The 116,092-nt window shown below is 45.1% G+C and overlaps 1 protein-coding gene across 1 annotated transcript; it reads right to left on the bottom strand.

Moving 5' to 3' along the window:
- Positions 1–2,831: 2,831 nt before the first annotated feature.
- On the bottom strand, positions 2,832–63,770 carry sema5bb (sema domain, seven thrombospondin repeats (type 1 and type 1-like), transmembrane domain (TM) and short cytoplasmic domain, (semaphorin) 5Bb; the record flags this gene model as incomplete). Its single annotated transcript, XM_084152819.1, has 21 exons — positions 2,832–3,017; positions 4,208–4,413; positions 7,490–7,528; positions 7,825–7,974; positions 8,306–8,476; positions 11,281–11,520; positions 13,237–13,462; positions 13,675–13,822; positions 14,314–14,457; positions 16,018–16,202; positions 19,864–19,981; positions 39,312–39,519; positions 39,600–39,807; positions 40,122–40,257; positions 45,958–46,243; positions 47,157–47,370; positions 50,767–50,865; positions 51,167–51,229; positions 57,948–57,993; positions 58,174–58,273; positions 63,578–63,770. 21 exons carry the CDS (start codon positions 63,768–63,770, stop codon positions 2,832–2,834), a joined length of 3,366 nt encoding a protein of 1,121 aa, XP_084008945.1.
- Positions 63,771–116,092: the final 52,322 nt, after the last annotated feature.

Genomic DNA, 116,092 nt, shown 5'->3' on the forward strand with positions numbered 1-116,092 from the left:
GTGTGGGGTAGCTTCTCAGCCAAGGGAGTGGGCTCACTCACAATTTTGCCTAAGAACACAGCCATGAATAAAGAATGGTACCAACACCTCCTCCAAGAGCAACTTCTCCCAACCATCCAAGAACAGTTTGGTGACGACCAATGCCGTTTCCAGCATGATGGAGCACCTTGCCATAAGGCAAAAGTGATAACTAAGTGGCTCGGGGAACAAAACATCAAAATGTTGGGTCCATGGCCAGGAAACTCCCCAGACCTTAATCCCATTGAGAACTTGTGGTCGATCCTCAAGAGGCAGGTGGCCAAACAAAAACCCACAAATTCTGACAAACTCCAAGTATTGATTATGCAAGAATGGGCTGCCATCAGTCAGGATGTGACCCAGAAGTGAATTGACAGCATGCCAGGGCGGATTGCAGAGGTCTTGAAAAAGAAGGGTCAACACTGCAAATATTGACTCTTTGCATAAACTTAATGTAATTGTCAATAAAAGCTTGTAATTATACTTCAGTATACCATAGTAACATCTGACAAAAATATCTCATAACACTGAAGCAGCGAACTTTGTGAAGACCAATAGTTGTGTCCTTCTCAAAACTTTTGACCATGACTACATTACAGGGCTGAACATTATGTTACATAACATCTAGGCTGGTCCCAGATCTGTCATTACTACATTACAGTGCTGCACATTATGCTACATAACATCTAGGCTGGTCCCAGATCTGTCATTACTACATTACAGGGCTGCATTTTATGCTATATAACATCTAGGCTGGTCCCAGATCTGTTTGTGCTCTTGCCAACTCCATTAGTCATTGTCAAGCCAAGCGACAATGAGTGACGAGGGGTTGGCATGACAGCACAAACAGACTGGCACTCACATCAAATCCAGGATGGAGAAGAACTCAAACCTTGGTTACTGACAGGTACAAACCTCCATCTCTGTCTTGATATTTCCAAAACATATGAATTTTTACAACTAGAAGCCTTTAAAAACACAGAAAAGCTATACAATATACATTATACAAACCATACTAACTTTAGGTTTCATTGACTCTAGCATGGAACAACATCTATGAACAAATTAACTCTTGAGATTTGCTGTTTTAGAAAACATGACACTTTGCATTCATCGAATGGAGAATGAATAGTTTGAGAACCTTTCCAGTACACTTCAAGAATCAGTATCATTTAGTTGAAGATATCGCACCATCAGCTTAGATTTGGCTCAGATCTGTAACTCATGAACAACTTGAATGTGACTGGAAGAGATAGGTTAATCAGCATTACTCTAATACCATCACATTAATACTCTCCACACTCACAGTAACATTTACAACAATGAATGACCCAGCAACACACACACACACAGGGTATCTCTTTTCATGGCCGGTGTTACCATCTTCTTCTGCAGATGATTACCAAAACATGATCCAGTATTTTGATCCAGTATTGTGATCCAGTATTGTGATCCAATGGAAGCGGTGCTGAGAGTGATCCAGTATTGTGATCCAGTATTGTGATCCAATAGAAGCGGTGCCGAGAGTGATCCAGTATTGTGATCCAGTATTGTGATGATCCAGTGGAAGCGGTGCTGAGTGATCCAGTATTATGATCCAGTGGAAGTGGTACTGAGTGATCCAGTATCTGCCATTGTCATTTTTGGGTGCCGGTGCAGGTACTTACAGGATTAGAAACCCCTTAAGAGGCCATGGCCACGTCACATTTGGCACCCTATTCCCTACATAGTGCACTCCTTTTGACCAGGGCTCATTCTGCTATATAGGGTATAGGGTACCATTTGGGACGTATCCCAGGAGTCCTTGGGCTGCTCAGTTGAAAGCAATACCAGCCCCTCGCTCTCTTTCCCTCTCTGTTATTCCACAGTGCGGGAGCACCGGACCATGAGGCTGATCTGATGCAGTGTGTCAAATCAGACAGTAGGAACAAGTGGGTAAGCAGGAGTATAACAAACGTGCCATTCTGTCAGTGTCAGTGAGTTCTGCACTATCAACATCATGCGGTCCTCTGTAGCTCAATTGGTAGAGCACGGCGCTTGTAACGCCAGGGTAGTGGGTTCGATCCCCGCGACCACCCATTCGCAAAAATGTATGCACACATGACTGACTGTAAGTCGCTTTGGATAAAAGCGTCTGCTAAATGGCATATTATTATTATTATTATCATAAAGTAGATTGTTAGAGCTGGAAGGTGTCTTGGTCAGCATACTCAGCTACAGTATCCTTTGGGAACGGTTGACTTTGCCGTCTATACTCCTCAGATCAAATGTGAAGTCTGTGGGTTTTTGTGATATACATGATCTGATACTGTAGGGTTTTAACGGTGTTGTTTTAGAACAGATTCCACAAGTAGTGAATCTCCATATTGAACCATAAGGCTGCTACAGCCCAGCTCCCTCACAAGACTCCAACTCCCAGCATTCCACATGGTCCAGTCTACTTCCTGGTCTTGAGATGAGTTGCTGTACTGTACAGTAGAGCAGAAAAACAACGTCATAAAACAGTCACATCAACTGAACAGTCACAATGATACCAAATGATTGTCCTGTTGGTTGACAGGCACAATTCAACCTCTGTCCGCACTGGTGATTGAGAAGAACGTGCACGGTTGGGACCTTGAGAGGGCACGCCCAGTTCAAGGGTCATTAACACAGCTCCACCTCACTGTAGCACAGCACACACTCAAGGGAGGAGAGGTGGAGAAGAGAGGAGAGGAAACAATGAAGGGTCTGGTGCAGGAGTGTTTCCAACTTCCCATAGAGATGAGTTTGGGCTGGGGGGTCAAGTTGGGGGGGGGGGTTGGGGTCCTGTCTCAACTGTGGTGCATATAGTTCCTGCAAGGCGAGTCGGGGTGGAAGGGGTGGTCGTATTTACCCAGGGGTGCAGGGTAGTAGGTGGTGGTGTACACATTATTCTGGGGGAGGGAGGGGAGGGGCGAGAGGGGCGAGGGGAAGAAGTTGCAGCTCTCGTCCGGGAGAAGGTTGTTCTTGTTCAGTGTCTGTGGAAGACAGAAGGGAACAGAACAGGGGGTGTTCAGTAGGTGCAACATGGAAGAAAAGGTTTCAAAAGGCAAGAGGCGCTATCTGATCTCGTCCAATGAGAAAGCTCATTTTTGTTTCCAGTTTCACTTCCCTGCATCGCCCCACTGTACCGCCCACTAACACACAGGGAGAATCTCCCTCCTCGCCTCCTCCTCAAAACCCATTGGAGGAGAAGGTCAAAGGGGAGGGACCTCTGGCTTTGGGTCTTGAGAAGGAGGTGAGGAGAGGACACAAGGAGTATGCAACTGAGATTCTCTCCCACAGTTACCTCATACTGTATCATGACACACAGACCCGATCAATCACACACAGATAGTATAATACATCAAACTGTATCAACAAGCAGACACGATCAATCACACACAGATGGACTAACGATCCCTTTTGGGGGTCTCAGACAGACAGACCATGGTGTCAATCGCTGGTAACCATGGCGAGAGGCAGCAGATGACACAGGAAGGACATAAGGGAGTGTTTGTGTGCGTGCGTGTGTGTTTGTGTGTATGTGTGTGTGTGTGTGTGTGTGAGGACACAGCCAGAGAGCAGACGTGAGCTAATTAATTCAGGTAATGGCTCGATTAATCAAACACAGCTGTGAGAGTCTTGCCCTCCTTTCTGATAGGTTAACAGGCTAATGAACACATTAATAAAGAGTGGGAGGCAAACAGACAGTACATCACTGGGACATCACAAGGGCGGGACAAACGGACACAGCTATAGCTACAGGCTGCTATCTCTCTGCTATCTCTCTCTGCTATTTCTCTGCTCTCTCTTGCTGCTCTCTCTTGCTGCTCTCTCTTGCTGCTCTCTCTCTGCCATTCTACCAAAGAGCAAAATAGACTAAATCAGACAAGCAAGGACTACAATGACCCGAGCATTTGAGGTCTGATATTTGGTATTTGAAGCAGACCTACGTTCAAATAGTATTTACTTTATTTCAAATTCTTAATCTGTGCTTGATTGGGCTTGCCTGGTGCAATGAAACCCATCTGGCACTCCAGGCAGATTTAATTAAAAGCTCAAAGTATTTGAAAGAAAACAAATGTTATCTATCTGAACCTGCAGGTCTGATTCTGCCCTAGCGGATCGTTCCATTCCCTATGTTTGGGGGGGGGGGGGGGGGGGTAGAAAGAGTGGAATACTCTACCTTGAACTCCATGGGGGTGTACTTCTCATTCTTTGGCGTGGTGTTGCCCTTATAGCTGAGGTGGTTGGGCGTGGTGGGGTGGATGACGGCTGAGTCCTGGGAGGGCTTGTGGAGTCGCTGGCAGTAGGCATAGACCAGGACCGACAGCCCCACCGCCGCAAAGAAACACAACGCTCCCGTGGCCATCAGGTGGAACAGAGAGAAGGCTGGTAGGAGGAGAGAGAAAGAGAGACAGTTTGAATATTATTGTCATTATTTACTCCATCATCATTGATTTAATATGTTCCAATATGTTTGCTTTGGCAATGTAGTCTTGTTCCCAAAAATTGCGAGTTCAAACCTGTTTTGAAGGCAAAGTGCAGCTAAGCTAGTGTTCAGACCTGGGTTCAAATACTATTCGAAATCAGTTAAACAGCTTTATCTGTGCTTAATTGAGCTTGCCTAGATAAATGGAACAGTTCTAAAAGTGCAAACTCCGGCCATATAGCACTGCAGCCATGCTAGAGTAAACGTCTTTGAAAGATTACAAATAGTATTTGAACCCAAGTCTACTAGCAACAATGCAATAGCTCCATAATTTCTTTGTCATGAGAGGATCAGCTAAAATGGCCACACTGCAGGCCTTAATGTTCAAATCAGTTTGGTTTTTCAAATCCGTTTTGGAATACTGACTGTCCAAACAGCAAGTTACAATTGACCAAATCGGATTTGTGTGTGTTCAGATAGCAGTTATCTGCTGACATGGCTATGCTAGTTGTCATAGTAACAATGGGTGTTTTGCGCAGTGGTGTAGGCTGATTGGTGGTGGTGCTTGTGCTTCCTATCACTCAGAAGTTATGTAGCAAGCTAAGGTGACAACAATGCCTCCCAGTTGTTTTGAATGTTCAAAATCATAGTGTAAGAACCCTTTTTAAGCCTCAAAGGATAAATCAAATCAAATTGTATTGGTCACATGCGCAGAATACAACAGGTGCAGACATTACAGTGAAATGCTTACTTACAGCCCTTAACCAACAGTGCATTTATTTTAAACAAAAAAAGTAAAAATAAAACAACAACAAAAAAAAGTGTTGAGAAAAAAAAAGAGCAGAAGTAAAATAAAGTGACAGTAGGGAGGCTATATATACAGGGGGGGTACCGTTGCAGAGTCAATGTGCGGGGGCACCGGCTAGTTGAGGTAGTTGAGGTAATATGTACATGTGGGTAGAGTTAAAGTGACTATGCATAAATACTTAACAGAGTAGCAGCAGCGTAAAAAGGATGGGGTGGGGGGGCAGTGCAAATAGTCCGGGTAGCCATGATTAGCTGTTCTGGAGCCTTATGGCTTGGGGGTAGAAGCTGTTGAGAAGTCTTTTGGACCTAGACTTGGCACTCCGGTACCGCTTGCCGTGCGGTAGCAGAGAGAACAGTCTATGACTAGGGTGGCTGGAGTCTTTGACAATTTTGAGGGCCTTCCTCTGACACCGCCTGGTATAGAGGTCCTGGATGGCAGGAAGCTTTGCCCCAGTGATGTACTGGGCCGTACGCACTACCCTCTGTAGTGCCTTGCGGTCGGAGGCCAAGCAGTTGCCATACCAGGCGGTGATGCAACCAGTCAGGATGCTCTCGATGGTGCAGCTGTAGAATTTTTTGAGGATCTGAGGACCCATGCCAAATCTTTTTAGTCTCCTGAGGGGGAATAGGCTTTGTCGTGCCCTCTTCACGACTGTCTTGGTGTGTTTGGACCATGATAGTTCGTTGGTGATGTGGACACCAAGGAACTTGAAGCTCTCAACCTGTTCCACTACAGCCCCGTCGATGAGAATGGGGGCGTGCTCAGTCCTCTTTTTTTTCCTGTAGTCCACAATCATCTCCTTTGTCTTGGTCACGTTGAGGGAGAGGTTGTTGTCCTGGCACCACACGGCCAGATCTCTGACCTCCTCCCTATAGGCTGTCTCATCGTTGTCTGTGATCAGGCCTACCACGGTTGTGTCGTCGGCAAACTTAATGATGGTGTTGGAGTCGTGCCTGGCCATGCAGTCATGGGTGAACAGAGAGTACAGGAGGGGACTGAGCACGCACCCCTGAGGGGCCCCCGTGTTGAGGATCAGTGTGGCATATGTGTTGTTACCTACCCTTAGCACCTGGGGGCGGCCCGTCAGGAAGTCCAGGATAAGATGGTCCAAGTTTCAAAACTAGTCATTTTTGGCTAGCCACACCAGTCAACTAGCTAGCTAAGTAGCTGTTTAGCTTTCTAGCACATTCAGTAATTTTTTCTTAAACAATTAACAAACTAATTAGCTACCACATGTTCTTGTCAAAATTGTCAACCCACTAGCTGGTAAGCAGCATTATATGCCAAATAACAGTCTAAAAACCACTTGAGGGCAAATAAATACGATTTGACCATTCAGACACAAGTTGCGCAGCCAGGAATCAGATTTGTATCTGATTGCAAACCACCTACACAGGTGGTTTGAAATATGGCTTGAAATATCTGATTCCATGTACTTTTTGGCTGTTCAGACTGCAGGAAAAATAACAGATTTGGATCAGATATGCAATTTATATTTTATTTTAATCACTTCAAACTGCCAATGTGAACAAGGCTTTAGGGCTCTATTCAATCAGATCCGCTTTAGCCTACATCCGCATAGCGGTTGTTTTGGGGGTGTCGGAGTTGGAACTGCAGTAGAGCTGTCAGATCCACAAGCGGCTCCTGGCATTATACCTAAAGCGGACATTGCCATTGGCTGAACGGAGTCGCATTAACAGAAATCCCATGCAGCCTGGTTTAGAAGTTTGAACACTGGAATGTGAGATGTAATCTACACCTCGATTAGGCTGATAGAAATCCTCATTATTTAGTTGAATGATTTTCCATTTGAGCGTAATTATTTCTATATAGCCTACACTTTCTCGTTCTGACCTTCTAACGCGAGTGGGACGGGTGTGGCTTCGTGACAATGATCAAGAGCAGCTGCTCACCGATTTGACAGCTCCAACACAGTTCCACCTCCGACACCGCCAAAACATCAGCTGCGGGTGTCGGCTATCGCCGGTTAACGCTTGATCTGATTGAATCTAGGCCTAAAGGTTTTAGGAATGATAGCTTTGTGTGTAATCAGGGTGGCATTGATTAATTTGTGATGCAACGGGAGTGGGCAGGGGGTAAAACAAGAGGAGAGGGAGCGGAAGAGGGGGAGGAAGGGGTGACGAGAGGCATGCTCCATGTCCTTGGGGGTCCCTGTTACCCCCCACTGGGATGGTGAGGAGGAGGGAGGAAGCTCGTAATTCACTTACCCCCACAGCGCTGGTCGTTATCCTGTCCAGGCAGAACGACTGCAGAGAAAAATAGAAAGAGAGATAAAGAGAAAGGAGAGAAATAGGAAGAGAGAGAGAGAGAGAGAGAGCGAGAGAGAGATAGAGAGAGAGAGAGAGAGAGAAGAGAGAGAGAGAGAGACTGTTACTGCAATGCACAATTCAACCATCCAATAGAGTCAAAGCTCCCCACTTTCTGCAGCAAAACCAAACAAGCACTGCCCATAAAGTGATAGTTCATTTTTGAATTTGAATAGTTCATTTTCGACTTTGTCAGCTGGCTATTTAGCCGTGCATTTAAAATGTTGGGGACTGACCTGGCACCTCGCGGGACTGACAGGGCCTGCTCGTGGTGGCATTGCCCTGACACAGGCTGGGGTCTGCCTCCTGTTCCCCACACTCCCTGCTGCGATGCTGCAGCCCCTCCTCGTCACACTCCCCCCACTCTGACCACACCAGCCAGCCACCTGGAGGAACAGGGGAGGAGTGGAGGGAGTTGGAGGAGAGAGAGGAGAGGGTGGACGGAGAGAGGGGAGGAAGAGAGGATGATGAGTTGTTGTGCTACTATAAGTCAAAGTAAAGCCACAGTGAACTCAATACCACATAGCAGCTAAATAACCTTAACATGACTTATGCCCCATCATTTAAATGAGTTATTTTGAATGCTCAACATTTTAAAAACAATATTTGTATGAACGAATGCTGCAAATATGTGTATCTGTGATCTGTGCAGGATATTACTGAATGTTGTGTATCTGCTGCCTATCTGTCATCTGTGAATCTGTTCATTCTGCATACCTTCACAGGTGTGTGTGTTGCACAGGGCCTCTTCAGTGTGCAGGCCGATGCAGATGTCACCTCCATTGGCGGGGGCAGGGTTGCTACAGGTACGTGTTCGCTGGTAGTGCCCACCTCCACAGGTGGCAGAGCAGTGAGACCATGACGCCCAGCACGACCAGGCTCCTTTCACTGGACACAAACATATGTGTCAAACTTAATGCGTAATTACATGAATTTCTTGTAGCCCTTTACACTCGTACTTGTATACGGGTTGAAAATGTCTGATTTGGACACTGATAAGCGGCTACATTTGAACACAGTGGCTGTACAGTAACATGCTATACAGCTCTGGCTCTGCTCTTCACAGCTCTGTATGGGTTTTGACTGACAGCCGTTCTGAGCTTAAGCACCGCGCGCAACAAGAAGTTTCCCCCCATCACTCCCGCTAACTGGGCAACTTCTGCAAATGTTTTGTTGTCCGAATGAGGGAAATGCTGTAAATTACGAGGACTCTATGTATTTTGAAAGATGAGACGTTGAGGATTATAATAAATACCGCTTTGATGTCATACAAGCAAGTCAAACACCCGGGAGTCCAAATGGGCACTTCACATTTCTATATCATAAAACTCATGTCATATACAGTGTCAACGTTTATGATCAGTATGTTTGATGTACAGTTAGTTACAAGATGACATGGCGTTATACCCTGGGTTGTCCTGAACAGAATGAGCCTACGTTTATTGTATTGTGAAAAGAAATTGCCGCGGACCACGCAGCAGAATGCATTCATGACTCCATTTTATGCGCACCATAATTGTCACGCCCTGACCTTGAGAGCCTTGTTTTTCTCTAGTTGGTTTGGTCAGGGTGTGAAATTCTAGATGTTCTATTTCTATGTTGGCCGGGTGTGGTTCCCAATCAGAGGCAACTGTCTATCGTTGTCTCTGATTGGGGATCATACTTAGGCAGCCATTTTGCCTACCTTAGTTGTGGGATCTTGTTTCTGTTTTGGCTTGTGTAGCCTGTTGAACTTCACGTTTGTTTGTATTTTGTTGTTTTGATTCTGTATTCAGTTACTAAAGGAATATATACGCATACCACGCTGCACCTTGGTCTGATCCGTCTATCAACGAGCGTGACAAATTACAATCTGCTTCTCTGAATTGCCTTATGAAAACCTAACTTATTTTATAACTTAGCTAGTCATGTTGGCATTAGAACAAGCTTTCAAATGATGCCCATCTGACCCAGATTGGGATTTATAATGGACTGTTTTTGGAATGTGTAAACAACTACAGTAATTGTGTAAAGGCGGGATGCAGGGTTGTGTTCCAAACAAAACAACTACAGTAATTGTGTAAAGGCGGGATGCAGGGTTGTGTTCCAAACAAAACAACTACAGTAATTGTGTAAAGGCGGGATGCAGGGTTGTGTTCCAAACAAAACAACTACAGTAATTGTGTAAAGGCGGGATGCAGGGTTGTGTTCCAAACAAAACAACTACAGCAATTGTGTAAAGGCGGGGATGCAGGGTTGTGTTCCAAACAAAACAACTACAGTAATTGTGTAAAGGCGGGATGCAGGGTTGTGTTCCAAACAAAACAACTACAGTAATTGTGTAAAGGCGGGATGCAGGGTTGTGTTCCAAACAAAACAACTACAGTAATTGTGTAAAGGCGGGATGCAGGGTTGTGTTCCAAACAAAACAACTACAGTAATTGTGTAAAGGCGGGGATGCAGGGTTGTGTTCCAAACAAAACAACTACAGTAATTGTGTAAAGGCGGGATGCAGGGTTGTGTTCCAAACAAAACAACAACAGTAATTGTGTAAAGGCGGGATGCAGGGTTGTGTTCCAAACAAAACAACTACAGTAATTGTGTAAAGGCGGGATGCAGGGTTGTGTTCCAAACAAAACAACAACAGTAATTGTGTAAAGGCGGGATGCAGGGTTGTGTTCCAAACAAAACAACAACAGTAATTGTGTAAAGGCGGGATGCAGGGTTGTGTTCCAAACAAAACAACAACAGTAATTGTGTAAAGGCGGGATGCAGGGTTGTGTTCCAAACAAAACAACTACAGTAATTGTGTAAAGGCGGGATGCAGGGTTGTGTTCCAAACAAAACAACTACAGTAATTGTGTAAAGGCGGGATGCAGGGTTGTGTTCCAAACAAAACAACAACAAATGTGCTTGCTCTAGTTCCTCAACGACACAGCTAGGAGAGCTAAAAAAAATCACCTTATAGTTGAAGACTCTTGAGTCATAAAAGTGCATTGAATGACTTAGGAACTGTCCACACTTTGGAGAGGTGTGGCCCCTTGGAAACACCAGTTAGTCCTCTCACTCAAACCCTTGTCATTTATTTGTCTTATGTTGCACCTACCCCAACATTTCCAAGAATATTCTTATGTTACTGAATGTATCCAGAGTATTTTCAGATTTCTTTATCAACAAATGCGACAAAAAGTACAGTAAATGTAAAATGCATATAAAATCAACAGTGGAATGTTTAGATTCATTCTTGTGTCAGGTGAACTGTTGTGTCCTCAACTTTAGTCTAATCATTTTCTCATAATCTTCAAATTGTTCCCTTTTAATTGCTACCATGGTTATGCATATGCTTTCCATGTTTCTTCTGTAAGAAACATTTCAATTTAGCCCAATCCATTTGGCCAACGAGTGTAACTATTTATTCAGATGCTGAGTTTTTTTAAACATATTTTCAGCACATGAAAACAAAACATTTTATTCATTATTTTTAGACTTGTTTATTTTTCACTACAGACTTTTAAAGGCAATTTACGCTTAAGCCGACATCCGCAGCATTTACCATGAATGCGATCTCCAAGAACGTGGGGGAAATTGCCTTTAAAAGGCTATTGTCGGCTTTGAAGGAATCCCAGTCTCGGTTCTACACTGCCCGTTAAGTTAATCGGTCAGTACAGTATTTGAGCAGATGTACTGTAGCACGTGACTAGTCCGTGTCTTACCTGGGCAGGGCTGGGAGTTGCAGTCCTGGTACTCCACTGGGGATCCACTACAGGCACTGGACGTGCTCTTGCCCTCAGCTGAGGCACAGGTGCGCTTGCGCGTGCGGAAGCCTTTGGCACACTCCTGGGAGCAGGTCGACCATGACTCCCACGGCGACCACCTGGTGCCACCTGGCTGTCGGAACAAAGGTCGACCGCTACCGTCACCACCAATGGTCCTGACCAAGTCTTCAACCAGAGCTGAACCACACAGAGACACAGAGACACTCATACACGAGACATTACAATACAAAATGTGATTTACAATATTATTTTTACTTCTCAAAGTCAAAAAGATTTTGTTTTGCTAATGGTATGGTAGGAAATAGAGAACAGCTCTGATAAACAATGGTCTTCTGTGACCTAAAGCTTGGCAATGAAATAACTGAAAATGTGATGGTTCTAGGAGTGCAGAGGCTTCCGTCCTCATTACATGATCTGACAGTAACCAGTGCAGTTAGAATCTAGGCCAAACATTCAACTGTGGAGTAAGATCTGGGTTAATGGCTTCCAGATGAACTCTTTGAAAAGGAAAAAGAAGCAACACATCATCTAAATTATGGAAATTACTTCAATAATTAATTAAAAGCTTTTTATTTTCTGTCTGTGTGGTTTGAAACCAGGGCAGCAGTAATATTTCATAAGAACCATGTTACTTGTTACCGTGAGGCCAGATGTCTCCTCTTGAGTCTAGACAAGGCCCCTATGACATGGTGTTTAGGCCCGGTAACAGCCTGTGACATGGTGTTTAGGCCCGGTGACAGCCTGTGACATGGTGTTTAGACCTGGTGACAGCCTGTGACATGGTGTTTAGACCTGGTGACAGCCTGTAACATGGTGTTTAGACCTGGTGACAGCCTGTGACATGGTGTTTAGGCCCGGTAACAGCCTGTAACATGGTGTTTAGGCCCGGTGACAGCCTGTGACATGGTGTTTAGACCTGGTGACAGCCTGTGACATGGTGTTTAGACCTGGTGACAGCCTGTGACATAGTGTTTAGGCCCGGTGACAGCCTGTGACATGGTGTTTAGACCTAGTGACAGCCTGTGACATGGTGTTTAGACCTGGTGACAGCCTGTGACATGGTGTTTAGACCCGGTGACAGCCTGTGACATGGTGTTTAGACCCGGGTGACAGCCTGTGACATAGTGTTTAGACCTGGTGACAGCCTGTGACATAGTGTTTAGACCTGGTGACTGCCTGTGACATGGTGTTTAGACCCGGTGACAGCCTGTGACATGGTGTTTAGACCTGGTGACCACACGGTTGCTCTGCTCTCTGCAAGTCGACGCAAACACATCCTCTCTATCTGCCTTGCTTCACATGGAGCCTGTCTTAAATATGCACACACACACACACACACACTTCTCCCCCCTCTAGCTACTGTCAGCAACAGAGGCATTCTGCCTGCCTGTCTGACCTTTAAATCAATGAGAGGCTGTGGACTGTGACACGACCCCAACCCGGGTAGCCTGTCACTGGGTACGACCGCCCAGATCATCCCGCCCCAGTGAGCACAGCATGGGTCATCCCAGCTGGCCGTTTAAAAATCTGAGCCCACTGCATAACATCAGGCTTAGCAGGCTTTCCTGCTTGTCTGCCTGTCTGCCTGTCTGCCTGTCTGCCTGTCTGCCTGTCTGCCTGTCTGCCTGCCTGCCTGCCTGCCTGCCTGTCTGTCTGTCTGCCTGTCTGTCTGTCTGCCTGTCTGCCTGTCTGCCTGTCTGTCTGCCTGTCTGTCTGCCTGTCTGTCTGCCTGTCTGTCTGCCTGTCTGTCTGCCTGTCTGTCTGCCTGTCTGTCTGCCTGTCTGTCTGCCTGTCTGCCTGTCTACCTGGACAGGGGAGAGGAAAGCTGTATGGAGAAAGTGTGTGGATGCATGTCGAGTATATGTGTATGAGTGGGTCGGGCCTCAGACTTACGCTCAGTCTCACAGGTGGCGGTGCCGTCGTTGGGGCAGACGCGGGTCTCCACCTTCTTCTTGCCCAGCTGCAGCTGACGAGGGTCTGGAAGGAGGGCCCTGCAGGTGTAGCGGGCCCTCTGCTCCTGGCGGGCCCCGTCCTGGGTCACATTCACCGGCATCCAGGGGGTCCAGGGAGTGTTGCGGCGGACCTCCGGACACGCCTCCAGGTTACAGGTCTTGTACTCCTAAGGGAGGGAGTGTTTTAGGGAAAGGAGAGTGGATATGTCAGTTTCAACCTGACTGTTCATCCTCAGACTATGATAAATGAATAATGAAAGATGCCATTCACTAGATCAAACAAGGGTGTTTATCTGTGAGAGAGATGTAGTAAAGAATGCCTTTGGGGTGCAGTATGAGGGTGTGTGTCTGTGTGTGTGTGTGTGTGTGTTTACCGTACCAGAGCACATCCTGGGCAGGTGTTCCCCTTCTCACAGCTCCTGACTCGGGAGTGGACCCCTCCTCCACACTCTGCACTGCACTTAGCCCAGGAGCCCCAAGAAGACCAGAACACAGGCAGCGGGCACGGGCTCTTCTCATTGCATAGCCTGCACACACACACACACGCGCACACACACACACACACACACACACACACACAGTAAACATACAGTTGTACTCTTTCTGCTTGGTGGTCTCTGTAAGAGAAGGTGAACCACTGCTTTACAATATGTGCACCATTTCAAAGGGCTTTGCGACGCCGAACCAGGGTCTCCAGCAAGCCACAAAACTGTGTTAACCTGCTGAGCTAAAGCTGAGGGCATTAGCTCGGGGAACTAACATAAGTCTTCAGCAAGGTTACTCAATACACAAATCTCATCTGTCACTAAGCATATGATGCAAGATGGGGAGAAAAACCTGACTGAATGTAAACCTGAATGTATATACACTTGACTGAATGTAAGCCTGATTGAATGTAAACCTAACTGAATGTAAGCCTGACTGAATGTAAACCTGACTGAATTTAAACCTGACTGAATGTAAACCTGACTGAATGTAAACCTGACTGAATGTACTGCATTGAGTCCCTCTTTCTCACCTCTCGTCTCGGCCTTGTCCCACACAGACACGCCCCCCGTGCCGGGGTGAAGGGTTGTTGCAGGAACGCTGGCGCACCTCGAACCCGATGCCACAGCTGGTGCTGCACTGACCCCAGGAGGACCAGGGGGTCCAGTCTCCGTTCCTAGAGGAGAGCGAGAGAGCGAGAGAGCGAGAGAGAGAAAGAGAGAGAGAGAGAGAGAGAAAAAGAGAGAGAGAGACTCAGAACAACTGGTAAGACACGCAGATTCACCCAAAACTCTAATAGCCTAGTTAATCACTAAGAAAAATAGTCCCTCTGTCATCTTCTATTGTAAACCCTCTGAAAGCAGAAGAACAGAACAAACATTGCTGAGCTTCAGTCTACGTGTGCTTGTCTGGGAAGCTGACTGGGCCGAGGCATTAAAAACATCCCCCAATTTGTTTAAGTGCTTCAGGCCGATGGAGCTTCCCTTCTAATTAAATTGGTGCTTCCTGTAAAAGAGCATTTCATTTCAGCACCTCTGTCTCTCTCCTGCATAGGAACACAGTGAAGTAGGCATCTGGAAGCCACCAGTAAAGATCGTAATCTCTCTAATAGCACACACACACTCAACGTACGTAAGCATGCTCACACACGTCGCTCGTCCATATATGTATACATTCTTAATTCCATTCCTTACTTAGATTTGTGTGTATTGGGTATATGTTGTGAAATTGTTAGATATTCCTTGTTAGAAGTTACTGCACTGTCGGAGCTAGAAACACAAGCATTTCGCTACACCCGCGATAACATCTGCTAAACACGTGTATGTGACAAATGAAATGTGATGTGATTTGACACACAGACACAGACACAATAGTTTGTTTCACTATCCTTGTGGGAAACATACTATTGATTCCCATTCAAAGTCATATTTTCCCTAACCTCAAACCCTTAACCTAACCCTAACCTTAACCCTGACCATATCTCCTAACCCTAACCTTAACCCTGACCCTATCTCCTAACCCTAACCCTAACCCTAATTCTAACCCTAAACCTAAGCCCTAAGTCTAAAATTGGCTTTTTCCTTGTGGGGACCGGCAAAATGTCCCCACTTGTCAGAATTGTCCCTGTTTTACTATCCTTGTGAGGAGTTCTGGTCCCCACCTGGATAGTAAAACCACACACACATACACAAATAGAGATGTGCTATACTGAGAGGTGACAGTCATTTGGTTTTCAACTCACTCTAGATAAATCCAATTACTTTTGCCTAATAAGGGAAACCTCTATTACTAGAGGGGATGGGTGTCCTTGAGTTCCCTCTAAGAACATGACAACCCTTTCTGGTAGATGCAAGGTAGTATGCATCTCATTTACATTAATATCAGTATTGGACTGTGCTGCTGCGGCTGGTCTGAAGTCTCATACTACTACTTGTCTTTGTCCAGAGATCCATTTAAGGTCAACATGTACAATACCTTCTCATCAAATATACTGACAGTTTGTTAACATGCTGGAAACATAGAATGAAAGCAGACTCAAATGCACGTCAGCCCAATTTGAACAAAAAAACGGGAATCAGGTGCCCAAATGTGGGACTTGATAATCCCCAAAAAACTTTCTGTACTCCAGGAAACATGCTCTGCTGACTGTCATGACTATTCCAGTAACTGTTGTGATGTTTGGTGCTGAATAATGAATAGTAGACTATAGCTTCCCCCTCTTCTTTCTCTACAGTACCTGGAACAGTTGGCCACCTGGATAGTGGGGCCCTTGCAGTTGGAGCCTCCACACTGAGGGACCGGACTGTTACAGGAGCGTGAGCGACACGCACAACTGGTGCTGGCACCCTCCCCGTCGTCGTGGTTACAGGGTTGCCATGGCGTCCAGGGGCTGAAGCCGCCGTCCTGGGTCAGGTTCCGTACCTGTGAGCGGGCGGGTGTTCAGAATCAGAAGAGACCAATCAGAAATGGGGTCAGAATGGTGGCTAATGGGAAAAAGTGGTAGGCGAGAGGAGAAGGTGTGTGGGGAAAGTGAATGAGTGTGTCTGTGTGTGTGAGTCTGTCTGCTGTGTGTGTGTGTATACAGTGGGGAGAACAAGTATTTGATACACTGTCGATTTTGCAGGTTTTCCTACTTACAAAGCATGTAGAGGTCTGTAATTTTTATCATAGGTACACTTCAACTGTGAGAGACGGAATCTAAAACAAAAATCCAGAAAATCACATTGTATGATTTTTAAGTAATTCATTTGCATTTTATTGCATGACATAAGTATTTGATACATCAGAAAAGCAGAACTTAATATTTGGTACAGAAACCTTTGTTTGCAATTACAGAGATCATACGTTTCTTGTAGGTCTTGACCAGGTTTGCACACACTGCAGCAGGGATTTTGGCCCACTCCTCCATACAGACCTTCTCCAGATCCTTCAGGTTTCGGGGCTGTCGCTGGGCAATACGAACTTTCAGCTCCCTCCAAAGATTTTCTATTGGGTTCAGGTCTGGAGACTGGCTAGGCCACTCCAGGACCTTGAGATGCTTCTTACGGAGCCACTCCTTAGTTGCCCTGGCTGTGTGTTTCGGGTCGTTGTCATGCTGGAAGACCCAGCCATGACCCATCTTCAATGCTCTTACTGAGGGAAGGAGGTTGTTGGCCAAGTTCTCGTGATACATAGCCCCATCCCTCCTCCCCTCAATACGGTGCAGTCGTCCTGTCCCCTTTGCAGAAAAGCATCCCCAAAGAATGATGTTTCCACCACCATGCTTCACGGTTGGGATGGTGTTCTTGGGGTTGTACTCATTCTTCTTCTTCCTCCAAACACGGCGAGTGGAGTTTAGACCAAAAAGCTCTATTTATGTCTCATCAGACCACATGACCTTCTCCCATTCCTCCTCTGGATCATCCAGATGGTCATTGGCAAACTTCAGACGGGCCTGGACATGCGCTGGCTTGAGCAGGGGGACCTTGCGTGCGCTGCAGGATTTTAATCCATGACGGCGTAGTGTGTTACTAATGGTTTTCTTTGAGACTGTGGTCCCAGCTCTCTTCAGGTCATTGACCAGGTCCTGCCGTGTAGTTCTGGGCTGATCCCTCACCTTCCTCATGATCATTGATGCCCCACGAGGTGAGATCTTGCATGGAGCCCCAGACCGAGGTTGATTGACCGTCATCTTGAACTTCTTCCAATTTCTAATAATTGCGCCAACAGTTGTTGCCTTCTCACCAAGCTGCTTGCCTATTGTCCTGTAGCCCATCCCAGCCTTGTGCAGGTCTACAATTTTATCCCTGATGTCCTTACACAGCTCTCTGGTCTTGGCCATTGTGGAGAGGTTGGAGTCTGTTTGATTGAGTGTGTGAACAGGTGTCTTTTATACAGGTAACGAGTTCAAACAGGTGCAGTTAATACAGGTAATGAGTGGAGAACAGGAGGGCTTCTTAAAGAAAAACTAACAGGTCTGTGAGAGCTGGAATTCTTACTGGTTGGTAGGTGATCAAATACTTATATGTCATGCAATAAAATGCAAATGAATTACTTAAAAATCATACAATGTGATTTTCTGGATTTTTGTTTTAGATTCCGTCTCTCACAGTTGAAGTGTACCTATGATAAAAATTACAGACCTCTACATGCTTTGTAAGTAGGAAAACCTGCAAAATCGGCAGTGTATCAAATACTTGTTCTCCCCACTGTATGTGTGTGTGCATGTTTTTCCCCCTAAATTATCAGGACCCCAAAGTCCTAACATTTCACCTGAATGTCCTGACTTTCTTTTTTGTCAGGACCTAAATTTGTTCAAATGCTATTTTAAGCTTAAGGGTTTCGATTGAGGGTTTTTGGGGTTAAGGTTTAGGGTTAGTGTTAGGTTTAGGGGTTAGGGTAAATAGGATTTTTAATGGTCAAACATTTTACACTCCAAAAAGTCCGGACATTTCACGAAAACAAAGAGTGTGTGTGTGTACAGTGCATTCGGAAAGTATTCAGACCCCTTGACTTTTTCCACATTTTGTTACGTTACAGCCTTATTCTAAAATTGATTAAATGGTTTTTTTCCCCTCATCAATCTACAAACAATACCCCATAATGACAAAGCAAAAACATTTTATTTATTTATTATTTTTGCAAATTTATTACAAATACAAAACTGAAATATCACATTTATGTAAGTATTCAGACCCTTTACTTCAGTACTTTGTTGAAGAACCTTTGGTAGCGATTACAGCCTTGAGTCTTCTTGGGTATGACGCTACAAGCTTTGGGGAGTTTCTCCCATTCTTCTCTGCAGATCCTCTCAAGCTCTGTCAGGTTGGATGGGGAGCGTCGCTGCACAGCTATTTTCAGGTCTCTCCAGAGATGTTCCATCGGGTTCAAGTCCAGGCTCTGGCTGGGCCCTCAAGGACATTCGGAGATTGTCCCGAAGTCACTCCTGCGTTGTCTTGGCTGTGTGCTTAGGGTCGTTGTCCTGTTGGAAAGTGAACCTTCGCCCCAGTCCAAGGTTCTGAGCGCTCTGGAGCAGATTTTCATCAAGGATCTCTCTGTACTTTGCTCCGTTCATCTTTCCCTCAATCCTGACTAATCTCCCAGTCCCTGCTGCTGAAAAATCTCCCCACAGCATGATGCTGCCACCACCATGCCTTACCGTAGGGATGGTGCCAGGCTTCCTCCAGACGTGACGCTTGGCATTCAGGTCAAAAGGTTCAATCTTAGTTTCATCTGACCGGACAATCTTGTTTCTCATGGTCTGAGAGTCATTATGCGCCTTTTGGCAAACTCCAAACGGGCTGTCATGTGCCTTTTACTGAGGAGTGGCTTCCGTCTGGCCACGCTACCATAAAGGCCTGATTGGTGGAGTGTTGCAGAGATGGTTGTCCTTCTAGAAGGTTCTCCCATCTCCACAGAGGAACTCTGGAGCTCTGTCAGAGTGACCATCGGGTTCTTGGTCACCTCCCTGACCAAGGCCCTTCTCCTCCGATTGCTCAGTTTGGCAGGGAGGCCAGCTCTAGGAAGTCTTGGTGGTTACAAACTTGGAGGCCACTGTGTTCTTGGGGACCTTCAATGCTGCAGACATTTTTTGGTACCCTTCCCCAGATCTGTGCCTCGACACAATCCTGTCTCTGTGCTCTACAGACAATTCCTTCGACCTCATGGCTTGGTTTTTGCTCTGACATGCACTGTCAACTGTGGGATCTTATATAGACAGGTGTGTGCCTTTCCAAATCATGTCCAATCAATTTAATTTACCACAGGTGGACTCCAATCAAGTTATAGAAACATCAAGGATGATCAATGGAAACAGGATGTGCCTGAGCTCTATTTTGAGTGTCATAGAAAAAGATCTGAATACTTATGTAAATAAGGTATTTCTGTTTTAATTTTTAATACATTTGGAAAATGTTGTCATTATGGGGTATTGTGTGTAGATTGATGAGGAAAATGTTTTTATTTAATCAATCTTAGAATAAGGCTGTAACGTAACAACATTTGGAAAAAGTCAAGGGGTCTGAATACTTTCCGAATGACCTGTGTGTTACATAGAGGTGTGTGTTTGTGTGTGTGTTACATATGAGGTGTGTGTGACCCTTACTGGGCACTCAGTGATATTCTGGCTCCACTGGCTCATGTTGTAGCTATCCTCGATGGTGGTGCAGCGCTTCTGCTTACGGTCCCAGCCACAGTAGGGGTCTCGGGCGTCCAGGCAGTGCCTGTAGGAACCCAGGGCACAAAGACAGCAGTCAGTGGAGAGGGACAGCACTGGAAAAACACCTCACATCTCACCTCACTCAACAACATGTAAGCGTAAAGCTAGGAAAACAGCTCTCCCCCAATAAACCCCATTCAGTATCAGACTGGTGCTAGTTGAGGTGTTGACACATTCAGGGGGACCCACTCTGACACATGCTCCTCTGTAAGGCACCGTGCCACACGACACGCTTCTCGGCAGCTAAATGTTTGTATGCTCCAGAAAAAACATGAGATAATTTCAGTCATTAAATCCAGGGGTTGTTAATGAAATGAAGTTGTCAGAGAGTCCGGGAAGGGAACCCCCTAGCTGAGAAGCTTAGGAATGCTGTTTGACAACGTGTTTGTGAAAAAGTACAGGTCAGAGCATCCCATAGAAATAGATAGAGGACTCTAGTGTTTACCAACTTATAAAAGTACTAGAAGAAGAAAATGGACTACTTCAAAATGGAGATGGCCTCAATGGTGGTGCCCATGCTCTAACAGATGCCATAATGGGACAGATAATATGATGTGATGTCTATCGAAGTCAATGGGGTAGCCTCTTTACCGTAGGACCCTGTGTGACAGGCACAGGTCAGGGCAGCCCCTTTACCGTAAGACCCTGTGTGACAGGCACAGGTCAGGGCAGCCCCTTTACCGTAGGACCCTGTGTGACAGGCACAGGTCAGGGCAGCCCCTTTACCGTAGGACCCTGTGTGACAGGCACAGGTCAGGGCAGCCCCTTTACCGTACGACCCTGTGTGACAGGCACAGGTCAGGGCAGCCCCTTTACCGTACGACCCTGTGTGACAGGCAGAGGTAAGGGCAGCCCCTTTACCGTAAGACCCTGTGTGACAGGCACAGGTCAGGGTAGCCCCTTTACCGTAGGACCATGTGAGGGGTCCTTCTCTTCCTGGTTGTTTTATCTTTTGTAATTTTTTTATTTAACCTTTATTTAACCAGGAAGGGCTCATTGAGATTTAAAATCTCTTTTTCAAGAGCGTCCTGGCCAAGATAGGCAGCACCAAGTCATTACAAAAAATTACAGACAGACAACATGAAAAACTACAAGTAATCTAGTAAAAACCATTCATGAATTCACAAGAGTATAACAATATCAAAAACAGCAAATTAAAGACATTGACAGGTCAGGGAATCAGCCTCAAAATCCTTCATCAGAGATTTAAAAACACCAATCGGGACAAGTTCTTCCAGTTTAAAATTATTTTGTAAGGTGTTCCAAGACGATGGCGCAGAGTACATAAAAGACCTTTTACCAAATTCAGTTCGGACATTTGGAACAGTTAGCAGGATAAAGTCCAGTGAACGAAGAGAGTACCCACCACATTTCTGAACAATAAAAATGCCCAAATAAAAAGGTAGTAAACCCAAAATGGCTTTGTAAATAAAAGTATACCAGTGACTGAGCCTACGAGTGACTAGAGAAGGCCAGCCAACCCTGGTATACAAAGTACAGTGGTGCGTAAGGGTTTTGCAGTTTAAAATAAATCTCAAAGTACCATGATAAAGAGTGTCAATTGATCTCAAACACTGAGCGGAAGCATTCATATATAAAATATCCCCATAGTCTAGTAAAGGCATAAATGTAGCTGATACTAGCCTCCTTCTGGCTTCAAAAGAAAAACAGGCCTTATTCCTAAAATAAAATCCCAATTTCAGCTTCAATTTTTTTGTAAGTTGTTGAATATGCAATTTAAAAGAGAGGCCGTCATCAATTAGAATTCCAATATATTTATATGAGGTTACAACCTCAATCTCCTTGCCCTGACAGGTAGTAACAGGTGAAAGGTTCAGAGGTCTATTTCTTGCATTAGAAAACACCATTAGTTTAGTTTTGTCAGTATTGAGGATAAGCTTCAATTGACACAAGGTATGTTGAACAGTATAAAAAGCAGTTTGCAAGTTCTGGAAAGCTTTTGTAAGAGATGAGGCACAACAGTAAATAACAGTATCATCAGCATAAAAATGAAGTTGTGCATTTTGGACATTTTTGTCTAAATCATTAATATAAATAGTGAATAAGAGAGGACCAAGTACAGAGCCCTGGGGCACACCATTCAGGACAGACAATTTAACAGACATAAGCCCATCAAATTGAGTGCACTGAGTTCTATCAGACAGATAGTTAGCAAACCATGCAACTGCATGCTCCGAAAGACCTACACTCAACAATCTCTGCCTTAGTATAGCATGATCAACTGTATCAAAAGCCTTAGAGAGATCAATAAAAAGTGAGACACAGTGCTGTTTTTTGTCAAGGGCTTCAGTGATATCATTTAAAACCTTCATGGCTGCTGTAATTGTGCTATGCTTCTTCCTGAAGCCCGATTGATACATTGATAAAATAGAGTTAGTAAATAAAAACTCTTTTAGCTGTTCACTTACAAGGGTTTCAAGTATTTTCACCAGGGGTGACAGCTTTGAGATTGGCCTATAATTATTTAAAAGAGTTGGATCTCCCCCTTTTAAAAGTGGTAGGACAAATGCTGATTTCCAGATCTTTGGAATTTCATTACATTCCAGGGTTAGATTGAACAGATATGTAAGTGGTTCAGCTATGAAATCAGCTATGATATCTGGCTCCGTGAGGCCGAGATGGAGCAGAGAAAACAGGTCCTGTTGACCCAGAGCACTAGGCTGATGTAGAGAGCAAGAGGCCTGTGTGTGTGTGTGTGTGTGTGTGTGTACTGTATAAGCGAGGGGATTTGATGGGGTTGGGAGTATAAACGTTTCCCTGTGAGACCCAAGTCAGGACGGGCGTGGGTTAGTTTGGGCTTCCAGTCCAGTGAAGGCTCTTTTCTCCAGGTTCAGAGAGGCTTCTCTCTACATAAACATCACATTGCTAAGCAGTGGGGGGGTTAACAAGACGGCCCCCTAGACCCCCTAACTGTCACTCAAACCCCAGCCTCATCTCCCACTGAGTGAGCCCACTTTGGAAACAGTTTATCACACGCAGCCCCGTGTCTACCAGACAAGGTCTCACTGTGACCCCACTCTGGAAACAGTTTATCACACTCAGCCCCCGTCTACCAGACAAGGTCTCACTCTGTGGGCAAGAGAGGGATGGAGAGAAGGAAGGTGAGAGGAGAGGAAAGGAGGGAGGAAGAGATGACGTGACAGGAGAGGGGGATAGTATAAAGAAATCCACTCCCAAGCTGCACCATCTATCACCAGTAATCAATATATCCATCTATCACCAGTAATTAATATCTCCATCTATCACCAGTAATCAATATCTCCATCAATCACCAGTAATCATTATCACCATCTATCACCAGTAATCATTATCGCCCTCTATCACCAGTAATCAATATCACCATCTATCACCAGTAATCAATATCACCATCTATCACCAGTAATCAATATCGCCATCTATCACCAGCAATCAATATCTCCATCTATCACCAGTAATCAATATCACCATCAATCACCAGTAATCAATATCATTATCAATCACCAGTATTCAATATCACCATCTATCACCAGTAATCAATATCACAATCTATCACCAGTAATCAATATCTCCATCAATCACCAGTAATCAATATCACCATCTATCACCGGTACTAATATCCCCCTCTATCACCAGTAATCAATAACACCATCTATCACCAGTAATCAATATCTCCATCTATCACCAGTAATCAATATCACCATCTATCACCATTAATCAATATCTCCATCTATCACCAGTAATCAATATCACCATCAATCACCAGTAATCAATATCATTATCAATCACCAGTAATCAATATCACCATCTATCACCAGTAATCAATATCACAATCTATCACCAGTAATCAATATCTCCATCAATCACCAGTAATCAATATCACCATCTATCACCGGTACTAATATCCCCCTCTATCACCAGTAATCAATAACACCATCTATCACCAGTAATCAATATCTCCATCTATCACCAGTAATCAATATCACCATCAATCACCATTAATCAATATCTCCATCTATCACCAGTAATCAATATCCCCCTCTATCAAACACCAGTAATCAATATCTCCATCTATCAAACACCAGCAATCAATATCTCCATCACCAGAAATCAATATCTCCATCTATAAATCACCAGCAATTAATATCACCATCTCTCTTGTCCCAAAATGTCTGTCCAAAGTACAGAAACACCCACATATATCACTTACAGTAAACACAATTGCAGAAATACATGAAATGGTCCCATTGTTATCTTGTGAATGGTTCCTTTCTTCACTTTTGACAAGCAATTTCAGAGATAAAACTGCCTGAACATGATGTGGTTATGAAACTGCCTCAACATGATGTTATGAATCTGCCTCAACAGGATCTTGTTTTGAAATGGTTGGAGCTAATTTCAGGTGATATCTCAGACAGAGGGAATGGTTGCATCCCAAATGGTACCTTCTTTTCTATATAGTGGGGGCTCTGGTCAAAGGTAGTAATGCACTATAAAGGGTGCACTATATAAGTAGTGCACTATAAAAGGAAACAGGGTGCCATTTGAGACCCAGCCAATAGCAACACCTAGAGAGGATATCGTCCTCTGCATGGTAATTCTCTAATTACTTCAAGTGAAATAGTCACATACTAAGCAGGACCCATAAAGGAAGATCACCTTAGGGATATTGTCATCGTCAACCAAAAGAACATCTGTCCCCAACCTGCTTTTCTTGGTAAAAAAGCAGACCAACTTTTTCCATAAAAGGACTGTATTTCCCTACATAAAGCCATGCAATGTACTGTCTGTCTACCTTGAATTATGGAGAGGAAGAGATAGTGTCAACATTGTGTCAGCATTTTATAGGTTGTTTGATTATTTGCGGTCTCTGTATCCCCTGTTCCCTTGTATCTGTGCTCTGTTCAAGACATTGACTCAGTCCCAAATAGCACCCTATTCCCTGTATAGTACACTACTTTTGACCAGAGCCCCATTGGCCCTCATCAAAAGTAGTGCACTATATAGGGAATAGGGTGCTATTTGGGACTAATCCATCTACAATCTGATCTGATGAATGGAATATCAATGCACTAACACCAGCCTACCTAGGACTTATTGGTATTCTGCATAGGGGAGTGTGACCAACAAAACACTCCCCTGCAATAAATACTTGCCAGATCAGTTCCTGATAATCAGCAGTAATGTCAGTTTAGCAGGCAGTTTAGCAGGCAACTGTGTTGAGCACCCTGCTGACGGGCTGGCGGCTACGGACTGCAGTAAATAATGGCTGTCTGAGAGGGATGGGAGGGGTGCAGGGGTGTGTTCGTAGGGTTTATGTGTTGCACACATTATTATGTGCCAGGGTGTGTTGTGTGTGTGCGTGTGCGTTTGTTTGTGTGTGTGTATGCGTGCGTGCGTGCGTGCGCATGTGTGTAGATCCTGGGAGGAAAAACCAAACAAAGTCCCTACAGTTTTGCAGAAAACTACTCTCCAACCCCAGCCTGCACCCCTCTTCCCCCCAATCCCAGCCTCCACCCCTCTTCCCCCCCCAACCTCCACCATCTCCCTTGTCCCAAAATGTCTGTCCAAAGTACAGAAACACCCACATATCACGTACAGTAAACACAAATGCAGAAATACATGAAATGGTCCCATTGTTATCTTGTGAATGGTTCCTTTCTTCACTTTTGACAAGCAATTTCAGAGATAAAACTGCCTGAACATGATGTGGTTATGAAACTGCCAGAACATGATGTTGTTATGAAACTGCCTCAACATGATGTTATGAAACTGCCTTAACATGATGTTATGAAACTGCCTCAACATGATGTTATGAAACTGCCTCAACATGGTGTTATGAATCTGCCTCAACATGGTGTTATGAATCTGCCTCAACATGGTGTTATGAATCTGCCTCAACATGATCTTGTCCCGTGTAGCTCAGTTGGTAGAGCATGGCGTTTGCAACGCCAGGGTTGTGGGTTCGATTCCCACGGGGGCCAGTATGAAAATGTATGCACTCACTAACTGTAAGTCGCTCTGGAGAAGAGCGTCTGCTAAATGACTAAAAATGTACAAATGTTTTTAAAAAATGGTTGGAGCTCATTTCAGGTGATATCTCAGACAGAGGGAATGGTTGCATCCCAAATGGTACCTTCTTTTCTATATAGTGGGGGCTCTGGTCAAAGGTAGTAGTGCACTATAAAGGGTGCACTATATAAGTAGTGCACTATAAAAGGAAACAGGGTGCCATTTGAGACACAGCCAATAGCAACACCTAGAGAGGATATCGTCCTCTGCATGGTAATTCTCTCTAATTACTTCAAGTGAAATAGTCACATACTAAGCAGGACCCATAAAGGAAGATCACCTTAGGGATATTGTCATCGTCAACCAAAAGAACATCTGTCCCCAACCTGCTTTTCTTGGTAAAAAAGCAGACCAACTTTTTCCATAAAAGGACAGTATTTCCCTACATAAAGCCATGCAATGTACTGTCTGTCTACCTTGAATTATGGAGAGGAAGAGATAGTGTCAACATTGTGTCAGCATTTTATAGGTTGTTTGATTATTTGCGGTCTCTGTATCCCCTGTTCCCTTGTATCTGTGCTTTGTTCAAGACATTGGCTCTGTCCCAAATAGCACCCTATTCCCTGTATAGTACACTACTTTTGACCAGAGCCCCATTGGCCCTCATCAAAAGTAGTGCACTATATAGGGAATAGGGTGCTATTTGGGACTAATCCATCTACAATCTGATCTGATGAATGGAATATCAATGCACTAACACCAGCCTACCTAGGACTTATTGGTATTCTGCATAGGGGAGCGTGACCAACAAAACACTCCCCTTCAATAAATACTTGCCAGATCAGTTCCTGATAATCAGCAGTAATGTCAGTTTAGCAGGCAGTTTAGCAGGCAACTGTGTTGAGCACCCTGCTGACGGGCTGGCGGCTACGGACTGCAGTAAATAATGGCTGTCTGAGAGGGATGGGAGTGGTGCAGGGGTGTGTTCGTAGGGTTTATGTGTTGCACACATTATTATGTGCCAGGGTGTGTGTGTGCATGCGCGTTTGTTTGTTTGTGTGTTTGTTTGTGTGTGCGTGCGTGCGTGCTTGCGCATGTGTGTAGATCCTGGGAGGAAAAACCCAACAAAGTCCCTACAGTTTTGCAGAAAACTACTCTCCAACCCCAGCCTCCACCCCTCTTCCCCCTCTTCCCCCCAATCCCAATCTCCATCACCCACCACTTCCTCCATTCTACTCTCCTCACAGTTAACCACTTCCCCATTCTACTCTCCTCACAGTTAACCACTTTCCCATTCAACTCTCCTCACAGTTAACCACTTTCCCATTCTACTCTCCTCACAGTTAACCACTTCCCCATTCTACTCCCCTCACAGTTAACCACTTCCCCATTCTACTCTCCTCACAGTTAACCACTTTCCCATTCTACTCTCCTCACAGTTAACCACTTTCCCATTCTACTCTCCTCACAGTTAACCACTTTCCCATTCTACTCTCCTCACAGTTAACCACTTCCCCATTCTACTCTCCCTACAGTTAATCAATCAATTTTATTTTATATAGCCCTTCTTACATCAGCTAATATCTCGAAGTGCTGTACAGAAACCCAGCCTAAAACCCCAAACAGCTAGTAATGCAGGTGTAGAAGCACGGTGGCTAGGAAAAACTCCCTAGAAAGGCGAAAACCTAGGAAGAAACCTAGAGAGGAACCAGGCTATGAGGGGTGGCCAGTCCTCTTCTGGCTGTGCCGGGTGAAGATTATAACAGAACCATGCCAAGATGTTCAAAAATGTTCATAAGTGACAAGCATGGTCAAATAATAATCAGGAATAAATCTCAGTTGGCTTTTCATAGCCGATCATTAAGAGTTGAAAACAGCAGGTCTGGGACAGGTAGGGGTTCCATAACCGCAGGCAGAACAGTTGAAACTGGAATAGCAGCAAGGCCAGGCGGACTGGGGACAGCAAGGAGTCACCACGGCCGGTAGTCCCGACGTATGGTCCTAGGGCTCAGGTCTCTCAGTTGGCTTTTCATAGCCGATCATTAAGAGTTGAAAACAGCAGGTCTGGGACAGGTAGGGGTTTCGTAACCGCAGGCAGACAGTTGAAACTGGAATAGCAGCAAGGCCAGGCGGACTGGGGACAGCAAGGTGTCATCATGCCCGGTAGTCCTGACGTATGGTCCTAGGGCTCAGGTTCTCAGAGAGAAAGAGAGAACGAGAGAATTAGAGAGAGCATACTTAAATTCACACAGGACACTGGATAAGACAGGAGAAGTACTCCAGGTATAACCAACTAACCCCAGCCCCCCGACACATAAACTACTGCAGCATAAATACTGGAGGCTGAGACAGGAGCGGTCCGGAGACACTGTGGCCCCATCCGAAGAAACCCCCGGACAGGGCCAAACAGGAAGGATATAACCCCACCCACTCTGCCAAAGCACAGCCCCCGCACCACTAGAGGGATATCCTCAACCACCAACTTACAATCCTGAGACAAGGCCGAGTATAGCCCACAGAGGTCTCCACCACAGCACAAACCAAGGGGGGGGCGCCAACCCAGACAGGAAGATCACGTCAGTAACTCAACCCACTCAAGTGACGCACCCCTCCCAGGGACGGCATGAAAGAGCACCAGCAAGCCAGTGACTCAGCCCCTGCAACAGGGTTAGAGGCAGAGAACCCCAGTGGAGAGGGGAACCGGCCTGGCAGAGACAGCAAGGGCTGTTCGTTGCTCCAGAGCCTTTCCGTTCACCTTCACACTCCTGGGCCAGACTACACTCAATCATATGACCTACTGAAGAGATAAGTCTTCAGTAAAGACTTAAAGGTTGAGACCGAGTCTGCGTCTCTCACATGGGTAGGCAGACTGTTCCATAAAAATGGAGATCTATAGGAGAAAGCCCTGCCTCCCGCTGTTTGCTTAGAAATTCTAGGGACAATTAGGAGGCCTGCGTCTTGTGACCGTAGCGTACGTATTGGTATGTACGGCAGGACCAACTCGGAAAGATAGGTAGGAGAAAGCCCATGTAACGCTTTATAGGTTAACAGTAAAACCTTGAAATCAGCCCTTGCCTTAACAGGAAGCCAGTGTAGGGAAGCTAGCACTGGAGTAATATGATCAAATTTCTTGGTTCTAGTCAGGATTCTAGCAGCCGTATTTAGCACTAACTGAAGTTTATTTAGTGCTTTATCCGGGTAGCCGGAAAATAGAGCATTGCAGTAGTCTAACCTAGAAGTAACAAATGCATGGATTAATTTTTCTGCATCATTTTTGGACAGAAAATTTCTGATTTTTGCAATGTTACGTAGATGGAAAAAAGCTGTCCTTGAAACAGTCTTGATATGTTCGTCAAAAGAGAGATCAGGGTCAAGAGTAACGCCGAGGTCCTTCACAGTTTTATTTGAGACGACTTTACAACCATCAAGATGAATTGTCAGATTTAACAGAAGATCTCTTTGTTTCTTGGGACCTAGAACAAGCATCTCTGTTTTGTCCGAGTTTAAAAGTAAAAAGTTTTCAGCCATCCACTTCCTTATGTCTGAAACACAGGCTTCTAGCGAGGGCAATTTTGGGGCTTCACCATGTTTCATTGAAATGTACAGCTGTGTGTCATCCGCATAGCAGTGAAAGTTAACATTATGTTTTCGAATAACATCCCCAAGAGGTAAAATATATAGTGAAAACAATAGTGGTCCTAAAACGGAACCTTGAGGAACACCGAAATGTACAGTTGATTTGTCGGAGGACAGACCATTCACAGAGACAAACTGATATCTTTCCGACAGGTAAGATCTAAACCAGGCCAGAACTTGTCCGTGTAGACCAATTTGGGTTTCCAGTCTCTCCAAAAGAATGTGGTGATCGATGGTGTCAAAGGCAGCACTAAGGTCTAGTAGCACGAGGACAGATGCAGAGCCTCGGTCTGACGCCATTAAAAGGTCATTTACCACCTTCACAAGTGCAGTCTCAGTGCTATGATGGGGTCTAAAACCAGACTGAAGCATTTCGTATACATTGTTTGTCTTCAGAAAGGCAGTGAGTTGCTGCGCAACAGCTTTTTCTAAAATTTTTGAGAGGAATGGAAGATTCGATATAGGCCGATAGTTTTTTATATTTTCCGGGTCAAGGTTTGGCTTTTTCAAGAGAGGCTTTATCACTGCCACTTTTAGTGAGTTTGGTACACATCCGGTGGATAGAGAGCTGTTTATTATGTTCAACATAGGAGGGCCAAGCACAGGAAGCAGCTCCTTCAGCAGTTTAGTAGGAATAGGATCCAGTATGCAGCTTGAAGGTTTAGAGGCCATGATTATTTTCATCATTGTGTCAAGAGATATAGTACTAAAACACTTAAGTGTCTCTCCCGATCCCAGGCCCTCACAGAGCTGTGCAGATCCAGGACAGCTAAGCCCTGGAGGAATACGCAGATTCAAAGAGGAGTCCGTAATTTGCTTTCTAATGGTCATGATCTTTTCCTCAAAGAAGTTCATGAATTTATTACTGCTGAAGTGAAAGCCATCCTCTCTTGGGGAATGCTGCTTTTTAGTTAGCTTTGCAACAGTATCAAAAAGAAATTTTGGATTATTCTTATTTTCCTCGATTAAGTTGGAAAAGTAGGATGATCGAGCAGCAGTGAGGGCTCTTCGGTACTGCACGGTACTGTCTTTCCAAGCTAGTCGGAAGACTTCCAGTTTGGTGTGGCGCCATTTCCGTTCCAATTTCCTGGAAGCTTGCTTCAAAGCTCGGGTATTTTCTGTATACCAGGGAGCTAGTTTCTTATGACAAATGTTTTTCGTTTTTAGGGGTGCAACTGCATCTAGGGTATTGCGCAAGGTTAAATTGAGTTCCTCAGTTAAGTGGTTAACTGATTTTTGTCCTCTGACGTCCTTGGGTAGGCAGAAGGAGTCTGGAAGGGCATCAAGGAATTTTTGTGTTGTCTGAGAATTTATAGCACGACTTTTGATGCTCCTTGGTTGGGGTCTGAGCAGATTATTTGTTGCGATTGCAAACGTAATAAAATGGTGGTCCGATAGTCCAGGATTTTGTGGAAAAACATTAAGATCTACAACATTTATTCCATGGGACAAAACTAGGTCCAGAGTATGACTGTGGCAGTGAGTAGGTCCAGAGACATGTTGGACAAAACCCACTGAGTCGATGATGGCTCCGAAAGACTTTTGGAGTGGGTCTGTGGACTTCTCCATGTGAATATTAAAATCACCAAAAATTAGAATATGATCTGCTATGACTACAAGGTCTGATAGGAATTCAGGAAACTCAGAGAGGAACGCTGTATATGGCCCAGGAGGCCTGTAAACAGTAGCTATAAAAAGTGATTGAGTAGGCTGCATAGATTTCATGACTAGAAGCTCAAAAGATGAAAACGCCATTTTTTTTTTTGTAAATTGAAATTTGCTATCGTAAATGTTAGCAACACCTCCGCCCTTGCGGGATGCACGGGGAATATGGTCACTAGTGTAACCAGGAGGTGAGGCCTCATTTAACACAGCAAATTCATCAGGCTTAAGCCATGTTTCAGTCAGGCCAATCACATCAAGATTATGATCAGTGATTAGTTCATTGACTATGACTGCCTTTGAAGTGAGGGATCTAACATTAAGTAACCCTATTTTGAGATGTGAGGTATCACGATCTCTTTCAATAATGGCAGGAATGGAGGAGGTCTTTATCCTAATAAGATTGCTAAGGCGAACACCGCCATGTTTAGTTTTGCCCAACCTAGGTCGAGGCACAGACACAGTCTCAATGGGTATGGCTGAGCTGACTACACTGACTATGCTATTGGCAGACTCCACTAAGCTGGCAGGTTGGCTAACAGCCTGCTGCCTGGCCTGCACCCTATTTCACTGTGGGGCTAGAGGAGTTAGAGCCCTATCTATGTTGGTAGATAAGAGGAGAGCACCCCTCCAGCTAGGATGGAGTCCGTCACTCCTCAGCAGGTCAGGCTTGGTCCTGTTTGTGGGTGAGTCCCAGAAAGAGGGCCAATTATCCACAAATGTTATCTTTTGGGAGGGGCAGAAAACAGTTTTCAACCAGCGATTGAGTGCTGAGACTCTGCTGTAGAGCTCGTCACTTCCCCTAACTGGGAGGGGGCCAGAGACAATTACTCGATGCCGACACATCTTTCTAGCTAATTTACACACTGAAGCTATGTTGCACTTGGTGACCTCTGACTGTTTCATCCTAACATCGTTGGTGCCGACGTGGATAACAATATATCTATACTCTCTACACTCGCCAGTTTTAGCTTTAGCCAGCACCATCTTTAGATTAGCCTTAACGTCGGTAGCCCTGCCCCCTGGTAAACAGTGTATGATCGCTGGGTGATTCGTTTTAAGTCTAATACTGCGGGTAATGGAGTCGCCAATGACTAGGGTTTTCAATTTGTCAGAGCTAATGGTGGGAGCCTTCGGCGTCTCAGACCCCGTAACGGGAGGAGTAGAGACAAGAGAAGACTCAGACTCAGACTCCGACTCGCTACATAATGGGGAAAACCGGTTGAAGGTTTCTGTCGGCTGAATGAGCGACACCGGTTGAGCATTCCAACAGTATTTCCCTCCAGAAGCCATGAGAAAGTTGTCCGGCTGCGGGGACTGTGCGGGGGGATTTATACTAACGTTACTGTCTGTACTTACTGGTGGCACAGACGCTGTTTCTTCCTTTCCTACACTGAAATCACCCTTGCCTAACGATTGCGTCTGAAGCTGGGCATGTAGCACAGCTATTCTCGCCGTAAGGCGATCGTTCTCCTGTATATTATGAGTACAGCGACTGCAATTAGAAGACATCATGTTAATGTTACTACTTAGCTTCGGCTGTTGAAGATGTTGACGAACCATGTCCAGATAAAGCGTCCGGAGTGAAAAAGTTGAATAAGGGAAAAAAGTTGCGATGGAAAAATGGAAAATAAAGTAAAATTGGCAGCTAAAACGCACAGGAAAATGACTCTTCTGTCTCGGGATAAAACGTCCGGGGTGAAAAAGTTTAACGAAAAAAGATGAGTGAGGACAAAACTAAAAAGTTGGTAAATTTGTTGAACACAGAGATTGATTAAACGTTTATTAAAAGTAAAACGTGAATAGTTTGGCAGGTAGCCAAGTAGCAACAAACAGCACAGCAGCACGGAGACAATGCGGAAGCGAGACGGAAGTCACGTGTGTAACAAGTTGAGGGTAAGGTCAACTTGTTACACTTCCCCATTCTACTCTCCCTACAGTTAACCACTTCCCCATTCTACTCTCCTCACAGTTAACCACTTCCCCATTCTACTCATTTACATTTACATCATTTAGCAGACGCTCTTATCCAAAGCGACTTACAAATTGGTGCATTCACCTTATAGCCAGTGGGATAACCACTTTACAATATGTTTTTTTTGGGGGTGGGGTAAGGGGGGGTAGAAGGATTACTTTATCCTATCCCAGGTATTCCTTAAAGAGGTGGGGTTTCAAGTGTCTCCGGAAGGTGGTGAGTGACTCCGCTGTCCTGGCGTCGTGAGGGAGCTTGTTCCACCATTGGGGTGCCAGAGCAGCGAACAGTTTTGACTGGGCTGAGCGGGAACTGTGCTTCCGCAGAGGTAGGGGGGCCATCAGGCCAGAGGTGGATGAACGCAATGCCCACGTTTGGGTGTAGGGACTGATCAGAGCCTGAAGGTATGGAGGTGCCGTTCCCCTCACAGCTCCGTAGGCAAGCACCATGGTCTTGTAGCAGATGCGAGCTTCAACTGGAAGCCAGTGGAGTGTGAGGAGGAGCGGGGTGACGTGAGAGAACTTGGGAAGGTTGAACACCAGACAGGCTGCGGCATTCTGGATGAGTTGTAGGGGTTTAATGGCACAGGCAGGGAGCCCAGCCAACAGCGAGTTGCAGTAATCCAGACGGGAGATGACAAGTGCCTGGATTAGGACCTGTGCCGCTTCCTGTGTAAGGCAGGGTCGTACTCTCCGAATGTTGTAGAGCATGAACCTACAGGATCGGGTCACCGCCTTGATGTTAGCGGAGAACAACATTTTCTCTCGCTGTTAACTCTCCTCACAGTTAACCACTTCTTCATTCTACTCTCCTCACAGTTAACCACTTCCCCATTCTACTCCCCTCACAGTTCTGCTATACAGAAGGTAACCAAGGAGCTCTTTGAGATATTAAGAGCCTAACACACTAGCTAAACCCACTTGGCTGATAACTACCATAGATTATAGTATTATAGCTACAGTGGGGAAAAAAAGTATTTAGTCAGCCACCAATTGTGCAACTTCTCCCACTTAAAAAGATGAGAGAGGCCTGTAATTTTCATCATAGGTACACGTCAACTATGACAGACAAAATGAGATTTTTTTTCTCCAGAAAATCACATTGTAGGATTTTTAATGAATTTATTTGCAAATTATGGTGGAAAATAAGTATTTGGTCAATATCAAAAGTTTCTCAATACTTTGTTATATACCCTTTGTTGGCAATGACACAGGTCAAACGTTTTCTGTAAGTCTTCACAAGGTTTTCACACACTGTTGCTGGTATTTTGGCCCATTCCTCCATGCAGATCTCCTCTAGAGCAGTGATGTTTTGGGGCTGTCGCTGGGCAACACAGACTTTCAACTCCCTCCAAAGATTTTCTATGGGGTTGAGATCTAGAGACTCCAGGACCTTGAAATGCTTCTTACGAAGCCACTCCTTCGTTGCCCGGGCGGTGTGTTTGGGATCATTGTCATGCTGAAAGACGTTTCATCTTCAATGCCCTTACTGATGGAAGGAGGTTTTCACTCAAAATCTCACGATACATGGCCCCATTCATTTTTCCTTTACACGGATCAGTCGTCCTGGTCCCTTTGCAGAAAAACAGCCCCAAAGGATGATGTTTTCACTCCCATGCTTCACAGTAGGTATGGTGTTCTTTGGATGCAACTCAGCATTCTTTGTCCTCCAAACACGACAAGTTGAGTTTTTACCAAAAAGTTATATTTTGGTTTCATCTGACCATATGACTTTCTCCCAATCCTCTTCTGGATGCACTCTAGCAAACTTCAGACGGGCCTGGACATGTACTGGCTTAAGCAGGGGGACACGTCTGGCACTGCAGGATTTGAGTCCCTGGCGGCGTAGTGTGTTACTGATGGTAGGCTTTGTTACTTTGGTCCCAGCTCTCTGCAGGTCATTCACTAGGTCCCCCCGTGTGGTTCTGGGGTTTTTGCTCACCATTCTTGTGATCATTTTGACCCCATGGGGTGAGATCTTGCGTGGAGCCCCAGATCGAGGGAGATTATCAGTGGTCTTGTATGTCTTCCATTTCCTAATAATTGCTCCCACAGTTGATTTCTTCAAACCAAGCTGCTTACCTATTGCAGATTCAGTCTTCCCAGCCTGGTGCAGGTCTACAATTTTGTTTCTGGTGTCCTTTGACAGCTCTTTGGTCTTGGCCATAGTAGAGTTTGGAGTGTGACTGTTTGAGGTTGTGGACAGGTGTCTTTTATACTGATAACAAGTTCAAACAGGTGCCATTAATACAGGTAACGAGTGGGGGACAGAGGAGCCTCTTAAAGAAGAAGTTACTGGTCTGTGAGAGCCAGAAATTTTGCTTGTTTGTAGGTGACCAAATACTTATTTTCCACCATAATTTGCAAATAAATTCATTAAAAATCCTACAATGTGATTTTCTGGATTTTCTTTTCTCAATTTGTCTGACATAGTTGACGTGAACCTATGATGAAAATGACAGGCCTCTCTCATCTTTTTAAGTGGGAGAACTTGCACAATTGGTGGCTGACTAAATACTTTTTTTCCCCACTGTACTACACTAAGCAAGCTGCTAGCCACACTACACAGTAAGAGAGGGCTCTCTCTCATCCATTATGCATGTAATACAATGTTTCCCTGTGTGGCTGCAAGTCAAGCCACTAATATTGCAATTTGCCAAGTGTATTACTGTGATTATTTATCCTTAGGGGGAGGGAAGGAAACAGTTTCTTTCAGAACTATAAAACAAATAACCCACAGCTCGTAACCCTGGTCTGTAGAGCCGAAATGTCTCCACACGTGGCTCGTAACCCTGGTCTGTAGAGCGAAATGTCTCCACACGCAGCTCGTAACTCTGATCTGTAGAGCCGAAATGTCTCCACACGCAGCGAGAGAAAATGTAACCTGGGGCACATTGGGGTTCATGGGGTTGGAATGGTGTGGCTAGGCTAGGTGGTTCCTGACATGGGGTTGGAAGGGAGTGGCTAGGCTAGGTGGTTCCTGACATGGGGTTGGAAGGGAGTGGCTAGGCTAGGTGGTTCCTGACATGGGGTTGGAAGGGAGTGGCTAGGCTAGGTGGTTCCTGACATGGGGTTGGAATGGTGTGGCTAGGCTAGGTGGTTCCTGACATGGGGTTGGAAGGGAGTGGCTAGGCTAGGTTGTTCCTGACATGGGGTTGGAATGGTGTGGCTAGGCTAGGTGGTTCCTGACATGGGGTTGGAAGGGAGTGGCTAGGCTAGGTGGTTCCAGACATGGGGTTGGAAGGGAGTGGCTAGGCTAGGTGGTTCCTGACATGGGGTTGGAATGGTGTGGCTAGGCTAGGTGGTTCCTGACATGGGGTTGGAAGGGAGTGGCTAGGCTAGGTGGTTCCAGACATGGGGTTGGAAGGGAGTGGCTAGGCTAGGTGGTTCCTGACATGGGGTTGGAAGGGAGTGGCTAGGCTAGGTGGTTCCTGACATGGGGTTGGAAGGGAGTGGCTAGGCTAGGTGGTTCCTGACATGGGGTTGGAAGGGAGTGGCTAGGCTAGGTGGTTCCTGACATGGTATTTAGCTGACTGCACTAAAGGTTACTGTCTGAGACTGTAACAGAGGTTTCTATACAGTCCTGTGGCACCATCCCCATCAATATGAAATACACAATTATTCTCCCCCTCCCAATATTATAGCATATAATATACATGATATTACATTTCATCCTGATATGTTATTACACAGGATGGTATGTAAAATAGGGGTAGGATACATGCAATCACCATTACAACTACTTAATCTATAGCAGTAATGGGATGCCATTAACGTTAACATCCATCCATGTACAGTCAGTTAGGGAGGTGGTCAGTTCACTCTTTTTCTCACAACAACAACCCTCTCTCTCTTTCCCTGACTGTATTTATTTCCTGTTCCCCTCTTCCTTCTTCTTCTTCTGACAGGTGAGCATGATGGATCGCACAGAAAACCTCTGCTGGCATTGCAACACCATCCCAGACTGCTAGCCCAGCCTACTGGCTCCAGTCTGCCGCCAGAACCAGAGGAAATTAGTTTCTTCCCCACTAGCACCGGGAGAGACAGAGGGCAGTGTTCACAAGGAGCTAGCAGGGATCCAACCAATAGGAGAGGTCAAATGTAATTACAGGAAGCCTCAGCTGGATTGGTTACTTACTGATGTGCTCAAATGTTGGCACATTGCACTTTACAAAAGGAGTGCAATTGAGTAGAATGAGCTGTTTTTTCTTTTCAAAACTCGTTCAATTGCTATTTTTACCCAGCAGGCACCTGCAACCTACCACAGGTGAGATAAATTACACAGGAAATGAGAACAATTGCCTCCAACCAAGTTAATTAGAATTTTGAATAATTTAGTCTAGGCCAATCATTTTTTCTCAATTTCATTTAGAATTAATATATATTAAACCACATATATCAGTATTCATAACACTGTGTATGTATTGTGAAGTGTCGTGGCATTGGCTGTTAGAGGTGGACAGGAAGTGGAACCTATGGAAGCTACAGGAGTGTAAGAACCCTTATATATCAGTAATCATTATAGTGATAACACCACCATTCTTCATACTGTACAGTAAGGTGAGACATCATTAGTCATAACACCACCATTCTTCATACTGTACAGTAAGGTGAGACATCATTATAGTGATAACACCACCATTCTTCATACTGTACAGTAAGGTGAGACATCATTCTAGTCATAACACCACCATTCTTCATACTGTACAGTAAGGTGAGACATCATTATAGTCATAACACCACCATTCTTCATACTGTACAGTAAGGTGAGACATCATTATAGTCACAACACCACCATTCTTCATACTGTACAGTAAGGTGAGACATCATTATAGTGATAACACCACCATTCTTCATACTGTACAGTAAGGTGAGACATCATTATAGTCACAACACCACCATTCTTCATACTGTACAGTAAGGTGAGACATCATTATAGTCATAACACCACCATTCTTCATACTGTACAGTAAGGTGAGACATCATTCTAGTCATAACACCACCATTCTTCATACTGTACAGTAAGGTGAGACATCATTATAGTGATAACACCACCATTCTTCATACTGTACAGTAAGGTGAGACATCATTCTAGTCATAACACCACCATTCTTCATACTGTACAGTAAGGTGAGACATCATTATAGTCATAACACCACCATTCTTCATACTGTACAGTAAGGTGAGACATCATTATAGTGATAACACCACCATTCTTCATACTGTACAGTAAGGTGAGACATCATTATAGTCACAACACCACCATTCTTCATACTGTACAGTAAGGTGAGACATCATTATAGTCACAACACCACCATTCTTCATACTGTACAGTAAGGTGAGACATCATTATAGTGACAACACCACCATTCTTCATACTGTACAGTAAGGTGAGACATCATTATAGTCATAACACCACCATTCTTCATACTGTACAGTAAGGTAAGACATCATTATAGTGATAACACCACCATTCTTCATACTGTACAGTAAGGTGAGACATCATTATAGTCACAACACCACCATTCTTCATACTGTACAGTAAGGTGAGACATCATTATAGTCACAACACCACCATTCTTCATACTGTACAGTAAGGTAAGACATCATTATAGTGATAACACCACCATTCTTCATACTGTACAGTAAGGTGTGATATCATTGGGTGTCTGAGGTCCTGTGGAAGCTACGGGGGGCTGTGGGGTGTAGGAGACCTCATATATCAGTAGTCATAATAGTCATAACGCCACCCTTCCTGCACTTGACTACTTCCTGTCTGGATCAGTCAGACCCTGCTAGGCTGGAGGGCAGAAGATTTGGCTTCTTTCCAATTAACTGTCACTAAGATGATTAGCCTCGAGTAGAATACTGATAGAATATTATTGTGATCTTCTGGACTTTGCCCTCACCAGTAGATCCATTTTCCAGAAGAAGTGTACAGGAAGTAGTTTATAAACAAAGACACTTCGTAAACATTGCAAACGCAGGTTTTGATTGAACTGCAGCCTTTTAAGTGGTGGGGTATTGAAGAGGGTGTGTGGGAATGGTCTTCTTACCGTTCAGTTTTGTAGCTGGAGCATCTTTCCAGTGGGATCTTCAGCACCCTGTCGCTCAGCCCCACAAACAACGACCTATCGCTGTGGAGGATTTGAAGGCTCCTGATTGGCTCACTTTCGCCCTCGGGGAGGAGCCTCATCTCCTCCAGGTAACACCCCCGCAGGCTCTTATTGGTCGTGGATAGGGCCTTCAGGATGGTGCCGTATTCTTATTGGACAAACAGACAAAATGAGACATCTAGCTTCCGTTTCCCTCCCTCCCTTCCTCCCTCCCTCCCGTTGACTCACCAGTGCCAATGTACATGACGTGGTAGAGGGTGTCTCGGCCCTGCACGATGTCCACCACCAGCTTGGAGAAGCGGATGTTGTCCTGGTGCAGGAGGGGGTCGGTGGAGACGGGTTGCACCACGTCAGACATGAGGAAGAGACGCTGGGCGTCCTGCAGGCTGCGCTCCGTCTGGTTCTCCCCTGGACCACGCTCCTCCAGGGTATCACACTGAGGGGACAGACAAGGGGGACAGGGGAAGGACAACTTTTTGATTAGTTTCCTAAATTATACTGATTTATTTTGCAATAAACAGAGATCACAGGGTGGAGCTTGATGAAAGGATCATTTGAGTCATTGACTAGTGGAATGAGGTGTGATGAAAGGCTCATTTGAGTCATTGACTAGTGGAATCAGGTGTGCTATTTCAGAGCTACAAGACTTATGTGAAACATCTTGGTCCCCGAGTAGAGGGCTGGGAAGCAGTGAAATAAAGAATCTAGTAGAAAAGAAGACCAGACACTAGACTTTGGATAGTCCCCTACCTGGAAGTTGGGGATGGGGTTGGGGGTGGAGAGCCAGCTGGTACGAGGGTTCTCCTGATAACGGAACGGTCCGTTGAAAGCCTGGGTGATGGCGCTGAGGTTGAACGCACACACAGCCGACGCAGAGATGCTGTTCCTGTCAGGAGGAGACGGAAGGAAACCGTGACTCAGAGGCCATGGCAGTGAATCAATCAATGCTGTTTTTAACGGTGAGCGTTGTGACTTTTCCTTTTCAATGATGATCACATTTTTGGGTTGCACCACAACTCACGTTGGTTGAGCGCCCTCCACTTTTTTCAATCCAATCCATCAAATGTATTTATAAAGCCCTTTGTACAGTGAGGGAAAAAAGTATTTGATCCCCTGCTGATTTTGTACGTTTGCCCACTGACAAATAAATTATCAGTCTATCATTTTAATGGTAGGTTTATTTGAACAGTGAGAGACAGAACAACAACAAAAAAATCCAGAAAAACACGTGTCAAAAATGTTATAAATTGATTTGCATTGTAATGAGGGAAATAAGTATTTGACCCCCTCTCAATCAGAAAGATTTCTGGCTCCCAGATGTATTTTATACAGGTAACGAGCTGAGATTAGGAGCACACTCTTAAAGGGAGATCTCCTAATCTCAGTTTGTTACCTGTATAAAAGACATCTGGGAGCCAGAAATCTTTCTGATTGAGAGGGGGTCAAATACTTATTTCCCTCATTACAATGCAAATCAATTTATAACATTTTTGACACGTGTTTTTCTGGATTTTTTTGTTGTTATTCTGTCTCTCATCCCAGAACTACACGGGAGGATCTTGTCAATTATCTCAAGGCAGCTGGGACCATAGTCACCAAGAAAACAATTGGTAACACACTACGCCGTGAAGGACTGAAATCCTGCAGCGCCCGCAAAGTCCCCTGCTCAAGAAAGCACATATACAGGCCCGTCTGAAGTTTGCCAATGAACATCTGAATGATTCAGAGGAGAACTGGGTGAAAGTGTTGTGGTCAGATGAGACCAAAATCGAGCTCGCCGTGTTTGGAGGAGGAGGAATGCTGCCTATGAACCCAAGAACACCATCCCCACCGTCAAACATGGAGGTGGAAACATTATGCTTTGGGGGTGTTTTTCTGCTAAGGGGACAGGACAACTTCACCGCATCAAAGGGACGATGGACGGGGCCATGTACCGTCAAATCTTGGGTGAGAACCTCCTTCCCTCAGCCAGGGCATTGAAAATGGGTCGTGGATGGGTATTCCAGCATGACAATGACCCAAAACACACGGCCAAGGCAACAAAGGAGTGGCTCAAGAAGAAGCACATTAAGGTCCTGGAGTGGTCTAGCCAGTCTCCAGACCTTAATCCCATAGAAAATCTGTGGAGGGAGCTGAAGGTTCGAGTTGCCAAACGTCAGCCTCGAAACCTTAATGACTTGGAGAAGATCAGCAAAGAGGAGTGGAACAAAATCCCTCCTGAGATGTGTGCAAACCTGGTGGCCAACTACAAGAAACGTCTGACCTCTGTGATTGCCAACAAGGGTTTTGCCACCAAGTACTAAGTCATGTTTTGCAGAGGGGTCAAATACTTATTTCCCTCATTAAAATGCAAATCAATTTATAACATTTTTGACATGCGTTTTTCTGGATTTTTGTTGTTGTTATTCTGTTCAAATAAACCTACCATTAAAATTATAGACTGATCATGTCTTTGTCAGTGGGCAAACGTACAAAATCAGCAGGGGATCAAATACTTTTTTCCCCTCACTGTATGTACATCAGCAGGAAAAATACAGCAGCCTATTTGATACAGGAAAAAACTGTTCATAAAGAACTGAATTGATGTGTAAGACCTACTTATATTCTTAGTTCAAAAGAGAGCGTAATGATGTATACAATATATAGAGACATTTATCTATCAATTATATAATAGTCATCATCACTATGAATATAAGGTGTAATATGGCACATAATTGGATAATAATTGGATAATGCTCCAGTGCTCTCAGCCGCCTTAAACAATCCTCATAGTCATTCAAACCTCTCAGCTACAAAACAGACAAAGTATTTACTGGTAAAAGGAGTGAAAGGGTAAGTAGAAAAGGAACTGCAACCGACACACAAGGCAAAACTTGTAGAAATAGAATCTATAGAACATTCAAGTCAATGATGGCATAATGGGTGGACTGGCAGCCATTGCGAGTGTACCCATGTACCAGTCAAATTGCCGGGGTTAGAGGTTCCAAGCCCTTTCTATAGATTCTATTTATATGGTAAAACCCTCAGAATCGGATAAGATCCAGGCACAGATCAAGACACACCACATCTTCATCACTAAGTTCTTTCAGAGACAGTTTCTATCTGTTATCCCTGGAGGATACCTGAGATCACTATCGCTTGAAGGCCTTGTAGCCTGTCTTTTGTCTGTGCGACTGGGATAAGATGTCTTTCTCAATACTTCAGAGTTTACAAGCCTTTTAGCTCTGCCCTGAGTGAGCCCAAAGTGGACCTCAGACAGAAGAGTGCTTGTGCCAGTGAGATGGGCCCAAACTGATCCCACTGCTCTCTCTCTCTCTCAATAGGACCATTAGCACAGGGGTACTGTACTGTATCTGACTGTACTGTTGCTGACTGTACTGTTGCTGACAATCTGACTGTACTGTATCTAACTGTACTGTAGCTGACTGTATCTGACTGTACTGTATCTAACTGTACTGTAGCTGACTGTATCTGACTGTACTGTATCTGACTGTACTGTAGCCGGCTGTACTGTAGCCGGCTGTACTGTAGCCGGCTGTACTGTAGCCGGCTGTACTGTAGCCGGCTGTACTGTAGCTGACTGTACTGTTGCTGACTGTAGCTGACTGAATCTGACTGTACTGTATCTAACTGTACTGTAGCTGACTGTATCTGACTGTACTGTATCTAACTGTACTGTATCTGACTGTACTGTATCTGACTGTACTGTATCTGACTGTACTGTAGCCGGCTGTACTGTAGCCGGCTGTACTGTAGCCGGCTGTACTGTAGCCGGCTGTACTGTAGCTGGCTGTAGTTGGCTGTACTGTATCTGGCTGTACTGTGTCTGACTGTAGCAGACGGTACTGTAGCTGACTGTACTGTAGCTGACTGTCCTGTATCTGACTGTACTGTAGCTGACTGTATCTGACTGTACTGTAGCTGGCTGTACTGTAGCTGGCTGTACTGTATCTGGCTGTACTGTGTCTGACTGTAGCAGACGGTACTGTAGCTGACTGTACTGTAGCTGACTGTATCTGACTGTACTGTAGCCGGCTGTACTGTAGCCGGCTGTACTGTAGCTGGCTGTAGTTGGCTGTACTGTATCTGGCTGTACTGTGTCTGACTGTATCTGACTGTACTGTAGCTGACTGTACTGTAGCTGACTGTACTGCAACTGACTGTACTGTAGCTGACTGTATCTGACTGTACTGTAGCTGGCTGTACTGTAGCTGGCTGTACTGTAGCTGGCTGTACTGAAGCAGACTGTACTGTAGCCGGCTGTACTGTAGCCGGCTGTACTGTAGCCGGCTGTACTGTAGCCGGCTGTACTGTAGCTGGCTGTACTGTATCTGTACTGTAGCTGGCTGTAGTTGGCTGTACTGTATCTGGCTGTACTGTGTCTGACTGTAGCAGACGGTACTGTAGCTGACTGTACTGTAGCTGACTGTCCTGTATCTGGCTGTAGCTGACTGTACTGTAGTTGGCTGTAGCTGACTGTACTGTAGTTGGCTGTAGCTGACTGTACTGTAGCTGGCTGTACTGTTGCTGACTGAATCTGACTGTACTGTATCTAACTGTACTGTAGCTGACTGTATCTGACTGTACTGTATCTGACTGTACTGTAGCCGGCTGTACTGTAGCCGGCTGTACTGTAGCCGGCTGTACTGTAGCCGGCTGTACTGTAGCCGGCTGTACTGTAGCCGGCTGTACTGTTGCTGACTGTAGCTGACTGAATCTGACTGTACTGTATCTAACTGTACTGTAGCTGACTGTATCTGACTGTACTGTATCTAACTGTACTGTAGCTGACTGTATCTGACTGTACTGTATCTGACTGTACTGTAGCCGGCTGTACTGTAGCCGGCTGTACTGTAGCCGGCTGTACTGTAGCCGGCTGTACTGTAGCTGGCTGTAGTTGGCTGTACTGTATCTGGCTGTACTGTGTCTGACTGTAGCAGACGGTACTGTAGCTGACTGTACTGTAGCTGACTGTCCTGTATCTGACTGTACTGTAGCTGACTGTATCTGACTGTACTGTAGCTGGCTGTACTGTAGCTGGCTGTACTGTATCTGGCTGTACTGTGTCTGACTGTAGCAGACGGTACTGTAGCTGACTGTACTGTAGCTGACTGTATCTGACTGTACTGTAGCCGGCTGTACTGTAGCCGGCTGTACTGTAGCTGGCTGTAGTTGGCTGTACTGTATCTGGCTGTACTGTGTCTGACTGTATCTGACTGTACTGTAGCTGACTGTACTGTAGCTGACTGTACTGCAACTGACTGTACTGTAGCTGACTGTATCTGACTGTACTGTAGCTGACTGTATCTGACTGTACTGTAGCTGACTGTATCTGACTGTACTGTAGCTGACTGTATCTGACTGTACTGTAGCTGGCTGTACTGTAGCTGGCTGTACTGTAGCTGGCTGTACTGAAGCAGACTGTACTGTAGCCGGCTGTACTGTAGCCGGCTGTACTGTAGCCGGCTGTACTGTAGCTGGCTGTACTGTATCTGTACTGTAGCTGGCTGTAGTTGGCTGTACTGTATCTGGCTGTACTGTGTCTGACTGTAGCAGACGGTACTGTAGCTGACTGTACTGTAGCTGACTGTCCTGTATCTGGCTGTAGCTGACTGTACTGTAGTTGGCTGTAGCTGACTGTACTGTAGTTGGCTGTAGCTGACTGTACTGTAGCTGACTGTACTGTGGCTGACTGTACTGCAGTGTGTAGGTTTACATCATGTTAATAACAGGGTCTAGGAGGAGAGGTAGAGGGGATAGAAGCCTACGACACTAATATAGTGTGTTATAACTACTGGTACTGAGTCTATTAGAGAGGGGCTTCTGGACGGGATATTATGCTTTGGGCTTTGCACAGAGTAGGACCGACAGACTGACTGACTGACAGCAACCCAAAACCTGATAGGGTTAACTAACACAAATGGTTCACTGCAATCGATTTCCACAACCATTTGAGTTTGAAAACGATTTAAGTGTTTCACAGTCACACAGAAATGTTCTTAACTGGTTATCCTCCAGCACCATTCTTCCTGCAGACTAAAGCGTCTCTCCCAGACAAGGTTCTGCTCTGTCGCTAAGCATAGGCCACCAACACAGACAGAGACAGGGGAAGAAAATACTCTAGAAGTGATTTTCACTTCCCTCCTCTCAGCATTTGTCCAGACAGCTTGAAATTACGAGAGGATTGCCTCGCTGGGTTGGAGTCCCTTTGTAATATGTTTCTTAGCATCCGTAAAACCTTCAGCCTCAGCGGGATGCTGTTACAGCAATGTGTAAATAGAGTGAATAAATCAAAGTGGGACTGGATAGATGGAGAATAAAGGTGTAAGTGTGCTTGTGTGTCTGTTGTGTGTGTGTCTACTAAATACTGGTGTCATTCACTTATTGGTGCTGTTTTAAAGGTCCTCCTTATGAAAAGTAAACGTTGTTTTGCAGATGTGTGTCTATGTGTGTGTGTCTACATGTATACTGTACATGTAAATGTGAAAGTGCCTGTGTGTGTATGACTGATAATGTGTGTGTCCATTCTGTGTAGGTGTGTGTCTGTGTGTGTGTATGTGTGTGCACGTGTGTCACTCTCACTCACACGTTGGTGGTGAAGATGCCGTAGATGAGGTCCTGCTCGGGCAGATAGAAGGTGCTCTGCAGCTCGTTATAGTAGAAGGGGATCTCTCCCGACCGGGAGCAGTTCAACCGCGCCTTCATGAACGTGGTCCACGTGTCCTCCAATAGGAAGCGACCGCCCACGTCGTTCTTACAGACCCGGGCGACCCGGGAGAACACGGTCCGACCGCAGTCGTGTTCCACCGCGTTCTCTCTCAGGAAGAAATAGGTGAAGAGACCCACCTCATAGACTGAGATAAAGTGAGGGTCTGGAGGAGAGAGGGAAGGAGGGAAGGAGGGAGGGGGGAGGAAGGGAAAAGGGGAGGGAAGGAGGGAGAGGGAGGGGAGGAAGAGGAAGGGAGAAGGGGAGGGAAGGAGGGAGGGGAGGAAGAGGAAGGGAGAAGGGAGAAGGGGAGGGAAGGAGGGAGAGGGAGGGGAGGAAGAGGAAGGGAGAAGGGGAGGGAAGGAGGGAGAGGGTGGGGAGGAAGAGGAAGGGAGAAGGGGAGGGAAGGAGGGAGAGGGAGGGAGGAGAGGAATAGAGAAAGATAGGGAGGGATGGAGGGAAGGTGTAAGTTAGACATGAGATGTGGTATTTCAGCTCCAAACGGCTAATGCAGCGGCAGGAATGTGAGCAATGATGTTCTTGGCATGGAATCAGTAGATTTCTCTTCCTTACACTTTCCTATTAGCATTATGACTTATTCTCTAGAATTCCTTTAATGTTAGAACATAAGGAGAGCCTCTAGCCAGTTACAGTTGGCTGTTGTCAGTAATGTACTGGCATAGAAATATAATTACTAGAATGGAAATATCCCATCAAGCCTATGTTCCCTGATGGGTGGACCGGCAGCCATATTGAATGTACCCATAACCAGGAAGCAAAGAAGGAAGTACAGTCAGGATCCAATTGTAATTCTATTCCTACACTCTTAGAAAATAGGGTTCCAAAAGGGTTCTTCGGCTGTCCCCATAGGAGAACCCTATTTGGTTATAGGTAGAACCCTTTTAGGTTCCATGTAGAACAGAGGGTTTCTACATGGATCCTAAAAAGGTTCTACTTGGAACCAAATGGGTTCTACCTGGAACCAAAAAGGGTTATCCTATGGGGACAACTGAAGAACCCTTTTAGGTTCTAGATAGCACCTTTTTTTCTAAGAGTGTATGGTACAGATGGATGTTTACCGTTGAGCCATTTGGAGTTGTACTGGGCTGTTCGCAGTGGCGGCATGTTACCAAGGCTACGGTAGATGACGGGGTCGCGACCCGAGAAGTCGATGACAGTGGCGGCATAGAGTTCGCCCTTCTCTGTTACCATGGCAGTGGAGTTGTGACGTGGGTCATAGGGGCATCTCGCCACCCCGTTCACTGTGTCCATCACCCTACTGATGTTTCCTATCTGGAAGAGTATGGAAAAAGGGTGAGGATACAGGGTGATTAGATAGATTTACAGTGCTATGAAAAAGTATTTGCCCCCTTTCTAACTGGTTTTCGCCAGGCATAATGGGACCCATCTCGTCCAAAAAGTTGACTCAAAGTTTGCCAAAAAGCACCTGGATGATCATCAAGACTCTTGGAAGAACGTTCTATGGACAGATGATTCAAAAGTATAACTTTTTGGACGACATGGTTCCAGTAATGCCTGGCGAAAACCAAACTCTGCATTCCACAGTAAGAACCTCATACCAAAGGTCAAGCATGGTGGTGGTGGTGTGATGGTGTCACACACTGGCTCTGGGGACTCTATATGTTGAGCCAGGGTGTGTAGATTCTATGTGTTTGTGTTCTGTGTGGTAGATTCTAGTTGTTCTATTTCTATGTTGGCCAGAGTGGTTCTCAATCAGAGGCAACGAGTGTCAGCTGTTGCTGGTTGTCTCTGATTGGGAACCACATTTAGACAGGCTGTTTTCCCACAGTAGTTGTGGGATCTTGTTCCGTGTTGGTTGTGTTAGACCTAGGACGTCACGTTATCGTTTGTTGTTTTGTTTATCGTGTGATACTTAATAAAATAAGTATGTTCGCATTTCACGCTGCACCTTGGTCCTCTTCCTTCGACGATCGTGACAGATGGTTTGGGGATGCTTTGCTGCCTCAGGACCTGGACGACTTGCCTTAATAGAAGGAACCATGAATTCTGCTCTGTATCAGAGAATTCTACAGGAGAATGTCAGACCATCCGTCTGTGAGCTGAAGCTGAAGCGCAGCTGGGTCATGCAGCAAGACAATGATCCAAAACACACAATCAAGTCTACATGAAAATTGCTAAAAAGCAACAAATTGGAAGTTTTGGAATGGCCTAGTCAAAGTCCAGACCTAATCCCAATTGAGATGTTGTGGCAGGACTTGAAACGAGCAGTTCATGCTTGAAAACCCACACGTCACTGAGTTAAAGCAGTTCTGCATGGAAGAGTGGGCCAAAATTCCTTCACAGCAACGTGAGAGACTGATCAACAACTACAGGAAGCATTTGGTTGGAGTCATTGCAGCTAAAGGTGGCACAACCAGTTATTGAGTGTAAGGGGGCAATTACTTTTTCACACAGGGGAATTGGGTGTTGCATAACTTTGTTTATGAAATAAATTAAATAAATATGTAATTGTTGTGTTATTTGTTCACTTATGTTCCCTTTATCTAATATTAGGTTTTGGTTGAAGATCTGATAACATTCAGTATCACAAATATGCAAAAGTAGAGAAAGTTAGAAAGGGGGCAAATACTTTTTCATAGCACTATGTCCAGATGTCCATGCTTGGATCCTATATAGCAGGAGCAGGCAACTCAATTCAGCTGCTGGACGAATTTTGTCGGAATGGATGTCAGGGGACCGGAATTTTATGTAAATTGCAAATTGACCACAACTAAGCCCCAAAAAAAGATTGTATTTGAAAATAACAATAATTTCATACCTTGATTACATTGAGACACGATCACATCTCTTTTTTTATTTGTGGGGATACTGGGGAACAGATTCCCCCCCCCCCCCCCAAAAAAAAAACAACGACAACAGTATTATAAACATTTCTTCCATGCCAAGATAATCCATCCACGTGACAGTTGTGGCATATCAAGAAGCTGATTAAACAGCATGATCATTACACAGGTGCACCTTGTGCTGGGTACAATAAAAACACAATGCCACAGATGTCTCAAGTTTTGAGGGAATTGCAATTGGCATGCTGACTGCAGGAATGTCCACCAGAGCCATTGCCAGATAATTTAATGTTCATTTCTCTACCATAAGCCCCCTCCGATGTCGTTTTTGGCCTCTGCAGACCACGTGTAACCATGCCAGCCCACATCCGGCTTCTTCACCTGCAGGATCTTCTGAGACCAGCCAGCCAGACAGCTGATGAAACTGTGAATGTGCACAACCGAAGAATTTCTGCATAGACTGTCAGAAACCGTCTCATGGAAGCGCATCTGCGTGCTCGTCGTCCTCACCAGGGTCTTGACCTGCCTGCAATTCGGCGTCGTAACCGACTTCAGTGGGTAAATGCTCACTGATCATATAATGAGTTATTCAGGATGCAGTTATTTGTAGATCAGTCAATCTGCTCAGTCGGTGATCAGTGACTGAGAAGGATTGATGCTCTCAAACACAGCCATGTCAGAGAGGAGAGAGTGATACCTGCTTTTTCTGTTACTCCTCTCTCATCACCCTCTCCCTCCTCTGTTACTCCTCTCTCATCTCCCTCTCCCTCCTCTGTTACTCCTCTCTCATCTCCCTCTCCCTCCTCTGTTACTCCTCTCTCATCCCCCTCTCCCTCCTCTGTTACTCCTCTCTCATCTCCCTCTCCCTCCTCTGTTACTCCTCTCTCATCTCCCTCTCCCTCCTCTGTTACTCCTCTCTCATCCCCCTCTCCCTCCTCTGTTACTCCTCTCTCATCCCCCTCTCCCTCTGTAACTCCTCTCTCATCCCCCTCTCCCTCTGTTACTCTCTCATCTCCCTCTCCCTCCTCTGTTACTCCTCTCTCATCTCCCTCTCCCTCCTCTGTTACTTCTCTCTCATCCCCCTCTCCCTCCTCTGTTACTCCTCTCATCCCCCTCTGTTACTCCTCTCTCATCTCCCTCTCCCTCCTCTGTTACTCCTCTCTCATCTCCCTCTCCCTCCTCTGTTACTCCTCTCTCATCCCCCTCTCCCTCTGTTACTCCTCTCTCATCCCCCTCTCCCTCTCCTGTTACTCCTCTCTCATCTCCCTCTCCCTCCTCTGTTACTCCTCTCTCCTCCCCCTCTCCCTCCTCTGTTACTCCTCTCTCATCCCCCTCTCCCTCTGTTACTCCTCTCTCATCCCCCTCTCCCTCTGTTACTCCTCTCTCATCCCCCTCTCCCGTTACTCCTCTCTCATCCCCCTCTCCCTCTCCTCTGTTACTCCTCTCTCATCCCCCTCTCCCTCCTCTGTTACTCCTCTCTCATCCCCCTCTCCCTCTCCCTCTCCTCTGTTACTCCTCTCTCATCCCCCTCCCTCCTCTGTTACTCCTCTCTCATCCCCCTCTCCCTCTCCTCTGTTACTCCTCTCTCATCCCCCTCTCCCTCCTCTGTTACTCCTCTCTCATCCCCCTCTCCCTCTCCTGTTACTCCTCTCTCATCCCCCTCTCTCTCTCTCTCCTCTGTTACTCCTCTCTCATCCCCCTCTCCTCTCTCATCCCCCTCTCCCTCTCCTCTGTTACTCCTCTCTCATCCCCCTCTCCTCTGTTACTCCTCTCTCATCCCCCTCTCCCTCTCCTCTGTTACTCCTCTCTCATCCCCCTCTCCTCTGTTACTCCTCTCTCATCCCCCTCTCCCTATCTCTCTCACCTGTCGGGTGGTGCAGACGGGGGTAAAGGCGTTGGTTCCACAGGTGAAGATCCGCCTCCCAGTGATGAGCAGGACCCGGATGTAGTTCTGACACTCATCCTGTGGGGACGGGAACACAGGAGGTCAAAGGTCAAAGATGTCATAACACACCATACAATGGTCTATGTTAATTTATTCCTGTACTAGGGTATTACAGCTTCTATTACACTTCATTGAAGTTACTGGCCCCCTATCTAAATATCTCTTGTGAGGGCATCCTCTTTAATGTAGAACTCTACCATACGTCTGTCTTTCTCTATATAAATATATATTGTGAGGGCAGCCCCTTTAATGTAGAACTCTACCAGTTGTCTGTCTTTCTCTATGTAAATATTCCAGAACTGCCAGACAGCTACAATACCTCTGTCTTTCCTTTGCTCTGACACGACCGCTTGGTGTCGTCATCTGGTCCCCATTCTACTGCCTAGAGAAGAAAATGATGCAGAAAGATGACATAAACGTGTGCACAATAACGTGGACAGAATGTGTAGATTGGATCCTTGCTAAATCAGACTTAGTATGGGATATGTACTGTATATACTATTATACATACACTGGCCAAATGTATGTGGACACCCCTTCAAATTAGTGGATTCGGCTATTTCAGCCACACCCGTTGATGACAGGTGTATAAAATTGAGCACACAGCCATGCAATCTCCATAGACAAACTGCCTCTGGAAGCAACGTCAGCACAATAACTATTTGTCGGGAGCTTCATCAAATGGGCGTCCATGGCCGAGCAGCCGCACACAAGCTTAAGATCACCATGCGCACGCCGCCATTGGACTCTGCAGCAGTGGAAACGCGTTCTCTGGAGTGATGAATCACGCTTCCGTCTGGCAGTCTGACGGACAAATCTGGGTTTGGCAGATGCCAGGAGAACGCTACCTACCTGAATGCATTATGCCAACTGTAAAGTTTGGTGGAGTAGGAATAATGTTCTGAGGCTGTTTTTCATGGTTCGGGCTAGGCCCCTTAGTTCCAGTGCAGGAAAATCTTAACGCTACAGCATTAAATGTCATTCTAGACGATTCTGTGCTTCCAACTTTGTGGCAACAGTTTGGTGAAAGCCTGTTTCAGCATGACAATGCCCTGTGCACAAAGCGAGGTCCATACAGAAATGGTTTGTTGAGATCGGTGTGGAAGAACTTGACTGGCCTGCACGGAGCCCTGACCTCAACCCCATCAAACACCTTTGGGATGAATTGGAACGCCGACTGCGAGCCAGGCCTAATTGCCCAACATCAGTGCCTGACCTCCCTAATGCTCTTGTGGCTGAATGGAAGCAAGTCCCCACAGCAATGTTCCAACATCTAGTGGAAAGCCTTCCCAGAAAAGTGTAGGCTGTTATAGCAGCAAAGGGGGGGGGACCAACTCCATATTAATGTCCATGATTTTGGAATGAGATGTTTGACGAGCAGGTGTCCACATACTTTTGGCAATGTAGTGTATAATGCATGTATACTGTTAACTATGAATTGTTGTTTGCACACTTGCACAGCTAATGCAAGACATATGACGTTACATTTACATTTGACATTTTAGTCATTTAGCAGACGCTCTTATCCAGAGCGACTTACAGTTAGTGAGTGCATACATTTTTCATACTGGCCCCCCGTGGGAATCGAACCCACAACCCTGGCGTTGCAAGCGCCATGCTCTACCAACTGAGCTACACTGATTCCCCCATCTCAATCACTCCAGTCTAACCACCATGGCTACTCCCCCCTACTCAATCACTCCAGTCTAATACCCATGGCTACTCCCCCCAACTCAATCACTCCAGTCTAATCAACATGGCTACTCCCCCCAACTCAATCACAAGTGTCTAATCACCATGGCTACTCCCCCCAACTCAATCACAAGTGTCTAATCACCATGGCTACTCCCCCCAACTCAATCACGCCAGTCTAATCACCATGGCTACTCCCCCCAACTCAATCACAAGTGTCTAATCACCATGGCTACTCCCACCAACTCAATCACGCCAGTCTAATCACCATGGCTACAACCATTGGATCTTGACCACAGGGCAAAACAAAAACACGTCATCCAGCTAGCACAAAATGTTCTAACAACATTTGCACGTGGTTCCCCTATGGTTATTTTGCATATAACTTTCTAGGAACGTTGCAGAATAGTGTTTTGGGTTCAGTAAGTGACAAATGTCTGAGTAATCTGGCATAAGAATAGTATATGATTCAACTGTAATCTCTGTTCATACAATTTCATTGTGGTGAAGAAAGCTGAGTGATTGAAAAGCAGAATCAGAATTTTCAATAGAGCAGCACCTCATTTCTTGGGGACAAATGTTATTATAGTTCTGGTAAACTGTCTGAAACTGCAAAATCAAGGTTTGTTTACACCATAAATATCAGTGTAAACAAACGTAGTAAATACAATTTTGTGCACATCTGAAGGCCCAAAATTGCCCAAGACTGCAATTTAATTTAACTAAAATAGCTGATAAATAAATCGGTGTGTGTCCTACCATTACAATGCTGGCCTGCACAAACTATTTCCTATTTCCTATAAAACCAATATATCTGTCAGACCCTCAAACTGAAGAGGAGTCCTTCCACTGACACACCTTACAGTCTACTGTAGCCTTTCACTGTGCTTTACTATGGAGCCACTGAAACCAGCCTCAGCCTCGTGAAAGCTCACTGCTAAACTCACTCCCACTCCCACCAAGTCTTTCCCTCAGTCACCCCTGACAACGGAGCTCCCAAATTTACTTCTAAAGATCAGCGTGAATGAATGACCAAACTGAAAACCCTTCCCTGTGTTTGCATAATGCCATTGTGTCCTCTGGTGCAGTGGTCGATTAAGGAGTTGGTTCTCAGAGGTGTCATTCATGGTTCGCTTGCTCTGATAGGCCGACCAGGGCCTCCAAAGTCACACATGTCCCTCCCTCCCCCAGCCTGCTCCTTGTCCGTTCATTCAGTGTAGCACTGATGAATGATATGAGACTTTTATTGAGACAGTCAGTGGCTTTATTGTTCGAGGACACTCCTTACGTACCTGGATGTATACTGTCTACATTTTTTCACACCTTTTCATAGTTCAGTACTTTTTTAAGGCACGTTTAACATTTTAACATTTGGCGATAGTGGTACAGATATAGGATCTTAATTTGAGCCAGTTTGCTACAGCAGGAAAAAAATCCTGCAGCAACAGGAAATTTGAATTATTATGTGGATTATAATTAATGCCCATTTTTGTAGCATATTAGCGTTTTTCATCATGAATCTTGTTCTGGAGGCATCGCTGCTGATTGGTCACTAGCTGGCACAGCCACAAAGTCATAAAATCAGATTTTAAACCTAACTCTTTCAAAGTGGGAAATTACAAACTTCAGAAGCCTTTTTAAACCTCAAATACACTACAAGTTCTCCTGCAAAAGGGTGATCAAATTAAGATCCTACATCTGTATATTGAAATTGTAAAATAGCCTTGTAATAAATTATATATGTTATATGTAGTCATCCTTGAACTTCCAAATAAAATCATAGTCCCTTGTATCCATGGGTACAAATGGATCATAATTCGTAGGGAAAAAACGCTCCAATCATATCATTAAAGGAGAGAGGTTCTTTGTAATATTCACAGTATGTCCTTCAGTTGTATACTGATGAAAAGCAATTCATACAGTTAATGACATATCAAGGAGCCATTGTAAGAGATATAATATATTTATAAAATCCCCAAGACAGACAGACGGACGAATGGACAGGCAGACATTTGTGCATTCTGCAGCACAGTGACAGTTCCAAAACAGCTTATTCCGATTGATTTTAGGGAGACATTTGATGGGTATTATCCCAAGAAAGCAATGACGTGACCCTCAGGACAAATCTGACTGAAAGTTCATGACTGACATCAAATTGATCAACAGCTCTATGGACATCCATTTAGCAATGACAGAGTAGGGATCAGGGGAGGGAAAGAAAGAAAGACACAGACAGACAGACAGACAGACAGACAGACAGACAGACAGACAGACAGACAATGTCACGTTCGTTGAGTACAGGATTGGACCAAGGTGCAGCATGGTATGCGTACATGTTCGTTTATAGAATAAACACTGAACAAAAGCAACGTGAAATTCTACAGGCTAACATCAAACAAGTCAAACACACAGAAACAAGATCCCACAACATAGGTAGGCAACATGGCTGCCTAAGTATGATCCCCAAATCAGAGACAACGATCGACAGCTGCCTCTGATTGGGAACCACACCCGGCCAACATAGAACTAGAATATCTAGATCATACACATAGAAATTCACACCCTGACCAAACCAACTAAAGAAAACCGGTCTCTCAAGGCCAGGGCGTGACAGATAAACAGACAGATTATGTTTATTTATTTTCCCTTTTGTACTTTAACTATTTGCACAAAATATGACATTTGAAATGTCTTTATTATTTTGTAACATTTGTGAGTGTGATGTTTACTGTTCATTTTTGTATTGTTCATTTTACTTTTGTATACTAACTATTTCACTTGCTTTGGCAATGTAAACACATGTTTCCCATGCCAATAAAGCCTGTGGTGTTGATGGTATCCTCAATGAAATGATAAAATATACAGACCACAAATTCCAATTGGCTATAAAACTCTTTAACATCCTTAGCTCTGGCATCTTCCCCAATATTTGGAACCAAGGACTGATCACCCCAATCCACAAAAGTGTAGACAAATTTGACCCCAATAACTACCGTGGGATACGCAAGGACAGCAACCTTGGGAAAATCCTCTGCATTATCATTAACAGCAGACTAGTTCATTTCCTCAGTGAAAACAATGTACTGAGCAAATGTCAAATTGGCTTTTTACCAAATTACCATACGACAGACCACGTATTCACCCTGCACACCCTAATTGACAAACAAACAAACCAAAACAAAGGCAAAGTCTTCTCATGCTTTGTTGATTTCAAAAAAGCTTTTGACTCAATTTGGCATGAGGGTCTGCTATACAAATTGATGGAAAGTGGGGTTGGGGGAAAAACATACGACATTATAAAATCCATGTACACAAACAACAAGTGTGCGGTTGAAATTGGCAAAAAACATACACATTTCTTTCCACAGGGCCGTGGGGTGAGACAGGGATGCAGTTTAAGCCCCACCCTCTTCAACATATTTACATTTAAGTCATTTAGCAGACACTCTTATCCAGAGTGACTTACAAATTGGTGCATTCAACTTAGGATAGCCAGTGGGACAACCACCCCCTATATATATATATATATCCGAATTGGCGAGGGCACTAGAACAGTCTGCAGCACCCGGCCTCACCCTACTAGAATCTGAAGTAAAATATCTACTGTTTGCTGATGATCTGGTGCTTCTGTCACCAACCAAGGAGGGCCTACAGCAGCACCTAGATATTCTGCACAGATTCTGTCAGACCTGGGCCCTGACAGTAAATCTCAGTAAGACAAAAATAATGGTGTTCCAAAAAAGGTCCAGTTGCCAGGACCACAAATACAAATTCCATCTAGACACCGTTGCCCTAGAGCACACAAAAAACTATACATACCTCGGCCTAAACATCAGTGCCACAGGTAACTTCCACAAAGCTGTGGACGATCTGAGAGACAAGGCAAGAAGGGCCTTCTATGCCATCAAAAGGAACATAAAATTTGACATACCAATTAGGATCTGGCAAAAAATACTTGAATCAGTTATAGAACCCATTGCCCTTTATGGTAGTGAGGTCTGGGGTCCGCTCACCAACCAAGAATTCACAAAATGGGACAAACACCAAATTGAGACTCTGCATGCAGAATTCTGCAAAAATATCCTCTGTGTACAACGAAAAACACCAAATAATGCATGCAGAGCAGAATTAGGCCAATACCCGCTAATTATCAAAATCCAGAAAAGAGACGTTAAATTCTATAACCACTTAAAAGGAAGCGATTCCCAAACCTTCCATAACAAAGCCATCACCTACAGAGAGATGAACTTGGAGAAGAGTCCCCTAAGTAAGCTGGTCCTGGGGCTCTGTTCACAAACACAAACAGACCCCACAGAGCCCCAGGACAACAACAACAACAACACAATTAGACCCAACCAAATCATGAGAAAACAAAAAGAGAATTACTTGACACATTGGAAAGAATTAACAAAAAAACAGAGCAAACTAGAATGCTATTTGGCACTAAACAGAGAGTACACAGTGGCAGAATACCTGACCACTGTGACTGACCCAAACTTAAGGAAAGCCTTGACTATGTACAGACTCAGTGAGCATAGCCTTGCTATTGAGAAAGGCCGCCGTAGGCAGACCTGGCTCTCAAGAGAAGACAGGCTATGTGCACACTGCCCACAAAATGAGGTGGAAACTGAGCTGCACCTCCTGCCAAATGTATGACCATATTAGAGACACATATTTCCCTCAGATTACAGAGATCCACAAATAATTCGAAAACAAACCCAATTTTAATAAACTACCTTATCTACTGGGTGAAAAACCACAGTGTGCCATCACAGCAGCAAGATGTGTGACCTGTTGCCACAAGAAAAGGACAACCAGTGAAGAACAAACACCATTGTAAATACAACCCATATTTATGTTTATTTTCCCATTTGTACTTTAACTATTTGCACATTGTTACAACACTGTATATATACATAATATGACATTTGAAATGTCTTTATTCTTTTGGAACTTCTGAGTGTAATGTTTACTGTTAATATTTATTGTTTATTTCACTTTTGTTTACTATCTACTTCACTTGCTTTGGCAATGTTAACATGCGTTTCCCATGCCATTAAAGCCCTTAAATTGAAATTGAATTTGAATTGAGAGAGGGGGTGCAATTTGAGAGTGAGGCGGCAGAGTAAAGGTAGCTGGGTAGATCCCGTTCCTGTGTGATGTTACTGGTAAACACCAATCTGGCCCAGTAAACCCCCAGAGTGTTGACATTCCTGCCCCCGCTCCCCCGCTCCCCCGCTCCCCCGCTAGGCTAAGGAACGGCCCCTACTGGCCAACAGTTACTCTGATGTGTCTGGTCTCTTCTACCATTTCAACAAACTGTATCGTTGCCTAGCTACCATTTGGAAGAATGAAAGTAATGTGGTATGAAATAATAGTGGGAGAATGGAGAGCTGTGAACTGCTTACCTGTAAGAGAGAAGCATTACTGAGACTCAGTCTGAAGAGGTGATTTCTGAAGATAGAAGAGACAGAGTTCTAACCAACATGATGGCATATTCTACGTTAGTAAAAAACAAGCAAAAGTCTGTTGTGTTGGATGTGTGTGTGTGTGTGTGTGTACATCTAAAAATAGGTGGTCTGTGTGTGTGTGTGTGTGTGTATGCTTGGGTTTGTGCGTGTGCGTGTATCTCACCTGGCTCCCACAATGAGCTGGTTTCTGGTCAGGTCAAGGGTCAGCTGGGAAAAGTCCTTCACTCCGGGACGAGAGAATCCTGACATCCAGGGACTCAACGCTGAAAGGAGGAAGAGAAAGGGAGGAAGAGGAGGAGGAGTACGAGGAGGTAAAACAAGAGTGTGAACATCCAGTCAGTTTGGAAACCGACAGCAAACGGTCGCTGGCTCAGGCCTTGCTCTGACTGGGTTTTCACAGATGTGTGAAATGTCTCTCCCCTGACGCTTTACCTGGAATATAGGGATGAGCCTTTCACAGTGTGACCTACTGGTTTTTCATGAGGCATCAGTTCAAACCAGCTCCTGTATATCCATTATGACAGTAGCAGGCTAACACAGTAGCATGTTGACACATCTGTATCACATCAAGATCAGTGCGACTGTGAGAGCGGATGGCTCAAAACCAAAAGCCGTCAACCAGCAGATAATCTCTTCCTTGAGCCCTGTGCTGAAATGCATGCTGACCCTTACCAGAGGCTGAGCTAACGCTAGCCTGCTTCATTAGATGGAGAGAGAGAGAGAGAGAGAGAGAGAGAGAGAGAGAGAGAGAGAGAGAGAGAGAGAGAGGAGGAGGAGGAGGGGGGAGACAGAGAGCGAGAGGGGAGGGGAGAGAGAGAGACAGAGAGAGAGGGGGGAGAGAGAGAGAGAGAGGGGGAGAGAGAGAGAGAGAGAGAGAGAGAGAGAGAGAGAGAGAGAGAGGGGGGGGGGAGAGAGGGAGGGGGGAGACAGAGAGAGAGGTCTTTGGGGGGGGAGAAAAGAGAGATGTCTTTGGGGGAAGGAAGGATGTATCCAAAGCAATAAAGGCAGGGTTTGTTTTGGTGTCCTGATCTTAATGCAACCCGACACCCAGTCAAAACAGCCAAGGCTCAGGGCTCTGCACCAATCGAAAGACTGCTTGATGGGCAAATATAAACAGTTTAGCCTGGATGAGTCCAACTGGAGACTTTAATTTGAGGAGATAAAGAGACAAAACTTCAAAACAAATTGGAAAGTCAGAGAAGGCGAGCATGACGTTCTCCTACAGGCTACCCAAGCTAGGACGTGATATCAGCCTACACTAGATTCTTGCAATAAAGTTCAATATAAACTGGGTGATTCGAGCCCTGAATGCTGATTGGCTGACAGCTGTGGTATATCAGACCATATACCACGGATATGACAAAACATTTAATTTTACTGCTCTAATTATGTTATAATAGCAATAAGGCACCTCTGGGGTTTGTGGTATATTGCCAATATACCACGGCTAAGGGCTGTATCCAGGCACTCAAAGTTGCGTTGTGCGTAAGAACATCCCTTAGCCGTGGTATATTGGCCATATACCACACCTCCTTGGGCCTTATTGCTTAAATATACTGTATCTCAGCAACAGCTTAATATATAGATCATTTCTACAGAGGACAGGTGATGTTAAGTGTATTTCAAAATCATAATACTGTAACATAAAAAAAGCAGCAGCCATTGAGATAGTATTGTAAACCGTGAAACTCCACACCACTCCGCTAACACAGACAGACTGTTAATCAGAACCACTATTTGTCACGATCGTCAGGGAGAGACCAATGCGCAGCGTGTTGAACGAACATACTTTAATTAGTTAAAGTGTCAAACAAAATACAAAACAAGAAACGACTCGTGAAGTCCACGGTGACAATGACCGAACACGGAACAAAAACCCACAAACACAAAGTGAAAAACAGACAGTTAAATATGGCTCCCAATCAGAGACAACCAGCCAACAGCTGACACTCGTTGCCTCTGATTGGGAGTCACTATGGCAAACATAGAAAACGACAAACTAGAACCCCCAACATAGAAATAAACCACATAGAATGAACACACCCTGGCTCAACATATAGAGTCCCAGAGCCAGGGTGTGACAGTACCCCCCCCTAAAGGCGCGGACTGCGACCGCGCCTCAATAAGAGCAAAACAGGGGAGGGCTGGGTGGGCATACCTCCTCGGCGGCGGTTCTGGCTCCGGCCTTGCCCACCACCCTCCAATAAACCCCCCATAGCGCCCCTGGTCCGGTCTGGCCCCGCTGGCTGGAGCTGACCTGGACGTAGCAGGAGCGGCTAGCTTCAGCTCCGTTGTGGAGCAGTTGAGCGGTACCTGATTTGGCACCGATGACCCAGGCACGGGTTGTGCCGGGCTGACGATGCGCACCCCTGGCTTGGTGCGTGGAGCAGCAACGGGCCAGACCGGGCTGACGATGCGCACCCCTAGCCTGGTGCGTGGAGCCGGAACGGGCTTCACCGGACTGACGACTCGCACCCCTGGCTTGGTGCGTGGAGCCGGAACGGGCCTCACCGGACTGACGACTCGCACCCCTGGCTTGGTGCGTGGAGCCGGAACGGGCCTCACCGGACTGACGACTCGCACCCCTGTCTTGGTGCGTGGAGCCGGAACGGGCCTCACCGGACTGACGACTCGCACCCCTGGCTTGGTGCGAGTAGCAGGAACGGGCCTCACCGGACTGACGACTCGCACCCCTGGCTTGGTGCGAGTAGCAGGAACGGGCTGGACCAGGCTGATGACTCGCACCCCTGGCTTGGTGCGAGTGGCAGGAACAGGCCGGGCCGGGCTGGCGACGCGCACCGTATACTTGGTGCGAGTGGCAGGAACAGGCCGGGCCGGGCTGGCGACGCGCACCGTATACTTGGTGCGAGTGGCAGGAACAGGCCGGGCCGGGCTGGCGACGCGCACCTTAGACTTGGTGCGTGGAGCAGGGACAGGCCGGGCCGGGCTGGCGACGCACCCCGTAGGCTTGGTGCGTGGAGCAGGGACAGGCCGGGCTGGGCTGTCGACGCACACCGTAGGCTTGGTGCGTGGAGCAGGGATTGGCCGGACTGGGCTGGCGACGCACACCGTAGGCTTGGTGCGTGGAGCAGGGACAGGCCGGACCGGGCTGGCGACGCACACCGTAGGCTTGGTGCGTGGAGCAGGGACTGGCCGGACTGGGCTGGCGACGCACACCGTAGGCTTGGTGCGTGGAGCAGGGACAGGCCGAACCGGGCTGTGGAGACGGATAGGAGCCCTGGAGTGAAGAGCGGCCACAACCCGTCCTGGCTGAATGCCTACCCTCACACACTCTGTGTGAGGCATCCGCACAGGACGTACAGGGCGGTGTATCCGTAACCTGGTGGCCTCCAGAATCCGCCCCTCTTTTGCCTCCGTCAGCCCCGTCGTCCATGCCGTGTGCCCCCCCCTAAAAATGTTTTGGGGTTGCCTCTCGTCAGTCTCACTCCATGGCCGGCGATCCTCCCATGTCCAGTCTGCCTGCTCCTGGACACGCTGCTTGGTCCTAGTATGGTGGGTTTTTCTGTCACGATCGTCAGGGAGAGACCAATGCGCAGCGTGTTGAACGAACATACTTTAATTAGTTAAAGTGTCAAACAAAATACAAAACAAGAAACGACTCGTGAAGTCCACGGTGACAATGACCGAACACGGAACAAAAACCCACAAACACAAAGTGAAAAACAGACAGTTAAATATGGCTCCCAATCAGAGACAACCAGCCAACAGCTGACACTCGTTGCCTCTGATTGGGAGTCACTAAGGCAAACATAGAAAACGACAAACTAGAACCCCCAACATAGAAATAAACCACATAGAATGAACACACCCTGGCTCAACATATAGAGTCCCAGAGCCAGGGTGTGACACTATTATCTTAAACCTCACACTGTTAAAACAGACCTCTGGTTCTTTGTCCATAAAATAACCTTAAATGCTCCCTCTGGGTAGGAATAATGACTTGCCGTCTATCTCGTTAAAAATTAGAAATTGTATCCTGCATAAAGGTTAGTCCCACTGAGATCTTTCAATGAAGGCGATATTAAAAATGAAAAATGGCACACAACTTCTGACGGCATTCGTATCACACCATAAACATCCACAACACAGCAGCAGTAAATCCTTCTGAATGCAGATCTTATTATTGCTGCTTTGAGCTCTTTACAAAATGTCTGACCTTGTTATCACAAACACAACATTTGTGTAGTAGTGACCATTACAATACAGGTCAAAACATGCAGTGCCTACAGTTGTATTCTCTAGTGGATAGATTAAATGTATAAATATATTGAATACTTACATTTCTCATAGGGAAATGTACAGCAACATACAGGCATGCTTGATACAATGTCACCTGGATCTGAATGGCTTCAGTCAATATCAATGTTTGTCTACAGCAGGGATGAGCAACTGTTGGCCCCCCTTTTGTAGGCCTGCGATCAACTCCACCCCCAAAATATATATCAGTCACTGACAGGCCGTGTCAGCTAACATTTTTTATATTGGTAAGTTAGTCTATCCAGCTATCTAAACTTGTAGTAATCATGGTCAAATTACCGACCGGGGGCCCCCATTGATTTTGTTAGTCACTCTTACTCAGATATCATATTAAAAATCTCCACCCCATGGTAAAATCTGTAGAATTGCAGGAAATTACTCGAAAATGTCAAATTCTTCTCGTCGCAGTCATATGGGGAGAAAACAAAATGTAACTTAAGAAAATTTCAAACAACAAAATGTCACTTAGGGCCCTCAAAAGTAACTGCGAGCCACTGCGGCCCCTCATGATGAGTTCAAATCTTTTGTGGCCCCCACCCACATCAAAGGTGGCCATCCGGCCTCCATTAAGACAACAATAGCAGACAGCCCTATTCCCTGAGGTACATAGTGATGGCAGTCTCAGCCACATTGGACCAGCATATGTGAGAAGTGTGCCAAGTGTCTGATGATTGACAGTTGAGCCATCTGACAGTCATCCCCCCCCCCCCAGAAACTACACCCCTGAGAGGGGGCGCATCCTGGCAAAGGACAGACAAGTTCTAACAGACATCCAAATGGAGTGGAAATTCTCTCTCTCTCTCTCTCTCTCTCTCTCTCTCTCTCTCAGAGCTGACTGTGGAGGGAAGGAGTGAGGGAGAGTTTTTTGGGATGTAAGAGAGAAAGAATAGATAGCTCTCTAAAAGGGAAAAGGCTCCAGAAATGAGAGGAGTCAAATTATCTACAATCACAAAATGTTGCTGTCCTTTTGGTTTCTCTTGGGCCAGACCCCTATAGCTAGCTTTACGGGCAGAGGCGTGATTGAAAAGGATGAGGCTGCAGAATCCTCAGAGGAGATAGCAGTGAATAGCAGACCATTGTGAAACGTCTCATTGGAATGATTATGCTAGTGAATGCTGCAAGGAGTAGATTTACTAAATGGTATTGGAAATCTTTTAAATACTTTAGCTATGCTTGATTGAGTTGCCTGGCGCAGTGGAACCAATTGTATACTCTCAAAAATGCAAACCCCAACTATCTGGCACAACAGGCAGACTCAAGCAAATGCTCAAAGTACCTTATGTGCTCACCTTTGTATGGGACGATGGGATGAACTTTCCTGGTACACTCTGGTGGGGGCGGGGACGGGCTCTCAAAGTTGACCAATGACTGCTGGCATAGACAGAGTGGCAGGCAGAGGAGCAGCAGTAGACCAACGGGAGGAAGGGACACAACCTCCAGCAGAGACGTCACCATGGTTACAGGGCCAACCACACCCACCATACCTCTAACTGGTCCTCACAGGACACACCTGAGGGAGAAAGGACAGAGCTGTCAGTCAAACATACACATGGCCAATGACGACTGGTTGCAACATACATACAGACATCCAATCACCGCTTAGACAGTAAAGTGCAGCGAAAGACACCTAGAGCAACAATGCCTTCTGTATAAAATGTATTTGAGCTTTTTGATATTTTTACTCCATGAAAGATATCGGATATAAACGTACAAAGAGCAGCGTGTCAACTGAACACCACAAACCATAGATAATAGAATGTTCTCTATCTCTATGCCAGATTAGATCAATTTAACAAATCTGATAATTTGATTTAAACCTTTTAGTGACTCCAAGCATTCCTGACCTCTGGGCCTTGTACTTTTGACCATTTTATGGGCTGGCCGGTTGACACCTGTCTAGTGTGCTGACATTGTGCAGAGCTGGAGTGAGTGGCCACCAAAGCTGACCCAGATGACCTTAGCGGGGTCAAAGGTTATAGCAACGCAACAGTAATTGAGCTACTCCCCCTATCCCAAACCCCCAGACGCAAACTTATCCTGTCATTACTGATAATCACACACATTCATTCAAATGAAGCTAGACATGCAGGGGTTGAGGAAACTGTGTGAGGTATGAAGCTAGACATGCAGGAGTTGAGGAAACGGTGTGTGGTATGAAGCTAGACATGCAGGGGTTGAAGAAACGGTGTGTGGTATGAAGCTAGACATGCAGGGGTTGAGGAAACAGTGTGTGGTATGAAGCTAGACATGCAGGGGTTGAGGAAACGGTGTGTGGTATGAAGCTAGACATGCAGGGGTTGAGGAAACCGTGTGTGGTATGAAGCTAGACATGCAGGGGTTGAGGAAACGGTGTGAGGTCCACCTCCATCCCCTTTAAGAACACATGGAGGAGCGACAGTGTTCCTAGCAGATAGAATAAGAGAACAATGGCCTATTTTCATAGAATAGAATAGATAAGAATATTATAGAATATTATAGAATAGAATAGTTTAGTATAGAATAGTATAGAATAGAATAGTTTAGTATAGAATAGTATAGAATAAAATAGAATAGTTTAGTATAGAATAGCATAGTATAGAATAGTTTAGTATAGAATAGTTTAGTATAGAATAGTTTAGTTTAGAATAGTTTAGTATAGTATATAATCGTTTAGTATAGAATTGTATAGAATAGTTTAGCATAGAATAGCACAGTATAGAATAGTTTAGTATAGAATAGTATAGAGTAAAATAGAATAGTTTAGTATAGAATAGCATAGTATAGAATAGCATAGTATAGAATAGTTTAGTATAGAATAGTTTAGTATAGAATAGTATAGAATAAAATAATTTAATATAGAATAGTTTAGTATATAATCGTTTAGTATAGAATAGAATAGTATAGAATAAAATAATTTAGTATAGAATAGTTTAGTATAGTATATAATCGTTTAGTATAGTATAGAATAGAATAGTTTAGTATAGAATAGTATAGAACATAATATAATAGTTTAGTATAGAATAGCATAGTATAGAATAGAATAGTATAGAATAGTTTAGTATAGAATAGTTTAGTATAGAATCGTTTAGTATATAATTGTTTAGTATAGAATAGTATAGTATAGAATAGTTTAGTATAGAATAGTTTAGTATAGAATAGTATAGAATATAATAAAATAGAATAGTGTATATTAGTCTATCAGAGACTGACATTCTTCTTCTGTTTTGCTCCCAACACCCCCAAGACAGACAGACAGACTGACAGACATTTACACTACATCTGTTACTGTAAACTTCTGGTGTAGTTATTCAACCGTGTGTCTCTCTTGCACGTTGTGGGCACAGATGTGGAACCATCACTCCTCTTTAAAGATCTAGAGCAAGTGAAGGGAAAAGGAAGCGTGAAGCGTAAGTTGCTGCAGTCCTAAACATCTGGCCCTAGCTAGCTGCTCACAGCAGCCCCGGAGACCACTGGAGTTGGCAACTTGGCACCAAGTCCAGTCTAAAACCATCTGGGTGCCTAATGCCCCGCTATCACCATGGGCAACAGCAGAAGCTGGCACACACACTGTACTGTACATCACAGAGGAAAACACACACGCACATCCAATGAACATGCAAGTGGACACACACACAGCTGGCAGGCAGGCATGCTCCTTCTCTCTCTAATGTCCTTGTTGTAGAGCTGAAGGAGAGTTTTTAACAAAGTGAAGTTGATCATTAATGTTGGCAGTGAACCATAAGAGGCGTTCAGCCACGACTTTAATGAGTTGGTGTTTGGGGGCCAAGCAGCTGCCAGGGGTGTGTGTGTCAGGTATCTTGGATGAGAGAAGGGAGGGTATATATCAATGAGAGAGAGAGAGAGAGAGAGAGAGAGAGAGAGAAAGAGCGAGAGAGGGAGACAGAGAGAGAGAGAGACAGAGAGATAGAAAGAGCGAGACAGAGAGAGAGAGAGAGAGAGACAGAGAGATAGAAAGAGCGAGAGAGAGACAGAGAGATAGAAAGAGCGAGACAGAGAGAGAGAGAGAGAGAGAGAGAGCGAGACAGAGAGAGATAGAAAGAGAGAGACAGAAAGAGAGAGACAGAAAGAGAGAGACAGAAAGAGCGAGAGAGAGAGAGAGAGAGAGAGAGAGAGAGAGAGAGAGAGAGAGAGAGAGAGAGAGAGAGAGAGAGAGAGAGAGAGAGAGAGAGAGAGAGAGAGAATTGCAGTAGTTCAGAGCTCATGATTGACTTCAGACATGGGAGAGTAGGGGCTGGTCCAGACATGGGAGAGTAGGGGCTGGTCCAGACATGGGAGAGTAGGGGCTGGTCCAGACATGGGAGAGTAGGGGCTGGTCCAGACATGGGAGAGTAGGGGCTGGTCCAGACAGTCAGGGCAGCGTAGGGGCTGGTCTGCCCTGTAGCCTGGGGGGTTTCTGAGGCAGACATGGCCCTGATAAGGGGGGGGGGGGTCTGTAGCTGTAGCCCTAACACACACTCACACCTTCCCCACACACACACACTCCCCTCCACCTCTTCTAATTAGCATTACCCGTTCTCCTCTGGGCTACCTCAGACAGTCCTCCTATGCTGTCTCATCCTCCCTCCTCTCTCTCCAGACCCCCTAAAGTCAGGTCTGTATTGACCATGTCTAATCCACCTCAATGGCCCAGACCCACCAAATCCCTCTAAAGCCTACTCCCAAACCAGGGGTGGCATCTCTAGAGCCCTCTATGATCCAGCTCCATTCAGATATGAGCCTTTACCAAAGAGAGGAAGAGAGAGTGAAAGAGACAGGCGAGGGAGGGAGGGGAATATATAAAAGAAGAACGCAGAGAACTATGCGTTATAAAAGCGCATAAAGGTCCTTTATACGGATGCCAAATCCTTTTATGGAAGTATCAAATGTGATCATCTGTGAAAGATGAGACAGTCTTAACTACTGGGTAGAGCGAGAGATGATGTGTCAACCGTGGTGACAACCCCCCTGGGAAGATGGAAGGCCTGGATAGACCACTGCGTTGGTGGCCTGTCTGGGACAGCCGTGGGGTTACAGTACTGTATATACTATATGGAACAATGAGGATGTGCTGCTAACAGTGACTTAATGACCAGATGGTCAACAAACAACATCTTTGAAGTCAACGCTTAATGAAGGCTTTGTAAACCCTTTATAAGGCCTTCGTAGATCCTTCACAAGTGATTTATAAGCAAAGTCATACTATATAACAGTCGTTGAGGCTATATCTGGAGATGTGGCATAACCTTTTTATCATCCTTTACATAGCATTTACTTATGAATGATCTGTGAAGCATTTGTGAAGGTCTTAAAAAGGGTTTTAAAATTGGTTGTTTGGTTAAAGTGGGACCAAAACCTTTACATGGAATGATACTGAACTGTCTTTGGAGAGTGAGCAAAGCAAGTCATGACAGACAGACTCTATCCCCCCTTACTCTCACAACCATGAGATGTTTCAAGTAGACAAGGAAAAGTCTTGGCAAACTGAGAACCAATCAAACTTTACTTTACATGTTTTTGGCCAATGAAAGTCTAGACACAACAACTACTACACCATACTGTCAGTTCCTAGAAATGTGCCTTGATAAAGGTTTCATAGTGTCAACTATTTCACTTATGGCTAATTCTCAGAGAAGTATTCCTTCTATCAATCTATTATTAACATCGTAACTACATTAGGGGTTGGTTGTCCAGGGGTTTCAGCAAACTCTGAACAAATGCCTCGTTTGGGAAATGAAATGTTGGTTTTATGGACGAAACAGAAAGGAATTAATAGGATTTGGAGAGCAACAAATATCTAGGAACTAGAGTTAACTTCGAAGAAAAAGTATTAATATGAAATTACACCACAATATACACCATTATGCTGCTACCTGTTGGCCAGGGCTCCCTTGAAAAAGAGATCCTATCGCAATGGTAAATAAATAAATACAATGCACTTCTCATAATGAAAACTCTTTAAGAGACCAAATCATCACCAAATCTTCTCATAATCTCTTCCCAAACTCAATAATCGTAATTTAACACCACGTTTTCCTGAATGTTTGCAAAAAATAAAAAAATAATTCACTCCATGTAATCTCAGAAAGGAGAACGCACACGCGCAGACAAAAAAAAGTATACACTTATTTACTTACGTGGACAAAACAATTATCCAACTTATGTTCTCCAGTCCCAGTCCAGGCTCCAGTGGCCTGTTACTAACAACTCCTTCCTCAGATGTTTCCCTGTAAATTCAGGAAGTCTTTATTGATTTCCTGCCCTGACCTGTTATGTTCTGTTGTTCCCTCTAATGCTGTAGCTAAACACAGGCCTGTGATGTCTCGCCTCACACTCACTCTGTCCCGGCTAAAAGGCTCCTACTACTGGCAGGCAACCACAACTAGTCCCTGTTTTAACTCAACCTAACATTCTACATGCTGGCAAGGCGTCTGTTTAAAACCACATAAACAAGGTTACTTTGCTAATCTGATCCGTGAGTGGAGTAGGATAATTTATTTCATTTTTTCCTTAAGAAGGCAGGGAGCCTTGTCTATGCAGGACAGGGAGGACAGAGTACCCTTTCCATATCCATACCATTACTATCAAGCTACATCTTCAAGACACACATTGTCATGACCAACAATGAGATGAATCAGTGAGATATTCTTTGAATGAATTATATACTGTACTGTATATGATAGGGCTAAGACTGTGAATGTTGTATCAGACAGTATACAATCCTGGATGCTGATTGGTTAAAACCGCATTCCAGCCGGTGTCTATTCCACAAGTTACCACCGGCTAAGGCTATGATGTTCAAATGCCTATTTACTCTGTTCCATCTGAATCCACTGTCTCATCAGACCAGCCAGGCAATTTATATACTAGATCTACACTGTAAAAAAGCATCTAGACATTATCTCATATTTATTTTAGGCTAGAGTTTGGTTTTCAACAGCGGAGATTTGTATAAACCTTGCTGTATGTCTCTCTGACATTTGCAACATTGTTTCAATATTGAAATTCGATCTCCAGCTGTCCTACGGTAATGAATATGTCGGGAGTCGGGACGAGACAGACAGGCTGGCAGCTTTTCTCAGCCAGTCGAAATCATGAATCAAGCATAATTTTTATGGCTATACAGTGCCTTCAGAAATTATTCAGACCCCTTTACTTTTTCCACATTTTGTTATGTTACAGCCTTATTCTGAAATTGATTTTTTTTTAAATAATCCCCTCATCAATCTACACACCCCATAATGACACATTTTTGCTAATTTATCATTAAAAAACCCCGGAAATATCACATTTACATAAGTATTCAGACCATTTACTCAGTACTTGGTTGAAGCACCTTTGGCAGCGACGACAGCCTTGAGTCTTCTTGGCTATGACGCTACAAGCTTGGCTCACCTGTATTTGGGGAGTTTCTCCCATTCTTCTCTGCAGATCCTCTCAAGCTCTGTCAGGTTGGATGGAGAGCATTGCTGCACAGCTATTTTCAGGTCTCTTCAGAGATGTTCGATCGGGTTCAAGTCCAGGCTCTGGCTGGGCCACGCAAGGACATTCATGCTGCCACCGCCATGCTTCACCGTAGGGATGGTGCCAGGTTTCTTCCAGACGTGACGCTTGGTATTCAGGCCAAAGAGTTCAATCTTGGTTTCATCAGACCAGAGAATCTTGTTCCTCATGGTCTGAGAGTCTTTAGGTGCCTTTTGGCAAACTCCAAGCGGGCTGTCATGTGCCTTTTACTGAGGAGTGGCTTCCGTCTGGCCACGCTACCATAACGGCCTGATTGGTGGAGTGCTGCAGAGATGGTTGTCCTTCTGGAAATTCTAAAAACCTGTTTTCGCTTTGTCATTATGGGGTATAGTGTGTAGATTGCTGAGGATTTTTTAAAATGTAATCCATTTTAGAATAAGGCTGTAACGTATATTTCTTTTGAAAAAGTCAAGGGGTCTGAATACTTTCCCAAGGCACTGTATACAAAGAAATGCCAATAGAAAACACGAAATGCGGTTAGTTTGCCATCATTCCAGCTTCAGTTTGAAGTGATTGTGTTAGCTGTGTAGTTGGCTAGCTCCTCTGAACAGTGTCCTGGTGAGTGAGCACATTTTCTATGCCAGGGGAAATTGTGCCTCATTAGCTCATTGTTATGGATGTATCCCAAAACAATCCCTAGACAACAGCTTAAACAAACGCAAATGCAGCTAATTTGCTATTATTCTGGCTGCACTGTTTGACGTGACTGTGTTCGCCAAAGTTGCTAGCAAGCAAGGGATAAGAACATTGCCAGCCATCATGGCAAAATAACATTTAGAATGAACAACTCCATAGATTTAGAACAAAGAAACTTAACGACTGGATCTGGCAACCCAACCGATAGTACGAACAACCAGCCGGCTTGGGTAGAAACCCTAGATTTGTGTCGTGACTATATCTCATGGAAGGATCAAATAGTATGAATAAATTCATCAAAATAATGTTTTTAATTAAAATGTGTCAATCATTATTTTAATATGTTGGTAACCCGTTGTATTAAAGTGATAATGCCCTCGAAGCTGGTGTTTGGAGGATATATTGGCACAACTTCGTATCGTGCCTAACAACAGCCAATATATCCTCCAAACACCGGCTTCTCGGGCATTATCACTTAATTATGTCATATCTCATCTGGGACAGTATGCCACATCAATAGTACATTTAAGTGTTTCAAAATATCGAGGAACAACAGCCAAAAGCAACGTACAGATATAAGATCTCAATTTGACCACTTTCTCACAGCAGGAAAATATTGATGAAGCAACAGGGTGATCAAATTAAGATCCTACATCTATACATGCCTCGCCTCCCATCCAAGCCTTTATGTACCTTCCACGAAAACCAACAATACAGCAAAACAGCATGATCACTTTGATCTTTTTGACTTCTAAAAGCTTGATGCAAGTCTCCATCTACTCAGTGCTTCAGAGTGGTACAGCTGAGCCTGGATTATGGTCCCTGTCTCCCTGAGTCCCTGGTCCCTGCCTCACTGAGTCCCTGGTCCCTGTCTCCCTGAGTCCCTGCTTCCCTGCATCCCTGGTCCCTGCCTCCCTGGTCCCCGTCTCCCTGGTCCCCGTCTCCCTGGTCCCCGTCTCCCTGGTCCCAGTCTCCCTGGTCCCCGAGTCACTCAGCTAATGGCTGCTATCAGGCAGAAGAGAGAACATTCAGCCCAGGATTCAGACTGACACCTTCCTACGGTGGATGCGTCCCAAAGGGCACCCTGACCCAAGATCAGTGTCTAATGTCAACCTCACCCTACAAATCAAATCAAATGTTATTTGTCACATGCGCCGAATACAACAGGTGTAGACCTCACTGTGAAATGCTTACTTACAAGCCCTTAACCAACAATGCAGTTCAAGAAATAGAGTTAAGAAAATATTTACTAAATAAACTAAAGTAAAAAATAAAATAAAATGTAACACAAAATTACATAACAATAACGAAGCTATATACAGGGGGTACCGGTACCGGGTCAATGTGCGGGAGTATAGGTTCGTTGAGGTAATATGTACATGTTGGTAGGAGTAAAGTGACTATGCATAGATAATAAACAGCGAGTAGCAGCAGTGTAAAAACACTGGGGGTCAATGTAAATAGTCCCTGTGGCCATTTTATTAATTGTTCAGCAGTCTTATGGCTTGGGGGTAGAAGCTGTTAAGGAGCCTTTTGGACCTAGACTTGGCGCTCCGGTACCGCTTGCCGTGTGGTAGCAGAGAGAACAGTCTATGACTTGGGTGACTGGAGTCTTTGAAATGTTTTGGCCCTTCCTCTGACACCGCCTAGTACAGTGAGGGAAAAAAGTATTTGATCCCCTGCTGATTCTGTACGTTTGCCCACTGACAAAGACATGATCAGTCTATAATTTTAATGGTAGGTTTATTTGAACAGTGAGAGACAGAATAACAACAACAAAATCCAGAAAAACGCATGTCAAAAATGTTATTAATTGATTTGCATTTTAATGAGGGAAATACGTATTTGACCCCTCTGCAAAACATGACTTAGTACTTGGTGGCAAAACCCTTGTCGGCAATCACAGAGGTCAGACGTTTCCTGTAGTTGGCCACCAGGTTTGCACAGATCTCAGGAGGGATTTTGTCCCACTCCTCTTTGCAGATCTTCTCCAAGTCATTAAGGTTTCGAGGCTGACGTTTGGCAAATCGAACCTTCAGCTCCCTCCACAGATTTTCTATGGGATTAAGGTCTGGAGACTGGCTAGGCCACTCCAGGACCTTAATGTGCTTCTTCTTGAGCCACTCCTTTGTTGCCTTGGCCGTGTGTTTTGGGTCATTGTCATGCTGGAATACCCACCCACGACCCATTTTCAATGTCCTGGCTAAGGGAAGGAGGTTCTCACCCAAGATTTGACGGTACATGGCCCCGTCCATTGTCCCTTTGATGCGGTGAAGTTGTCCTGTCCCCTTAGCAGAAAAACACCCCCAAAGCATAATGTTTCCACCTCCATGTTTGACGGTGGGGATGGTGTTCTTGGGGTTATAGGCAGCATTCCTCCTCCTTCAAACACGGCGAGTTGAGTTGATGCCAAAGAGCTCAATTTTTGTCCCATCTGACCACCTTGCGGGCGCTGCAGGATTTCAGTCCTTCACTGCGTAGTGTGTTACCAATTGTTTTCTTGGTGACTATGGTCCCAGCTGCCTTGAGATCATTGACAAGATCCTCCCGTGTAGTTCTGGGCTGATTCCTCACTGTTCTCATGATCATTGTAACTCCACGAGGTGAGATCTTGCATTGAGCCCCAGGCCGAGGGAGATTGACAGTTATTTTGTGTTTCTTCCATTTGCGAATAATCGCACCAACTGTTGTCACCTTCTCACCAAGCTGCTTGGCGATGGTCTTGTAGCCCATTCCAGCCTTGTGTAAGTCTACAATCTTGTCCCTGACATCCTTGGAGAGCTCTTTGGTCTTGGCCATGTTGGAGAGTTTGGAATCTGATTGATTGATTGCTTCTGTGGACAGGTGTCTTTTATACAGGTAACAAACTGAGATTAGGAGCACTCCCTTTAAGAGTGTGCTCCTAATCTCAGCTCATTACCTGTATAAAATACACCCGGGAGCCAGAAATCTTTCTGATTGAGAGGGGGTCAAATATTTATTTCCCTCATTAACATGCGTTTTTCTGGATTTTTTGTTGTTGTTATTCTGTCTCTCACTGTTCAAATAAACCTACCATTCAAATTATAGACTGATAATTTATTTGTCAGTGGGCAAACGTACAAAATCAACAGGGGATCAAATACTTTTTGCCCTCACTGTATATAGGTCCTGGATGGCAGGAAGCTTGGCCCCAGTGATGTATCGGGCCGTACGCACTACCCTCTGTAGCACCTTACGGTCAGATGCCGAGCAGTTGCCATAGCACGCGGTGATGCAACCGGTCAGGATGCTCTCGATGGTGCAGCTGTATAACTTTTTGAGGATCTGGGGACCCATGCCAAATCTTTTCAGTCTCTTGAGGGGGAAAAGGTGTTGTCATGCCCTCTTCACGACTGTCTTGGTGTGTTTGGACCATGATAGTTTGTTGGTGATGTGGACACCAAGGAACTTGAAACTCTCGACCCGCTCCACTACAGCCCCGTTGATGTGAATGGCGTGTTCGGCTCTCCTTTTCCTGTAGTCCACAATCATCTCCTTTGTCTTGCTCACATTTAGGGAGAGGTTGTTGTCCTGGCACCACACTGCCAGGTCTCTGACCTCCTCCCTATAGGCTGTCTCATCGTTGTCGGTGATCAGGACTACCACTGTTGCGTCGTCAGCAAACTTAATGATGGTGTTGGAGTCGTGCTTGGCCACGCAGTCGTGGGTAAACAGGGAGTACAGGAGGGGACTAAGCACGCACCCCTGAGGAGCCCTGGTGTTGAGGATCAGCGTGGCAGATGTGTTGTTGCCTACCATTACCACCTTGGGGCGGCCCGTCAGGAAGGCCAGGCTCCAGTTGCAGAGGGAGGTGTTTAGTCCCAGGATCCTTAGCTTTGTGATGAGCTTTGAGGGCACTATGGTGTTGAATGCTGAGCTGTAGTCAATGAATAGCATTCTCACGTAGGTGTTCCTCTTGTCCAGGTGGGAAAGGGCAGTGTGGAGTGCAATAGAGATTGCATCATCTGTGGATCTGTTGGGGCGGTATGCAAATTGGAGTGGGTCTAGGGTTTCTGGGATAATGGTGTTGATGTGAGCCATGACCAGCCTTTCAAAGTACTTCATGGCTACAGACGTCAGTGCTACGGGTCGGTAGTCATTTAGGCAGGTTGTCTTAGTGTCCTCGGGCACGGGGACTATGGTGGTCTGCTTGAAACATGTTGGTATTACAGACTCAGTTAGGGACCTGTTGAAAATGTCAGTGAAGACACTTGCCAGTTGGTGCATGCATGTTCTGAGTACACGCCCTGGTAATCCATCTGGCCCTGCGGCCTTGTGAATGTTGACCTGTTTAAAGGTCTTGCTCACATCGGCTACGGAGAGCGTGATCACACAGTCATCCGGAACAGCTGGTGCTCTCATGCATGCTTCAGTGTTGCTTGCCTCGAAGCGAGCATAAAAGGCATTTAGCTCGTCTGTTAGGCTCACGTCACTGGGCAGCTCGCGGCTGGGTTTCCCTTTGTAGTCCATAATAGTTTCAAGCCCTGCTACATCCGACGAGTGTCAGAGCCGGTATAGTAGGATTCAATCTTAGTCCTGTAATGACGCTTTGCCTGTTTGATGGTTCGTCTGAGGGCATAGCGGGATTTCTTATAAGCGTCCGGATTAGTTTCCCGCTCCTTGAAAGCAGCAGCTCTAGCCTTTAGCTCGTTGCGGATGTTGCCTGTTATCCATGGCTTCTGGTTGGGATATGTACGTACGGTCACTGTGGGGACGATGTCGTCGATGCAATCATTGATGAAGCCGGTGACTGAGGTGGTATACTCCTCAATGCCATTGGATGAATCACGGAACATATTCCAGTCTATGCTAGCAAAACAGTCCTGTAGCGTAGCATCCGCGTCATCTGACCACTTCCGTATTGAGCGAGTCACTGGTACTTCCTGCTTTAGTTTTTGCTTGTAAGCAGGACAAGGAGGATATAATTATGGTCAGATTTGTACGCGTCTCTGTGTTTGGAGTAAAGGTGGTCTTGAGGTTTTTTTCCTCTGGTTGCACACGTGACATGCTGGTAGAAATTAGGTAAAACAAATTTAAGTTCGCCTGGATTAAAGTCCCCGGCCACTAGGAGCACCGCTTCTGGATGTGCATTTTCTTGGTTGCTTATGGACATATACAGCTCGTTGAGTGAGGTCTTAGTGCCAGCGTCGGTTTGTGGTGGTAAATAGATGGCTACGAATAATATAGATGAGAACTCAATTGGTAGATAGTGTGTTCTACAGCTTATCATGAGGTACTCTACCTCAGGCAAGCAATACCTCGAGACTTCTTTAATATTAGACATTGCGCACCAGCAGTTATTGACAAATAGACACACACACACACCGGCCCTCGTCTTACCAGACGTAGCTACTCTGTCCTGCCGATGCACGGAAAACCCAGCCAGCTCTATATTATCCATGTCGTCGTTCAGCCACGACTCGGTGAAACATAAGCTATTACAGTTTTTAATGTCCCGTTGCTAGGATAGTCTCGACCGTAGATCATCGAGTTTGTTTTCCAGTGATTGCACGTTGGCCAATAGAACCGATGGTAGTGGCGATTTACTCACTCGCCTCTGAATCCTCACAAGGCACCCCGACCTTCTCCTTCTGTATCTCCGCCTTTTCTTCACGCGAATGAAAGGGATTTGGGCCTGGTTTCCGGAAAGATGTATATCTGACTCATTAAATAAAAAATATTGGTCCAGTTCGAGGTGAATAATCCCTGTTCTGATGTCCAGAAGCTCTTTTCGGTCATAAGAGACGGTAGCAGCAACATTATGTACAAAATAAGTTACAAACAATGCGAAAAAACTAACAAAATAGTTACAGTTTGTTAGGAGCCCGTAAAACGGCAGCCATCCCCTCCGGCGCCATTACATTGGCTACAGTGTGAGAGGCAGGTAATTGTGTGGGTAGGTCTGTTCAGTTGTTTCGTCACTGTGCCCCTTCTCCAACAGAGAGAATGAACTGGACTATGGAGGCCGAAGGCCCTGGCTGCAACCTGCTGGCTGCTCAGCGGTTGTGAACTTGTGATGATTAATGAACCAACTAACGCTGCCATACAATTGCTGAACTTGCCTTTGTTGCTAGAAGTAGCTCTGGCTGTGAGAGGGGGAAGAGAGAGAGAGACAGACAGAGGCACAGAGGGTAAGAGAGAGGCAGACCCAGGCGAGGCCCAATGTTCCGACCGCTTTGTTTGTCGACTTGAATAGGTGAACAGGTGTCAGCTCCCTCCAGTTTTTTTGTACTGAACTACAGTTCATTTTGACGTCAACTTCCTGACACGTAAACGGCAGAGTTACAAGGGGACTTATGCTGGGTAATTGGGTAGTAGATTGACAGGGGTTTCGCCCCAATCAGACCTGGGTTCAAATTGTGTTTGTTTTCTTTCAAATGCTGTAAGGGTTTGATTGAGCCTGCCTGAAGATGCCAGATGGATGGGGTTTGCAGTTTGCTCTTTTGGGACTATTTTGTTAGTTACATTGCGCCAGGCAAGCTCAATCAAGCACAGCTAAAGTATTTGAAAGAAAACAAATACTATTTGAAGCCAGGTCTGTTGCCGATCCAAAGCATTCACACAAACACACACACACACACCGTGACAAACACAGTGCTTTACATTATGATAGTGTGTGACAGCTCTGAGGGTGCCTCTGTGTTTCCCACACTCCCCAGGGAGAACCCCACGCTCCTGGAGAAGGACTGTACTACATGGCTGTGTACCCCACCAGACATGCCACCAGGGGTCTTTTCACAGTCCCCAGGCCCAGAACAAATTCAAGGAAACGTAAAGTATTATACAGAGCCATGAGCGCATGGAACTCCCTTCCATCTTATATAGCGCAAGTAAACAGCAAATATGGTTGGAAAAAAACGAATAAAGCAACAGCTCACGGCACAACGCCTCTCCCCCATGTGATCTAGTTGTTGTGTGTATGTACTGACATGTATGTGTAACTGATAGATGCACACACACACACACACACACACACACACACACACACACACACACACACACACACTACATGTTAATGTTTTTAAATGTATGTAAGTTGTAAAGTATTTGTCTGTAATGTCTTTTTCGTTATGTGTCAGACCCCAGTAAGACTAGCTGTCACCATTGGCGTTGGCTAATGGGGGATCCTAATCAATCAAATCAAACCACAACTCATCAAACCACTTATTTTGTTTTTGTTTTTGATGAACTCCACTGAACCGGTTGTCAATTAACATTGAAGACCAAGCTGACCAACCCCCTCCATAAGCCTACACTGCACGTACTAGCTGTGTGTGTGTGTGTGTGTGTGTGTGTGTGTGCGCTCACGTGTGTGTCTGCCATGTAATGATTTCTACAAAGTAAATAAACATTAGATAATCATGAAAGTTAACCATGTGAATTACTGGTAGAAGAGATTTAGAGGTGAAGTCGCTCAGCCTGCCCAATCCTGGTCTGTCTTCTACTATGACTCTCACTGTCAGCTAAGCACATTATCTGAAGACAACTAATCTTTTGTGGGACGGAAAAAGCACAACAACGTTTAGGAAGTGGACAAAAATACTAATCCATGATAGGAGATTAGAAGTAGTTTTATCTTAAATGTCACTGTGTTACGTGTTCTGTGAGCCGATTAAAAACTCTGGTCGGACTCTTAACTACTGCTACTCCTAAACAGACCCCCTCTCTAAACCAGACCCACTCTCTATACCAGACCCCCTCTCTAAACCAGACCCCTTCTCTATACCAGACCCACTCTCTATAGCAGACCCCCCCTCTAAACCAGACCCCCTCTCTAAACCAGACCCCCTCTCTAAACCATACCCCTCTCTAAACCAGACCCCCTCTCTAAACCAGACCCCCTCTCTATACCAGACCCATCTCTATACCAGACCCACTCTCTATACCAGACCCATCTCTAAACCAGACCCCCTCTCTAAACCAGACCCCCTCTCTATACCAGACCCATCTCTATACCAGACCCACTCTCTATACCAGACCCATCTCTAAACCAGACCCCCTCTCTAAACCATACCCCTCTCTAAACCAGACCCCCTCCCTAAACCAGACCCCCTCTCTATACCAGACCCATCTCTATACCAGACCCATCTCTAAACCAGACCCCCTCTCTAAACCAGACCCCCTCTCTAAACCAGACCCCCTCTCTATACCAGACCCATCTCTATACCAGACCCACTCTCTATACCAGACCCATCTCTAAACCAGACCCACTCTCTAAACCAGACCCACTCTCTATACCAGACCCACTCTCTATACCAGACCCACTCTCTATACCAGACCCACTCTCTATACCAGACCCCCTCTCTATACCAGACCCCCTCTCTATACCAGACCACCTCTTTATAGCAGACCCCTCTCTATACCAGACCCCCTCTCTATACCAGACCCCCTCTCTATAACAGACCCCTCTCTCTATAATGCAGATACATTCTCCATAAAGCCTACATACAACCAACATAGGTCCTGTTCAGTGGGGAAGAAAATGTTAGTGAAACGAGGCAGAATTATCTGAACTCCTCCAATAACAACACATATTTTCGTTTTCCACTGCAAAACATTTTGTTATGCTGTACCCCACTGAACGCAACCTAGTATTATTGGAGCCAAGTGGGCCATTCAGAAACATTGTGGGATGGTTTGGTTCTCACAGTTCAGTTCGGCCTGTTAACCATCTTTTAACCATAGGAAGGAATCTTTAACCCACATAATCTTTAATCTAGCCCACTAACTATAAACACTTAATCGTTCTTTAGAACAACCAATCATTTTTTCACTTTCCTTCCCTCCAGGCCTCCACCTACGTAAATAATTCCATAGATATATCATTCCATGCTTAACATGAAGTTTAGCTGCAGAAGTTGTACAGTGCCTTGAAAAGGTATTCATCCCCCTTGGCGTTTTTCCTATTTTGTTGCATTACAACCTGTAATTTAAATGGATTTTTATTTGGATTTCATGTAATGGACATACACAAAATTGTCCAAAATGGTGAAGTGAAATGAAAATGTTTTGTTGTTTCATAAAATTAAAAAATAAATAATAACGGAAAAGTGGTGCGTGCATTTGTATTCACCCCCTTTGCTATGAAGCCCCTAAATAAGATCTGGTGCAACCAATTACCTTCAGAAGTCACATAATTAGTTAAATAAAGTCCACCTGTGTGCAATCTAAGTGTCACATGATCTCAGTATATATATATATATATATATATATATATATATATATATCTGTTCTGAAAGACCCCAGAGTCTGCAACACCACTAAACAAGGGGCACCACCAAGCAAGCGGCACCATGAAGACCAAGGAGCTCTCCAAACAGGTCAGGGACAAAGTTGTGGAGAAGTACAGATCAGGGTTGGGTTATAAAAAAATCCCAAAAACTTTGAAGATCCCATGGAGCACCATTAAATCCATTATTTAAAAATTGAAAGAATATGGCACCACAAAAAACATGCCAAGAGAGGGCCGCACACCAAAACCCACAGACCAGGCAAGGAGGGCATTAATCAGAGAGGCAACAAAGACACTAAAGAGAACCCTGAAGGAGCTGCAAAGCTCCACAGCGGATATTGGAGTATCTGTCCATAGGACCACTTTAAGCCGTACACTCCACAGAGCTGGGCTTTATGGAAGAGTGGCCAGAAAAGGGCATGTGGGAGACTCCCCAAACATATGGAAGAAGGTACTCTGGTCAGATGAGACTAAAATTGAGCTTTTTGTCCATCAAGGAAAACGCTATGTCTGGCGCAAACCCAACACCTCTCATCACCCCGAGAACACCATCCCCACAGTAAAGCATGATGGTGGCAGCATAATGCTGTGGTGATGTTTTTCATCAGCAGGGACTGGGAAACTGGTCAGAATTGAAGGAATGATGGATGGCGCTAAATACAGGGAAATTCTTGAGAAACCGGTTTCAGTCTTCCAGAGATTTGAGACTGGGACGGAAGTTCACCTTCCAACAGGACAATGACCCTAAGCATACTGCTAAAGCAACACTTGAGTGGTTTAAGGGGAAACATTTAAATGTCTTGGAATGGCCTAGTCAACGCCCAGACCCCAATCCAATTGAGAATCTGTGGTATGACTTAAAGATTGCTGTACACCAGCGGAACCCATCTAACTTGAAGGAGCTGGAGCAGTTTTGCCTTGAAGAATGGGCAAAAATCCCAGTGGCTAGATGTGCCAAACTTATAGAGACATACCCCAAGAGACTTGCAGGTGTAATTGCTGCAAAAGGTGGCTCTACAATGTATTGACTATGGGGGGTGAATAGTTATGCACGCTCAAGTTTTCAGTTTTTTTGTCTTATTTCTTGTTTGTTTCACAATAAAAAATATTTTGCATCTTCAAAGTGGTAGGCATGTTGTGTAAATCCAATGATACAAACCCCCCAAAAATCAATTTTAATTCCAGGTTGTAAGGCAACGAAATAGGAAAAATGCCAAGGGGGGTGAATACTTTCGCAAGCCGCTGTAGCCTAGTAATACAGCCTGATTCAGCAGACCAGTTGGGCAGTGAGGATTGAGGAAGCCCAGAAGTTCATTTTCGAGCGATGTGTTTAGGAGGACGGCTGTTGTTTTGCGACCCACTTTGTTCCGGGTGGAATTTGGGGATTACGGGGCCGGTGGGGTCCTGATCCTGCCTGTTCCTTTTAATGATGTTTGGAAGTTAGGAAGCATATAGGGATGCTCAAATAAGTTTTCCCTTTTCTTATTGTGCTCTAATACAGAATATATTAAATATATTATAGATAATATAATAATATAGACAGTAAGCAAAAACATCAGGACCACATAGACATAGGGGGTCCCTATAAAACATCAGGACCACATAGACATAGGGGGTCCTTATAAAACATCAGGACCACATAGACATAGGGGGTCCCTATAAAACATCAGGACCACATAGACATAGGGGGTCCCTATAAAACATCAGGACCACATAGACATAGGGAGTCCCTATAAAACATCAGGACCACATAGACATAGGGGGTCCCTATAAAACATCAGGACCACATAGACATAGGGGGTCCCTATAAAACATCAGGACCACAGACATAGGGGGTCCCTATAAAACATCAGGACCACATAGACATAGGGGGTCCCTATAAAACATCAGGACCACATAGACATAGGGGGTCCCTATAAAACATCAGGACAGGACCACATAGACATAGGGGGTCCCTCTCTTGGTATGTTGTGGTGCCATATTCTTTCCATTTTTTTATAATGGATTTAAAATGGTGCTCCGTGGGATGTTCAAAGTTTCTGAGATTTTTTATAACCCAACCCTGATCTGTACTTCTCCACAACTTTGTCTCTGACCTGTTTGGAGAGCTCCTTGGTCTTCATGGTGCCCCTTGCTTGGTGGTGCCCCTTGCTTAGTGGTGTTGCAGACTCTGGGGCCTTTCAGAACAGGTGTATATATACTGAGATCATGTGACACTTAGATTGCACACAGGTGGACTTTATTTAACTAATTATGTGACTTCTGAAGGTAATTGGTTGCACCAGATCTTATTTAGGGGCTTCATAGCAAAGGGGGTGAATACATATGCACGCACCACTTTTCCGTTATTTATTTTTTAGAATTTTTTTTATTTCACTTCACCAATTTGGACAATTTTGTGTATGTCCATTACATGAAATCCAAATAAAAATCAATTTAAATTACAGGCTGTAATGCAACAAAATAGGAAAAACGCCAAAGGGGATGAATACTTTTTCAAGGCACTGTAACCAATAAAACCGATACCCTCTCAGTCTAAACAGGGGTTTCCCACATTTTGTTAGGTTAACTCAAATGTGACTATGAACATTTCCTCACCGCCAAAAAAATGCCTGAGGCGGTGTGATGTTTTTTTGTATTTTTCCCCCCAAGGTCCTTCCTCCTCGTGTGAAAGCCTCCTCTGTTTGACTTGCCAAGTATCTGCCAATGGTGGCTCTCTTTTACAAGTGAATGGACTCAGTTTAGCCACAGTTAAAAGACACACTAACATGCCATGGCCGGACCACAATGGCTGCGTGGGTCATTTGCCAAAGCTAATGATGCTACTTTGGCTGGACTAGCCTAGGAGACTAGGGAGGGAGATAACAGAATGATAAACAGGACTAGACTAGGGAGGAGATAACAGCATGATAAACAGGACTAGACTAGGGAGGAGATAACAGAATGATAAACTGGACTAGACTAGGGGGAGATAACAAAATGATCAACAGGACTAGGAGGCTGGGGGGAGAAAACAGAATAATCAACAGGACTAGGAGACTAGGGGGGAGATAACTGTAAGTCGATCTGGATAAGAGCGTCTGCTAAATGACTAAAATGTCAAATGTAAATAAACAGGAGTAGACTAGGGGGAGATAACATAATGATAAACAGGACTAGGAGACTAAGGGGGAGATAACAGAATGATGAACAGGACTAGGAGACTAGGGGGGGGGAGATAACAGAATGATGAACAGGATTAGGAGACTAAGGGGGAGATAACAGAATGATGAACAGGACTAGACTAGGGGGAAGATAACAGAATGTTAAACAGGACTAGACTAGGGGGGAGATAACAGAATGATAAACAGGACTAGACTAGGGAGGAGATAACAGAATGATAAACAGGACTAGACTAGGGGGAAGATAACAGAATGATAAACAGGACTAGGAGACTAGGGGGAGATAACAGAATGATAAACAAGACTAGGGGGGAGGTAACAGAATGATAAACAGGACTAGGGGGGAGATAACAGAATGATCAACAGGACTAGGAGGCTGGGGGGAGAAAACAGAATAATCAACAGGACTAGGAGACTAGGGGGGAGGTAACTGTAAGTCGATCTGGATAAGAGCGTCTGCTAAATGACTAAAATGTCAAATGTAAATAAACAGGAGTAGACTAGGGGGAGAATTACATAATGATAAACAGGACTAGGAGACTAGGGGGGAGATAACAGAATGATGAACAGGATTAGGAGACTAGGGGGGAGATAACAGAATGATGAACAGGATTAGGAGACTAAGGGGGAGATAACAGAATGATGAACAGGACTAGACTAGGGGAGGAGATAACAGAATGATCAACAGGACTAGACTAGGGAGGAGATAACAGAATGATGAACAGGTCTAGACTAGGGAAGGAGATAACAGAATGATCAACAGGACCACAGCTGCTCTCTCCCTCCCTCTTATCTGCATATCTACACTGTTCAACTTTGGTATTTCTTCTGCATCAAATCACATGAAGGAAACATCTGAATAAATTGGCAAAAATATCTGTGATGTAACTTGGATTAGACACAAACGCACATTCCAAAGATATAACAAAGGGACAAAGGGAGATTTAAATATAGCCACTTGGAGAGATGATAACAAAAGTCTTTGACAGTAGAGCAGTGTAGTTGGTCAAATCAGAGAACCCTTGAGTTACCGACTCTGAGCAGAGAACTGGAGGCTACAGCCCAGTGAGCAAAAAAACTAAGAAATGAATTTTCAACCAAAAACAAGTCTTTTCAACGTCTTTTGCTCATAAGGAGATGATATTGGTTGGGAGAGCTTTAGAGATATTTACCTTTTTTAAATTTACATTCTAGTCATTTAGCAGACGCCCTTTTCCAGACCGACTTACGGTTAGTAGTGAGTACATACATTTTCATACTGGTCCCCCGTGGGAATCAAACCCACAACCCTAGCTTTGCAAATGCCATGCTCTACCAACTGCACCATTACAACATACCCTGCAACTACAGTTTGACAAACTAGGAGAACAACAGAGAATGAAATCAGCAGATGTTTAGATTATTAGTGTTAGGAAGAGCATGTAATATTGTTTATCTATCCAGCATGCCTGCTGCAACAGAAAAACATTTTCTTTAAACAAAAATTATTTGCATTATCACGTTTAATAATAAATGGATAAGAATAACTTGTTCTAAATACAAATAAAATAAATGGATATAGCAAGTGCAACATAAGGCCCTTGTCTCTAAACATAAAATATCTATTCTCTATCTACTATCTATTATTACATTTTACATTTTAGTCATTTAGCAGACGCTCTTATCCAGAGCGACTTACAGTTAGTGACTGCATACATAATTTTTTATACTGGCCCCCCGTGGGAATCGAACCCACAACCCTGGCGTTGCAAACGCCATGCTCTACCAACTGAGCTACATCCCTGCCGGCCATTCCCTCCCCTACCCTGGACGACGCTGGGCCAATTGTGCTCCGCCCCATGGGTCTATTATCTTTTATTTTCTTATATATGTGCATTTACAGCAACTATTCGGACTACACAGACAGTAGCCATGGATCCACCCAGTGCCCACCACCACCTCCCCTCCCCTCCCCTCCCCTCCTCTCCTCTCCTCTCCTCTCCTCCCCTCCCCTCCCCTCCTCTCCTCTCCTCTCCTCCCCTCCCCTCCTCTCCTCTTCCCTCCCCTCCTCTCCTCTCCTCTCCTCTCCTCTTCCCTCCCCTCCCCATTCCAGCACACATTGCTTCAGTCAGACAGACAGGAGTACAAAGGACATGGTTCACACAGTAGGAGAGAGACCTGGGGGGACAGCGTAGAAGGCTGCTGATCAAAATGGTTACACTGACAGACAACAGTGTGTCCAATAACATCCGGTTTGTAGACGCAAGAGAGTAGGAGGAGAGGGAGAGGGGGGGGGGTACAGTGATATGGGAGTGATGATCATCAGGGTTGGGGTCAGTTCCATTTCGAGAAATGTCAGAAAATTATTCCTTACTGAAAAGCCATAAATTAACTGAATACATCCTATACTTCCTAAATGAATTGAGTTTTGAAATGGTATTGACCCCAACCCTGATGACCATGTGTCCACCCCTGAGAGGGAGGGGGGACGGTGAGAGAGGAGAGGAGGGGGAGACTGAGGCACAACGAACAAAAATAAAAAACTGACAAACCAGGTCATGCACATGGACAGTCATTCACTGGCCAATGAGAGAGGGGGAAGCAGGACAGGAAGACAAAAGAGAACTGAACTCACCAGCACGGCATCACCAAACACTCTGAGAGGGAAAGAGTGGCACCTATCAACCCTCCAGAAACCTTGAAGGAGGGGTAGAGAGAGAGAGAGAGAGAAGAGACAGAAAAAGAGAGAAAGAGAAAAAGAAAGAAAGAGAGAGAGAAAGAAAGAGAGCGAGAGAGAGAGAGAGAGAAAGAGATAGAAAGAAAGAGAGAGAGAGAGAGAGATCGAGAGAGAGAGAGAGAGAAAAAACATTGTAACTCATCAGCACACACACAGGCTAGCCGCTCCCTCCCCGTAAGAGGGTTGTTGGGGGTCGGGGTGATGTTGTGCAAAGCATTCCTCGCTTGTGAAAAACCGTTAACTTTCTCAATGGAGTGGGGGTGTGAGTGTGTGCAGAGAAAGAGACGGGAGGGAAGGAGGGATGGATGGTGGGAGGGAGGGATGGGGGCATGGGGCTGCCCAACTGTGCTCGCTCCGAGCCAGACAGAGGGGTTGGGGATGGGGGGAAGGAAGGAGGAGGAGTGGACTGTTTATTCACTGGACCATTTATACAGTACCTCCTCCTGCGCCTCTACAGTGCCTTCGGAAAGTATTCAGACCCCTTGACTTTTTCCACATTTTGTTCGGTTACAGGCTTATTCTAAAATTGATTAAAAATAATAATAATAATCCTCATCAATCTACACACAATACCCCATAATGACAAAGAAAAAAAGGTTTTTAGACATTTTTGCACACCTGTATTTAGGGAGTTTCTCCCATTCTTCTCTGCAGATCCTCTCAAGCTCTGTCAGGTTGTATGGGGAGCGTTGGTGCACAGCTATTTTTAGGTCTCTCCAGAGATGTTCGATCGGGTTCAAGTCCGGGCTCTGGCTGGGCCCTCAAGGACATTCAGAGACTTGTCCCGAAGCCACTCCTGCGTTGTTTTGGCTGTGTGCTTAGGGTCGTTGTCCTGTTGGAAGGTGAACATTCGCCCCAGTCTGAGGTCCTGAGCGCTCTGGAGCAGGTTTTCATCAAGGATATCTCTGTACTTTGCTCCTTTCATCTTTGCCTCGATCCTGACTAGTCTCCCAGTCCCTGCCACTGAAAAACAACCCCACAGCATGATGCTGCCACCATCATGCTTCACCGTAGGGATGGTGCCAGGTTTCTTCCAGACGTGACGCTTGGCATTCAGGCCAAAGAGTTCAATCTTGGTTTCATCAGACCAGAGAATCTTGTTTCTCATGGTCTGAGAGTCTTTAGGTGCCTTTTGGCAAACTCCAAGTGGGCTGTCATGTGCCTTTTTACTGAGGAATGGCTTCCTTCTGGCTACTTTACCATAAAGGCCTTATTGGTGGAGTGCTGCAGAGATGGTTGTCCTTCTGGAAGGTTCTCCCATCTCCACAGAGGAGCTCTAGAGATCTGTCAGAGTGACCTTCGGGTTCTTGGTCACCTCCCTGATTGCTCAGTTTGGCCGGGCGGTCAGCTCTAGGAAGAGTCTTGGCGATTCCAAACTTCTTCCATTTAAGAATGATGGAGGCCACTGTGTTCTTGGGGACCTTCAATGCTGCAGACATTTTTTGGTACCCTTCCCCAGATCTGTGCCTCGACACAATCCTGTCTCTGAGCTCTACGGACAATTCCTTCAACCTCATGGCTTGGTTTTTGCTCTGACATGCACTGTCAACTGTGGGACCTTATATAGACAGGTGTGTGCCTTTCCAAATCATTTGAATTTACCACAGGTGGACTCCAATCAAGTTGTAGAAACATCTCAAGGATGATCAATGGAAACAGGATGCACCTGAGCTCAATGTCATGTCTCATAGCAAAGAGTCTGAATACATATGTAAATAAGGTATTTCTGTTTTATTTGTATTATTTTTTTTAACATTTCTACACATTTCTAAAAACCTGTTTTCGCTTTGTCTTTATGGGGTATTGTATGTAGATTGCTGAGGATTTCTTTTTAGTTAATCCATTTTAGAATAAGGCTGTAACGTAACAAAATGTGGAAAAAGTCAAGCGGTCTGAATACTTTCTGAAGGCTGTATGACGGGAAGTCAGGCTCACACAGACACTACTGCTATAGCAGTTGTTGACATCACTCCTTAGTAAGGGCTGTTCTCTGATGACTGTCTGTCTGTCTGTACTCACTTCCCCCTACCACTTGAAATGAAATGGGAACTAAACTGTCAACCGTAGGGCCGCTGGTCAGATCCCAGGTACATTTTCCATTTTCTGCCGCTGTTTCCTTCGAGCAAGGGACTTAACCCCTGAACTGATCCTGTGCCTCTCAATGTCTGTCTGGGGTGAGTTGGGAAAAGGCAGAAGATTAATTCTCATCACACAATGGACAGTAAAGTATATTGTAAGTACTTATATTGGTAAATATACGTACTTACAATGTCAGTGCTCAGTGGTAAATGGTCAACACAGCAGTGGCAATAACACAGCAGGTAAATATAATAACACAGCAGGTATATACAATAACACAGCAGGGGCAATAACACAGCAGGTATATACAACAACACAGCAGGTATATACAATAACACAGCAGGTATATACAACAACACAGCAGGTATATACAATAACACAGCAGGTATATACAATAACACAGCAGGTATATACAACAACACAGCAGGTATATACAATAACACAGCAGGTATATACAATAACACAGCAGTGGCAATAACACAGCAGGTATATACAACAACACAGCAGGTATATACAATAACACAGCAGGTATATACAATAACACAGCAGGTATATACAATAACACAGCAGTGGCAATAACACAGCAGGTATATACAACAACACAGCAGGTATATACAACAACACAGCAGGTATATACAACAACACAGCAGGTATATACAATAACACAGCAGGTATATACAATAACACAGCAGTGGCAATAACACAGCAGGTATATACAACAACACAGCAGGTATATACAATAACACAGCAGGTATATACAACAACACAGCAGGTATATACAATAACACAGCAGGTATATACAACAACACAGCAGGTATATACAATAACACAGCAGGTATATACAATAACACAGCAGGTATATACAATAACACAGCAGGTATATACACTGATTATACTGCTCCTCTGTGTTGGGAAAGTATTGTTGTCCACTGACAGACTGAACACTAGCTCTGTTTACAACTTTTTAATTGGCTGGGAAACACATTCCCGTGAAACACCCCCAGACTGTGACGCCACACAGTAGTCACACCATGCAGCTCATACACTGAGGCAACAAGCAAGTGACCAAATATCCTGGTGGAACATGTGGTGTGTGTGTGTGTGTGTGTGTGTGTGGATGTGTTTAACTATTCTTGTGGGGACCTGAAGTCTCCACAAGAATAGTAAACCAAGAGAAATTTGACCAACTGGGGACATTTTGTTGGTCCCCACATAAGGTCAAATGCTATTTCTAGGGGGTTTAGGGTTAAGGTTAAAATTAGTGTTAGGGTTAGAATTAGGTTTAGAGTTGGGGTTAGGAGATAGGGTTAGTTTTAGGGTTAGGAGCTAGGGTTAGGTTTAGGGTTAAGGTTAGGTTTTTGGGTTAGGGTTAAGGTTAGGGTTAGGGTAAGGGTACAGGTTAGGGTTAGGTTTAGGGTTAGGGTTAGGGAAAATAGGATTTTGAATGGGACTGAATTGTATGTCCCCACAAGGTTAGCTACAAAAGACTGTGTGTGTGTGTGTGTGTGTGTGTGTGACTAATCAATTCTCTCTCTGGATTTTCTCAGAAACTGTTCAGAGTTCAACAAATATGGAAAATGGTTAAGGTTGAGTTTGAAGATTGATGAGAGGCCTGCATTTTCTAATTTCTAAATTAACACATTGTGAAAAACTAATTAAATGAGCAGGAGTGCCTGAAGCTCTGGGTCTAGTGTTAATTACAGTAAGCTCAATTAGCATGCGTTGCAGGGCATTCTGCTGAAGGGGATAATATACCAAAGTAGCAAGCGAGTGTGTGTGTGTGTGTGTGTGTGTGTGTGTGTGTGTGTGTGTGTGTGTGTGTGTGTAGATGACTAAGCCACTCATCATCTACACAACAGGATGGTGATAGAGGATAATAACTGATCCAGATGATGAGCCCCCAATTAATACTGTTCAAACATTATCTATGTAATGCACTGGGCAAAACAGCAGATATGAAAGCTTTTGCCAATGTCCAGGCTAACAAATATCCGGCCACATCAGATCAGCGTTTTCCAATCAAAATCAATCAGTTAACAATCTCATCTGATATAGGGCAGTTTATCTCGCTGTAACAACACAAGTAGTCCTGCATGCGTGTCTGGTGAGAAGAGGGCTACAACAGATTACAACAGCCCCCTATATATCTGGAGAGAAGAGGGCTACAACAGATTACAACAGCCCCCCTATATGTCTGTGCTACAGGCCAGGGACATCTGGTTGATCAGTATTGTTTTCCCAGCCCCCCTCCAGTCTCCGCTGGTAAGGGAACCTCCCAGCCCCCCACCAGTCTCCTCTGGTAAGGGAACCTCCCAGCCCCCCACCTTGCCCTCCTCCAGTCTCCTCTGGTAGGGGAACCTCCCAGCCCCCCACCTAGCCCCCCTCCAGTCTCCTCTGGTAAGGGAACCTCCCAGCCCCCCATCTAGCCCCCCACCAGTCTCCTCTGGTAGGGGAACCTCCCAGCCCCCCATCTAGCCGCCCACCAGTCTCCTCTGGTAGGGGAACCTCCCAGCCCCCCATCTAGCCCCCCACCAGTCTCCTCTGGTAGGGGAACCTCCCAGCCCCCCATCTAGCCCCCCCACCTAGCCCCCCTCCAGTCTCCTCTGGTAGGGGACTGCATGCATCACAGTAGGGTTCCGTCTGATGGCTAAAGATTAGGCTGGTGTACTTATGTGTGACCAAGTGTGCTTGTGTGTGTGTGAGGATTTACAGTCTTAAAACATTGTTAATCCTCGGACCCCCAGGAGGACCTGATTGAGGTCAGTTAAAAAAAATGTGTAAAGTGGTTGTCCCACTGGCTATCATAAGGTGAATGCACCAATTTGTAAGTCGCTCTGGATAAGAGCGTCTGCTAAATGACGTAAATGTAAATGTTAACAAACGGCCTCCAGGAAAGACAAGAAGAACAACAATACCCAAACAAACAATGGGGTGCATACAGGTGTGTGTGTGTGTGTGTGTGTGTGTATTCATGTGTGTCGCTTGGTTAGGTTTAGAGTAAATGTTTACATTTAAAATCCAAAGGGAACACATGCTAATATTTACAGTAATAGCGTTGAGGTTTTAAATTATTTATAGCATTCTAATTCAGTATGTTTAGTTAAATCTATAAGGGAAACATAAAAGACAACCATTATACTATATGAATAAAGATAGTGGGTCATCCTGTTGTGTAGCCAAGAAAAGTCTAATGTTTTCTAACCACTGGGACAATTGTGCCCGTTGTTAGAAGTGGTTGTCCACTGTTTTCAACTTTTACAGGGCTGTTTTTGTCACATGTCTGATGGGCATAGCATCTGTAGCCATTCTTATGATGTATGGATTCTCTCTGAGTGAAACACCATGGGCTTGAAGGTCAGGAAACTCTTCAAACTAGACAGAGAGGGCAATAGGACAGAGGCAACAATGAAAACAATGAAAAAAGTTTATACACAATTTATGTGTGTGTTTGTGTTTGCATTAAGGTATGCGTGTATGAGCACGTGTGTGTGCGTGTGTCCACATGTCTATGTGTGCGTGCTTGTTTTTGCGTATGTGTGTGTGTGTCTAGTCCTCTGGTGGTTTGGGAGCTTGGTATGGTGGCCTCGTGTGTGTTTAACAACAACATAACCTCCAGAGACAGAGAGAACCCCACTGGGAGTAGAGAGACGGAGCGAGACAGAGAGAACCACACTGGGAGGCAGGGCAGGAGAAACAGTCTGTTAATAGAGAACAATACAACATACCACTGGGAGTAGAGATGGCGAGAGAGCGAGAGACAGAAAGAAAGAAAGAGAAAGAAAGATAGAGAGCGACTCAAGCCTGAACATGGAGAGATTGACAAGAGTTATGGAGATAAAGATTCTCTTCAGTCAAACATCAGAGAGATGGTAAAAAAACAGATGATCTGTTCACAAGATGAACTACCTACTATCCATCAGCAGTTTCAACTAAAGACAGAGAGAGAGAGAGAGAGAGAGAGAGAGAGAGAGAGAGAGAGAGACAGAGAGAGAGACAGAGAGAGAGACAGAGAGAGAGAGAGTGAGAAACAGAGTGAGAGAGAGAGTGAGAGAGAGAGAGAGCGAAACAGAGTGAGAGAGAGAGCGAGAGAGAGAAACAGAGTGAGAGAGAGAGAGAGAGAGAGAGAGAGAGAGAAACAGAGTGAGAGAGAGAGAGAGAGAGAGAGAGAGAGAGAGAGAGAGAGAGAGACAGAGAGAGAGACAGAGAGAGAGAGAGTGAGAAACAGAGTGAGAGAGAGAGTGAGAGAGAGAGAGAGCGAAACAGAGTGAGAGAGAGAGCGAAACAGAGTGAGAGAGAGAGCGAGAGAGAGAAACAGAGTGAGAGAGAGAGAGAGAGAGAGAGAGCGAGAGAAACAGAGTGAGAGAGAGAGAGAGAGAAAGCTCCTCTGTATTGTAACACAGTAAAGAAAGGAAAGGAGAGGAGATGATCACCAAAAATATTCAGGTTCAAGACATGACTGTATATGGTTTATTTCCACATGGTGTGCAATCTTTACATTTCCAAATTGATTTCCCTGATTAATTAATTTGTGAAGCCATTTCCAGAGGTAGACATTTAATTTGAGCCAGAAATCAACGTCCATCGCTCTAGGCAGCAGGAATAAGCCTAATGAATGTGTAAATGAAGGCATGCGTGCGTGCGTACGTGCGTGCGTGACAAAGACGATACCAAATCTGATTCGCTTTGAGAAATATTTGTTTACTTTTTGAAATGACAATCAATCCGAATGTCAAAGTGTCAGTTGTAAAAGGTTGAATCTTTCACCTGTGACAGAGCACATCCAAAGCCCCACTTAAAAGTGGCTAACAGGAAGTCTCAAAGGGCAGGACAGTGACAACAACACGTAGAGACACAAACCCCTATGATGTGTCGTTGTATTACAAGACACACACACTTAGGCTACAGTCAGTCTACCAACCAAGGAATTAAACGGCATTCCAAAAGGAAAATGCCAAACGAGGAAAAACAAAGCTAGAAAGCACAAGGGCATGGTAGAATGACCCGCTGCTCGAACACGCATAATAGCAATTAATGGTGACCATAAATCACGTCAGCTGAAAAACCCCCTCCACTTTGGCCCGTATGTCCAGCACAGCAGAGACAAATAGTCTCCAGCAATTGAACCCCTAACCTTTAAAGACGCGGGAAGCGGCTCGTTCATCTTTCTTAGCTTGGCTCGGTAGACTACCCCAACCCCAAGAGACTGAGGAGGTCTTTTGCTAAACTTTCAGCCCGACCCCAGAGTCACAGAGTAAAGTGATTTCACAGTGCTGCTGTCATCACCTTATGTTGAGAGATAGAGTTTGTAGCACAGCCAGACACTTGGCAGGGCTCAATGACAACTTTTGCAGATAAGTCGAAGTGGAAATGGGAGAGAAAATAGAGTAGTCAGATAATGTTTATTACTTCTGTAACACTTTTTTGATAGATATAATGCTACTTCAGTAAGACTTTACTTAAAAACAACATGCAGGTATAACGCTTCATTAGTTGTTATAAGTCTCTCTCTCTCTCTCTCTCTTTATTTAAGGGCTTTATTTGCATGGGAAACGTATGTTAACATTGCCAAAGCAAGTGAAGTAGATAGTAAACAAAAGTGAAATAAACAATAAATATTAACAGTAAACATTACACTCAGAAGTTCCAAAAGAATAAAGACATTTTAAATGTCATATTATGTCTATATACAATGTTGTAACAATGTGCAAATAGTTAAAGTACAAATGGGAAAATAAACATAAATATGGGTTGTATTTACAATGGTGTTTGTTCTTCACTGGTTGCCCTTTTCTTGTGGCAACAGGTCACAAATCTTGCTGCTGTGATGGCACACTGTGGTATTTCACCCAGTAGAGAAGGGAGTTTATCAAAATTGGGTTTGTTTTCAAATTCTTTGTGGATCTCTGTAATCTGAGGGAAATATGTTTCTCTAATATGGTCATACATTTGGCAGGAGGCTCTCTCTCTCATTACTCCCATTACTCTTGCTCTCCCATTACAGCCAAAACAATCATCTGAGGAGACCAGAGGTGACCATGGCATTTCATTTTGGGGATAATGTAAAAACAATAATGTATGACCTCATTTCCTGTCGAAATTGATCTAAATATGGAGCACTCATCTGGTTACCTCTGAGGGCAATAGGTCTGACATCCAATCTGATACATTCTGTTAGGAAGAACAAGTTATTGGCACTTGGACATCAGAGCCATTGACTAAAGAGCAACTGCTGAAGTACTGTGTGGGTGTAACTCTCTCTCTCTCAGACTGTTATACCCTTTTCACACTACTGAGCCAAGCCAAGCTGAACCGAGCTGTGCTAGCCCTTACCCATCCAATATAGTTGCTGGAAAGGACAGAAATATCTGAGCTGTCACAGCACGGTTGCTTTGGCCCTATACTGTGAAAATGGTATTCCAGTCGAATGCAGGCCAACAGAGCTTCCTAGACCCCTTCAGATACAACAGTCCAGGGACCTCCCCCGGGAAACCTCCCCTCACTTTCCTCCCCAGAGGCATCAATGGGGCACTTGTCCGACAGCATAGCACTCCACTGTGAGCCGGGGGCCTCGCAAACCAAAATATTGACTTTGAATACTTCAAACATTGGGATAACCTGACTTCAACAAGCGTGGCTGTGTGGCCTTTGACCCACCTCTAGGGAGTGTCAAGGTTGACCTTGTTACTCTGGTAATATAGCTACACACACACACACACACACACACACACACACACACACGCACTCGTCTGAGCCCTCTTAGTGAATGACATGGTCTGTGAGGGGTGACCACCATAGCCCCCCCTGGCCAGGTGAACCCCCCCCCCTTCCCAGTAAAACAGCAGTGGAGAGAGGGGAGCTGTGGTCTCTGGCTAACCTACTCCCTATATAGTGCACTACTTTAGACCAGAGACCTATGGACCCTGGTCAAAAAGTAGTGCACTACAAAGGGAATAGGGTGCCATTTGAGACTCAGCCTGTGGCGGTCTGTCTAGCACTAAAACGATGTAATGGCTGCTTCCATTTTGAGCCGCATGTTAAAGGCCGTATCCTGTCGGCCTGATGCTGAGAGAGAGAGCGTTTGTCCAGGCCAGCTGAATGCCATACAGATGTAGGATCTTCATTTAAAACTTTTAGTGTATTTGAGGTTTAAAAAGGCTTCTGAAGTTTGTAATTTCCACTTTGAAATTCCCAACTTGATTTTGCCTTATGAAAAATGTATCAACCCCTACAAAAATGCCCATTAATTATATTCCACATTTCCTGTTCCTGCTGTAGTAAACTGGCTCAAATTAACATCCTATATCTGTACATACACATTAAATCCAACCTCTTAATGTAAACGGGAGATGAGAAATGACTAGGAATGAAATGGGGAAGTGAAAGAGGTCACAGAGGTTGAGTTTTGTGGGGATGGGGGATTTTTTCAATGAATCATTCAACAATCTTACTGTATTATTAATGTAAAGTGGAACTGTCCTCTAGGATTGACCGTTCCCATTGAACACCAGACACCTACAGAGCAAGAATCACAATCCCAAATGCAATGGAGTCACAGATAGTCTGTTACAGCAGATCACTAAGAGGTGTGTGTGTGTGTCTGTGCGTGTGTGTGTGTGCGCGTGCATGCAAGTGAGTGAGCGAGTCTGTGTTGACATGGGACGGGGGAGCATCCCTTGTGGCAATGTTCTCCAATGAGAAACACACAGATGTAACTGAACACATGGATAAGTCATGGCACCAAGCCTTACTCAAATACATCAGAGGTACTATTTTGAACAGCCTGGGGAGTAGTATTTTTGTTTCTGTGTTGTTGGGACGAGAGCCGAAGCGTTTGAGCAGAGCAACACTACTCCTGAGACCTAAGAATACACAAACAGACAGGCAGACAGGCAGCCAGCCAGAGCGACAGACAGGCAGCCAGCCAGAGCGATAGACAGGCCAGAGCTGAGCCCTGCAGGTCCAAGCCATTAAATCACTGTTGTAGCGTACTCCGCCAGCCAATAGTTTTAACATGCACTAACAAGCATCTACCCCCCTCGCCTCTCTCCACTTTCCTCCCTCAGCTCTGATCATGTTGTACACAGACATGCTATTGGAGTTGTTTAGAATAGAATAGAATCGATGTCTCTCTCCTCATGTCTCCTCAGGTCTTGTAGTTGACTGCTACACTGCTCTTGTCTGTGAAGGTGCGCCAACTCACAATGGACACGGGTGCTTCTCTACCCCAACCTTTTCTAGCCCTTATCACTGAAGCTCATGTTCCACTTTTGTTGCCAGGTAGGACAGGGTGAGGGGCAGTCGTTTCAGCTTTTGTGAACAGATCTGATAACGTGAACTGGACTTGGGCTGAGGGAGATCAATTGAGGGAAGCTATTGAATCATTTAATCATTAATAGGTCTGTTTAGAACAGCTGACTATCCTCCAGTCAACACAGAGTCGAGAGAGAGAGAGAGAGAGAGCATGAGCAACAAACCAGATCTCTGAATACAGTATCACTCAGAATGTATTGCATAGAAACATTGAGAGATATACATGATATATCATCAAAGATTACATTACAGATGAGAATTTACAGAGAATGAGATAACTATAGACACATTATAGCTGTTTTCATGAAACATCATGAACCAGCCATCAAGTGTGATATTAAAGCCATTAGGTGAGGAAGAAAGACATTACAGTGCTATTTTCAAACTATCTCGTTGTCTACTAAGTGATGATGGTGCATACAACATTTTTGACATACAGTATCAACACAAATACTGTACGCCCAGAGCCAAGGACAACTGCTGCTCAACTCTGCTCTCTATCGACGAGTAGCAATAATTAACCTAAATTGTGAGCAAAAAAAAGTTGCAAAGTTTGGGGCAACATCAATGTTATATTGGCTAGAAAAGGACAATTCTGTCATGGGCTGCCAAGGGCTGTGGCGGAAAGATGTGCATTACAATGTATCTAATGCTCTAAAGTCGTCCGCGGGATGATCAGACAGTCTTACTCCAGTGGTATAATTCAAACCGCTTGCCTTTTGTTTATCGGGCCAACATCTTGGGCGCATAGGTAGCCTAAAATCGATTCAGAATGCATTTACTGACATCAATTCGATTATGTGATTTTCAGTTGATCAGAAAAATCTATTTAAGGGACAGCACCTTGACGCAACACGAGTCTTCCTATAGTCAAATAACAAAGATTATACAGGTTTTGTAATTCAGATAACACCAATAATATGAAGTTGCTTGTTGATTTTAACGGAATTCAAAGCCAATAATTATTTGACATAAGCATCTTCTACTAAATGGAAATATGGTTACTCAAATATGATCAAATTGCCTAGCAGTCAAACTTTCCAGAAAACGAAGTTAATTCAATTGCTGTCTCACTACCATCTTTTATTTTTTATTTTTTTATTTTTTTACAAACCTTACCTTTCTTTATTGGTGCATTAATGTTGCTGGAGAACGTTTCATACGAAGGCTGAAGCAGAGTGCGTAGGCCTATGCACCGTAGTTTATCCGAGTCTCCACTGTCTACTATGTTTTCTCTCTCCCAGCAAGTGGCTATCTGCCTGGCTGGCTTTGCAGGCGTTGTGATGTTGTGCGGAGATCCCACTACAGCTGTTAAAAGGGGTGTTTGGAACCTATGAATCGTTTGAGGGTGGTTTAAAATTCAAATTAAGGACATGTTTGTTACAATTTAATTGTAGGTAGGCTAACTTTTAACAACCCAGAGCATTTTTCTTAAAACGAATTTCTTCAATCATATAATTGTGTTTTCATTCTACTCAGAGTGAGAGATACGCACCCCCCTTTGGATAGAACGGTCACTCTCGATGTAAGAGCGTGATACGGTTCTAATTGATATTGATAAGGCAACTTGACAGAAAAGTTGCTTTTATACTTTGTCTCCAAATAAACAGTTATAACTACGTTTTTGAATTATTATTATTACAAATGCTTTATTAATGGGAAATGTTAGAAAATATTTAGCAAATGTCAGCAAAAAGCTTAATTAATAGTGTTGATATTATTCAGTCACACACGTTGACGTTATACAAAAAAATACACTGATATTGTGAGGAAAGCTGTTTTTAAAAAAAACTAAACGTTTTGAACAAGAAACACTTTCTATTGATATATCTATCCCTGTCTTCCTTTTCTTTGGGTCAGTGGCTGCCCTACAACACGCAGAACGGTCTCGTTCAAGTCCCCAACCATTAATGGGAAGCGAACCGAATGTGTCCCCAAAATGCCTCAAAACGTTAACACTTTCAGATCCTAAATAATAACAATGAAACAGTAATACATGGGATTTAAAGTGACTTTCAGAAGGCTGTGTGGGTAGTGTTAGCCACAACCTTGTCTGGGGGCAGGGTGGGGGATAGCGGAAGCTGCTGGCAGATATATTCGATTTTTGACTGAAAAAAGTCCAGAAACGTATTACAAGGCTGTAAAGAGCCAGTGAGGAGGAGGAATCCAGAGGCCTGAGTAGTCTGTTGATGGTGGAGAAAAGAGTTCTGGGATTGCCTTGGCCGTTATTGATGAGGTTGGAGCAGTAGACTGATTTGGCCTGGGAGAGAGCATCATTGTAGTCCTCTAGGCCTCTGAGTGGACTGTGGTACCAGATTCTTTATAGAGCCTCTCCAGTTGTCGGCCAGTGGACTTCAAAGAACGCAGCTCAGGGGTAAACCAGGGAGCAGAGAAGGAGAAGGACACAGCCTGAGTTTTCATAGGGGCAACAGAGTCCAGGCTGGAGGAGAGGAGTGTGTCATAGTGAGAACCCAGCTCCTCGGCCGAGGAAAGAAGAGGATCAGAGCTGTTGTGCGTTTGAAGCGGGTTTCCTAGGACTGATGTGCTGACAAACTTAATGTTCCTGTATGTAATGGTTTTTGCAGCATCTTGGTTAAGGGGATGGCCAGATTACACAGGATGGCAAGATGGTCGGAGATGGCAAGATTAGGGTTGCAAAATTCTGGGAGCTTTCAATAAATTCCCTGGTTTTCCTGAAATCCTGGTTGGAGGCTTCACAGAATAAGGGGGGAATAAACAGGAAATCCGGAATCCTCCAAACAAGATTTATAGAAAACCAGGGAATTTCCCGGAATTTTGCAACCCTAGGCAAGATCCAGACCATACGCAGGTTGAGGGCGAAAAGCCTGTCGAGTATCCTGTATGAATATTTTTCATCCATTATATTTTTGTTCAAGCTGGGCTGAAGCACGTTTGGGTACACCTTCATGCCACAATATTTGCTTTGACTGTATCAGCAACTGCAAAACTCCCTTACCTTGCAGGACAAATTTAAGGCCATTATTTTTTGGCAGTGATGCATCACAAAATAGCAGTGTAGCACCCATAGCATGTTGATATAAGATGAAAACTAACTCTCAGAGTTAACTTTGCAGCCGCCAAGTCCGCAGGGTTTTTGCGGCATCAATCAAAAGCTTGCTTTCACACATGAAGTATTCCACATGAAATAATCTGCATTGTTTGCTTGTGTTATGTTATCCAGCTGTCTTTTTATTTCTCTAGATCAGGGTGGCTTATTGTGACAGGAAGGAAAGGTGCTCCACTCTCTCAAGGACGTTATACTTTTTAGAAGGGCAGATCAACAGGAAAGAGCTGAATCCTTGAGTAAGAGGCCAATACAAAGCTCTCCAAAGTTAGGAGTGGAATTTCACTCACGGCTACCACCTTGATCCAGAGGAATGCCTTCACTGAATCAAATTAGAGTACTTAGTCAGGTATTGTAGTTCTTGGTTTTGGTGCTTGAACATAGTAGAGTTCATATTTGATGACCCCTTCCACAGGTTTCATGGTCTTGTATAGGAAATAAGCATATGTGACTTGCTGGGGTTTCGAACCCGGGTCTCCTGTGCTGCACAAGACTCTGTCAGCCCTCCGAGCTGAAGCCTAGTCATTAGAGCTACCACAAGTATTCAGTCTCAAACAAGGTTACTCACCACTCATCACTCATTCTCCAACGTGTCCGTTACACGAAATGGATAACCCGTTTCTCTCTCCCACCCCCCACCCCCCCATTCCCTTCCCCATTCTAGTGTGACTCAGACATGGCTTCCCATCAATATGCAGCGTGTGGCAGTTTGTTAATCCTCCTCTCTGCTGACTTGACACTCAGCAGTTGTGATTGTATATTCTGCTGGACCGAACAGGACCCTGGTTGTACTGTTAGGAGGGGGGCATAAAAACCCCAGTGACAGCCATGGCTCTGGGCCCTCCACTCCTCTGTAACCAGGAGGGGGAAAAAACAGACGGGTTGCCAGGTTTGCCACCACTTTGAGAATGAATGAGGACCAGAAATGGCGGGTTGTCAGATTATTTTTTATTTTGCCTTTAAAACTAAGAAGATGTTTCCTGCTGCACTAGCTTATTGTATCTGCTGTATGGGTCTAACTACGTTTAGGTTCTTTACGGTTATTGTGTCAAAATAGATTCAATGATCAATTATTATATTGATAGATCTGAATGAAAGACTATAGAATGGGCTACCTTGAGGCTTTTCTCCCATTGGATATCTCCACCAGGCAGAGCCTAAGGGCCTGTGTTACACTATACTGTTCAGAACAGACGGAGGAAGTGGAAAGATGAATATTCTCTCTGTCCATAACAGGGCTGTCAGAGTAAATCAGTCAACTCAAGTTAACTTTTTGTAATTTTATTGTACTAATATTATGGCAGTGATTAAAGGCATTGTTTGAAAGAGTTGGAAATACATTCAAAAACATCCAAAATACATAATCTATACAGCTAAAAACGACAACGCGATGTCAAAACAAGTTGACTTGGAGGTTAAAGAAAGTGTGCTTTATCAATATATCTGATTTTACTAACCGTTACTTTGGACAAAATCATGACACCAATATTCTTGTAATGTTCAGCAAATTCAGATTTTACGATTAATTGTGATTAATCACAGAAAATCCTGTGATTTATGCGATACATTTGTTGAATCGTTTGACAGCCCTAGTTCATAATGAAGGATGTTACAGTGGGGTAGTTTAGTTTGTGTGTTTGTCAGGGTACCACTCTCACTCCTCACACCCTTCTGTCTGTCTGTGTGTGTGTGTGTGTGTGGGGGGGGGGGGGGGGGGGGGGGGGGGTACCCATGGGTTGGCTAGATCCTGATGATTGGGGATACTCAGGTATGTGAGTTGAACCTTTCCTCCTCTTCCTGTGGAAGTGATGGAATGTGTCAAGGGAGTCCTCCATCCACTATACCTCCTATCAGATAGTTACATTCTGTTGCATCACCTTGTTGTGTCTCTGTCTGCCTGTCTGTCTCTCTCACATCTCAGTCAATTGGGAAATGCACACACACATGCACACACGCACACACACACACACGCACACACACGCACATATACACACACACACACACACACACACAGACCCACACACACACAGACACACACCATATTTATTTCAGTAATTGATACTAATTTAAAATGTAAATTAAATGTTGAAATGAAATGCTGAGATTGGATAACAGGAGACATTAGTGTTGGCTAAAGTAAACTGCTTTATATCAGAGTAAAACATCTATTTGAGCTGAGTATGGATGATAAAGAACCCAGGCCATCCCTAACAGCCACATCTCTTTAAGTGCACACTAAACATTATTTACTGTTGGGATGGGTCCTGGTCTGATGAGTCAGCAGAATCTGCCGTTTAAGTCATTGGCACTGTTGCTTCCACTGCAGACAGCAATAGATTTGTGCTAAGTAGAGGACTGATGAGCCTTAGTCACACACTTAGTCACTCAGGACAATACTTAGTCACTCAGGACAATACATAGTCACTCAGGACAATACATAGTCACTTATGACAATACTCAGTCACTCAGGACAATACTTAGTCACTCAGGACAATACTTAGTCACTCAGGACAATACTTAATCACTCAGGACAATACTTAGTCACTCAGGACAATACTTAATCACTCAGGACAATACTTAGTCACTCAGGACAATACTTAGTCACTCAGGACAATACCTAGTCACTCAGGACAATACTTAGTCACTCAGGACAATACTTAGTCACTCAGGACAATACTCAGTCACTCAGGACAATACTTTGTCACTCAGGACAATACTTAGTCACTCAGGACAATACTTAGTCACTCAGGACAATACTTAGTCAGGACAATACTTAGTCACTCAGGACAATACTTAGTCACTCAGGACAATACTTTGTCACTCAGGACAATACTTAGTAACTCAGGGCAATACTTAGTCACTCAGGACAATACTTAGTCACTCAGGACAATACTTAGTCACTCAGGACAATACTTAGTCACTCAGGACAATACTCAGTCACTCAATACTTATTCACTCAGGACAATACTTAGTCACTCAGGACAATACGTATTCACTCAGGACAATACTTAGTCACGCAGGACAATACTTAGTCTCTCAGGACAATACTCAGTCACTCAGGACAATACTCAGTCACTCAGGACAATACTTAGTCACTCAGGACAATACTTAGTCACTCAGGACAATACTCAGTCACTCAGGACAATACTTAGTCACTCAGGACAATACTCAGTCACTCAGGACAATACTTAGTCACTCATGACAATACTCAGTCACTCAGGACAATACTCAGTCACTCAGGACAATACTTAGTCACTCAGGACAATACTCAGTCACTCAGGACAATACTTAGTCACTCAGGACAATACTCAGTCACTCAGGACAATACTTAGTCACTCAGGACAATACTCAGTCACTCAGGACAATACTTAGTCACTCAGGACAATACTCAGTCACTCAGGACAATACTTAGCCACTCAGGACAATACTTAGTCACTCAGGACAATACTTAGTCACTCAGGACAATACTCAGTCACTCAGGACAATACTCAGTCACTCAGGACAATACTCAGTCACTCAGGACAAGGCCTTAAAACACTTTGATCTCGACTAAGAGCCTATAATGCTGTCCAGTTCTGGACTGCATTGTTGTTTTTACAGCATACACATAAACTTGAAGTAGTCTGCACCACCTTTCCTCCAGTTTGGAATTCTCATGTAACATTTTTAGGTAGTATCCGATGATATACAGTACCAGTCAAAAGTTTGGACACGCCTACTCATTCAAGGGTTTTTCTTTATTTTTACTATTTTCTACATTGTACAATAATAGTGAAGACATCAAACCTATGAAATAACACATATGGAATCATGTAGTAACCAAAAAAAGTGTTAAACAAATCAAAATATATTTTATATTTGAGATTCGTCAAATAGCATTGATGACAGCTTTGCACACTCTTGGCAAACTTTTGACTGGTACTGTAAATGCAATTAAAGTTGTCTATCATGGTCCACTGAGCGATTATGCTGACCTATAGCAGGGTGACAAGCTAACAGACTAAATCTACAGACTGTTGACTCCCAGATGTGTGTCAGGGGTTAGGATGGGGACTGCCATATCGACTCATCATCAGTGTGTGTGTGTGTGTGTATGTGTGTGTGCATGCGTGTGTATACAGTATTCACATCTGCAAGTGTGTTTCATGAGGGGTTCATGTGAGTTCCGTGTGTGTGTGTGCATGTGTGTGTGTGTGTGTGTTTGTGTCGTGCATAGTTGTGTGTGTGTGCTCACGTGCCTCCCTCTCTCTCTCTCTCTTCATCCTCATTCAGATTTTACTCTCTACCTTATATTCTGATGGTGACGCTGTTCACTCATCTGAGTGGGATTCACAGCAGGAATGAGCAGGAGGTCAAAGGTCAAAGTTGCTCTACTTTGAGTGATTTACTTCTTCCCTCAACCCTATGGTTCCTTAATAATTCACACTAAAAGACAGGGGTACGGTACTGATGCGAGACAAAGGGAGGTAGCTGAATGGACGGGCATGGGTCCAATGTTTTTAAAATGTTTGTATTTTAAAATGTTTGTATTCATATTTGATGAAGACGGTTATGGGATGTGGATACATTCCACACAGATGTTTCATGTGTTCTGGTACTATGTTTTACGTCACTTTTTAGAAACCAACTGCTCTAGATTTCCGTTCCATTTTTCATGTAGGCTACTGTGAGAATGCATGTTTGGATTCATGTAATTGATGAAACAATGTTTAATGTGTGAAACAAAAATAACCTTAACTGTATGATGATTCAAACATGCTCTCTCCCAAAATGTTTTTGTAACTACCGGCAAACAGTAATTTTAGATGAAGGAAATTGAATGTAGAAGATCAAAATCCATTCTTATTTACCATGGCCTTCTGTGCCTTTCATAACAGTGCATAGACATGCATGTAATTGAGATCACATGTTAAAGATTCCTATTTCCTTCATAAATTTTTTCCTTTGGTTAAAAGGAAAGCTCCTACATTAGTAATAATAGAATTACAGTGCCTTGATCAAGTTCATCACAATCAGAATGTAAAAGTTACGGGGCGGAGCCGGTCGTTGCCGGGCCGGCGGGATTAACACTCCCGTGGGATAAAAGTGAATGCTGGGAACGTCTGGCTCCGGCCCAGTTCTAGGAAATCCAGCTTTCCCTGGACAAGGCCTTAATCCATTGTTTGTGTTTCCTATAGACACTGGGCAGGTGGCTTATAGGAGAGGTTCAGCCGTGGCCATTAAAATGGACTGGCTTTCACTGGGAGACAGGCATAAAGTACTGACTCACACACTCTCCCACCTAGTATAACTTTACCTGGTAAACACTCCTACCCAGTTTAACCCTACCACACACTCTCCTACCTAGTATAACTTTACCTGGTAAACACTCCTACCCAGTTTAACCCTACCACACACTCTCCTACCTAGTATAACTTTACCTGGTAAACACTCCTACCCAGTTTAACCCTACCACACACTCTCCTACCTAGTATAACTTTACCTGGTAAACACTCCTACCCAGTTTAACCCTACCACACACTCTCCTACCTAGTATAACTTTACCTGGTAAACACTCCTACCCAGTTTAACCCTACCACACACACTGCTGCCTAATATAATCTGCCACACACTCCTAACCAGTACATCCCTACCATGTAGTCTTATACAGGGAACAAAGACTATTCTTTCAGCCGTACTCTTGCAGGGCAAATCCCAATAAAAAGCAAACTTTTGTGTTTAAATGAAAATAATAAAACATGACTGGAAGTCATTATCGGTCCTCTGAAACCATTTACAGTTTGACCCAACACCGCATCTTCACTAATTAGTTTGGCAGTATTTAGTGACGCCCCCGGGGGCGGTAGAGAATTCCAAGGCACCGGTGCTGACTGGCCTTAAACTACAGTACATTCCTCTATCCCCATGAACCAGCGAGGCTGATTTTGGGGTTGTTGTGGCGCTATTCCCAGTCCTCATTCCCTACGGACTCCCAGGCTGCGTCGCAAATGGCACCCTATTCCCTACATAGTGCACTACTTTTGACGAGAGCGATATGGGTCCTGGTCAAAAGTAGTGCACTATATAGGAAATAGGGTGCCATTTGGAACGCAGCCCTATCTCTGTGCTGGGCATTGGTCCTGAAGTATGACATCATCAGAGGAGAGGGACTCAACAAAAAAAACAACACCCAAACCTGGTCTGAATCATGGATCCACCAGTGAGACAGAGTTCACTTTTATACAGGAGATTAGTGTGTGTGTGTGGTTGTGTGTGTGTGTGTATGCACCCCAGACGGACCTCTCATTGACAAGCAATACGAACTCAGAGCAGACCTGAGTTCTTTACCTTCTATCAGATCATTTAGCTGCACTTGACAGAGCTGGCCTGGCAGCAATATAACCAATATAATAGTCCCAAAAGTACAAACTGCAAACCCCCCCTCATCTAGCACTCGAGTCTGGCTCAATCAAACGCTCGAGCTAAAAAACTAACTGTTTGAACTATTAGAATTCCAAACTTTTCAGAACTTTTGAAACGGCACAAGAGGAAGGTCAGTGAGTAAGATGATTTGTTCTGTTGGATGAGGATGGTGCTCGATATCGTAAGTAAACAATGGGTCGACCTGCGATGCAATCACTCTGCAGTAGTGTGTTAGAGCCATAATGGACTTTCTATTTACGGTGATGCTGTAATGACCCTCTAATTACCAACGTAATGGAGTGGAGATGGAGGGATGGGTCTGAAAGAGAGAGAGCGAGAGCGAGAGAGGGTGAGGGAGGGGAGGAGGAGAGAGAGAGAGAGAGAGAGAGGGAGGGGGGGAGGAAGAGAGAGAGAGAGAGAGAGAGAGGGAGGGGGGGGGGGGGGGGGGGCTGAAGGCCCCAGTGTCCGAGTCACAATGGTGGGGTCTAGGGACTTTGTGAAGGACACAGGTAGGGCTGTGTGCCTCACCTGACCATCCATTAACAAACCTCTTACTGACAATGTGGACACACTCATAGGATAAACACATATCCAATTATTTTAGGAATTAGTCAAATAAATAAAGCTAATTGGAGAAAATGGATTAGTGATTGAGCGGTGTTTGATATGGAGATAAGGTTTAATCTGTGCAGAATAGGTGTGTGTGTGTGTATGTGTGTGTGTGTGTAATAACAGGATACTATCAGAATGTGGTTCTGATTAAGTGTTTTGATATGATTTGCCTCTGGAAGAGAAGACCAATACAATCAAAATCATCACAAGCCAGTCCTTTTCCAACTGTCACATCACCAGTACATTGGTAGTATGTGACCAGTACATCACCAGTATATTGGTAGTATGTGACCAGTACATCACCAGTATATTGGTAGTATGTGACCAGTACATCACCAGTACATTGGTAGTATGTGACCAGTACATCACCAGTATATTGGTAGTATGTGACCAGTACATCACCAGTATATTGGTAGTATGTGACCAGTACATCACCAGTACATTGGTAGTATGTGACCAGTACATCACCAGTACATTGGTAGTATGTGACCAGTACATCACCAGTACATTGGTAGTATGTGACCAGTACATCACCAGTACATTGGTAGTATGTGACCAGTACATCACCAGTACATTGGTAGTATGTGACCAGTACATCACCAGTACATTGGTAGTATGTGACCAGTACATCACCAGTGTATTGGTAGTATGTGAGGTAATATACTGTGGAACAAGGACACAGATGGCTAGTTCACAGACAGATTAGCCCTACTTTAAATACAGTACATATTTACAACTTTAACCCTCCTGTAAAGTGCAGTAAATTTGTAAAACTTTAACCCTACTGTAAAATACAGTACATATTTACAACTTTAACCCTCCACGTCTCCCTCTTACCCCTGTCCCCCCTCTTCTTCTCTACTGAGCGCTCACTCAATTTGTATAAAAGTAGAGCATCACCCCATAAATATTGAGCAGGTGTTGGACGACGTTCGCTGAGTGTTTTCATTCAGCTTTTTAGTCTTCAATCTCCCTCCCTTTACTCTGAGTAACTTCCTTGAGATGGATGGCCATACTACACGATGCCCTTGGACAGGATGTGGATTGTATATCAGTCTTTAAAGCTGGAAGTACCACTGGCATCGCTCAGAGTTTCACTCCTGCGTTTAAACGTCCATTTAGCGTTGGTCCTCCTTGAAACTCTTGTGTCAGCACTTCCTTGACACTCACACTCACACACACACACACACGCACACGGTCAAAAGCAGAGCGAAGCGCAATAAAACGTTTTACTGCAGAGCTATTAGAAACCTTATCTGTTGTTGTTTACATAATGTCTGAGGTACTGTCGATACAACAACCTTCCTTTGGCCTGTGCACCATCTCCTGCCGTTGTGCCGTTGAGCAAGGCACTTAAACTCCCCACAATTGCTCTCCATCCAAGGGCGCTGCTTTGCTGCTGACCCTGTGTGTCACGTTCGCTTACAGACGGGTCAGACCAATGCGCAGCGTGATATGCGTCCATGTTTATTTAAACTGAATAAACACACGACAAAACAATAAACAAACGAAACGTGAAGTCCTAAGGTTAAACACACACAACAAACCTTACCCGGAACAAGATCCCACAACCCACTAGTGTCTGTCACGCCCTGGCTCTGGGGACACTGTTATGTTGAGCCAGGGTGTGTAGATCAATGTGTTTTGGTTCTATGGGTGCTATTTCTATGTTGGCCAGAGTGGCTCCCAATCAGAGGCAACGAGTGTCAGGTGTTGCTGGGGAGGAGAGACCCCCAGAAAAATTTTAGGGGGGGGCTCACGACGTCGGGGTAGCAGGAGGCCGCGATAGAGCGGTCCAGCGGGTTGGCAGAGGAGGCCGCCAGGTTACGGGGGCCACTGGTCGAAGAGGGGATGGAAGGTGTAGAGGCACGGCGAGAGGTACTGGGGTGTGTTACCAGTCCGGTCCGGCCCGTTCCAGATCCCGGTGTAGGGCCAGTGGTGTGTGTCCCCAGTATGGTCCGGTCTGTTCTTGCTCCCCGCACCAAGTCAGTGGTGCGCTTCGTCAGCCCGGCTCGGCCCGTTCCTGCTCCCCGCACAAAGTCAGTGGTGCGCTTCGTCAGCCCGGCTCGGCCCGTTCTTGCTCCCCGCACCAAGTCAGTGGTGCGCTTCGTCAGCCCGGCTCGGCCCGTTCCTGCTCCCCGCACCAAGTCAGTGGTGCGCTTCGTCAGCCCGGCTCGGCCCGTTCCTGCTCCCCGCACCAAGTTAGTGGTGCGCTTCGTCAGCCCGGCTCGGCCCGTTCCTGCTCCCCGCACCAAGTCAGTGGTGCGCTTCGTCAGCCCGGCTCGGCCCGTTCCTGCTCCCCGCACCAAGTCAGTGGTGCGCTTCGTCAGCCCGGCTCGGCCCGTTCCTGCTCCCCGCACCAAGTCAGTGGTGCGTTTCGTCAGCCCGGTTCGGCTCACTCCTGCTCCTCACACCAAGCCAGTGGTGTGCGTTGTCAGTCCAGCACGGCCCGTGCCTGTTCTCCACACCAAGCCAGTAGTGGGCGTCGTCAGTCCGGCACGGCCCGTGCCTGTTCCACTGGTGCCTGGTTCGGCACTGGTCAGATGTTTTACGCCGGAGCTAGAGCAATCCGCTCCATCAGTGTGCAGTCCAGCTCCGGCCAGCGGGGCCAGACCGGACCAGGGGTACTTTGGGGGGTTGGAGAGGGAGCGGGGTTCAGGCCCGGAGCCGGATCCGCCGCCTAGGCGGAGTGCCCACCCGGTCCCTCCCCTGTGGTATTTGGTTGACGCGGTCGGAGTCCGCGCCTTTAGGGGGGGGTACTGTCACGCCCTGGCTCTGGGGACACTGTTATGTTGAGCCAGGGTGTGTAGATCAATGTGTTTTGGTTCTATGGGTGCTATTTCTATGTTGGCCAGAGTGGCTCCCAATCAGAGGCAACAAGTGTCAGGTGTTGCTGGCTGTCTCTGATTGGGAGCCATATTTAAACAGTCTGTTTTTCATTCGTGTTTGTGGGATTTTGTTTCAAGTCTGTTTATGTTAGACCGTGAACTGTCACGTATCGTTTGTTGTTTTGATCGTGTCTCGTAATAAAGAGTATGTTTGCCTGCAACGCTGCGCCTTGGTCCTCATCTGTTCTAGACGATCGTGACAGTGTCAATAGGCTGCCTAAGTATGGTCCCCAATCAGAGACAACAAGCTACAACTGCCTCTGATTGGGACCCACACCGGCCAACATAGAAATACACATAATAGAACACCAACATAGAACTAACACAACAAGGAATACACACACCCTGACAGTACCCCCCCCCCCCCCAAAGGTGCGGACTCCGACTGCGCAACATAAACATAACAGGGTAGGGGCCGGGTGGGCATTCCGCCTCGGAGGCGGATCCGGCTCCGGGCGTGACCACCACCTATTCTCCGCCTCCCTGTTGCGCCCCTGGTCTGGTCTGGACCTCGGCGCGCTGCTTGCCCTCTCCTTCCTCCCACGAAGTACCAAGCCCTGTCTGGACCCTGGTGTGGGAGACCCCGAACCTGGAGAGGGGCTGACGTCTGGGTCTGGACTGGAACCGCTGACTGGAGCTGAACCCGACGACGGTGGAGCGAACTGCTCTGGCTCCGGAGTAGAGCCGCTGACCGGAGCTGGATCAGGCACCGGTGGAGCGGACTGCTCTGGCTCCGGAGTGGAGCCGCTGACCGGAGCTGGATCAGGCACCGGTGGAGCGGACTGCTCTGGCTCCGGAGTGGAGCCGCTGACTGGAGCTGGACTAGACCCCGGTGGAGCGGATTGCTCTGGCTCCGGAGTGGAGCAGCTGACCGGAGCTGAACTGGGCACCGGTGGAGCGGACTGCTCTGGCTCCGGAGTGGATCCGCTGACCGGAGCTGGACTGGACCCCGGTGGAGCGGATTGCTCTGGCTCTGGAGTGGAGCAGCTAACCGGGGCTGGATCAGGCACCGGTGGAGCGGACTGCTCTGGCTCCGGAGTGGAGCAGCTGACCGGTGCCGGACCAGGCACCGGTGGAACATGCACGGGCCATGCCGGACTGGACACACGCACCACTGGTCTGGTGCGAGGAGCAGGCACGGTCCGGACCGGACTAGGAACACGCACCACTGGCTTGATGCGAGGAGCAGGAACAGGCCGGGCTGGACTGGCGACGCGCACCACTGGCTTGATGCGAGGAGCAGGAACAGGCCGGGCCGGGCTGGCGACGCGCACCACTGGCTTGGTGCGAGGGGCAGGAACAGGCCGGACCGGGCTGGCGACGCGCACCACTGACTTGGTGCGAGGGGCAGGAACAGGCCGGACCGGGCTGGCGACGCACACCACTGGCTTGGTGCGAGGGGCAGGAACGGGCCGGACCGGACTGCGAAGGCGGACTGGAGGTCTGGAGCGGAGAGCTGGCACAACCCGTCCTGGCTGGCTGCCCACTTTCGCACTACACGTGCGGGGCGCTGGCACAGGACGCACTGGGCTGTGCACGCGCACTGGCGATACAGCTCTTAGAACTGGCGCAGGATACGCGGGACCGAGGAGGCGTACTGGAGACCAGGAGCGTTGAGCCGGCACACCCCGTCCTGGCTGGATGTCCATCTTCGCACGGCACGTGCGTGATGCAAGCACAGGACGTACAGGACTGTGCCGGCGCACTGGCGACACAGTACGTAGCTCCGCATAACATGGAGCTTGCCCAGTCATACGCCTTCTCGCGTGAGTACGGGGAGTTGGCTCTGCTCTAACCCTAGGCTCCGCCAACCACCCTCTTAGCCCCCCCCAAAAAAAATGTCTTGGGGGTGTCTCTCGGGCTTCTTCCTCGACCGGCTTCCTCTGTGCTGCCGTTGCTCCTCTCTTGCCTGGGCATCTACCTTTGCCCATGGCCCTTTCCCCGCAAATATCTCCTCCCATGACCACCATTTGCCCACCTGTGACATGGCAATTCGCTCTTCCTGGGCACGCTGCTTGGTCCTCGTTTGGTGGGATCTTCTGTCACGTTCGTTCATGAACGGGTCAGACCAAGGCGCAGCGTGATATGCGTACATGTTTATTTCAACTGAATAAACACACGACAAAACAATAAACAAATGAAACGTGAAGTCCTAAGGTAACACACAACAAACCTTATACAGAACAAGATCCCACAACCCACTAGTGCCAATAGGCTGCCTAAGTATGGTCCCCAATCAGAGACAACGAGCTACAGCTGCCTCTGATTGGGAACCACACCGGCCAACATAGAAATACACATAATAGAACACCAACATAGAACTAACACAACAAGGAATACACACACCCTGACTCAACATATAAGCGTCCCCTGAGTCAGGGCGTGACACTGTGCCTCTCAACGTGTGTGTAAATAATGGGGTGTTGGGCTTGGCAAAAGACAAATTGCCGTTCTAACCAGTGTACAATAAAGTTGTATTGTATTCTGTTCTAATCTATGTCAAGGTTGACGAACTCACCTGACTGAGAGTACACGACACTAGCAGGGAAAGGGAAAGGGGGATACCTAGGCAGTTGCACAACTGAATGCATTCAACCAAAATGTATCTTCCGCATTTAACCCAACTCTGAATCAGAGAGGTGTTGCCTAGGCTATATCATGGCTACGGGACAAATGTTTAATGTATGTTGTGGCACAGATTTTCACCTGAGCTTTGATCTGTTCTCTCTGTCCTCTCAATTGTACAGACTGGTTACAATTTACAAAACAGCCGACACTTTGGCTATTGCATGGGTTAACATGGTGGCACAATGACTCCAATAACCCCACTGAAATAATCTATAAAGGAGAGCAAAAACGGATTAATCCTTCACTTGAAAGTTGAGTAATCCGCGACTCAGCATCCGCTTGTTAGCGGATTTGTGTGATCAAACTTTCTCTTAACATGTGAAGACATAATGCTCCCAGGCAGTTATGTGAATAGTAGAGAGAGGGTGCTTTTCCCCACTCCCACAATAATAACGACCATGTTAAATGTATCACTTGAAGGTTTGTGTTTGGTCTAGGGGATTTCTCAGCTAATCACATATTCCGTGTCATTTTATTAGGCGCTAACGTATGTTTTGAGATCAAATTCTGTTAATGACTTTAAAAGGCTTAAAATGGAGGACGTCGAGACTGACCTCTAATGTGGGTTTGCTTTCCAGCAGCTTTACCGATATGTGAATTATCATTTAATTGAATGTGAATTTTCATCTGTTATTTAAAGTAACTTTAAGGTAGCTGAGGCCAGACTAGCTGATCCGTCTCACTCTTATCATTATCTGGGGCAAAGAGAGAGGTTTTGTTTTTTGATGTGATCTTGGGCAGCTGTCGTGTTGGGTTGGATGAAAAACCTAAAAGTAACTCAATCAAAAGCTGAGTAAAAAGACAGAAACAGCAGAGGTTCAGAGGTTCAAAAGGATATGTGTCTGGATGGGACAGAAGCCTCATTGTCAGGGAGAGAGACATAGGCCGTAGTTAATTACATGTTTCTACTTAAGAAATGAAGAACCTTTCTATGAAAGGGCTCTTTAAATGAGACCTTAGTCTCTATTCTCTCTGAGTCTAAGACATCTTCTTACAACAAGGGTCATGGCTCCAGATACAACACACACACACACACACACTACTCAAGTCTCTTATACTTTACCAACTCTACTAATAACCCATCTCCTTTCACCTCTGGATCACTCTGTCATTCCCAGAAACCGTTCAGTGGATACGACTAGCTCGTATAGTAACACACCAGGCAGACCAATCACACCACAGCTAGCTTGGCACCTCATCATTATCTGGCAAAGTCGGCCCATTTATCTGGCAAAGTCCCTGCATAGTGGGTGCTCCTGAGAGGTGGAGGGGTACAGTCTGAGCTCCTAATAGACTGGACAAAGCACTGCCTTTGTGTTCCTCCTCACATTGTCACAGCAGCACACTGTGACTGATGCAGGGACTGAGGCCAACGGAACTTTCTTCTCTCACTGAGATGATTAGATCAGACCATCCACAGGCAGACCTCCAGTCTAAGACAAATTGGTTTTGGCCCTTTACTTATCTGGTCAGGGTGTGAGGTTCAGTGGTGAGGAGAACTGAGGGCTCACACGGCCTAATAGAAATGGCACCCTAAAGGTGTAGACACAGAGGTGTCAAACTCATTCCATGGAGGGCCGAGTGTCTGCTGGTTTTTGGTATTGCTGTTCATTTTGTGCCCAATTAAGACCTTGACAACCAGGTGAGGGGAGTTCCTAACCAATCAGTGACCTTAATTGACCAATGTAGTACAAGGAAAGAGTGAAAACACGCAGACACTCGGCCCCCCCGTGGAATGTGTTTGACACCCTAAAGGTGTGGAGGGAAAGAAAGAAAAACCTGCAGACACGCGGCCCCCCGTGGAATGTGTTTGACACCCTAAAGGAGGGACTCAAATCTTACTGTTCGTTTCCTTCTGACAAAAGACAGAATATGATGTCTTTCAACGGATGTCTTGATGTCGTCATGAAAACATTGTCTTTACTTGGCAGTTATCTGGCTATCTGATGTCTCCTCAACCAGAAATCCAGTTTACAACCATAAAATTACGTCATTATGACATCCCATACAAAATGTTGCATGCCGGGACAACAGAGAATGACAGAGCTGAGTCACGTGTTTGGCCTTTGATCCAACAGGTTGCCCAAGCTCCTCTAACAATGGACTTCTGCACGGTTTTACGAATGGCTGCAAAGCACTCTGTATATATGAAATCTATGTCAGTGGAGTGTAACCGTTTTTAGCCTGCCATTTTATAGATACGTTTTTACACTGCATGGGCTTAAGTAATGGACCGTGAGAGAAAAAGGGTTCTTGAGGGGAAAATAAGACGAATATTACCTCAGCTCTTTGGAGTGGATGGAAGTAAACAGGATGTTCTCAGAAGCCCTCAACCACTCAGGTGAGCTCAGAGCCAGCGACCTGGAAGGAATGGGACCGTCATTCACTTTAAGTGTCTCATGTTAGAGTGAAATGGATGGAAATCCAAAGTAGTGGAGGACTATCAACTGTGTGGCCAACTTAAATGGACTTGTTTCTTCTTGAATGAATATATTTTGTCCAACAGTAAGTGGAGATAAGAAATAAGGTCTGCCAGTTCCCTGTTGCCATGTTCACGTTCAATTTCTCCAGTTATTGGGACTTTTCTGAGAGTAAAGGGATAGATTTCTTCACTCGGTTTGATTAGCTTTTTCTAGAGCACAAAGCGGCTGCTTGGTAAAACACAACATGTATTTTCTACAGTATGGAAGCCATGCTTTATAGCCTACACATAACAACATCGATTTTAGTAGATAGAAACTCAACCCTCTTCCAATTCCTCTTTCTTTGACTATTTTCAACTGTCCCAGACAGCAAGAGCAGTATCAAATACAGCTTCTTCTCAGAATTCATTTGAATAATACTTACAAGACAAAAATGGCCCCTCTGAAACAAGCAGGAATTTTATAATAAAGACAGTCTTTGTTGGCCCATTTAGAATAAGAGAGTCACTCTATGGAGTGCAGACATTGCACCAGCAGTCCTATAGTGAAAAAATACCTAAACTAACCCATCTCTTCAGTCAGTGAAAGGCAGACCAAGTTCAGCTACAGTGCCCCTCTGACAAATACCCGACTGTTTGAATATAAATACACACTCAGTCACCATTACACTAAATAAGACATGGACTGGACCTGTCATCTCTATTCACCCTGACACACTCCGTTAAAGGGGCAATCTGTGATTGCTACATCCATTTTTGGACTTTTAAATTATTGATATATAGCCCACGATTCTTGAGGAATATAACTTATAAACGTCTCATGAGCTTTGTTCAACTGTCTAACCCCCCCAGAACCCAAAATATAAGCATGTTTTACTCCTTTGTTTGTAAACATTTTCATTGTAAACAAACACTGTATAGCCCTTTTATTAATTTTATTTTTTTACTTTGGGACTATGGATGGTCAGTCCTGGCATTCATAGCTCTGTCTATGAATTTGAGAGTGGTTACATTTCTCTAGCCCCATCCCTCTGCTTTTTCCCCAAAATAGTGGCAGGGTGGCCTTTGTTAGTGTTTATAGCGAACAGTCATTTTTAGCCTTGCAATAAACCAAAACCATATATTAGATACTCTACTGCCCTCTACTGAATATGGTTCCCATTGTCACAGTAGTCAATGAATACCTTTAGCATGTCAGTTAATACCTTTTGTAATACTGCCCTCATCTGGCAAAACAGTGCAGGACAGGTATAGGCCTACATTTGTGTTTGGTAAAATACTAAGGTTTGGCCTAAATCGGCAATATCGGGGGAAAACTCTGAAGAAAGACAACCTTCTCTCCAAACATTCACAGCAACTACCAAATAAGAAATAAGCTAACAGACTAAAAAATTAAATCTTTGCCAGGGCAAACACCAGACAATATAGCTAGGCCCTGGCCTAGTGCTTTATATGTTTCAATGGATGGATCAACATAGGAGTGAAATACATTGGATTCAAGGATATGGATTTGTAACAGGAAAGAGAATTCAGGCATTACATTTCTACAATACCATTATAGACCTACATTAAACAAAAATAGATGTTTAAATGCACAATCTGAACGATTTTCTGTTGATAATGACATTGATGAAGAATAAATGGCAAATTATCTTAGTACAAGTAAGCTAAGTAGGCCTACATCTACCCTATCATAATAAAAATATATATAAAATGGTATTATGAGGCTTTATGCCTATTGTTTGTTCGTCATCCTCAGACATTTGTAAACAACGTCTACTCAGGTTAATCTCGTTAAAGAGACACTTCCGTCTATAGATGCGCAGTTAGCCAGGGGACCAGGATAGGCTACCTATAGCCTGTGTTTAAAACTATCATGTTGATCACATGGGTGGACTGCCACTCCTTGTATCCATACAACCTGTCTATGACTTTGAGCATGGTTAGGTAACAACTCCACAGCTCCATCTCTCAGCTTTATAGCAAGTGGCAGGGCCGCTTTGGGCTGAAACAGACTCGGGTTTGTCAATAGTTTAGGAAGATGCCTTCGGCTAGCCGATAATAATTAGCCTAATGACAAAATTTAAATAATTATTTTCACAAGAATAAACC

The sequence above is a fragment of the Coregonus lavaretus genome, assembly GCF_964263955.1.
Source record: "Coregonus lavaretus genome assembly, chromosome: 35".
Taxonomy (NCBI): Eukaryota; Metazoa; Chordata; class Actinopteri; order Salmoniformes; family Salmonidae; genus Coregonus; species Coregonus lavaretus.